General features: G+C 34.6%; 2 protein-coding genes, 1 long non-coding RNA gene, 3 other non-coding genes and 1 pseudogene across 9 annotated transcripts; 5 read left to right on the forward strand and 2 right to left on the reverse strand.

The window, feature by feature from the left end:
• The first annotated feature begins 21,944 nt into the window (after nt 1–21,944).
• On the forward strand, nt 21,945–22,159 carry LOC139865231 (small nucleolar RNA U3). Its single transcript, XR_011764752.1, has one exon. It is a non-coding gene; the product is annotated as a small nucleolar RNA U3 (small nucleolar RNA).
• A 205-nt stretch (nt 22,160–22,364) lies between these two features.
• LOC139863646 (SNF1-related protein kinase catalytic subunit alpha KIN10-like) lies at nt 22,365–26,110 on the forward strand (annotated as a pseudogene).
• LOC139861281 (SNF1-related protein kinase catalytic subunit alpha KIN10-like) lies at nt 22,916–89,262 on the forward strand. Of its 4 annotated transcripts, none has more exons than XM_071849646.1 (10): nt 22,916–23,045; nt 85,804–85,986; nt 86,060–86,427; nt 86,535–86,666; nt 86,794–86,979; nt 87,057–87,146; nt 87,582–87,665; nt 87,753–87,884; nt 88,596–88,829; nt 88,922–89,262. In XM_071849646.1, exons 2-10 carry the CDS (start codon nt 85,812–85,814, stop codon nt 89,033–89,035), a joined length of 1,515 nt encoding a protein of 504 aa, XP_071705747.1. In that variant the 5' UTR covers nt 22,916–23,045; nt 85,804–85,811; the 3' UTR covers nt 89,036–89,262. The 4 variants fall into 4 exon arrangements, with proteins under 4 accessions (XP_071705747.1, XP_071705746.1, XP_071705745.1 ...); XM_071849645.1 differs by lacking the exon at nt 22,916–23,045 and adding an exon at nt 84,747–85,023 and having other exon boundaries at nt 85,788–85,986; XM_071849644.1 differs by lacking the exon at nt 22,916–23,045 and adding an exon at nt 84,748–85,023.
• Nucleotides 45,917–46,023, reverse strand: LOC139865185 (small nucleolar RNA R71). The gene has a single exon (XR_011764705.1). It is a non-coding gene; the product is annotated as a small nucleolar RNA R71 (small nucleolar RNA).
• On the reverse strand, nt 76,970–81,899 carry LOC139863647 (uncharacterized). The gene is made up of 3 exons (XM_071852257.1): nt 81,867–81,899; nt 81,628–81,757; nt 76,970–77,622 (listed from the first exon to the last, which is right to left on the reverse strand). Exons 1-3 carry the CDS (start codon nt 81,897–81,899, stop codon nt 76,970–76,972), a joined length of 816 nt encoding a protein of 271 aa, XP_071708358.1.
• On the forward strand, nt 85,414–85,626 carry LOC139865232 (small nucleolar RNA U3). Its single transcript, XR_011764753.1, has one exon. It is a non-coding gene; the product is annotated as a small nucleolar RNA U3 (small nucleolar RNA).
• A 1,965-nt stretch (nt 89,263–91,227) lies between the features above and the next one.
• On the forward strand, nt 91,228–94,469 carry LOC139864824 (uncharacterized). Its single transcript, XR_011764496.1, has 6 exons — nt 91,228–91,411; nt 91,689–91,740; nt 92,166–92,238; nt 92,850–92,963; nt 93,525–93,702; nt 94,122–94,469. It is a non-coding gene; the product is annotated as an uncharacterized lncRNA (long non-coding RNA).
• Nucleotides 94,470–119,669: the final 25,200 nt, after the last annotated feature.

Below are 119,669 nucleotides of genomic sequence, written 5' to 3' on the forward strand. Positions count from 1 at the left end.
CTTCTTGTTCCAAATTTTGAATAGAAGCTTGTTGATTTCTAAATGTTTGGGCATTTTGTTCATTGGTTTGTTTCTGAGATGTGAAAAACTGCGTTTGAGATTCAACTAGCTTCGACATCATGTCTTCTAAATTTGGCTTTTTATCATCGGTTTGTGGTGGTTTATTTTGAAAAATAGGTCTTTCCTGATTGTAAGTATTATTGGATACTTGTTGATTGCTAGGACCTTGTTGGTTGTTGTATGGAACATTTCGATTATAATTCTGGTTTTGATTGTAGATTGGTCTTGGCGGTTGATAATTATTCTGATAATTATTTCCAGGCCTTTGGTTCATGTATGAAACATTCTCTCTTTGTTCCATTGTTGGTTCAATACTGAGACAATCTTTTGTCAAATGTGGTCCACCACACTGCTCACAACTAATTCGTATTGAGTGAATATCTTTAGTCATCTTTTCCATTCGTCTCTCAACAGTATCTATCTTTGCAGAAATGGAATCAAAGTCATGGCTAGAATCGGCTCTAGATGCTTTAGATGATCTAACGATATCTTTTTCTTGGTGCCACTCATGTGAGTGGGAAGCAGTGTTATCAATGATTTTATAAGCATCAGTTGCAGTTTTCTTCATAATGGAACCACCAGCTGTTATATCTATGTCTTTTCTTGTAGTGATGTCGCATCCTTCATAGAATATTTGTACGATTTGACAAGTGTCTAAACCATGTTGCGGACATCCTCTCAATAACTTTCCAAATCTTGTCCACGCCTCATATAGAGTTTCATTTGGCTTTTGTGTGAACGTAACAATTTCTCCTTGAAGTCCGACGGCTTTAGATGCCGGAAAGAATTGTTTAAGAAATTTTTCAACTAAAACGTCCCATGTATCAATCGCCCGTTCAGGTAACGATTCTAACCAATCTTTGGCTTCTCCCTTTAAAGTCCAGGGAAATAACATGAGATATATCTGTTCATCCTCCACTTCTCTTATTTTGAATAAAGTACAGATCCTATTAAAGGTACGAAGATGTTCATTTGGATCTTCCTTCGGCGCACCACTAAATTGGCATTGATTAGTTACCATGTTTAGGATTTGTCCTTTGATTTCATAATCTGGCGCATTAATGTCTGGTTGAGTAATTGCGTGACCTTGGCCAGTGCGTTTAGCTCGCATTCGGTCTTCCATACTTAGAGGTTCCAAATTTTTCATGATTGAATTTGTTGAATCTGAATCACTAGAGGATTCTAATTTAATGGGTTGTTCCTCTACAGTCTCTGTTTGAATGATTGGTGGTTCCAGAGGAAAGATTAATGGTTCAGGATCTGTGAATTGTCCCTGAATATCCTTCGGATTCTCAATTGTGAGGTCGGGTTCAAAAAATAGATTATCGGAAATTTGAATTGGAGTACTTGGTTGACTTGATGACGATTCTAAAGAAAAATCAACGGCGACAATATTGGCTAGATGTCTTGATCTAGTTACAGGTGGTGAACGTACGAAAGGTGGTGAACGTTTTGCTCGGTGCATTCACTGAATATCCTATTAGTTATAAAAGATAAAAATTATATAAGTTATCAAATTAATAGACTTTTCTGATTTTTACCCACGTTTTGAATAGCCAATAGATGCAGCAGGTAGCCAGGACCCTTTAAATCGGAAGCCCACAACTCGCCACTAACAAATCCAACTATTACTACGAACCAGAAAATTTTGGATGTCTATTAATTTAACCACTTAAAATAATTTTTCGTTGAAATTTAAAGAAATTTTAGAGAAGAAATAGAAAATTCTATGTCCTAAAAATTTGAGCGGCGAGAACTAAGAAAGAAAAAGATCGCGTCGAAAAACGTCGAAAAATAAATGGTCGAAAAATAATAAAAAGAACGTAGCGCGTCGAAACTTAAAAGTCTAAAAACTAAGGATTAAAAGTTACGTCTAAAGGTATTAAAGCTTAAAAGGAATTCTATATCCAAAACGGTATAAACTTAAAAAGTACTAAAATAAATAAAAAAAACGGCGTCGCAAAATTCTAAAGCACCTAAATCTTAGTCTAAAGAAAAAGCACTTGAGAAATTTTACGGCAAAGCCTAAAAATCTAGAAATAAAAATAACTATGGCAAAAACTATGACTTAAAACTAAATATGAACGAAAAATAAAAATATTACGCTAAAACAAATAAAAAGTTACAAAATATAAAAATAAACTTAAAGTTGCAAAAAGTACAATTTTTATAAAAATATTAATTTTATATTATTTATTTTATAAAAGTATTAAGTTTATAATTTATTAAAACTAATTAAAACTAAATAATACAAATTAATTAAATCTAAAACTAAAACTAAATAATTAAATACACTAACCCTAATTAGGGTTTTTAATTAATAATAATTATAATTACTCCGTAATTAATGCCGTTGGAAGTCAAACCTGGCGTGTCAGAACCAGTCATGCGATTGCATGAGATTGGAGTTAAAAATCCATGCGGTCGCATGGAGTAGGGTTTCGGGCCAGGTTGGGCTGCTATAGTACCGGGCCTCGTACAATTTTATATATTTTTTTTTGTTTTTAGATTATATAAAAAATATATATAACTTAAATAAAAATTTAATTATAAAAACTAAAATAAAAATACTTTTTAACTTTATATATATTTAACAACTCTTAAAAACAAATATATAGATTTTGTTTTTCTTTTTATATTTTTGTATTTTTAGTATTTAAAACGTATATTTTTATACAAAGAACTTAATAAATTTTTTTTTTATATAGCGTTGCGCTTTCGGCGATGTTATTTCCCCGGCATCGGTGCCAAAAATACTTGATGTGCGTAGAGGTGTATACAAAATAGTTATATTTTTACAAGGAAATACTATTAAATATGATACAATTTTACACAAGTTATTTATTTATTTATAGAGTGGATATACCTAAACCTTGCTACAACACTTATAGGCAGTGCACCTAATCGTACAGTAGTGTAGTTTTTAGTAAGTCCGGTTCGTCCACAGGGAACTCGCCAAGTTTAACGCTATATTTTTAAAAACTATATTTGTATAAATATAAATATAAATATAAGTAGTATTATTATTATAAAAGGGGGTTTTTACTGTTTAATAACCGGTTTGTCGATTTTAAAACTTAAGTCGCAGTTAAAACCTAATGTAAAATATTAAAAATAAATATAACTTAAATTTAAGCGTAAAGTAAATAACGATAATGAAATTGTGATAAATAAAAGTGCGATAAATAAAATTGCGATAATTAAAAAGTACGATAATTAAAATGCAATTAAATAAAATGACAGTAAATAAAAGTGCGATAATTAAAAGTGCAATTAAATATGAAATAAAGGAATTATGCTTATTTAAACTTTCGTAATCATGATGTTCGACGTGTTGTTTTTAGTTTAGTACCATGGGTTAATTGTCCTTTGTCCTGGATTATTCAATATGTCCATACAGATTTATCCATAATAGTCCATCAGTCATAATCATAAAATGCGGAAGTCTTCGTCAAATTATTCTTATTCCTGAAGTCAAATATTCCAACTAATTGGGGATTCGAATTGTAACAAGGTCTTAATACTTTGTTTAATGAATACACCAGATTATCGACTGCGTGTAGTCCAAGGTTTTACTACTTTGTTAACAATTACACCAATTACCCTTGAATGAAATCCACCCCTGTTTCAACAAGTCTATTAACTATTAATCCACTTTCGTGTCCGGTAAAATGAACAATGATTGGTATTTATAGATATCCCGCCCACCGTACCCGATTTAGCGTATGTGGTTATTTATAGATACGTCAAATTATAACCTTTATATTAAATTAACGAGGTATCGTTAAGTTAATATAAAACCCATTAATAGCCCATAGTATAATTTCCACAAGTGTCGTTATTTTATCCAAACCCCAATTATGGTCCAAAGCCCAATTACCCAATTTTAATATTTAGCCCAACATCACGATTACTTCGGCTTAAATAAGCATAATAATAACTTATCTACGAGACATTAATTTAAAAAGGTTGAACATAACTTACAATGATTAAAAATAGCGTAGCGTTACACGGACAGAATTTCGACTTACACCCTTACAACATTCGCTAACATACCCTTATTATTAAAATTAAAATTAAAATTAAAATTAAAATTATAATATATATATATATATATATATATATATATATATATATATATATATATATATATATATAATACGAGTGAGAGATAAGAAGAGAAAAAGATGATTTTGTTCGATCACCAAACTGCGAATTTATAGGGGTGTGGCCAGAAAAAGTGGCCCATGCGATCGCATGGAAAATGCACTTCCAGGCCATGCGATCGCATGGCCTGCTTTTCCAGCTCACATGATTTTGTTTACTTCTTGCCGACGGTTTAATAAAAAAATATTATATATAAATAATTTTAAGAATTATTTAAATATTATATTATATTTATGTGCATAGTTGACTTGTAATTTTTGCTCTGTTGCATCGCGCGTTGAGAGTTGACTTTGGTCCCGGTTCCGGATTTTCGAACGCCTTTTCGTACAATTTAATATCTTGTATTTTGCGTTTTGCGGCTCGTACTCTTGTAATTTTGAGACGTTTCTCATCAATAAATTGAACCACTTTGATTGTACTTTGTACTTTTGAGCTTTTTGGTCGTTTGCGTCTTCAATTCGTCGAATCTGTCTTTTGTCTTCACCTTTTATTATTTAAACAAATATCACTTGTAAATAGAACAATTGCAACTAAAAGCTTGTCTTTCTTGAGGGATAATGCTATGAAATATATGTTCGTATTTAACATTATCAAATATTCCCACATTTGAGCATTGCTTGTCCTCAAGCAATATAGTCTTGAAATAAAAATACTAGAATCACTTCTTTATTCTTCACACTTTGTACATCAGTGATTTTTATACGGCGGTATGAACAATGGTATTAACGATGTGGTTTACAGTCCCACATGACTATGAAAATTTAGATCCTTTAGGAAATTGGATCTTTATGAAAACATTTGATCTTTTGAAAATTCAATCTAGCTTTTACCCTAGATAAGTTTTCCAGAATAACCCTTCACCGGTGTTTGCAAAATGTTTTTGTGGGTTTGGTGGGTTTTAGATTTGAAAATTTTAGCTCAAAATTTATGGTTTTGTGTCACCCACTTGCTAACCTTGTATTGGGAAAGCAACACGTCCAGTTTACTTGCTCCGTATATTACCTTTCGGTAAACTACCGTCCGGTTGTAAAGGAAAGCGTTGAACAAGCAACTGTTAAGGCAATGTCCCATGACATGCTTTTAATTATGGTCTATATCGTGTCGGATGCAATTACTATCATTTGTAGGAGCAATAGTAATGCTCACCCTATAGTTTTTCGGTCTGGCATAAGGTCCTGTCTTCGACCATGCTATGCAACCACCGTTCTTACGGTTGACACCCGATTTAGTTCAGGTGACCTAATGAATTCCAGGTGAATTCCTAGGATTTTACGTTCAATGGTAATGAACGCATTGAAAATGGGTTTTCAGAAAACAAATCGGTTTATAATTTGATCAAAATATTTTCTCGTTCAAGCTCGAGTTTAGATATCATCGAATTCCATGAGTTTGTAATTCTCAATCTTTAAGGTCAATCTCAAGAATTGAGTAATATCAGGCTTAAAAGCTGATTTTTGATCTTTAAGGAGATTATCCTTTCTGGGGATCTGATTCATTAGTCTTATCAAGCTAATTTGCACGGCGCCCTCCCCATTTTACGAGACAGATCCTCTCATGGTTAGGATAAGTCTGACCACTTAACAAACCTGTTTGATGCTGAGGTCCGTGGATTTCCAGCTGATTTTCGAGAAAACTTTTCAAGGTTTTTCGTAGACTCTACAACTGGTCTGGACGACAAATTCCTGACCTAAATCAAGAAGCACGTGTCTTTTTCGGAAGACTTTACTTTCTTTTAATGATGGAATTGATTCATCGTGTAGATCCATCTTTCTTTCAAATATATTATAAGAAATTGGGTAAAACTGATAAAATTGTCCAAAACAAAAGTATCTTCAGTTATTTGTACAAAAATATGTGATATATGTTTTAAATAACTTGGTAAATTTTTCTCACACTTGGCTTTTATTTTCCTTTCTTTGCCTTTTTATTGTCCTCTATTCCATTTTAAATGAATTCTAACATTTTGGGTTGTTTCTCAATTTATGTCCTTTCCGAGGTAACAATAATTTCGGTGTTAACACCTAGTTTTACCGTTCATAAATATGTATAAACATGATTTTGAATTCATTTATTTAAAAATTTTGAAAATTTTTACTAGAATTGGGTAGTCAGTATATAAGACTAGGGCTATTCTTTATTATCAGAGAGCACTAGATTCTAATACAACTACTGCGTTACTAGTATTTTTAATGGTAACCAAGTGTATAAGTTAAAAATTTTAAAAATCCAAAAGAATTTAACCCCTTCCCACACTTAAGATCTTGCAATGCCCTCATTTGCAATAAATCAGTAACAATTTAAATTATTGAGGGTGATTAGCGTAGAAAAATGATTAAATTTTACCAAAGTTTCCAAACATATTGGCGTTTGTTTGCTGAATGATAAATGGTGCACATCATTTGTTCATTCCGTCTTGTTGTTACATCACATTTGTTTTTCGTTTTGTCGTCAAAATTAGTAGCTTTTGCTGAACTTAATGCCAGTCTTTGAAAATGCGCTGTTTTACCCTGTTGTGTATATGAAATAAAATACATACAACACAAATATAAACATGCATGGTAATTTGAAATGGGACTTAAAATCTCACTTTCAAATTAAATATGAAATATTTGTACAACATAATAAAAATATTAAACATTACAAAAAAAATATCATAATATTATATGTTTAAACATAAATAAATAGAAATAATAAAAAAATAAAAATCATAAAAATCACCAACGGAAACTATATCAATCTGGATAGGGGTTCCAGTTCATGTCATCGGTCGGGTTCCATGGTTGGTGATAGGTGTACTGGTAGGCCTGGTTAGGGTCGTAGAGAGTATATGGTGGTCTCATCTCGAGCTGGTGTGGAGGATAGTAAGCAGGTCGGGTCGGTACGTAGTGATCCTGAGGTGATAGCCGACTCATGATCTGACGCTGATGATAGTCCCATCTATCATGCTGTCGTTGCCTAGAATGCTCGTACTCATTCCGGGCCTGCCACTGCTCGTATCGATTATGTCTATCCTGGTTTGTCATTTCTACCTCATCTATACACTGGTAGACGTCAGTCATAGCCTCCCTAATGACATCCCTGATGTCATCTGCTTCCTCCATTTCCTCATCTGAACCTCTCTCTACCTGTGGATGACGACCAACATAGGGTACTGCCTGATTGCGTCTGCTTTACAATACCTTAGCTCCCTGATAGACCTTTAATCCTAAGGTATCATCCTGTTCCCTACATACCATAAGTGGACCCCCTTGATCCCTATCTACACCCAAATACTCTCCAATGAGAGTAACAAAAATACCTCCTCCTATTATTCCCCCTTCCTGTATTAATTCCACTATCTTAGATAAATAAAAACCAACACAGTAAGGGATATTAACAAAGCCTCTTGGGTCTCGAATACACTTAAGGTAGAATAAATCATGTAAGGTCATTTTCTCCTTGTTGTGACCTCTCTGTGAAATCGAGTTAGCCAGAAATCTATGAATTATACGAAGCTCGGCTCTGTGAATATGTAAGTAGGTATGTGTTCCTGCCCGCCCAAAAACATTATAATCTGACATACGCCTCAGACGGCGTTAGCATCAAAATTCCTATCTACCATTTCACCATGATAAATCAAATTCATACAATTAGGTAGTAGTAATTCAGCGGGCGTATATATCTGTAAAGCCCTGGCCATGTCCAGCATGGACATCCTGTACATCCTACGGCCAAATATAAATCTAAGAAAACTTCTATCATCTAATCTAACTACATCCGCATTAAGTGAAATAGTACTCATCAGCTCAACGCACCATTCCTTATATACAGGCCTACGAATGGTGAATAAACGTTCCCAATCGGGAAAAGAAGAGCTGCCATACCTTTGGATCAGATGCTGTCTAACTGAGTTAGCAAGTTGGACCCTTTCCAAAGGCTCTCAATCGATTACCCTTGGCACTTCTACATTTTTAGTTACCAGTTTGAATTTGTTACTTTGATATGATGGGTAATCTCTCCAACTCCGATCAAACCTCAGATTAGGATGCAACTGTTCTTCATGAATCGTTGGGTGTTGTACTATCGGATGCATCGGAAATACTACGTAGGCATCAAATTAGGAATATTATAGCTCAAGAACACTAAAAATCAAATTTAAAGAGGTTTAGGGGTGTAATTGTTACCCTTCTTGATAAACTTCTGATCAAATTCATGATTAGAGCGGATTATAGCGAGAAATTTGGTTGATTTTGGTGAAAAATTGATGAAATTAGTGGTGTTTGTGTGTGTATGTTCGTATGTGTTTAGGTTTGGAGTGGTGAAGATAGAACAGCTCGTGGCCTTTTTATTCCTGACCTGATTTCGGTCCCCATGCGATCGCATGGTTTTTGTGAAGGAACCCCATGCGATCGCATGGGGTCTGTTTCTTTTTTTTTTTAAATAAAAACCATTACTAATAAAACATATAATTAATTAAATTTTAAAAATTTTGTTTCTTTTTAGGAGGAGGGCGTTTCGGATCATTGTCCTAGTCCGTCCCTCGACAAAATTTTAAAAATTTGTCACGTTTTAAGCGCGGTTTTAAAAGTAAAGTTTTTTTTTTTTGGGGTTTTTAAATGTTTTTGGCTTACTTTAATTCAATAAGATTAAAAATAATGATAATAAAAGTTCTCGTCCTTCCCTTGGGTAGAGCAATTTCAGTTCAACGACCTAGTTTTCAACTCACGACGAATTTTAAAAATCATATTTTTAACTTAATGAAATAAAGTAAATTTTTTTTTTAAATTCACACCAAACTTAAATTTAAAATGCATAAAATTAAAAACTCATATTATTAAAATTAAAAATTCACACCAATTTTATATTATATTTTTGTTTTTATACATACAAACTTATATTAAAAATATTAATTTTTCAAATATGTACAAACTTAAATATATTGATTTTAAAAAGTTTACAATAATAATATAATATTAATTTTAAAAACAAAGTAAAAATAAAATTAAAAATCTTTTTGGTCTTTTATCCCACTTTAATCAATCAAATATTATCAAAAATATACGCCCCTCTTTTCGGTAAAGTAATTTTGGTTCAACGACCTAGTTTTACTCCTGATGAATTTCTGAACTATTTTGGGTTGATTGATTAAAGATATTTATACCTTAAGAATAAACGGTAAATTTCGCAGTGATGTAATAAATTTTTTTGTATGATATCAATAATTTCGGTTACGCATACCTAATTTTATTGAATACCAATTTAATACTTTATAGCGAATGATTCAGCGTTTATTATCAAAAGGTTAAAATCAATAAAAATAAAAATAAAAATAAAAACTGTACATACTTACCTATGAGAAAGAATTCTCAGAGACCTGCTTTAGCCGACTTATAGGAGAGTCGTGTGATTTGGTTCTCCATAGCTACGTAAGCATAACCTCGAATCTTCAATATCTTTTCTTCTAAACATATGAATGGTCCTTCTCTGCATAGAGTAACAAATTCGGTGTTTGAATATGTTTGATTATTTGAACATTTACCTTCGTGTGACCATTTTTCGCATTTGTAACATCTTTCAAGGTGTCGTGCTCTTCTTTTTGTTGTGAATTTTGATTTTCCTTTACCAAAATGTATCTTATGATTATCTTTTCTGAGTTCTTTTCTTACTCCGCCCATTTTGGCTCTTATGAATGATACCAGTTCACTCGAAAGTGTGTCATTATTACGTTTAGTAATCATAGCATGTAGCATTAGACCATGGTTCAGATCAAAGGAATTCTTCATCTCGTAAAACCTAAAAAAAAATAAAAATACAGAATGGGGGGAGAAGACTAGTTCTTTAGGGTCTGCTAGGGAAAGACCATTCGAATTCCATTCTCGAAAACTACACGAAAACAGAATATCTAACTCTAACAGAAATACATATTACCCTAAAAAGATTCGAACTTCCCACACTTAGTTAGCTGTGGTATCGAATTTGTGATTAACTTCATTATCAATTGGTTCATCAACAACTTGTATATCTCTGACTTTTGCTTCAATCCATTTGTTGATTTCCTCCGTAACTTTTATGAATTCAACTAACATCGCCTTTTCTTTTTGCGATAAATTGGATACTAATCGGTTACATAACTTAAAGTTTCCCGTAATCCTAGCATCGTGAATACGTTTATAAAGTTTCTTCGTTGAACTGTTAAAAACGGGTTCATCTAATTTCGTATCATCAACGGGGTTCTTTGTGATCAGATCATCATTAAGTGTTTCTTCATCTTCCCCACACTTATGCGTTTTTATTGGTTTAACAGTTTTGGTTGGTGGAGATCTAGACTTTCGGTTCACAAAGGTGACCGATTTATCACCATCCCTAAGTGTCATTCTACCTTCTCTTACATCAATGAATGCTTCGGTGGTTGCTAAAAATGGGCGACCTAAAATTAGAGGAATATCAAGGTTTTCCTCCATATTAATAACTATGAAGTTTGCAACAAAGGTCAAACTTCTCACTTTAACAAGTAAATTATTTGCTATTCCAACCGGGTGTTTAATGGTTAGGTCAAATGATTGAACACCTATTTTGGTTGGTTTTAATTTTCCCATACCTAATCTTTTGTATAAGGAAAGAGGCATAATATTTTCACTTGCTCCTAAATCTGCGAGTCCATTATATATAGCACCATCATTAAGCAAGCAAGAAATGATAAATTCGCCCGGGTCTCCTACTTTAGTAAGTCGAGTTGGTTTGTTAACCTTTTTCGGGTGTTCTTTTCTTGGTTCTTTCACTTCTATTTGAACTTCTTTTTCTTCATTTCTTGGAATGGGAGGTTTGTATAGAAATTCTTCTTTATCACTCCAATTTGAATCCTCCCCATTTTTCAATTTTGATTTTTCATATGTTGTTGATAACATATTTATGTTTTCATTCTGAGGGTTTTCTTGGGTGGTGAAATTATGATTGACTTCATTGTCAACTTCCATCGGACCATGTATGTAATGTTTAACTCTGTGACAATTAACTTTAAATTCAATCCCATTTGTTTTTTTTGTTTTTAGATTATATAAAATATATATATAACTTAAATAAAAATTTAATTTTAAAAACTAAAATAAAAATACTTTTTAACTTTATATATATATTTAACAACTCTTAAAAACAAATATATAGATTTTGTTTTTGTTTTTATATTTTTGTATTTTTAATATTTAAAACGTATATTTTTATACAAAGAACTTAATAAATTTTTATTTTTTTTTATAGCGTTGCGCTTTCGGCGATGTTATTTCCCAGGCATCGGCGCCAAAAATACTTGATGTGCGTAGAGGTGTATACAAAATAGTTATATTTTTACAAGGAAATACTATTAAATACGATACAATTTTACGCAAGTTATTTATTTATTTATAAAGTGGATATACCTAAACTTTGCTACAACACTTATAGGCAGTGCACCTAATCGTACAGTAGTGTAGTTTTTAGTAAGTCCGGTTCGTCCACAGGGAACTCGCCAAGTTTAACGCTATATTTCTAAAAACTATATTTGTATAAATATAAATATAAATATAAGTAGTATTATTATTATAAAAGGGGGTTTTTACCATTTAATGACCAGTTTGTCGATTTTAAAACTTAAGTCGCAGTTAAAACCTAATGTAAAATATTAAAAATAAATATAACTTAATTTTAAGCGTAAAGTAAATAACGATAATGAAATTGTGATAAATAAAAGTGCGATAAATAAAATTGCGATAATTAAAAAGTACGATAATTAAAAGTGCAATTAAATAAAATGACAGTAAATAAAAGTGCGATAATTAAAAGTGCAATTAAATATGAAATAAAGGAATTATGCTTATTTAAACTTCCGTAATCATGATGTTCGACGTGTTGTTTTTAGTTTAGTACCATGGGTTAATTGTCCTTTGTCCTGGATTATTCAATATGTCCATACGGATTTATCCATAATAGTCCATCAGTCATAATCATAAAATGCGGAAGTCTTCGCCAAATTATTCTTATTCCCGAAGTCAAATATTGCGACTAATTGGGGATTCGAATTGTAACAAGGTCTTAATACTTTGTTTAATGAATACACCAGGTTATCGACTGCGTGTAGTCCAAGGTTTTACTACTTTGTTAACAATTACACCAATTACCCTTGAATGTAATCCACCCCTGTTTCAACAAGTCAATTAACTATTAATCCAGTTCCGTGTCCGGTAAAATGAACAATGATTGGTATTTATAGATATCCCACCCACCGTACCCGATTAAGCGTATGTGGTTATTTATAGATACGTCAAATTATAACCTTTATATTAAATTAACGAGGTATCGTTAAGTTAATATAAACCCCATTAATAGCCCATAGTCTAATTTCCACAAGTGTCGTTATTTTATCCAAACCCCAATTATGGTCCAAAGCCCAATTACCCAATTTTAATATTTAGCCCAACATCACGATTACTTCGGCTTAAATAAGCATAATAATAACTTAGCTACGAGACATTAATTTAAAAAGGTTGAACATAACTTACAATGATTAAAAATAGCGTAGCGTTACACGGACAGAATTTCGACTTACACCCTTACAACATTCGCTAACATACCCTTATTATTAAAATTAAAATTAAAATTAAAATTAAAATTATAATATATATATATAATACGAGTGAGAGATAAGAAGAGAAAAAGATGATTTTGTTCGATCACCAAACTGCGAATTTATAGGGGTGTGGCCAGAAAAAGTGGCCCATGCGATCACATGGAAAATGCACTTCCAGGCCATGCGATCGCATGGCCTGCTTTTCCAGCTCACATGATTTTGTTTACTTCTTGCCGACGGTTTAATAAATAAATATAATATATAAATAATTTTAAGAATTATTTAAATATTATATTATATTTATGTGCATAGTTTACTTGTAATTTTAGCTCCGTTGCGTCGCACATTGAGAGTTGAATTTGGTCTCGGTTCCGAATTTTCGAACGCCTTTTCGTACAATTTAATATCTTGTATTTTGCATTTTGCGGCTCATACTCTTGTAATTTTGAGACGTTTCTCATCAATAATTTGAACCACTTTGATTGTACTTTGTACTTTTGAGTTTTTTGGTCGTTTGCATCTTCAATTCGTCGAATCTATCTTTTGTCTTCACCTTTTATTATTTAAACAAATATCACTTGTAAATAGAACAATTGCAACTAAAAGCTTGTCTTTCTTGAGAGATAATGCTATGAAATATATGTTCGTATTTAACATTATCAAGTTCCATCTTCAAGTTCTAAGTGTTCTTCATAAATTCTACAAGTTCTAGTTTCATAAAATCAAGAATACTTCCAAGTTTGCTAGCTTACTTCCAATCTTGTAAAGTGATCATCCAACCTCAAGAAATCTTTCTTATTTATAGTAAGATATCTTTCTAATACAAGGTAATACTCATATTCAAACTTTGATTCAATTTCTATAACTATAACGATCTTATTTCGAGTGGAAATCTTACTTGAACTTGTTTTCGTGTCATGATTCTGCTTCAAGAACTTTCAAGCCATCCAAGGATCCTTTGAAGCTAGATCTATTTTTCTCATTTCCAGTAGGTTTATCCACAAAACCTGAGGTAGTAATGATGTTCATAACATCATTCGATTCATATATATAAAACTACCTTATTCGAAGGTTTAAACTTGAAATCACTAGAACATAGTTTAGTTAATTCTAAACTTGTTCGCAAACAAAAGTTAATCCTTCTAACTTGACTTTTAAAATCAATTAAACACATGTTCTATATCTATATGATATGCTAACTTAATGATTTAAAACCGGAAAACACGAAAAACACCGTAAAATCGGATATACGCCGTCGTAGTAACACCGCGAGCTGTTTTGGGTTAGTTAATTAAAAACTATGATAAACTTTGATTTAAAAGTTGTTCTTCTGGGAAAATAATTTTTCTTATGAACATGAAACTATATCCAAAAATCATGGTTAAACTCAAAGTGGAAGTATGTTTTCCAAAATGATCATCTAGACGTCGTTCTTTCGACTGAAATGACTACCTTTACAAAAATGACTTGTAACTTATATTTCCGACTATAAAACTATACTTTTTATGTTTAGATTCATAAAATAGAGTTCAATATGAAACCATAGCAATTTGATTCACTCAAATCGGATTTAAAACGAAGAAGTTATGGGTAAAACAAGGTTGGATATTTTTTGATTGTTGTAGCTACGGGAAATATTGTAAAAATTCTATACAAATCATATCCTAGCTAACTTATATTGTATTATATATGTATTCTAATATATTATGTAATCTTGGGATACCATAGACACGTATGCAAATGTTTTGACATATCATATCGACCCATTATATATATTATTTGGAACAACCATAGACACACTATATGCAGTAATGTTGGAGTTAGCTATACAGGGTTGAGGTTGATTCCAAAAATAAATATATATACTTTGAGTTGTGATCTAGCCTGAGACATGTATACACTGGGTCGTGGATTGATTCAAGATAATATATATCGATTTATTTCTGTACATCTAACTGTGGACAACTAGTTGTAGGTTACTAACAAGGACAGCTGACTTAATAAATTTAAAACAGTAAAACGTATTAAAAATATTGTAAATATATTTTGAACATACTTTGATATATATGTACATATTTGTTATAGGTTCGTGAATTGACCAGTGGCCAAGTCTTACTTCCCGATGAAGTAAAAATATGTGAAAGTGAGTTATAGTCCCATTTTTAAAATCTAATATTTTGGGATGAGAATACATGCAGTTTTATAAATGTTTTACGAAATAGACACAAGTAATTGAAACTACATTATATGGGTGAATGATCGAAGCCGAATATGCCCCTTTTGCTTGGTAACCTAAGAATTAGTAAACCGATCTACTAATTGACGCGAATCCTAAAGATAGATCTATCGGGCCTAACGAACCCCATCCAAAGTACCGGATGCTTTAGTACTTCGATGTTGTTTTTATCATGTCCGAAGGATTTCCCGAAATGATAGGGGATATTCTTATATGCATCTTGTTAATGTCGGTTACCAGGTGTTCACCATATGAATGAATTTTATCTCTATATATGGGATGTATATTGAAATATGAAATCTTGTGGTCTATTATTATGATTTGATAATATATAGGTTAAACCTATAACTCACCAACATTTTTGTTGACGTTTTAAGCATGTTTATTCTCAGGTGATTATTAAGAGCTTCCGCTGTTGCATACTAAAATAAGGATAAGATTTGGAATTCATGCTTGTATGATATTATGTAAAAACTGCATTCAAGAAACTTATTTTTGATGTAATATATTCTTATTGTAAACTATTATGTAATGGTCGTGTGTAAACGGTATATTTTAGATTATCATTATTTGATAATCTACGTAATGCTTTTTAAACCTTTATCGATAAAATAAAGGTTATGGTTGTTTTAAAAATGAATGCAGTCTTTGAAAAACGTCTCATATAGAGGTCAAAATCTCGCGACGAAATCAATTAATATGGAAAGTTTATAATCAATATGAACGGGACATTTCATCAGACGAGTGGGAAAAGGGTTCAGAAAAACATCTGAACTAGGAAAGATAAATTTTTCAAGTCGGTACAATGAATAGCAGACATGTAGCAAGAAACGGCATCAACAATAACCTAGGTAGTCTATTGCAGTACACAAAACTGTAGTGGATAGTAGTGTCATGCAGTAGTATCAGGTAACCGGTAACATACAGTAGTAATAAGCAGTAACATGCAGTAATATATAACAGTAGCATGCAGCAGTTTCGCAGAAACAAGTAAACGAGCAAGTTGTAGCTTAGTCCTATTAGTGAATCCTACTTGACTCGGTCAAGACACACTAATGCAACCTAATTCCCTACAACCAATGCTCTGATACCAAATGTGATGCCCCGTACAAAATCAACGTGTACGGATCATCAACAACAGAATCTTTACACGGTTACAACACTATATGCTGTTTTAAAACAAGTTTTGCATTCATGAAAAGGTAACTTTTTTACCAACGTCAAATGTTTTACAAAGGATGACGTCTTTACCAAGGTCAAATGTTTTACAAAAGATAATGTGCTTCTACGAATAGAGAGCATTAACATAAGTAGGTGACACAAAGGTCATTGCAAAGCCATTGTGCAAATGTAACATAAGTTGTGAATGCAAAGTGAAAGTTCCATGATTGAGACATCTCTAAACAATGCATCGGTCTAACACAGCCAGTCTGTAACAGCAAGTCTATAGCACCAAGACTATAACAGCAAGTCTAACAGCGGAAGCAACAACGGCTAAGCACCTGAGAAATACATGCTTAAAAAGTCAACACGAATGTTGGTGAGCTATAGTTTTAATGTGCGCAGCAAAGTAATGTAGACCACGAGATTTCGTATTCAAAACAGTATCTCAAATCCGAATGATAAAGTATATGCTTATCCGTGGGCACCCATTAACTAACTTAACAAAGTAATATAAATATCACCCCCTAAAAGTACACTTGGCGAGTGCGTATGTTCTAGAAGTATTAAACACCCGTTAAATGCTAGCGCGACTAGCCCGAGTGGGGATGTCAAACCCTATAGATCCATATCTAAGATTCGCGTCTACTGGCTCATAAACCAATAGTTAACGTTACCGAGCTAAGGGGAATCTTTGTGCCGTTATGTCACCCACAAATATATAAAGTTTAAGTACTCGTGTCTAGTATGTAAAACATAAAAAGTGCATGTATTCTCAGTCCCAACAACAGTTAAAGTAAAAAGGGAGCTATAACTCACAGTGAATGTGCGGTAAAATTGATACGAAAATGTAAGCAAGTAGTAAGTCGGTCCAAACAAGTAATTTGGTCGATCCAAAAGGTCATCAACCTAAGTCAATGGTTGTTAAGTCAGTAAATCGTCCCAAAAGGTTTAAAAGTACGTAAGTTAAGTCTTAAGTATCATCATTATCATCATCGTTATCATCATACGTAAAAGATAAAGTAAGGTTTTCAACGAGAATAGAGATCGAAAAAAAGGGCTGATTTCGGACAGCAGCTACGACCTCTGTACAAACTGAAATGACGTGTGGCCAGTGGCCAAGGTTCCGTTTGTGAGTCCTCTTACCGCTGTCCAATTTTTAGATCCTAACTCGATGTCTTTTGACCGTGGCGAAGGTTCAAGCGCGAGTAGGTCAGAATTTTCAGCACGTCGTTACAAAGGCGTAGTGATTTTCGGAAGGCTAAAAATCCTAAACCGTATATTGGATTTAGGCGAGTCTTAAAAGAAAATATCTACTCGAACTGAACTATCTGGAAATCAACTTTCCATAAGCCCCAGGAGTCTGATCAGACCCTGAAAAACAGTAAACAAGTGCTCCGGTGGGTTTCTTGGTGTTTGATGCTCATCACGGTTCTCATCCTTGATGCGTATAAGCCTCAAGTGTAAAAATCTTTGATGTTTTAGCATCATTATGACCAATTTTTAACCATCAACACACAACTAAAAGTAAAAGCTAACTTTTTATAAGTTTTGAACATCAAAGTTGTCTCTTTATTGTATAAACACAATAAAGCTTCAACCTTTGTTCATTTGACACAAGTTTATGCATCTTCATCATATGAGATGATGAAGACTTGATTTTTATCACCATAAAAATCATAAAAAGGTTTCAAGTAAGTGAGATCTACAATAATAACTTATATCTCAAGTGTTAAGAAACCATAAGCTAGAAAGCTTAGATTTTCACAAGATTAATGAGACCATAAGCTAGAAAGCTAAGATCTAGTAAAAGTAATGAGATCATAAACTTAAAAAGCTTAGATCTAGACAAAATAATGAAACCCTAATCTAGAAAGCTTGGATCTTTAATGTTCTTAAAGATCCTTAAAGCAAAAAGCTAGATCTACAAGTTACATGAAGATCATAAACACAAGTTTTGATCTTTTAATAAAATAAAGTGATCTTAAGCTTCAAAACTTAGATCCAACAAAGTAATGAAGATTCAAAGCTAAAAAGCTTGAATCTTTCATGTTCTTGAAGGATTCAAATTAAAGTTTGAATCTACAAGATATAACAAGATCAAAAAGCTAAAAAGCTTGATCCTTTGATGATGATGATGATGATGATGATGATGTTGAAATTAAAGAAGAAGAAATAAAATTCAACAACTTACAATTTTAGTGTGAGAAAGACTAGAGAGAAAATTAGAGAGCAAGTGTGTGTGTAAAATGAGAATGAGATCAAGTGTGAAATGGAAGAATGAGGCTTGGTATTTATAGTGGTGGAGGGTGCTTAAGGCCGTAGGTTTAGAGGGGGGACAAGGGGACAACTTTTTGGTTTTTGCATGGTGGTGGTCTAAAGGTGGTGCTTGTTGTTGGGATCCCATGCAACATATGTAGTAATGGTTAACAAAAATGCTAGTATGTTGGCTCATCTTAATGGGTTTTTGTCCTACATCTTAATTGATCATAAATCCATTAAAGTTGGGCTAATTTAATGGTCCATTAACTAGAGTAGGGTGTGTCTAAGTCCATGAAGGTAAAAAGTCCAATAAGACTAACTAGTGTGCATTAGTAAATTACTAAGCTTAATTAAGCAACCAATGAGCCAAGTAATTGTCATTAGAAAATAACAATTAGTATTACGTAGTCATAATATTTCAATTATGACAAAAGTTTAACGTGTACAAAGTACATAGCTCGTTCAAAAACGACAAGTTACACTAACGGTCGTAAAAGCATTCGGGGATCAAGTTAAGTGATTAAACACTTAATATAATGCTGTAAGGTATTAACGAAAGTAATTAACATAAATAAAGATCCCAGAATATAGCTCAGTACGCACAAAATACGCAGTTTCGTGAAAATAATAAGTATAAGTACAAGTCAAAAAAGTCGGGTCGTTACATTTATATTAAGAGACAAATGGAAAAGAGGCTCTTATGTTTTTCTTGTGTTAAGACAATAGAATTAATAATAAGCGTACGATACTGTTAGTTGGGAGTTTTTGGATCATATGCATATGACTTTGGGTTTTGATAGCACGTGGCGGGGATAGATAGGTATGTGTCTTTATTCTACACGCACTTCGGTTCTTGTGAATGGTAGCCCAACAACTGAATTTAAATTACATGGTGGCCTTTGGCAAGGGGATCCATTGAGTCCTTTTCTATTTCTCCTGATCATGGAGGGATTACACTTATGTTTGAAAGAGAAAGTAGATACGGGTGGGATCACAGGTGTGGTATTTGGATCTCCTTAAATTAAAATCTTGCATTTTTTTATGCGGATGATGCGATTTTAGTGTTAGATTGGAATAAAGAGAGTTATTAAACTTCTTACATGTACTGAACGAATTCCATAAGTATATGGGTTTAAAAATTAACGTGGCTAAATCACATTTGTTGGATGTTTGAGTACCAGATTCGGAAGTTGATAATTATGTGTGGGATCTAGGGTGTTCCAAAGGTACGTTTCCATTTGAATATCTTGGTTTACCCGTGGGCGCTAATATGAAAAAATTAGCTTCTTGGAATACTGTCAAAAATTGATTTAATAAAAAATTATCGGCTTGAAAAGCGAATCTACTTCCTATTGGGGGTCGTCTTACACTTGTGAAGGCGGTATAGGGGTGTTTGGGCAATTACTATTTGTCTTTGTTCAAATGTCCTGAATTAATCATCAACGAGTTGGAATGACTAAGGGATCAATTTTTTCTGGGTATTACAAAGGATAATAAGAAGATGCATTGGATTAGTTGGGATTTCACGTTAGCTTCTCATGAGAAATCAGGTCTCGATATTGGGATTTTACGATCTTTAAACTTTAGCCTTATTTTTAAATGGGTGTGGAGATTCAAGTCCTCACCAAACACATTATGGGTTAGAGGGGCTAAAGCTATACGTGGTGATTCGGGTGGGTTAGATTCATGCTCGAATGGAGGCGGTATTTGGGCTCCCATTGTTAGCGAATTCAACAAGGCTAAAATGTCAATCATTCCTTCTGATGTTCTACGCAAGAAGATTAGTAATGGTTCTAATATCCGTTTTTGGAAGGAAAATTGGTTAGGTGATGGCGCGTTAAAAGACAGGTTCAAGAGGTTGTTTCGACTTGAGGTAGATGCATATTGTTCGGAGATTCATTAATGGTACATGGACTTGGGCATGGAACCGTAGTGACATTGGTGCTCGAAACGAGGCCTACGTTCATGATCTATACGCAAAGGTTAGTGATGTTGTGCTAAGAGACAAGGCTGATTCATGGGTTTGGTCCCTTTCTGATGAGTGTGACTATTCGGTCAGTAGGACTAACATTGACGAGCAAAACTACCTACATCACACATATACACGATGTGGTTTAAGCAGGTTCCTCATAAAATCAACGTTTTTATTTGGAGATTGACGCTTGATAGGTTACCAACTCGTTTAAACCTATCCCGTAGTGGATTAGATATTAATTCAATCAGATATGTTTCATGTGGACTCGCAATAGAATCAAGTCATCACTTAATATTCCAGTGCGACTTGGCATCAGAATTATGGAGAAGAATGAGAGTTTTGATCGACATGTCACTACCGCGATTTACGGAATGAACGGATTGGATAGCTTGGTTTGAAGTTTGATGGGAATCCGAAGACAAGAAATCCAGATTGTATGTCATATTTGCTACTACAATTTGTCATTTATGGAGATATAGGAACAGTCGGCTCTTTCATACTCGTTCGTTGAATTGTTGTATTTTATTTTACTCTATTTGTCTTTTTTATTTTAGTTGGTATAAGAGTAGAGTTAAAGAGAATAAACTGGAACGAGTGGCGTTTTATACCGTTTTAATTGTTGCGTGGGTCTACTCTAATTAATTGCTAGGATAGCTCGTTGTTGATTAATATATTTTGGCAGTTCTAAAAAATAAAAAAAATAATAAGAATCATGAATAAATATTAAATAAATAAATAATAAAACCTTTTTATTCACGACTTGTAGTTTCGTGGCAATTCACATTTTTCTTAACACATAAACCTTTCTTTCCATTGTTTCCATCATCAACCCATCTTTCCTCAAACCCTCAGCACACACTCAGTACCTTTAATTTAATTTAATTATTATACTTATAAAAATTAATATCCCTTTTTTTAAACTTATATGCAGCTATATATACATATACATGCTGGTTGATTTGACAAATTAAACCTCAATTCATTCGATTAATTATGTGCAATTGATCTTACATAGTACCTTTTGTCACAATTTCGCTACCACCAGTCCTAATCAGGAAAAACGATAACTTTACATGATTTGACTTCATTCGGTTAGTCTAATCTCTAAATTTTCATTAATTCTTCCTTTTTGCACTAATTATGCACATGCATGTACGATTTTCTAAATACTAATATGATCACATAGCTCTGTTTCTAATTCTAGTATTTTATGTTTTGTTTAATTTTAAATTTCAATTTCAATTTCAATTTCAATTTCAATTCTGCGGTTAATATCTGAAAATTATTTCTTTTTCAATAATTGTTTCAACTGTGATGTCAAAAGAATTTTTCTGTTCACCAAAATAATTGAATTTTTATGGGTTTTAGGAGAAATCTTGCTTTAATAATTTTTTATGTTGTTACAAAAGAATCAAATAACTAAGCCCCTGACTCTGTTTGTTCCCACATCGCCTAGAAACTGAAATGAAACTAGCTATTTAATAAGCCTGGACAAGAGGACCATCACGACCTTACTTGAACAGGATCTGTTCTATAGGCTCGTATCTCTGTATTATTGACTCCTAAGAAGACAGAAACCTATGTTTGGTTGATGAAACAAGACCATTTAGCCGGAGCGTGATTAACAGTGTCTTATGGTCTAGACCATGGCTCAGTAGAGGATCGTTGCCAGTCCATGTTATATAGTTCCTGGCATGGCTAAATGGTTGTTTGACAAACACACGAATTTTTATTTTTTATTATTAGTGAGTTGCATAACTGGTATGAATATTGCAGCTACTCGATGTATGTTGATAACATGATTTTCATCTTTGATAACATGATTTTCATCTTGATTTAGTACACTTGCAAACCTCAATCTGAAGTCAAGTTTGGAATGAGTATTTATTTATTTTGTTAAGTTAACCATTGTCTCAGGATAAGCTATGGACGGGTCAGGTCGTGCGGAAATGTTTTTACGCAACTATAAACTCGGGAAAACACTCGTATTGGTGCATCTGGGAAAGTGAAAATTGCAGAGCATACATTAACAGGACACAAAGTAGCTATAAAGATCCTTAATCGCAGCAAGATCAAAAACATGGAGTCTGAAGAAAAAAGGTATGAACAATTCTCAATTTGCTTAAAGTATGTATACATAGGTATTAGACCACGGCTCAGTAGAGGATCGTTGCCAGTCCATGTTATATGGTTCCTGGCATGGCTAAATGGTTGTCTGACAAACACACGAATTTTTATTTTTTTATTATTAGTGAGTTGCATAACTGGTATGAATATTGTAGCTACTCGATGTATGTTGATAACATGATTTTCATCTTTGATAACATGATTTTCATCTTGATTTAGTACACTTGCAAACCTCAATTTGAAGTCAAGTTTGGAATGAGTATTTATTTATTTTGTTAAGTTAACCATTGTCTCAGGATAAGCTATGGACGGGTCAGGTCGTGCGGAAATGTTTTTACGCAACTATAAACTCGGGAAAACACTCGTATTGGTGCATCTGGGAAAGTGAAAATTGCAGAGCATACATTAACAGGACACAAAGTAGCTATAAAGATCCTTAATCGCAGCAAGATCAAAAACATGGAGTCTGAAGAAAAAAGGTATGAACAATTCTCAATTTGCTTAAAGTATGTATACATAGGTATTAGTTTAATATATATTAAGTTTTTGCAGTTATAAGAGAGATTAAGATATTGAAATTGTTAATGCATCCGCATATTATCCGCCTTTATGAAGTTATAGAAACACCATCAGATATTTATGTTATTATGGAGTACGTTAAATCCGGTGAGTTGTTCGATTACATCGTGGAAAAGGGACGCTTACACGAGGATGAGGCTCGCAATTTATTTCAGCAGATAATTTCTGGTGTGGAGTACTGCCACCGGAATATGGTGGTACACAGAGACCTTAAACCCGAAAATGTGCTGTTAGATGCCAAATGCAACGTTAAAATTGTCGATTTTGGTTTAAGTAATATCATCCGTGATGGTCATTTTCTCAAAACTAGTTGTGGGAGTCCAAATTATGTAGCCCCTGAGGTATCAAATGACAATAATGAGTTTCACACAAAAAATTTAACTAGGGTTTTAATTAAAAGAAAATAAAATCTTTTATATGTTTTTTTTTTATAAATAAATAGGTTATATCTGGGAATCTGTATGCTGGACCTGAGGTAGATGTATGGAGCTGCGGTGTAATCGTGTATGCTTGTCTATGTGGCACCCTTCCTTTTGATGATGAAAACATTCCTAACCTTTTTAATAAAATCAAGGTGCACCTTTTAATTAAATATAAACTGTAATTATTTATTGTAATTTTAATTTCATTAGAGTGGTTCCTTATTTGGACACCAACTAATGCTTATTTGTGAATTGTGAATCATGTTGGTTTGTTTCTAAGGGTGAAATATACACACTTCCTAGCCATTTATCACCCGGGGCTTGAGATTTTATCCGTAGGTTGCTCGTTTCTGACCCGCTGAAGCGGATAACAATTCCCGAGATTCGTATGCACCCGTGGTTTCAAGCCCATTTGCCTTGTTACATAGCTGTCCCTCCACCAGATTCAATGAGACAACTAAATAAGGTGATTAAGATCTGCTCTTTATTTTGTGAAAATCACAACAAACGACTCAGCGTATTTATTTACTTTTTCGTTTTATTTACTTTTTGGGTTGCAGATCGATGAGGATATTCTTACAAAAGTTATTAAGATGGGATTTGATAGGGACGGTCTTGTTGAGTCACTTCGCAACCGAGTGCAAAATGAGGTAATTTGAATTCTTTATCAAAATTATTATTTGAGTAAATTATACCAATAATCTTTGTGTTTTACATGAAATTACACCAACCGTCCTTATCTTTTGAAAATTACAGCGGCCGTCCATGCGATTTTAATGAATTCACATCAGTCGTCCTTATCTTTTGAAAATTACACCGATCGACCATGAGTTGTTTAATAATGTGCGTTGATGGTGCCCGGCTTATTCAAAATGTGCATTAATAGGAGGGACCATCAACGTATAGTTTTATATAAGTCTGGGCGGTGTAATTTTCAGAAGATAAGGACAACTGGTGTAATTTCATGAAAACGGAGGGATTGTCACATTATTTCTATTAAAAGGACGATCGGTGTAATTTCATGTAAACCACAAGGACTATTAATGCAAATTTTTCATGATGTTATTTTCTTGTTATTGGATAATAAATTCCGTTCGTCAAACAGTTATTTTGGAGCCGAATTCCAGAAACATGTGGTTAGATTGTCTTTTTCGGTGTTATCTTTTTCTGTTTTGGTTGTTATCAATGTTCGGTACTCCTTACATTAGGTCTTACGAACGTAGGTGGGTTACAACTGTATAAATGAAAATGAGACTGCCGCTTCAGCTGCAGCACAATGTCCAGCTGGATACGTTAATTATCAAGGAGCAAATATGAGAACCCAGGTGTAGAGGAAATGGGCTCTTGGACTGCAGGTAATCTTACCTTCTTTATTATCATATCCAATTCAATCGTTAGTATATATAATATGTTATGTATTACATGAAATTTATAAAAAATAAAAAAAATACTTTACAAAAGTTTAAGCTCGTTGTGTAGGAAAATCGTTTGCTGCAATACATAATCTCACTATACTCCTATAAATTAAGCACTGTTTAAGTAGTTTATAATTAAAGTATGCAAATCATCAATTGGTACAAACCTTTTATTATATTAGATGAAAAGTTCAAAAAAACGGATAAAATTAAGTTTAAGGAAAGAAGTCTTTTAGAAAAATTAAGCCGAAAAACAAAAAAAACAAAAAATGCCAAATTTATTTAAAGAAAACCCGGAATAATTACGAAAATGCCCCTGGTTATGAACGGTGTCAAATGGCACAATTTAACACATAGAATGACAATATATTGAGTGGGTTATAGTATATTATATTAGATCAATATAACAAATAATAGAAGCTTGCTGTGGTGTTCTTGCTTTGAAAAGTCAAAGTTACTGAAAGCTTTTCTTATGGTCCATATCGACAGTCTCGGGCCCATCCTCGTGAGATACTAACAGAAGTTCTGAAAGTTCTGCATGAACTAAAAGTATGCTGGAAGAAGATAGGACACTACAACATGAAATGCAGATGGGATCCTAGTCAGCATGAACGTACTACTATAAACAATGGTATGCGTAGTCTTTATTTTGGAGATGAGTCGACTATAATAGATGCCGATAACACCTGTAGCCCGCCTAATGTGGTCAAATTTGAAGTCCAGGTACATGATTTTTCACCTATCCGTGAATAATTTATGCGCGTGTTACGTTTCTACTGAATGTGTTATAATGTGTGTGTGTTCTTATCTTATAGCTTTACAAAACTCGCGAGGAAAAGTATCTGCTTGACCTACAAAGGGTAAATGGACCTCAATTTTTGTTCATGGAACTTTGTGTTACATTTCTTGCGCAGCTTCGCGTTTTCTAGCTAGAAGACTAGATTCAGCATAGCCTGAAGAAAAGCTTGGCTGTATATTTAAAGTCTCCTTTAGTGCTTTAGTTATCGTATAGTTGGTAACTTTGTTTGTTGTTTTCTTTTATAACTAATAACTTGCTATCGTTGTCTGCAAGTCAATGCGACACTTAAACTGAAGATAGTTTATCACAAATACCGACGTTTTTGTTTACCATTTAAATCATGCTTATTTTCATAATCTTACGATCGCGACTGACGTTTCTTGAAATGCTTTGGATACTTTTTTTTTGCCAAAAAATAGAAATATAAAAATAAATTGGATAATTTAAAACAAATTACATGTCCTACCATCTGAAACGAACGTACATACAAGATAGGTTTACAGGATCAAATTGCAACATACATTGCAACATTGAATCAAACTTCGGTACACTCCTAAAACAAGCACAAAACTATAGAACTCATTGCCGAAAACATTCAAATCAAAACCACTTATTCCATGGGAATCACCCCATGTTGACCAAACAAGAAACTAGCAGTCATAACCTCCAAACCAGAGCCTCCGTACACCATAACCTCTAACTCAACACCACATACCAATAGACAGAACCTCCAAACCGAGAAGGAAACCAAAATGGCGTAAGAATGTGAACCACCGCTGACCATGACCTGAAAAACTATGAAACTAACTGAGAAGAAAAGAATGTGAATAGGAGAAAACAGACAAAAATATTTATTAGTAGTAGTTATGTATATATTTTTTTAATTACAGTATATATGGTGAATCAATAAAAGCCATGTATCTTAAGGGACAGTCCCTAATGTAGATGGTTCGATGGGCAGGAGTTTCAGTTCAGGCGGGTCGAGGTCCTACGAGGTACCCACAACTCGGAGTACCCTCCCCAAAGGAACAAGATGTGTGAATGACTAAACAAATACCAGCTAACGGGCCGATTGATATTATAATACTAGATGCAGAATGGATCTTTTGATCTTTCACCACATATTCCAGTTTAGGTTCAGGTTTGGAAAAGGATTGTCTTTGTTTTGAAAAATATAGGAATGACATTCGTGCCCATAAGGAAACATCGCTTTCGTTTAAGGACTCAATGGATGTGGTTCTCAATCCAAAACCACTTTTGAAGAAGGTGTCTAAATCCAAGGAGGCGACGGCGACTGATAGTGCGGGCAAAAAGAAGGTTTCCTCGTCATTCGAGGATAACATGAAATTATCCTTTTGCAGGCAAGGTTGTCTGCTTTGTCAAATGAAGTAACTTATGAAACTGATTATGAGAGTAAAAAAGCTAGTGCGGCAGCCGAGAATCTCGGTTTGTTAATCGAACGGTATGTCGATGATGATGGTCCTCTAAGATGCTAGGTTGTTAGTCTTTTGTTTAGTGCCGCTTGTCTCGTTTTAGTCTTGCTTTGTAGGTTTGGTTGACTTTGTTTAGTTTTGTTAGTTAGTTATGTTTGGGTGTTGGTTGAGACTTGAGAGTGTTATTTTGATTTTCGTTTTGTTGGTTATGTTTTTGCCCCTTGTTTCATGTATTTTTTCTTGTTTAGTTTGTTTTCGTCTTTGGATGAAAGTTTCTTCCTTAAATATCAAGTTCGTTTTTGGGAAAAAAACAAAACCGTTACGCAAAAAATAATTTTGTATCTGTTATTATATTATTATTATTATTATTATTATTATTATTATTATTATTATTATTATTATTATTATTATTATTATTATTATTATTATTATTATTATTATTATTTATTACTTATATTTATTATTTATTTATTTATTATCTATATATACACCCGATTATCTATTTTACCCTTAATAATTATATATATGACTAGTTGATTAAACTCGCGCGTTGCGGCGGGGATAATACTTTTCTTGTGCGTTTACCAAATTTATTATTCAACGAAACAATAAAATATTAAATAGTTGAAATACAACTCGTAGCCAAAAATGATAGTGAATAATTTTTTTGACTAATGACATTTGTTATAAACTAAGAAGCTAAGCTGGATAGTAAGATTAGAGAAGACACATTTAGACCACTTCATGATTCCTAGTAGCGCACTCGGATCATACCTATCATTACCTTGAGATGGTGAGTGATCAATGATGAAAAACTACAAATGCTGCAACACATCTTTGTAGGATTTTCTTTGTTGATCTTCCAAGTTTCTTATCGTTGTTTACAATCAGAATCCCTATTGATCTTCCGAATACCTATTAGCACCATGTAATCATTAGTTTCTAATCAGAAAAAGGCAAATGAAATTTACAAAAGATCATAATAAACATATAGTCAAAATGTCAAATACGAATTTTATGTATAGACATACAACCAAGGTACTGTACAAAATATGTGAATGGGTATTTTCAGTACAACCATCCCATGATAGCACATTTTTCATAAAGATGTAGGCATACCTTTTTCAATTTCTCGAACAAATCACCCCTTCGGGTTAACCGTTCCTTAAAAGCTTACCTGATACATCGGTCATCTAAGACTTTGTTCATACCTGATTCCCCATCTCAACACTATAATATCTACCAAAATTTGAGTTTTGTCAACGGTATCACATACTAAAACAGAGTGGTTTGTCCCTACTGATAATGGAGCCTAATATATAAATATCCTAGAACATTTTACAACACAATTACCGATCGATGATATGAAAAACCTCAAACGATCAAAAGAAAAATTCATCACCAAATGGATCTTCGTCTCAATTCGTCTTCATGAAGTAGATACAACCTAATCTTTGAATTCCTTCGTGCGGCTCGATTTTTAATTGCATCAAACTGTTCATCAACATAAAGAAACTTGAATCTTCCCTCCTCTTCATCAAAATATAAAACCGAAGTGTATGCATATGGTATTGTCTCTTGAAGTAGATCGCGCAAGCATTCTAAGAAGAAAATTGTAGATTCACATACCTTGTATGATTTTTTTTTTTGCCATTCACATACCACCTCCAATTAGAAGTGAAAGTTCCATCATAAACTATATCCATAGAGATGTAATCGTCAAAATAACTATTATAAACAAACAGAGAAAACGAATATGTAATAAGCGCATAACATATGAAAAGATCCTAAAGTAATCGCTAATTGAATAGAGATATGGGAAAATTTTCACAAACTATCGAAAACATATACCTTGATTCATTATTATACACTTTTGGGGTAGATATTATTCCACTTTGAGTGTTTGCACTATCAGGTATTCTGCCTACATATCAACAAAGAAACCCATACACTATAAAAAATGAGTACAGGATAAATTTAAAATGAAATAAGTATGGTAAAGTTTAATATTTAACCTGGATAATAGCTTTTCCTCTTTTCCTTGGCTTTTCTGAGAAAATCATAGAAGAAGAAACAAAGTTTTATATAGCCGTTAATAACGTATCAAAACCTCTAATTTCAAAGTGTACCAAAGGTAATCTTCATAATAATAGTCCACCACAACTTACTTAAATTGATACACACTATAATTGTTATCTATATATAGAGTAAAAGAACACCAACAAAAGGTGTTCAAGTGAAGTGGCCAATGAGTTTTATATTTGCATTTGCACATATTTACACATGTTCATATGAAACAACAAATTTCAATATGAGGTCAACAGGAAACTTTTGAATACAATCAGTAAAGTAAATTTTTTTTTTTTTTTTTTTTTTTTTTTTTTGCAAAATGTATACATTTCCATGCCTTGTTCAGGGGTATGATGAAAAAAAAAATGAATGAAAAAACGGGTCGGTTACTTATAGTATAAAACTATTTGGCCACTTCACTTGCACAGCTCAATCTGTCTATTGCATTTACATTTTGTGGTTTTTTCTTTCTTCCATTCTATTGTACGTTATAGGTAAGAAGTAACAGTGATGGTATTTAAATGAATTTTTGAGTTGTCGAAAGTTATCTAAGACTCAAATAAAAAAAAAATAAAAAAATTAAAAATTAAAAAAAAATAAAAAAAAAATTAAAAAGTAAGCTGCACTTACAATGAGCCTTGTGGCATACAAACGACAAACTTGAGACACTAACAAATTTAAGTTGAAATGCCTATACATTCACTCCCAAAAAGAAAAATGAAGCTGTGCTTCAACTGGGATTTTTTTTGTGCTATTGTCAAAAAGTAAAGTATAATATATGTGCTATTCATAGATCAATTAATTTTTTACCCAATATACATATATTATTATTATTATTTTTTTCCCCCTTTTGTTCACTCCATACTTGGCATTGGATGTTTATCATGTTTTATAATCCAAAAAGGGTAACATGTTAACGGAAAAAAAAAACAAATATATAGTTATAAATAAATTAAAAATAAAAATTTAGCTATTAGCCTAACTACAAGCTCCAACTTTCAATTCTAACTTCAGCTAGTTTATTCAAGGATAACCCTATAAAATCAATAAACTAAAGTTGATAGTGGGAGGATTTTATTCCACTAAATTCATGATTCATTGATTTGATTAAATTTTGGAACCTCGTCAACGTGTAGAAAGATTAGGCCACCCATGAAACTTGGGTCAGTAAAGTTGGGCCTGTTTTGGACTGGATCAACCTAAATCAAGATTAGTATTAACAGGTTCAATTTCAAAGTTACAAAAGCAAGTAACTTTAAGGGTTCAAGCTCAAGCAATGTTTCGCATCGCAACTTCTTTGCCTAAAGAGGTAGATAATACATCTTAATTTGAATCAATAAAGGCCAAAAAGCATTCAGCAAAAGTAACTAATTATATGCTGATAATGATAAAAACGAACATATATTTCATAGCATTATCCTTCAAGAAAGACAAGTTTTTAGTTGCAATTGTTCTATTTACAAGTGATATTCGTTTAAATAATAAAAGGTGAAGACAAAAGACAGATTCGACGATTTAAAGACGCAAACGACCAAAACGCTAAAAAGTACAAAGTACAATCCAAGTGGTTCAAATTATTGGTGAGAAATGTCTAAAAATTACAAGAGTACAAGCCGCAAAACGCAAAGTACAAGATATTAAATCGTACGAAAGGACGTTCGAAAATCCGGTACCGGGACATGAACCAACTATCAACGCGCGACTCAACGGAACTGAAAGTACAAGTCAACTATGCACATGAATATAATATAATATATATATAATTATATAAAATTATATATATTATATTATATAATTAAAAACCGTCGGCAAATAAGAAAACAAAAGAACCTGAGCTTTAAAAGGGATCCATGCGATCGCATGGCCTGGAAGCACAAAAACCATATGATCGCATGGCAGTAAAGTAATGGCCAGGTCTATAAATTGGAACGAAATCCGGACGAGAGGAGTACACCTTCATCAACTGATATTCACTCTCTCTCAATATATTTATATTTATATTTTATAATTATAATTTTAATATTAAGTTAATAATAATAAGGTTATAGTGTCGGATGTTTTACGGTTTTGTAAATCGAAACTCTGTCCGTGTAATACTACGCGATTAATACTCATTGTAAGTTATGTTCAACCTTTTTAAATTAATGTCTCGTAGCTAAGTTATTATTATGTTTATTTAAGCCGAAGTAATCGTGGTGTTGGACTAAATATTAAGACTGGGTTATTGGGCTTAGGACCATAATTGGGGTTTGGACAAACGACCGACACTTGTGGAAATTAGACTATGAGCTATTAATGGGCTTTATATTTGTTTAACTGAATGATAGTTCGTTAATTTAATATAGAGATTTACAATTTGACGTATCTATAAATAACCACATACACTCGATCGGATACGATGGGAGGGATATTTATAAATACTAATAATTGTTCATTTAACCGGACACGGGAATGGATTAATAATCAATTGACTCATTAAAACAGGGGTGGATTACATACAAGGACACTTGGTGTAATTGTTAACAACGTATTAAAACCTTGGGTTACACGCAGTCGATAACCTGGTGTAATCATTAACAAAGTATTAAGACCTTGTTACAGTTTAAGTCCCCAATTAGTTGGAATATTTGACTTCGGGTATAAGGGTAATTTGACGAGGACACTCGCACTTTATATTTATGACCGATGGACTATTATGGACAAAAACCAGATGGACGTATCAAATAATCCAGGACAAAGGACAATTAACCCTTGGTAATAAATTAAAATCAACATGCCAAACATCATGATTACGGAAGTTTAAATAAGCATAATTCCTTTATTTTATATCTCATCGCTCTTTTATTTACTGTCATTTAAATTATCGCACTTTAAATTATCGCACTTTTAAATTATCGCACTTTTATTTATCGTCATTTACTTTACGCTTGAAATTAAGTTGTATTTATATTTAATATTTTACGTAAGGTTTTAATTGTGACTTAAGACGTAAAATCGACAAACCGGTCACTAAACGGTAAAATCCCCCTTTTATAATAATAATAATACTACTATATATATATATATATATATATATATATATATATATATATATATATATATATATATATATATATATATATATATATATATATATATACAAATATAGTGTTTAAAATATATATAGCGTTAAACTTAGCCAGCTCCCTGTGGAACGAACCGGACTTACTAAAAACTACACTACTCTACGATTAAGTACACTGCCTATAAGTGTTGTAGTGTAGAGACCCGTCCTAATCCATCCGGACGAAGTCGATATCGATTATAAACGATTCACAACAGTTGATTACATCGCGAGGTAGAAAAGATAATCTTTCATTACATCTAAGGTTGACGATATGCATACCATTTCTTAATATATCTTACTATAATTGACTTAATAATAATCTTGATGAACTCAACGACTCGAATGCAATGTCTTTTGAAATATGTCATGAATGACTCCAATTAATATCTCTAAGATGGGCAAAAGCACAACGGAAGATTTCTTTCATACCTGAGAATAAACATGCTTTAAAATGTCAACCAAAAGGTTGGTGAGTTTATTAGTTTATCAAAAATAAACATTTCGTAACTTTAATAGACCACAAGATTTCATATTTCCAATTCTCATAAATAAACGTCCCATGCATAGAGACAAAAATATCATTCATATGGATTGAACACCTGGTAACCGACATTAACAATATGCATATAAGAATATCCCCTATCATTCCGGGACACCCTTCGGATATGATATAAATTTTGAAATACTAAAGTATCCGGTACTTTGGATGGGGTTTGTTAGACCCAATAGATCTATCTTTAGGATTCGCGTCAATTAGGGTGTCTGTTCCCTAATTCTTAGATTACCAGACTTAATAAAAATGGGCATATTCGATTTCGATAATTCAACCATAGAATGTAGTTTCACGTACTTGTGTCTATTTTGTAAATCATTTATAAAAGCAGTGCATGTATTCTCAGTCCCAAAAATATATATTGCAAAAGCATTTAAAAAGGGAGTAATGAAACTCACAGTACTGTATTTTGTAGTAAAAATACATATGACGACATTTGAACAAGTATAGGGTTGGCCTCAGATTCACGAACCTATATCATTTGTATATTCATTAATATATATATAATAGTAATCGAATAAATATTTTTATTATATTTTAATTTATATATTATGTATAGTTGATTTGTATAGTAATATTAATATGTCCATATTTATATATACGTAATTATTTAGTGTTACATTTAAAGTCGATAGTTTGTCATTTGTAAATATTTATATAAATAATCTTAATAAATTTGATATATATATAGTTATATGAAGTTTTATTATAATTATAGTATGTAAAGAGTATATTTATGTATAAAATATGTATCTATTTGAAAAGATAGTTTTTTTGATAAAAATAATGATTTATTAATTATAATAATAACTTTATTAATAATAATTCTAATAACTGTAGTTTTTAAATGAAACGAAAAGTTTGATAATAATAATAACGAAAATAATACCATTGATAAAAAAATACATAATACTTATTTTTCATAATAATAATAACAACAATCCTTTTTATTATTAATGTTAGTATTTATAATGATACTACATAATCATATTAATAGTAAGGATAATAATGTTAGTAATAACAATATTAAATAATAAAAACCCTAATTGTAATTGTAACTATAATACTTATTTTAATAATTACAATTATAATAACTCTTAATGTGATTAATAATAATAATACTTCTAACATTTTAGGAGTAACAACAATTATCATAATAATAATAATAACCACAACTAATAATAATGATAATAACAATATTAATAATAATAATAATAATAATAATAATAATAATAATAATAATAATAATAATAATAATAATAATAATAATAATAATAATAATAATAATAATAATGGTGATAACTACCTTAATAGCTTCCTTAAAAAAAAGGCCATGAACTGGACTCGAACATGTGACCTCCCGCTAAACCCACACCTCTCATAACCATTCTTCTATTTCTGTTTATCAATTATAATACGAACCCCTTATCTATTTATATAACTCGTCTTCACCAGGGAGTATTAAATGGGTCTCGGCCCAAGAATAGAAGCACGGCCCAACTATAAGCAGAAGCCCAATCAGGAAAGGAGAAGCCCAAACGTAAGTTGTTTATGGATTACAAAAAAAATTAAGGCTGCAGCAGCCTAGATTCGAACCGCAGACCCCTCGTTAATCAACACCACTCCTAACCCACTGATCTAACTCGCTTTTTCTGATTTATAACACCACCGAAATTATTAAACTCGTATAATTATAACTTCCTTCTCCTACAATCTGTCAACCAGAGGATGTAATCCTCATGCTTACAGTGAAATAAAAAAAATAATTTAGGACTTGTGACTATAAAGAAACGTTCAATTATTTGATTTAAATTAACAAAAAAAAATAAAAAATAAAACAGACCGTAGTCTGTGTTGTACCGAGAGGAAAAAAAATATAACTTCAATTTTGATTTTTGAATTCCATATGTTTTTAGCCCAAACTTATAACATGAATTATACTCTAAATCCTGATTAGAAAGTTTCTGGATAATTAATTTAATCAGAACCTCCAAAACAACAACGAATTTCTCAATGAACGAAAAGTTTGACTTTTTAGAAATTAATCTTTGACTCGTAAATTCTAAATTTATAGAAGGAATTGGAATATGGAAACTTACACATAGATCGAACAGTTGATTCCTAACCCGATGACATTTATAGAATCTGAAATTTCATTTGAATTTATGATTTTGGAATTTTGAGTCAATAGCAGGGCCGAATGGTTCTTCCTTTTGTTTTCTGTTTTTTTTTTTGAACTGTTAGAGAACATATGATCATATAATGTTATTAATCAAATAATAGGAGCAGTAATCGAATTGTTCATTAGTGATAAAGGTCGACAGAAGTTGGATTCGTATACAGAAGAAGGAGAATCAAATCTCTACTTGATAGGGATAGATAACAACTAGATTTTTAATTGATTTATATATATTCAGTAATTTTATTACTAATTTAAGACTATAAATACATTATTAATAATAATATTACAATGTTAAAAAAAAATAACACTGTTAATAATAATATTAATATTTAGAATAATGATAATAACTTTTTAATAATAGAGATGTTAACAATGATGTTAATTATAATAATACTAATAACAATAATAATATTAGTAATACAATACTATAACAATTTATATATATATATATCAAATTTATATCTATCGCTTATATATATATTTAAAATAATATTAATACTGCTAGTATTGATATCGAAAATAATGACGATATTATTATACAACTATATTTACCTTTATATCATATATGTATTATTACTTATATTATATAATAACTTTTATTGAGTAATTATTATTTATACATTTTATATATATATCACAATATACTAATATTTATACATAGAAATTATATATATATTTACATATAGCTTCATTTTAAATAATAACTTTTTATCTTGTGTAATATTTTACATAATTAACTCAATTGACTGAATTGTATTTTAATTTTTCAATTTATTATATAAACTTAAATATATATATATATATATATATATATATATATATATATATATATATATATATATATATATATATATATATATATATATATATTACATATTTATTTACAAGTTAATCGTTCGTGAATCGTCAGAGATGGTCAAAGTCAAATGCATTCATAGAAATAGTTCAAACATTATGAGACTCAGTTCAATAGACTTTGCTTATCGTGTCGAAATCATATAAGATTAAGTTTAATTTTGGTCAAAAATTCCCGGGTCATCACAGTACCTACCCGTTAAAGAAATTTCGTCCCGAAATTTGAGTGAGGTGGTCATGGCTAATAATAAAAATGTTTTCATGACGAATATGAGGTGATAATAGAGTTTTATCATCATTGAGTAATATAGATAAAACAAATTGATTACAAGAAAAGTATAAGTGAAGCTATCGCAAGAGGGTGAAATGAGTAAATGTAAAAATCGTTTTAACCGATGACGTAGTTATGATTGATTTCCGGAATTCAAGGAATTTAAAGAAAATCTTCGAAATCTAAGAGATTTGATTCTTCGGCGAATAAGGATATTAAGTTCTCTAAAATTAAATACGGTGATCTGCCTCGATTACTCTGTCTGATATTTCCATTATAAATTAAACTCCTCCGTTCCATTATTCTCACCATTCCTATATTTTCTTTCTTAGTTCATACATCCAAAAGATTGTGAAAATGCTTAGTCTAGTTCTAATCCTTGATACTTTCCTAACCTTCATATCTGTCATTCTTCTTTTCAATCTTCCACCTGAAAAATTTGTTTACTTTTACTTTTACCCTGGGGTGATACTATTCTTAATTATGCCGTGTCTTTATTTTGCTATTCCTATTAATATCCATGGTTTGTAACCTCCGTGTTGTTATTGGGCTATATATTTTCTCTTATATTTTGGAGCCCTTTGCCTTTTTATTATCCTCCCGACCTCTAGTAAAGCGAGTAACGGTTCAGAATTCGTAAGCATGGAGTTTCGAATGAACTTAATGTTATAAACAAGAAAGAACGTTACCGCAAGATTTGATTTGTCAAATTATTAGAATCATTGAGAATAGAAATATCAAGAATATACTTTCTTGATATGTTCAGAAGTTAAGCAGAATGAAGGTGTCATGTAACATGGCACATGATGACGTTATGATCTGTGAATCATCATGTCCCATTAGAAACTCAGCATGACTTACTGTAATATAATCACGTTGATCAAGTGTCATTATATTATACTAACTCATGCATCAGTTCCCAACATTACTTCAATAACATTCATATTTTAAGCTCGAAAGTTTACAGAATACAGAAACTAACAGTTTCTATATGATGTAATACTGATAGTACGAAGAGATTAATGATTTCAGATAAGAATAGTTATAAAAATATCTTCAGAAATATGGAGGATATTTATAATGAAAAATACGATGATATCTTGGAATTTCTAATATCGAAGGATGGTGAAGAAAATTTGTCCGCAAGAGTTTGGAGTCAGAAGCAAGGAATTCGCTAAAGATTTCATCAGAAACAGAATCATCAGGATTCTTAATGTACAAGTTTAGTCCTTGTGATTTGTTCAGAGACTCCTTCGTAGTTTGCTCAATCAGTTTTTCAGTTTCAAACTTTTTCTGAGCTTTGCCAACATACAATTTTTTTATCATCAACTTTTGGCTGTTGAGGTCGTTTACAGTTTTTGTTGCTTCATTCAACTTTTCAAAATTCAGAGTATTAATTCGCAGACTGGGTGCTTTTCAGAATTTCGAAATTGAAGATCATAATTTTAGGAGATAGATGTTATATGTATACATATAACTGTTGATGTAGAAACGTCGCGTGATTCTTACTACTAACTGCTGATTCCCGGTAATTGGTATCGCAATTCTCGTTACAAGATGTCGATGAGTATATGATTGGGTTTTAATGAATATAATGATCCTTCGGAAAGTCAAAGATCACTGAAGTTATCGGTAAGTTTACTGCTAATGTGGTGGATTATAAACGGTTCCCCGGTAATGATGATGACATGCAAACTTATATATCGAGGTTATAATAAGACTAATTCGAATGGAAGTCGAAATTGATTTGCTGAAGCTATGACAAAATTGGATAATTGGAAAAAGGGGTTGAAATGTTATTTTCGGTAATAACAATGCCAAAGGAGCTAGAACAGACACGTGTTAAACGTTTTCACAGGTTCCGAGTGTTTTCAGGTGCATAACTATATGCATCGATCTTTTCTTCCGTAGATGAAGTGCGGTTGGTTTATCCTCTCGATTGAGGTGTTTTCAAGAATCATGAAATGTTTGAACGCAGATTATAATCGTCAAGATACAAATGAGGTTTAAGATGAAATCAAGTTGCAAACTTGAAGAATTGTTTAGTTTCATATGTTATAAACAATATTTTAATTCATTTTAATTGTCCAATGTTGGCAGTCCATAGTTGATAGTCCACAGTTAGCAATTCAATAATTCATATATAATATTCAAATTAATTAATAAGTATCGTGACCCGTGTACATGTCTCAGACTCGATCACAACTCAAATTATATATATTATTGTAGAATCAACATCAACCCTGTATAGAGAACTCGTTCATTACTGCATATAGAGTGTCTATGGTTATTCCACATAATATATATAAATGCATCGATATGATATGTCAAAACCTTGTATACGTGTCCCGATATTTAAAGTGCGTAAATAATAAATAACAGAAATTAAATAACTATAAATAACATTGCGAGAATGTAAATTGCGATAATTAAATTGCGATAAATAAATTGTAATCAGTTAGCTAGGAACAATTAGCTAGGAACAGTTAGCGTGAATTCTTAACAAAATTTCTCATAGTTAATTTGTTTGTTTCTAACAAATTTTATTTTGTCAAATGTTTTCTTCATTATGCCACTTGTTGGATTCTGATAGGTCAAAATCCAATTATGAAATTGAATGAAAATAATTATTCTGTGGTGAACGGATACGTATATCGGTGGTTGTAAGTAGGATAGTAAATGATCGTTGAATTAAAGTCGAAGAATGTACAATGTAACTTATTAATGTGAAATCTAAATATTCCTCGGGTATTACCTACCCGTTAAAATATTTTCACCATTAACAATCTGTACAAAAGAATTTTTAATTACAATCTTTATGAAAACATATATACATATATATTTTCTTCAGATGTAATTATGGATTTAATGATTTAATATAACATTAACTCATTTGATTTACCGTTAGAACTAGAATACATAATCTCTAAAATATTAGAGATTACATAATCATCATGAAGAACGAAGATAATTGATGTAGAACGATACGTAGAGCGATGATTATACTCGAGGTACAGAATGAGATGTTGAGGCATAGATTGTTGATGGTACTGGTGATGTTACTGATGGTATTGTTGGTGCCGGTGATGTTGTTGAAGCTGGTAAATTTTGCACCATATTCACCAAATTGATTACTCGAGTGCGAAGTTCGTTGACTTATTCTATTATTCCGGGATGATTGGGGGTTGGAACGAGCGGATGAATAAGATTCAGAAATTGAGATAGTATATAATCATGGCGGGATATCCAGGAAATGAGGGTGAATATGGTGTTTCGAATTGGTTCGCCGGTGAGTGCTTCAGGTTCTTTGCCAAGAGGTAAATTCAGTTGGTGAAAAGGATTGACTTATTCTCATCTTCATTGATTAAATCGACTACGAACTCATCAGATGAATTGGGGATGAATGATTGGCTGATTCATTCTGGTGACACTTCTTCCGGAGCTTAGGTGAACGTTCATGTCGAAATAGTTGTCGGAATAACTATCGAAATAGCTATCGGAATCTGAGGGACTCGATCTGATTGAGGGATTCATCTCGTACGATCAGATGAAGGATTTTCGATAAGAAATAGATTATAGGATATAGATTATTACCCTGCAATACATAATTTACATATGCATATATAATACTAAAATCCCATAAGTTACGAAAGAATCTACGGAATCTGTCAGACAAAGGTAACGATAACAGATACGCTAAGATGTGAATTAGCAGATACGCTAAGATATGAATTTGGTCTATACACTATTCATGCAATCATTGCAGTATGATGTGTCTAGACTAAAAGTGATAAACATGTAATTTTTCGACAAAAATGATAAACAAAACTTTTGACATGCAGACACGGTCGAAGTCCAGACTCACTAATGCATCCTAACAACTACTAGTTAGACATACTAATGCAAGACCTGGTTCGCTAAGACCACCGCTCTGATACCAACTGTAGAGACCCGTCCTAATCCATCCAGACGAAGTCCATATCGATTATAAACGATTCACAACAGTTGATTACATCGCGAGGTACTTGACCTCTATATGATACATTTTACAAACATTGCATTCGTTTTTGAAAAGATAATCTTTCATTACATCTAAGGTTGACGACATGCATACCATTTCATAATATATGTTACTATAATTGACTTAATAATAATCTTGATGAACTCAACGACTCGAATGCAACGTCTTTTGAAATATGTCATGAATGACTCCAATTAATATCTCTAAGATGAGCAAAAGCACAGCAGAAGATTTCTTTCATACCTGAGAATAAACATGTTTTAAAGTGTCAACCAAAAGGTTGGTGAGTTCATTAGTTTATCATAAACAAACATTTCATAACTTTAATAGACCACAAGATTTCATATTTCCAATTCTCATAAATAAACGTCCCATGCATAGAGACAAAAATATCATTCATATGGATTGAACACCTGGTAACCGACATTAACAATATGCATATAAGAATATCCCCTATCATTCCGGGACACCCTTCGGATATGATTTAAATTTTGAAATACTAAAGCATCCGATACTTTGGATGGGGTTTGTTAGGCCCAATAGATCTATCTTTAGGATTCGCATCAATTAGGGTGTCTGTTCCCTAATTCTTAGATTACCAGACTTAATAAAAAGGGGCATATTCAATTTCGATAATTCAACCATAGAATGTAGTTTCACGTACTTGTGTCTATTTTGTAAATCATTTATAAAAGCAGTGCATGTATTCTCAGTCCCAAAAATATATATTGCAAAAGCATTTAAAAAGGGAGTAATGAAACTCACAGTACTGTATTTTGTAGTAAAAATACATATGACGACATTTGAACAAGTATAGGGTTGGCCTCAGATTCACGAACCTATATCATTTGTATATTCATTAATATATATATATATAAGTAATCGAATAAATATTTTTATTATATTTTAATTTATATATTATGTATAGTTGATTTGTATAGTAATATTAATATGTCCATATTTATATATAGGTAATTATTTAGTGTTACATTTAAAGTCGATAGTTTGTCATTTGTAAATATTTATATAAATAATCTTAATAAATTTGATATATATAGTTATATGAAGTTTTATTATAATTATAGTATGTAAAGAGTATATTTATGTATAAAATATGTATCTATTTGAAAAGATAGTTTTTTTGATAAAAATAATAATTTATTAATTATAATAATAACTTTATTAATAATAATGCTAATAACTGTAGTTTTTAAATGAAACGAAAAGTTTGATAATAATAATAACGAAAATAATACTGTTGATAAAAAACATACATAATACTTATTTTTCATAATAATAATAACAACAATCCTTTTTATTATTAATGTTAGTATTTATAATGATACTACATAATGATATTAATAGTAAGGATAATAATGTTAGTAATAACAATATTAAATAATAAAAACCCTAATTGTAATTGTAACTATAATACTTATTTTAATAATTACAATTATAATAACTCTTAATGTGATTAATAATAATAATACTTCTAACATTTTAGAAGTAACAACAATTATCATAAAAATAATAACCACAACTAATAATAATGATAATAACAATATTAATAATAATAATAATAATAATAATAATAATAATAATAATAATAATAATAATAATAATAATAATAATAATAATAATAATAATAATAAAAATGGTGATAACTACCTTAATAGCTTCCTTAAAAAAAAGGCCATGAACTGGACTCGAACATGTGACCTCCCGCTAAACCCACACCTCTCATAACCATTCTTCTTTTTCTGTTTATCAATTATAATACAAACCCCTTATCTATTTATATAACTCGTTTTCACCAGGGAGTATTAAATGGGTCTCGGCCCAATAATAGAAGCATGGCCCAACTATAAGCAGAAGCCCAATCAGGAAAGGAGAAGCCCAAATGTAAGTTGTTTATGGATTACAAAAAAAATTAAGGCTGCAGCAGCCTAGATTCATATCGCAGACCCCTCATTAATCAACACCACTCCTAACCCACTGATCTAACTCGCTTTTTCTGATTTATAACACCACTGAAATTATTAAACTCGTATAATTATGCCTTCCTTCTCCTACAATCTGTCGACCAGAGGATGTAATCCTCATACTTACAGTGAAATAAAAAAAATAACTTAGGACTTGTGACTATAAAGAAACGTTCAATTATTTGATTTAAATTAACAAACAAAAAATAAATAAATAAAACAGACCATAGTCTGTGTTGTACCGAGAGGGAAAAAAAATATAACTTCAATTTTGATTTTTGAATTCCATATGTTTTTAGCCCAAACTTATAACATGAATTATACTCTAAATCCTGATTAGAAAGTTTCTGGATCATTAATTTAATTATAACCTCCAAAACAACAATGAATTTCTCAATGAACGAAAAGTTTGACTTTTTAGAAATTAATCTTTGACTCGTAAATTCTAAATTTATAGAAGGAATTGGAATATGGAAACTTACACATAGATCGAACAGTTGATTCCTAACCCGATGACATTTATAGAATCTGAAATTTCATTTGAATTTATGATTTTGGAATTTTGAGTCAATAGCAGGGTCGAATGGTTCTTCCTTTTGTTTTCTGTTTTTTTTTCGAACTGTTAGAGAACATATGATCATATAATGTTGATAATCAAATAATAGGAGCAGTAATCGAATTGTTCATTAGTGATAAAGGTCGACAGAAGTTGGATTCGTATACAGGATAGGGATAGATAACAACTAGATTTTTAATTGATTTATATATATTCAGTAATTTTATTACTAATTTAAGACTATAAATACATTATTAATAATAATATTACAATGTTAAAAAAAATAACACTGTTAATAATAATATTAATATTTAGAATAATGATAATAACTTTTTAATAATAGAGATGTTAACAATGATGTTAATTATAATAATACTAATAACAATAATAATATTAGTAATACATTACTATAACAATTTATATATATATATCAAATTTATATCTATCGCTTATATATATTTAAAATAATATTAATAATGCTAGTATTGATATCGAAAATAATGATGATATTATTATACAACTATATTTACCTTTATATCATATATGTATTATTACTTATATTATATAATAACTTTTATTGAGTAATTATTATTTATACATTTTATATATATATCACAATATACTAATATTTATACATAGAAATTATATATATATTTACATACAGCTTCATTTTAAATAATAACTTTTTATCTTGTGTAATATTTTACATAATTAACTCAATTGACTGAATTGTATTTTAATATTTCAATTTATTATATAAACTTATATATATATATATATATATATATATATATATATATATATATATATATATTACATATTTATTTACAAGTTAATCGTTCGTGAATCGTCGGAGATGGTCAAAGTCAAATGCATTCATAGAAATAGTTCAAACATTATGAGACTCAGTTCAATAGACTTTGCTTATCGTGTCGAAATCATATAAGATTAAGTTTAAATTTGGTCAAAAATTCCCGGGTCATCACATGTAGCAAGGTTTAGTTATATCAATTCAATTAATAAATAAATAACTTGTGTAAAATTGTATCGTATTTAATAGTATTTTGTAGTAAAATATAATCTATTTTGTACTACATCTCGCACGCATCAAGTATTTTTGGCGCCGCTGCCGGGAAAGCCATAGAACGCTATAATAAAAAAATTTAGTTTTTAAGCTATTTTTGTAAAAATATATTTACATAAGTTTTAAATATTAAAAACAAAAATATAAAAACAAGAAAAAGAAAAATATATATATCTATATTTTTAAAGTTTAGTTAAATTAAAAAAAGTTTATATTCTTATTTATTGTTAAAATTTATAAAAAATAATAAGTAAATTTTTTTTAATTTATAAGTTTTATTTAAATTATTTTATTTCTATAAATTAAAAATCAGAAAAAAATAAATTAAAAGTATGCGGGCCGAGTACTGTAGCAGCCCAATCAATCCGGCCTGGTAACCAACTCCATGCGAACGCATGGAATTCGATCACAAACCTCATGCGATCGCATGAAGTGATGTGCCAGACCTGGTACCTCTGACGTACGAATTAGGGTTAGGGTTTAATAATAATTATTATTAATTAATTAGTAATTAGGGTTTAGTTTTTTAATATTTAGTTTAGTTTTAGTTTTTCATTTTGTATTTTTAAGTTTTATATAGTTTTATTAATATATAAATTAATATTTTTATAAAATAATAATATAAAAATAATATTTTTATAAAAATAAGTAATTTTATCATTTTTTATATCTTTTTATAAATTGTCTATTTTAATCTTTTAATTCGTAATTTGTAATTTATCGTTCGTAACTAATTTTAAGCTTAGTATTTTGCCATAGTATTTCTAGATATTTAAGGTTTTGCCGTAAAATCCCTTAAGTGCTTTTTCTTTAGAATAAGATTTAGATGCTTTAGAATTTTACGATATCGCTTATCACTTTAATATTTAATAGATTAAAAGTGCCTTTTTAAGTAATTGCCGTTTTCCGTTTAGAATTTCTTTAAGCTTTAATACCTTTAGACGCAATTTTTAGTCTTTAGTTTCTAGACTTTTAAGTTTCGACGCTTTACTTTCTTATTATTATTTTTTGACCTTTTATTTTTCGACGTTTTTCGACGCACTCTTTTTCTTTCTCATTTCTACGCTCTAGTTTTTAGGACATAGAATTTTCTTTATTTTCTTTAAATTTCGACGAAAACTATTTTAAGTGGTTAAATTGATAGACATCTAAAATTTTCTGGTTCGTAGTAATAGTCGGATTTGTTAGTGGCGAGTTGTGAAGGGTCCTGGCTACCTGCTACATCTATTGGCTATTCGAAACGTGGGCAAAATCAGAAAACTCTATTAATTTGATAACTTTAACAATTTTTATCTTTATAACTAATAGGATATTCAGTGAATGCACCGAGCAAAACGTTCATCACCTTTCATACGTTCACCACCTGTAACTCGATCAAGACATCTAGCCAATATCGTCGCCGTTGATTTTTCTTTAGAATCATCGTCAAGTTGACCAAGTACTCCAATTCAAATTTCCGATAATCCATTTTTTGAACCCGACCTCACAATTGAGAACCCGGAGGATATTCAAGGACAATTCAGAGATCCTGAACCACTAATCATTCCTCCTAAACCACAAATCATTCAACCAGAGATTGTCGAGGAAGAAACCATTAAATCAGAATCCTCTAGTGATTCAGATTCAACAAATTCAATCATGGAAAGTCAGGAACCTCTAAGTATGGAAGATCGAATGAGAGCTACACGCACGGGTCAAGGTCATGCCATTACTCAACCAGACATTAATGCACCAGATTATGAAATCAAAGGATAAATCCTACACATGGTAACTAATCAATGCCAATTTAGTGGTACGTCAAAAGAAGATCCAAACGAACATCTTCGAACCTTTAATAGGATTTGTACTCTATTTAAAATCAGAGAAGTTGAGGATGAACATATCTATTTCATGTTATTTTCCTGGACTTTAAAGGGAGAAGCCAAAGATTGGTTAGAATCGTTACCTGAAGGGGCAATTGACACATGGGATGTTTTAGTTAAGAAATTTCTTAAAAGAATCTTTTCGGCATCTAAAGCCGTGAGACTTCAAGGAGAAATTGTTACGTTCACGCAAAAGCCAAATGAAACTCTATATGAGGCGTGGACAAGATTCAGAAAGTTGTTGAGAGGATGTCCTCAACATGGTTTAGACACTTATCAAATAGTGCAAATATTCTACCAAGGATGCGATGTTGCTACAAGAAAAGACATCGACACAGCAGCTGGTGGATCCATTATGAAGAAAACTGCAACTGAAGCTCAAAAAATTATTGATAACACATCATCCCACTCACATGAGTGGCATCAAGAAAAAGATATCTTCCGTTCATCTAAAGCGGCTAGAGCCGATTCTAGCCATGACTTTGATTCCATTTCCGCAAAGCTAGATGCTTTCGAGAGACGAATAGAAAAGATGACTAAAGATATTCACGCAATACAAATTATTTGTGAGCAGTGTGGAGGACCACATTTGACAAAAGATTGTCTTAGTATTGAACAAACAATGGAACAAAGAGAGAATGTTTCATACATGAACCAAAGTCCTGGAAATAATTATCAGAATAATTATCAACCGCCAAGACTAAACTATAATCAAAATCAGAATTATAACCGAAATGTTCTATACAACAACCAACAAGGTCCTAGCAATCAACAAGTATCTAACAATACTTACAACCAGCAAAGATCTATTTTTCCAAATAAACCACCACAAACCGATGATAAAAAGCCAAATTTAGAAGATATGATGTCAAAGCTAGTTGAATCTCAAACGCAATTTTTCACATCTCAGAAAAAAACTAATGAACAAAATGCTCAAGCATTTAGAAATCAACAAGCTTCTATTTAAAATCTGAAACAAGAAGTGAGCAACCTAGCAAGGTTGATAGGTGAAAGAAAACCGGGGAGTCTACCTAGCGATACAAATGCTAACCCCCAAAATGAAACAGCTAAAGCCATTACCACAAGAAGTGGTATTACACTTAAACCACCTAAAATACCTGTAAATTCTGATGACTCTATTCCTACTACACAGGCACCACAGCCTGAGCAAGAGAAGGAAACAGAACCGGTAGTTAAAAAGATTAATGAAGATAACACATTTAAGGCAAAGCCTTATGTTAAACCATACCAAACACCGCTTCCTTACCCGAGTAAAATGAGAAAAGAAAGACTTGAAGCCGAGCAATCCAAATTTTTGGATATGTTTAAACAAATAAATGTCAATCTTCCTTTCATTGATGTGATATCAGGAATGCCAAGATATGCTAAATTCTTGAAAGATCTAATCACAAATAGAAGAAAAATGGAAGAACTCTCGGTTGTTACTGATATTGCTCAATAACATCATATATATCTATCGCAATATCGTGTAAAATGCTCTAGAATCGAGGATAATGAAGGCGTTTCTACAAGTAATAATCCAAGATGCGCAAATTTGTATCGGAAGAGTGATTTACAAAGAGTTTTGATGATTTATGATATTGGTTGATCCCGATACGAATTAAGGTCTATTTAGTGCTCTAAAATGGTAAAACAAAGCTTCCAAGGTGTTAGGCTTCGTCCAAATAAAAGAGGATTGAAAAGAAAGCGAAACAGTGGATTTCAGCATATCTGGACGCCGTCCGGGGTTATAGGACGCCGTCCAGCCTCTTGAAACAGGACGCCATCCTGGATTTGAAGACGCCGTCTAGCTCTTAAGGACGGGACGCCGTCCAGCCTTTTTGGACGCCGTCCCGTAGTAGGTTTCAGCCGACTTTTGTGCTTTTTACCTACTTTCTCCACTTTAAAACTACTGTTTTGAGGGACTGTTTCATAACTTACGAACCAGAGAGTACAGAGACGATTTTTAGGAGCAAAATTGGAGAACTCCAAGCTCTTGGAAGAGGCTCAACATCAAGACATCAAAGATCAAAACCTTCATCATCCAAGAACTCCTTGTTCTTGTAGGTTATTCCTTGTTCTAAAACAATGATTTCAGTTGTTAATCTGATTGTTATGTTGTCTGTTACCATGATTGTTGGCTAGTTTCTATAATGTTTGTCTAGATTAATAACCAAGGTATTGGATGTAATCTTATTGATTGAATGTATTATGTGTGATAGATTAAAGCTTGAATTAAGAACCATGCTTATTGCTGTTAAAATCATTTGTATCTAGTTAATTGATATGTTGTTGATAAAGAGAACTCTTGTTGATGTATCATATTGATTTACAATCAACTTGTCTTAGATTGATTGTTTACTAAACCGGACCAAGGGGGTAAACTAGATTAAAATGGTTAAACAAAATAGGAATGAATTGTGTAGAGCGAACGCAAAGACAATTATTATTCAAGTCTTTGATCTAGCTAATCAACTAGTCACAAACGAAAAGGTCTAAGTAATAGGGAACCCTCACTTAGTAATTCTAGTTTGAGTACTCGCTAAAGAGAACTCTTGGCGGGTTGATTTAGGTGATTAGCATGCTTATAATAGTTATTTGATTACAAATACAAGAACCATAGTGAAAAGGGAACCCTTGATCTTGTGATTGTGTTTGCGTGTTTATTCAAGAGAACTCTTAGTGAACCTATTAGATAACTTACACACATAATTATTCAATCAGGCCTTAATATCAAAACTTACATCCAATACCGAGGGTAAAATATCTAGATGAACATTTCATCTCTTTGATTTAAATTAAAACTATCTTACTTGCTTTCTTTGCATTTATTTTCATCTTATAAATTTAAAAGACCAAAAATATTGTTTTTACATTTAACCTTCTCTGATTTGGCTAAATCGTTAAATGGCCACCAAAACATAAAACTTGTACCTTTAAGTTTCATTTACTTAGTTAATCATAATATAGTTTATAATTCTAGTTTGGCTAATACAACTGTCCTTGGAACGATACACGGAACTAAACCAGTTACTATACTACTACACGATCGGGTACACTGCCCGTTAGTGTGTAGAAATCTTTAATCGGTATTTTTCCATATTATTTTATACGACAATTTATACGACACTTCTTGCACATCAAGTTTTTGGCGTCGCTGCCGGGGACAGTTTTGTGTCAAAATAGAATTATTAACTAATTTGTGATTAAGTAGTTTCTTAATTATTTTTAAATTATTAATAGTCTTTGATTTTAATTTTGTAGAATCGGTATGTTTAATAGTTTTTGTTAGTTATGTGATTGACAGATTATAGGTTGCATATGCCACATACCCGAAATTCAGATTCTCCATTGCTTACACCACTTACAGAACCTGATAGAAAGCTTGGTAGAATTCCAAAAGAAGTACTTGACATTTTTGAATCTTAATCAAAGCAAGAAACCTTTGATTCAAAATCAAGTAAAACCAAGCCTCGATATTCAGACTTTGGTAAACCCGTTCAACCTCCAAATTTTGAAATGGAAGGAGAAAGACCGTTGGTACCGCGCCAATCAATGGCAGCAAGGATGAAAGCAACCCGGACCGGACAAGGTAGTGCTATTACTCCGCCTACTGGTGAGGTAGCTTTTGAAATTAAAGGACCTATTCTTCAAATGATTAATAACAGGTGCCAATTTGGTGGTGGTCCAAATGAAGATGCAAATGAACATATTCGTCTCTTTCAAGAGATATGTCTTCTTTTCAAACTTAAACCAAAAACTGACCAGGCCATATTTTTAAGCCTTTTCCCATGGACACTTCATGGGGAAGCACGAAGTTGGTTAGATTCATTAGCCGAGGCTACGATAGAAACGTGGGATGGTATGTTGGAAAAATTTTCTTAAGAAATATTTTCCAGCTTCTAAGTCCGCGAGACTCCAACACGAAATTACCCAATTCTGTCAAAAGCCAATGGAAACCTTGTACGAAGCATGGAATCGATTTTTCAAAATGCTAAGAGGTTGTCCAAACCATGGTTTGGATACCTTTCAAAAGGTCCAAATCTTTTACAAGGGTTGTGATGTTGCAACCCGAATTTCCATTGATCAAGCGGCCGGTGGTTCGCTTATGGACAAAACCGAGCAAGAGGCTTATGAGATAATCGAGAAACTAGCTGATTATTCTCATGAGTGGCATCAAGAACGCCCAATTACTCGTAATGCTCAAGTCTAAAGCGCCGGTGCTTATGATGACTTAGGCTCCCTAAGTGTGAAAATAGACGGTGTTGTCCGAAACATGGACAAAATCACCAAGGAAATCCATAGTATGAAAGTAGGTTGTGAATACTGTGGTGGTCTCCACTTAGGAAAAGATTGTGATGCCGGTTTAACCATGGCTCAAAAAGAAGAAGTGGCTTTCATAAGCCAAAGAAATAATAATCAATTTCAAGGAAGAGCCCAATTTAACCGGAACTTTAACAACCCCTACAACCCTCAAGGTCAAAATTCTAATTACCAACAAGGGTCAAGTAGTGGGTTCCAACAACAAACTCCGGGTTTTTATCAAAAACCCCAACAGGAAGAGAAAAAGTCAAATTTGGAGAGTATGTTGGAAAAGTTAATTGCATCACAAACATAAACCAAACCAACGAGAAAAACGAACATCAGTTTAGAAACCAACAAGCCTCAATTCAAAATTTTGAAAAACAAATGAGTGGGTTAGCTAATTTGCTGAGTGAGAGAAAACCAGGTAGTTTACCGGGCGATACCAATAAGAACCCTCAAAATGAGCACGCCAATGTTATCACCACACAGAGTGGTTTAGCATACGATGCTCCAAAAACGCCCAAAAATTCTGATTTCAGTGTTCTGTTGAACCAAAATGATGAACCGGTTAAGGAGCCGGAAAAAGTGGTTGAAAAGGAAGAACGGGAAAAACCCGTAGTGAAACCATATCAACCACCGCTCCCATACCCGAGAAAACAACAACAAGAAAGGCTCGAAGCCGAAAGGTTAAAATTTCTAGATATGTTTAAACAAATAAACATAAATATGCCTTTTATTGATGTGATCTCAGGTATGCCCAAGTATGCTAAGTTCTTAAAAGACTTACTTACTAACCGCAAGAAGATGGAAAGCGTTTCATCGGTCACTTTAAATGCTAGATGTTCAGCGCTGGTGTCCAATACACTTCCCGAAAAGCTTCAACATCTGGGTAGTTTCACTATTCCATGTCTAATGGGTGACCTTGACTGTATGAGGGCATTAGCCGATTTGGGGGCTAGTATTAATTTAATGCCCTATTCGATTTACCTTAAATTAGCCCCTGGGGAACTCAAGACCACACGAATGGCTATTCAACTAGCTGATCACTCTATAAAATTTCCTCGAGGAATAATAGAGAATTTATTGGTTAAGACCGGGAATCTGATTTTTTCGGCTGACTTTGTGGTTTTAGACATGGAAGTTGATGAAAGAATACCAATTATTTTGGGTAGGCCATTTTTGAATACTGCTAGATGTGTCATTGATGTTTATGACCAACAGTTAACCCTTAGAATTGGTGAAGCTAGTGCGACTTTTGCAATTGACAAGTCATTGAAATATCCTGAATCTTCAGATGATACTTGTTATTTTATGCAAAGCATAGATTCGCATTATGAGTTCTTGCAAGAATCTCCCGAATCGGACGAAACAGGTGTATACGATTTGGCAAGTGGAGATGACGAATTTACTGAAGAAGAAATGGATGTGATGGCCACCTTTTTGATGGCAAATGAGTATGAACCAACTGAGGAAGAAATAGAAAAACTGAGCAAGGATAGCGAGTACCGGAGTAGATCCTTAATTGAGGAACCTCCAATTTTGGAGCTTAAACCGCTCCCTGATCATCTTGAGTACGCTTTCCTTCAGGAAGATTCGAAGCTTCCGGTAATTATTTCCTCACTTCTTTCTAAACATGAAAAAGAACGTCTTGTTTCCTTGTTACAGGCCCACAAACCGGCCATTGCATGGAAAATCCATGATATAAAAGGAATTAGTCCTTCTTATTGCACGCACAAGATCTTAATGGAAGAAAATTCCAAACCCGTGGTGCAACGTCAAAGAAGGCTAAATCCTCATATGCAAGATGTTGTCAAGAACGAAATCATTAAATTGCTAGATGCAGGTCTAATCTACCCAATCTCAGACAGTCCGTGGATAAGCCCGATTCATTGTGTTCCTAAAAAGGGTGGTATAACTGTTACCACAAATGATAAGGACGAGCTTATCACGACACGAACTGTTACGGGATGGCGAGTTTGTATAGATTATCGAAAGTTAAACGAAGCTACGAGAAAAGACCATTTTCTGCTACCATTTATTGATCAAATGTTAGAAAGACTAGCAGGAAATAGCTTTTATTGTTTCCTAGATGGTTTTTCGGGGTACTTTCAAATTCCCATCTCCCCCGAAGATCAAGAAAAGACTACCTTCACGTGTCCCTATGGCACCTTCTCATATCGCCGAATGCCCTTTGGTCTATGTAATGCTCCCGCGACATTCCAAAGGTGTATGATGGCCATTTTCCACAATATGATTGAGGATTGCATGGAAGTGTTCATGGACAATTTTTCAGTCTTCGGTGACACTTTCGATTCATGCCTTCTAAATTTGGAGAAAATGCTAATCAGGTGTGAGAAGTCAAACTTAGTGCTAAATTGGGAGAAATGCCACTTTATGGTTAAAGAAGGCATTGTCTTAGGGCACAAAATCTCAAGTATTGGTATTCAGGTGGATCCAGCAAAGGTTGACGTCATTGCCAACCTTCCACCTCCTTCAAACGTAAAGGGTGTGAGAAGTTTTCTTGGGCATGCCGGGTTTTACCGGCGATTTGTTAAGGATTTTTCAAAAATTGCAACGCCATTAAATAAACTTCTTGAAAAAGATGCATCGGATCCAAATTGATCATTACCATTCGAGCTAATGTGCGATGCATCGGATTTTGCGGTTGGTTCAGTTTTGGACCAACGGGTTGAGAAACGTTTTCAACCCATTTATTATGCGAGCAAGACTTTACAAGGAGCCCAATTAAACTACACAACAATCGAAAAAGAGCTCCTTGCGATCGTCTTTTCCTTTGACAAATTCTGATCTTATCTTGTCCAATCGAAGACAATTGTCTTCACAGATCATTCGGCATTGAAATACCTTTTCTCTAAGCCGGAAGCAAAACCTCGATTGCTAAGATGGGTCTTGCTTTTGCAAGAATTTGATATCGAGATTAAGGACAAGAAAGGTGCTGAAAATCTCGCGGCGGACCATCTTTCTAGATTTGAAAATCCCAATCTTGAAGTACTCCATGAATCGAGTATTAAAGATGATTTTCCCGGTGAATACCTAATGAGAGTAGAGAAGGTGGAAGATCCGTGGTATGTTGACTTCGCCAATTATATTGTTGGGGGGTACCTAGAAACAGGTTGGTCACATCAGAAAAGAAAGAAATTCTTTAGTGACCTAAAATACTATTTTTGGGAAGACCCTTATCTATTTAGGCGATGTGCGGATGGAATTATTCATCGGTGTGTTTTGGGGAAAGAATGCACCGAAATTCTGCTTGACTGTCACCTTGGTCCAACAGGTGGGCACTTTGGTCCCCAAATCACGGGGAGGAAAGTTTACGAGGCCGGTTTCTATTGGCCTACAATATTCAAAGATGCCTACACTGTTTGTAAGGCTTGTGACGCGTGCCAACGGGCCGGTCAAATCACTAAACGGGATGAAATGCCTCAACAAAGCATCCAAGTATGTGAGGTATTCGATGTTTGGGGAATTGACTTTATGGGGCCCTTTCCAAAATCTCATTCTTACCTATACATACTTGTTGCCATAGATTATGTTTCCAAATGGGCGGAGGCAAAACCTCTACCAACAAATGATGGCCAAGTTGTGGTAAACTTTTTGATGGAACTTTTCTCTAGGTTTGGCACGCCAAAAGCTCTTATAAGTGACCGGGGCACCCACTTTTGCAATAAGCAATTGGAAAAGGTGTTGAAGAGATATGGAGTAATCCATAAAATTTCAACATCCTATCATCCCCAGACAAGTGGGCAAGTAGAAAACACCAACCGGTCATTAAAACGCATACTTGAAAAGACCGTTGGTGCAAATCCAAAAGAGTGGTCAATCAAGTTAAACGATGCATTATGGGCCTTTCGCACGGCCTACAAAACACCAATTGGAACAACTCCTTTCCGTATGGTATACGGAAAAGCATGCCATCTCCCGTTGGAGATTGAACACAAAGCGCATTGGGCGCTAAGGGCATGCAATTTGGATTACCAAGAAGCGGGTCGGTTACGTTTGACCCAACTAAACGAATTAGACGAGTTGAGGCTCGAAGCCTATGACAACTCTCTAATTTACAAAGAAAAAACCAAACAATGGCACGACAAAAGATTGAAACATCCAAAAGAATTCATGGAAGGAGATCGTGTCCTTGTTTACAATTCCCGTTTCAAGTTATCACCAGGAAAGCTTAAGTCCCGATGGACGGGACCATTTGTGGTTAGAAAGGTGTACCCTTATGGTACAATTGAAATGGTGAACTGGAAGGGTGATACTTTTAAAGTGAATGGCCACCGGGTCAAATACTATGTTGATGGTCCCCTAGAAATTGAGGATGAGGTTTGCCTCAACTTCAAGAACAAAGCATAAATCAAAATGGGGACGAGTTTGGTGAACGACTCGTTAAAAAATGGTTCACAATTGTAAATAGGTTTGAAATGTGTGCACGATAAATTTTAGTTTGGTACAAAATGATTTACGTTTGGCCTTTAAACACGCGCGACTCAGAAAAACAGGTCAGTGAGTTTTAGTGCAATGGGACGCCGTCCCATTTTCCTGGACGCCGTCCCCATTTAAAGACCTGGACACCGTCCTCTTTTGCTAGACGCCGTCCCAAAATGAAACCTTGGACGCCGTCCTCCTTTCTGGACGCCGTCTAGAGTGACTGACTCAGAAAAAAAAAATACGTTTTAAATACCTATCCAACCCATTTCTTAACCACAAAAACACATTTTTATCCATTTCTCTCTGCCAAACACGAAACACTCTCCAAAAACCCTAATTTCTACCTCAATTTCGCGATTTCTTCTTCAAATCCAAGCTTCAAATCATGTTTTCTAGGGTATGGATACTCCATTTTTACACTTTTCTTTATCAATTACTTAAATTGTATGTTTATATCTATAAATTGGTGAAGGATAAGTGTGGGGTGTTTGATTTGCATGATTATTGTTAAGATTAACATGCCTTAGTAGTTTAATTGCCCATAATGTGTTTATTTTGCAAAGATTACATGCTTTTAAGGGTTTGTTCATGATTTTAGAGTTTGTTGAATTTGAATCCGAATTTAGGGTGATTAGTTCATGATGTTGAGTTTGTGTATGATGTTAATGAATCTTGTGAAGTATTTAATTGTGTTGGTGATATTGATGTCAAATTGGCCGGGTCATTTTTGAATGTTCTTGAATTTTTAGCATATTGTTGAATTGTAATGAACTTATGAAGTATGTATGCTTGATTTTCATTTGTATGGGCCTGTTGAAGTAAATTGATGGAATGAAATGCCATAATGTATGATGTTATAATAGGTCATTTGAACTAAAATTGCGAAAAATGTGTTATGATTTGTGATGAATATCATTAGAATGCAAATTTAAATGTTATGACCTATAACACAACATGCTTGAATCCTTGAGTCATAAGTTGATGCTACATTGTGAAGTTGTGATTTTCATTTTTGAAAAGTTATTAACGGGTTTATGTTGACTATAGTTGACTTTGGTTTAAAATTGTGAACATACGCTTTTGCTTAAATGAGTCATAATACTTATGAACTTGAAATGGAATGATTAAGTTCTCTTGCTACTCGGTTATGTTTTAGCTAACATTAACACAACGGTTTCTATGTTCTTTTGGTTTGGTGTTAATGTTTTGCAGGGACATTCAAGCCGAGGAGGACCGGCAAAGAGAGGAAGGACAGCAGGTTTGGCTCCACCACGACAACCACCACCACAACAGCAACATCATTCATCATCATCGTCAGGAGAAGAAGAAGAGGAGGATCGAAATGATCCTCGAGTTTGGTTGACACAGGTTCAAAACGACGAAGACTACACAGAAACATTTGAGACGATAAACCGTAGGCCTATTAATGCCACTTGGTATTTTATCTGGGGCCCATTGGAAGAGGCGGGTATGCGCCGCCATGTTTCTAACTTACTCGCCATCCCCTACGGTAGAGTAGTCACCCACGCTTGGGAGCAAGTTTTCAGCATCAACGAACCAATTTATCCGGTGCTGCTTAAAGAATTCTACTCAACTGTGCGGTTTAACAATGTCAGCGATTATTTGTCAAATGACTTTCTTCAATTTCGTTTAGGGGGTGAGTACAGGGGTATAAGTATTTTTGAGCTATGCCGAGTTTTGGGTATTTTTGAGGAACTCACCGATACCCAGTTAGGTGAATACTTGCGGGCCTCCGATTATGTTGGCCGGCATGAATTTAGTGATGTTTCTTATTGGCGAAGGATTTGTAGGCCGAATGCGGCTGCACAGTTTAGATCAAGCAGGCACAGGTACAACGAAATCGCAGCCCGGGATGATAAACTGCTTCATAGACTTATCGCATGCACTTTTAATGCGAGGGTTGAGGGTCACGAGAAAGTGAAAACGTTGGATTTATGGATTATGGACCAAATAAAGCGGGGTTGCTATACCGACATTCCTGGGTTGATCGGTAATTATTTCCTGGCCATTGCTACCGAGACACGGCAACAGAAGCCACTTCTGGGAGGCCACTACATCACCCGAATTGCTCGACATTTTAACATAGATTTCAACAGATTACAGGAGTGTACGAACGTCATGAAACCATTAAAAAAGGTTTCTTATATTAATGCTGAAATTCTTATGAAAGATAGAAATGGGCATTTGGTACCTTTTGAGGCAGGTGGCGCAAGTGGCAGTGGCGTGCAGCAAGAACAGCAGCAGGAAGAAGAGGCGGAAATGGAGGCACAGACTAACGTTGGTGATCAGGTTCCGTGGCATCCATCCCAATCAAGTTGGGACAGTTTGGTTGGTAGTGTTAATAACATGAGGTTGAGCCCGAACGAACAAAGGACGCACAACAACCAAATGTGGGATAGTCAGTAACGAATGGAGCAACGCCAGATTGCTCAAGTACACAATACGGGATGGAACAGTTATGGTATTGATTGGAATAACCATAACTCAGAGTTGTTTTATTCCAACCCCGAGCAGTACTATGGAACGACACGTCTGACACCCCAATACTACACGGATCCTGAACATCCACCTCCCCCTCATCCGATTTATAACTCTACCGCTGCGTTGCAGGATGCTCGGAACAGATTTGAGCAGGAATATCCACAGGGACGCCCGTACAGAGATGGTTCGGGTAATTATTTTTGGCCGTATGATAACTAGGCCTGCGTGCCTTTGATCATTTTGTACTTTGTTTTGAGACAATTTAATTTGTGTGGTGTGATTTTAGACAATATTTGGTTTGTAATAACTGGCTAATTGTGTGGATTTATGAACGGTTGTGGTTGTAAAAACACCATTCTTTTTATTATAAATTGTGTGGTTTGTTAATTTGTGCAGCGTGATTGAACTTCAAAGACTGGCATTAAGTTCAGCGACATTTGATATTATGATGTATGTATGATGATAATCGCGGAATGGACGATGCTCTTATGCTGGCAGTAAGTTCAGCGGCATCCGTCTACATGTTCCACGATTTGCAGGTTAAAAATTGAAAATTTCTACAATCACCCTATCGCTTTACCCTCTAAATTTAATCCTTTTTCTGATTTCATGCAATGAGGGCCTTGCATGATCTCAAGTGTGGGGTGGGGAATAGAAATTTATCGGGAACTCGTTTCACTAAAATTAAGGCGTTTATTATAAAAATTTTAAAATTTTCAAGTAGCCTTAAAAACGATTAAAAGTCCAAAAACCATGTTATACGCATTATGATCTTAAAATCTAGAAAATAAATGTTGGTTTACATTTTAAATTATTAATAGTCTTTGAAGTTGCACTATCATTCAATTATTTGAATGAAAATCCTACTAGTTTAGTAAGCTAACTTGTAGGTCACTTGTACCAAAACGAGTGTAAACCGTGAGAGAGCGGTGATTGTATAGCGTGGTCGGAAACCGGATCTCGCGCCAGATCGAAAACCCTAAGGACGGTCCTCATTGTTTCTCCTAACAAGGACAATGTTGTATAGCGTGACCAATAGGATGTATCTTTTCCATCCTCAAGGAAGTAAAGTCTTCTGAATGACACACTTACTGATTCAATTCAGAAGATGTAGTCCAGACCAGTTGTAGGGTGACAAAAACTCTTGAAAAGTCATTACTGACATCGACTGGAAATCTACCAGGCCTCAACGTCAAACAGGGAAACTGGTAGTCAAAGTTTATCTCAATGAGGGAGATTAACTAGTAAAACGGGGGGGCACCATGTATACACAAAATGTTAGTGATTTATCAGATCCCCGGAAGGATAACCTCCAGAAAGGTAAAATATCAGCTTTTAAGACCGATAAACCTCAATCTTCATGATTGATTTAACGGATTAGATGATTACCTTATAATTGTCAATGATGTCCGGACGTAATGTGTATCCTCCTAAAGCACATTATTTTCTACTGACATCTCGTAATGTTAGGTACTGTGGGAGGGATTGGCTTGACCAATAGCGGGAAACCCTCACTCATTTTTAAAAATTCAGAAAATCCGATCAAAATCGGAAAACGTGCATAGTATTAAAAACTAGCATGATATTTTCAAAACCATAAAACGTTTTCATAAGATCCTGATTTCCCTAGGGTCAAATTTTTCGGATACTTGGCTCTAATCTCCCAAAAATGTGTGTGTGTGTTTCCATTGTGTATATAGCGTGCGTGTGATTTCAATAAAAGTATGCTATACTTAAAGCGTGTGTTTCCATTGTGTATATAGCGTGAGTTGTGTTTCATATCAACGTGTGTGTTTCGTGTGCTTCGAGTGATTCATGTAATGTTTGTAATCTATATTGTGTGATTATGTTTGATATTGTTCTACTTTGTAAAGAAAGAATTGCTTGAGGATAAGCAAGGTTTAAGTGTGGGGTGTTTTGATATTGCTCAATAACATCATATATATCTATCGCAATATCGTGTAAAATGCTCTAGAATCGAGGATAATGAAGGCGTTTCTACAAGTGATAATCCAAGATGCGCAAATTTGTATCGGAAGAGTGATTTACAAAGAGTTTTGATGATTTATGACATTGGTTGATCCCGATACGACTTAAGGTCTATTTAGTGCTCTAAAATGGTAAAACAAAGCTTCCAAGGTGTTAGGCTTCGTCCAAATAAAAGAGGATTGAAAAGAAAGCGAAACAGTGGATTTCAGCATATCTGGACGCCGTCCGGGGTTATAGGACGCCGTCCAGCCTCTTGAAACAGGACGCCGTCCTGGATTTGAAGATACCGTCTAGCTCTTAAGGACGGGATGCCATCCAGCCTTTTTGGACGCCGTCCCGTAGTAGGTTTCAGCCGACTTTTGTGCTTTTTACCTACTTTCTCCACTTTAAAACTACTGTTTTGAGGGACTGTTTCATAACTTACGAACCAGAGAGTACAGAGACGATTTTTAGGAGCAAAATTGGAGAACTCCAAGCTCTTGGAAGAGGCTCAACATCAAGACATCAAAGATCAAAACCTTCTGATGTTTCGCGAGGTGTATATAAAATAGTTTATATTTTACTAGAAAATACTATTAAATACGATACAATTTTACACAAGATATTTATTTATTTATAGAATGGATATACTTAAACCTTGCTACAACACTTATAGGCAGTGTACCTAATCGTACAGTAGTGTAGTTTTTAGTAAGTCCGGTTCGTTCCACAGGGAAATCTTTAAACAAAGCTCAACGCTATATTAGTTTAATTTTATAAAAATACAAATATATATATAAGTAATATTATTATTATAAAGGGGGGTTTTTACCGTTTAATGACCGGTTTGTCGATTTTAAAACTTTAGTCGCAGTTAAAACCTAATGTAAAATATAAAATAAATACAAGACTTTAAATTAAAGCGTAAAGTAAATAACGATAATGAAATTGCGAATAATAAAAATGCGATAAAATAAAATTGCGATAATTAAAAGTACGATAATTAAAAGTGCGATTAAATAACAATAAAAGTGCGATAATTAGAAGTGCAATTAAATATAAAATAAAAGAAATAAAATATGAAATAAAAGAATTATGCTTATTTAAACTTCCGTAATCATGATGTTTGACGTGTTGATTTTAGTTTTATGCCCATGGGTTAATTGTCCTTTGTCCTGGATTATTCAATATGTCCGTCTGGTTTTTGTCCATAACAGTCCATCAGTCATAAATATAAATTGCAAGTGTCCTTGTCAAATTATTATTATACCCGAAGATAAATATTCCAACTAATTGGGGATTCGAATTGTAACAAGGTTTTAATACTTTGTTTAATGAATACACCAGGTTATCGACTGCGTGTAAACCAAGGTTTTACTACTTTGTTAACAATTACACCAATTACCCTTGAATGTAATTTCACCCCTGTTTTGATTATTCTAGTGGCTATTAATCCATTCCCGTGTCCGGTTAAATGAACGATTATTCGTACATATAAATACCCCGCCCATCGTGTCCGATTGAGTGTATATGGTAGTTTATAGGGACGCCCAATTGTAAATCTTTATATTAACATTAACAAACTTTCATTTAGTTAAACAAATATAAAGCCCATTAATAGCCCATAGTCTAGTTTCCACAAGTGTCGTTCTTTTGTCCAAACCCCAATTATGGTACAAAGCCCAATTACCCAATTTTAGTAATTAGCCCAACATCATGATTACTTCGTTTTAAATAAGCATAATAATAACTTAGCTACGAGACATTAATATAAAAAGGTTGAACATAACTTACAATGATTAAAAATAGCGTAGCGTTACACGGACAGAATTTCGACTTACACCCTTACAACATTCGCTAACATACCCTTATTATTAGAATTATAATTAAAATTAAAATATAAATTATAAATATAAATATATATTACTTATGAAGAGGAAGAAAAAAAAGATATGATGATTTTGATCAGAATTCGGGTTGCTTTATAGCCAGGGTTGAAAATTGGGGCTCCGCGACTCGCGGCAAAATGCCCTTAAAACTCCGCGAGTCGCGGAGATATATTTACAGCTCACACCCTTGGAGTTTCCTGCTGCCGACGGTTTTTAATATATATATATAATATATATATAATTAATATAATTAATTATATATTATATTATATTTATATATATAGTTAACTTGTAATTTTTAGTCCGTTGCGTCGAGCGTTAAGAGTTGACTCTGGTCCCGGTTCCGGATTTTCGAACGTCCTCGCGTACAATTTAATATCTTGTACTTTGTGTTTTGAATCTTGTACTCTTGTGATTTCGAGACGTTTCTTATCAATAATTGGAACCTTTTTGATTGTCTTTTGTTCTTTTGAGCTTTTTGGTCGTTTGCGTCTTCAAATCGTCGAATCTGTCTTCTGTCTTCACCTTTTATTATTTAAACGAATATCACTTGTAAATAGAACCATTGCAACTAAAAGCTTGTCTTTCTTGAGGAATAATGCTATGAAATATATGTTCGTTTTTAGCATTATCACCTTCATCATCCAAGAACTCCTTGTTCTTGTAGGTTATTCCTTGTTCTAAAACAATGATTTCAGTTGTTAATCTGATTGTTATGTTGTCTGTTACCATGATTGTTGGCTAGTTTCTATAATGTTTGTCTAGATTAATAACCAAGGTATTGGATGTAATCTTATTGATTGAATGTATTATGTGTGATAGATTAAAGCTTGAATTAAGAACCATGCTTATTGCTGTTAAAATCATTTGTATCTAGTTAATTGATATGTTGTTGATAAAGAGAACTCTTGTTGATGTATCATATTGATTTACAATCAACTTGTCTTAGATTGATTGTTTACTAAACCGGACCAAGGGGGTAAACTAGATTAAAATGGTTAAACAAAATAGGAATGAATTGTGTAGAGCGAACGCAAAGACAATTATTATTCAAGTCTTTGATCTAGCTAATCAACTAGTCACAAACGAAAAGGTCTAAGTAATAGGGAACCCTCACTTAGTAATTCTAGTTTGAGTACTCGCTAAAGAGAACTCTTGGCGGGTCGATTTAGGTGATTAGCATGCTTATAATAGTTATTTGATTACAAATACAAGAACCATAGTGAAAAGGGAACCCTTGATCTTGTGATTGTGTTTGCGTGTTTATTCAAGAGAACTCTTAGTGAACCTATTAGATAACTTACACACATAATTATTCAATCAGGCCTTAATATCAAAACTTACATCCAATACCGAGGGTAAAATATCTAGATGAACATTTCATCTCTTTGATTTAAATCAAAACTATCTTACTTGCTTTCTTTGCATTTATTTTCATCTTATAAATTTAAAAGACCAAAAATATTGTTTTTACATTTAACCTTCTCTGATTTGGCTAAATCGTTAAATGGCCACCAAAACATAAAACTTGTACCTTTAAGTTTCATTTACTTAGTTAATCATAATATAGTTTATAATTCTAGTTTGGCTAATACAACTGTCCTTGGAACGATACACGGAACTAAACCAGTTACTATACTACTACACGATCGGGTACACTGCCCGTTAGTGTGTAGAAATCTTTAATCGGTATTTTTCCATATTATTTTATACGACAATTTATACGACACTTCTTGCACATCAGTTACAATGAATGCTAATTGTTCTGCAGTGCTGTTGAATAAACTACCAGAAAAATTATCAGATCCAGGAAGTTTCACAATTCCATGTTTTCTGGGTAGTCTTAGTTCAATAGAAGCATTGGCAGATTTAGGTGCTAGTATAAATTTAATGCCGTATTCACTATACGCTAAACTAGACCTCAGAGAATTGAAACCAACACGAATAAGCATACAACTAGTAGACCGATAAGTAAAATATCCTAGAGGGATAATGGAGAACATGTTAGTTAAAGTTGGTACTTTAATATTTCCTGTAGACTTTGTTATTCTGGACATGGAAGAAGATTCTCGAGTTCCTCTCATATTAGGAAGACCATTCTTAAACACGGCTAAAGCAATAATAGACGTGTTCGGTAAGAAACTGACCCTAAGTATAGAGGACGAGAGTGTTACCTTTTCTGTTGATAGAGCCATGCAACAACCGCAATCTGCAGATGATACATGTTATTATATTCAAACTATAGATTCACATGCAGAATTGTTAAAAGAATTTACCGAATTACAAGGAACAGGAGAATATTCTTTAGGAGAAGGAACAGAACCAATTGATGAAGCTGAAATATTAGCTACACTTATGGCTAATGAATACGAACCAACAACAGAAGAACTTCAAGTACTAAAAGAGGAAGACAGATATCGATACAAATCATCGATAGAAGAACCACCGGTATTAGAGTTAAAGCCACTTCCAAACCATTTAGAATATGCTTATTTACATGGTGAATCCGAATTACCTGTAATAATCTCGTCTTCTCTTACGAAAAATGAAAAATCTCAACTCATTTCTGTGCTAAAAGCTCATAAACCAGCTATTGCATGGAAGATTCATGACATCAAAGGCATAAGTCCTTCGTATTGCACACATAAAATCCTTATGGAAGAAGATCATAAAACATATGTGCAACGCCAATGAAGACTAAATCCAAACATGCAAGATGTTGTTAAGAAAGAAATTATTAAACTGCTAGATGCAGGTTTAATTTATCAAATCTCTGATAGTCCATGGGTAAGCCCTGTTCAATGCGTACCTAAGAAGGGTGGCATGACTGTCATCACAAATGAAAAAGATGAGCTTATTCCTACTAGGACAGTAACAGGATGGCGTGTCTGTATTGATTATAGAAAATTAAATGACTCCACCAGAAAAGATCACTTTCCCTTACCTTTCATTGATCAAATATTGAAAAGGTTAGCCGGAAATAGTTACTATTGTTTTCTTGACGGTTTCTCCGGATACTTTAAAATTCCAATCGCACCCGAGGACCAAGAGAAAACCACATTCACGTGCCCTTATGGTACTTTTGCTGACAAACGCATGCCATTTGGACTTTGCAACGCCCCTACAACCTTTCAAAGGTGCATGATGGCGATTTTTCACGACATGATAGAAGAATGCATGGAAGTTTTCATGGATGACTTTTCAGTCTTCGGTGATACTTTTGAAACATGTCTAATTAATCTTGAACGAATGCTTATTAGATGCAAGCAATCAAATCTAGTACTTAATTGGGAGAAATGCCATTTCATGGTTAAAGAAGGCATCGTTCTTGGTCATAAAATTTCAAAGGAAGGAATTGAAGTGGATAGAGCTAAAGTAGATGTAATTGCTAAACTTCCACATCCCACCAATGTTAGAGGAGTTAGGAGTTTTCTAGGGCATGCCGGTTTTTACCGACGTTTCATAAAAGATTTTTCTAAAATTGCCACTCCTATGAATAAACTCCTAGAAAAGGATGCTCCATTCATCTTTTCAGATGAATGCATCAAATCTTTTAATATTTTTAAAGAAAAACTCACTAATGCACCGATCATGATAACTCCAAATTGGAATCTACCATTTGAACTCATGTACGATGCAAGTGATTTTGCAATGGGAGCCGTTTTAGGTCAAAGAATTGAAAAGCGATTTCAACCTATCTATTACGCTAGTAAGACGTTACAAGGAGCACAAACGAATTACACAACTACTAAAAAAGAACTCCTTGCTATTGCCTTTGCTTTTGACAAATTTCGTTCATATCTCGTTCTAGCTAAAACGGTGGTCTATACCGACCATTCTGCTCTTAGATACCTATTTTCAAAACAAGATGCCAAACCACGATTAATCCGTTGGATATTGCTCTTACAAGAGTTCGATATTGAAATACGAGATAAAAAGGGAGCAGAAAATCTCGCAGCTAATCATCTTTCTCTCCTTGAAAATCCTGAATTAGAAGTTCTAAATGAATCGGCCATACAAGATAACTTTCCTGATGAATATCTATTGAAAATCGATTATAATGAAATTCCATGGTTTGCAGACTTTGAAAACTACTTAGTATGTGGATTCCTTGAAAAAGGGTTGTATTACTAAAAACGAAAGAAATTCTTTAGTGATATAAAAAACTATTTTTGGGAAGATCCACATTTGTTTAAAAGTTGTCCCGATGGAATAATACGCCGATCCGTATTCGGAGATGAAGCTAGTTAAATCTTAAACCATTGTCACATAAGACTAACAGGAGGGCATTATGGGCTTCAACTCACAGCAAGAAAAGTCTACGATGTTGGATTCTATTGGCCTACAATTTTCAAAGACGCACACCTTCTTTGTAAATCCTGTGATGCATGTCAAAGGGTCGGAAAAATAAGTCAACGTGATGAAATGCCACAAAATGTCATTCAAGTATGTGAAGTATTTGAAGTTTGGGGTATTAACTTTATGGGTCCATTTCCAAAATCTCATAATAATCTCTACATTCTCGTTGCCATTGATTATGTATCTAAATGGGCGGAAGCACAAGCTCTCCTAACTAACGACGCACGAGTTGTAGTCAACTTCTTAAAACGTCTTTTTGCAAGGTTCGGAACACCGAAAGCTTTAATAAGTGATCGGGGTACTCATTTTTGTAATAATCAACTTGAGAAAGTTCTCAAAAGATATGGAGTAACTCATAAAATCTCAACTGCTTATCATCCACAAACAAGTGGACAAGTTGAAAATACCAACCGAGCATTAAAACGTATTCTAGAGAAAACCGTAGGATCAAATCTGAAGGAATGGTCCATGAAATTGGAGGATGCACTCTGGGCTTTTAGAACAGCCTACAAAACTCCAATTGGCACCACACCTTTTAAACTCGTTTACGGAAAAGCATGTCATCTTCCAGTAGAAATTGAGTACAAAGCATTTTGGGCTTTGAAGACATGTAATCTTGATTTGCATGAAGCCGGAAGTCTACGGTTAAGTCAACTAAACGAATTAGAAGAATTAAGACATGATGCATATGAAAATTCGTTAATCTATAAGGAAAGAACGAAGAAATAGCATGATAAAAGAATCAGAAATTCAAAAGAATTCAAGGAAGGAGACCGAGTTCTTCTTTTTAATTTACGATTCAAGCTATTTCCTGAAAAATTGAAATCAATATGGTCTGGACCATTCATAGTCAAAAGAGTTTTTCCATACGGAACAATAGAGTTAATAAATTCAAATGAGATTGAATTTAAAGTTAATGGTCACAGAGTTAAACATTACATAGATAGTCCGGTGGAAGTTGACAATGAAGTTAATCACAATTTCGATACCACAGCTAACTAAGTGTGGGGAGATTCGAATGTTTTAAGGATAATATAATGTTGTCTAGAGTTAGATTTTCTGTTTTCGTGTAGTTCTCGAAAATGGAATCCGAATGATCTTTCCCTAGCAGACCCTAAAGAACTAGTCTTCTCCTTCCATTATGAATTTTTATTTCTTTTAGGTTTTACGAGATGAAGAATTCCTTTGATTTAAACCATGGTCTACTACTACACGCTATGATTATTAAACGTAATAATAACACTTTCCCGAGTGAACTGGTATCATTCATAAGAGGAAAAATGGACGAAGTAAGGAAAGAACTCAGGAAGAATCATAATAAGACACATTTTGGTAAAGGAAAATCAAAAACCGCAACAAAAAGAAAAGCACGACACCTTGAAAGATGTCATAAATGCGGAAAATGGTCACATGAAGGGAAATGTTCGAACAATCAAACACATTCCAATACTGAGTTCGTTACTTTATGCAGAGAAGGACCGTTCATATGTTTAGAAGAAAAGTTATTGAAAATTTGAGGTTACGCTTATGTAGCAATGGAAAACCAAATCGAACGACTCTCCTATGAGTCGACTAAAGCAGGTCTCTGAGAATTCTATCTCACAGGTAAGTATGTACAGTTTTTATTTTTATTTTGATTTATTGCTTTGAACCTTTTGATAATAAACGCTGAATCGTTTGAATCGTTCGCTATAAAGTATTAAATAGATATTCAATAAAATTAGGTATAATAAACCGAAATTATAGATATCATACAAAAATTTAATTCATCACTGCGAAATTTACCGTTTATTCATAAGGTATAAATATCTTTAATCAATCAATCCAAAATATTTCAAAAATCCGTCATGAGTAAAACTAGGTAAAATAGCCGAAATTACTTTACCCAAAAGAGAGACGTATATTTTTGTAAATATTTGATTGATTAAAGTGGGATAAAAGACCAAAAAGATTTTTATTTTTATTTTTATCTTGTTTAAAAAAAATTAATATATAACTATATTATTTTAAATATAAAATTGTAAAATTAATGTATATAAATATTATTAATATTTATATGAAATTTTATTAATATGCATTTTAAAATTCAAGTTTGGTGTGAATTTAAAAACAAAAATTTATTTTATTTCATTAAGTTAAAAATTTGATATCTAAAAATTCACCGTGAGTTGAAGGCTAGATCGTTGAATCGAAATTGCTTTACCCAAGGGCGAGACAACAAATTTTGTTATCATTATTTTAATCTTATTGATTTAAAGTATGCCAAAAATATTTAAAAAACTCAAAAAACTTTGCTTTTAAAACAACGCTTTAAAAATGGAAAATTTTAAAATTTTGGCGAGGGACGAACTAGGTGAACGTACCGAAACGACCTCATTCTAAATATCAAGGAACACAAAATTTTAAAACTAATTAATTAATTGTTTTATAAGTTAAAGGTTTTATATATATAAAAAAAGAAAATACACCCCATGCGATCGCATGGTGGCCAGAAACTGGAGATGATCAAAAAGCAGTCGAGCTGGTTCTCTGTCTCACACTTACACACACACATCCACGAACAAACACACACAAACTCTCAAAAATTCACCAATTTTTCATCAAAATCAACCAAATTTCGTGCTACAATCCGCTATAAACATGCCTTTCTTCAGATGGGGAAGCAAAAAGGTAAAAATTTCACCCCTAAACTCATAAATTTTCTAATTTTTGTGATAATTATAATTAATTATCCTAATTTGATTTTGATAATTTCTAGCTTAATTAGAGTTAAATTGTAAGTATATTATGCTTGTATAACCTAGATTGATGCTATTTAACATGATTTGAAGCCTTAAACTTCAAAAATTTTAGAAATCTAGGGTTTGTGTTCTTGAGCAATTTGGGACTTTTTGATATAAACAGGTTATGGCCGATTTTTGTTATGAATTATTGCTAAATTAAGTAGTGTAACATGTTTAGGTTGCTAAATGATCCAAACCTTGATCCTAAACATGATTTTTGAGCATCAAAGTGGATTTTTTAAGTCTAAAATTCATGAACTTGATTATTTTGATATGAATGCCATTTGAAACTTATTTAATTGTTAGTAATGGTTATTTTAACATGTTATTTGAGATGAATGCTTATGAACTTTGTATACCTTTTCATATATGCTTATTTGAAAAATTATAGAATTGATAAAAATATGAAAATGAGTATAAGTTTAATATGGATTAAACATGTTATTGTAATTGTTTTAATTTGTTATTTTGCTAACACTAATGCATATTTGGATGCACAAATTTTGTGTTTAATGTGTTTTGCAGAGAAATACAGATACGGACGGTGCATCATCGTCTAGACAACCTGAACAAGAACCTGATCAAGAACCACAACCGAAACCATAACCTGAACAACAACAACATTATGATCAACACATGCTATATCATGAGCCGGAACCACTGTTTTACACTCATTATCGTCAATTTCAGCCTCACCCGAGGATTATGCACCCACTTATCGATGACCAACAGTTACATCCCAACCTAAGATTCAATCGTTGTTGGACAGAATACCCAAAATTTCAAAAGAACATGCACATTCTTTACCACAAAAATATTGAAATGCCTCGAGTAATCGATTGGGAGCCTTTGGAAGCAGTTGGCCTAGCCGAACCGGTTAGAGGTTTACTAGTTCAGAGGTATGGTAGCTCTACATTTAACGATTGGATCCGTTTATTTACCACGCGTAAAACTATATATAGAGAATGGTGTGTTGAATTGCTTAGCACTATAGAGTTAAATAACCGGGTTACTATGTTAGGAGATAAAAGTTTTATTAGATTTCTTTTATGAGGTACAATGTACAGAATGTCCATGTTGGACATGGCTAGAGATTTACTGATCTACACCCCCGCTGAGATTATTACACCTGATTGTAATAGTTTAATTGCTGAAGGTGAAAGAGTAGATAGGAATTTTGACGCTAACGCCATATGGAGGTGTATGTCACAATTTAGGGAGTTTACACGGGGTGGAAGAGACTCCTACTTAGATATTGATAGAGCAGAGCTCCGGATAATACATAGATTCTTAGCGAACTCGATTACACAACGGGGTAGAAGCAAAGAGAAAATAACCCTAAACGATTTATTTTACCTTAAGTGTATTCGAGACCCGAGGAGCTTTGTTAACATTCCTTATTGCGTAGGCCACTATTTGTCTAAAGTTGTTGAGGGTATGCAAGCAGGAAGTATTATAGGGGGATGTATTTTTGTTACTCTCATTGGAGAGTACTTAGGTGTAGATAAAGAGCATGGGGGTCCGATGGTAGAGATTGAGGAACAAGCCGAGAGCATAGGCTTGCAGGTTTATCAAGGTGCAAAGGTACTAAAACGGAGGCATAATATGCCAATACCATATCAGGGCACCCATCCACATGTAGAGAGGGGTTCGGATGAGGAGATGGAGGAAGCAGATGACATTAGGGATGTCATTAGGGATAGTTATACTGATGTCTTCCAGTATGTAGATGAGGTGGAAATGAATAACCAGGTAAGGCATCATCAGTATGAGCAGTGGAGAGCCGCAGATGAGTATGAGCAATCCAGGAGACGCCAACACGATAGCTGAAAAGTTCATCAGCACCAAATCATGAGCCAGCTATCATATCAGGTACCACATAACTACATCCCGACTCGGCCTGCTTTTTATCCACCACATCAGCCCGACATGCGACCACCCTTTGACCTGTACAACCCCAACCAAGCCTATCAGGAAACCTATCACCAACCATGGAACCCGAGCGATGATATGAACTGGAATCCATATCCAAATTGATAGTGTTCCATTGGTGATTTCTTATCTTTTATTATTTTTATCTATTTATGTTTAACATTTAACATTTTGATACTTTTATGTAATGTTTAACATTTGTATTATTTTGTACTAATATTTCATTTTTGTAATTTGAAAGTGGGATATTAAGTCCCATTTCAAAATATCATGCATGTTTTTATTTGTATTGTATGTATTTTATCTCATGTACACAACAGGGTAAAACATCGAACTTTCAAAGACTGGCATTAAGTTCAGCAAAAGCAACTAATTTTGACGACAAGACGAAAAATATATGTGAAATAACAACTGCAGGAATGAACAAATGAAGTGCACCATTTATCATTCAAACAAAGAATAATATGTTTGGAAACTTTGGTAAAATTTAATCATTTTTCTACGCTAATCACCCTCAATAATTTAAATTGTTACTGATTTCTTGCAAATGAGGGCATTGCAAGATCTTAAGTGTGGGAAGGGATTAAATTCTTTCGGTTAAAAAAAATTGACTTATACACTTGGTTTAATAGCCACCGTTAAACTTTACTAGTAATGCAGTAGTTGTATTAGAATCTAGTGCTCTCTGATAATAAAGAACAGCCTTAGTCTCATAAACTGACTACCCACTTCTAGTAAAATTTTTAAAAATTTTACAACTAAATGAACTCAAAATCATGTTTATACATATTTATGAACGATAAAACTAGGTGTTAACACCGAAATTATTGTTACCTCGGAAAGGACATAAATTGAGAAACAACCCAAAACGCTTGGATTCATTTAAAATGGAATAGAAGAGAATAAAAAGGCAAAGAAAGAAAAATAAAAGCCAAGTGTGGAAAAAATTTACCAAGTTATTTAAAACATATATCACATATTTTTGTACAAATAATTGAAGATACTTTTGTTTTGAACGAAATTAATCAGTTTTACCCAGTTTATTGCAATATAAATGGAATTTAAAAGGAAGTAAAGTCTTTCGAGAAAAAGACACGCGCTTTTTGATTTAGGTCAGGAAGTTGTCGTCCAGACCAGTTGTAGAGTCTACGAAAAACCTTGAAAAGTTTTCTCTAAAATCAGCTGGAAATCCACGGACCTCAGCATCAAACAGGGTCGCCAAGTGGTCAGACTTATCCTAACCATGAGAGGATCTGTCTCGTACAATGGGGGCACCGTGCAAATTAGCTTATAAGACTAATGAATCAGATCCCCAGAAAGGATAATCTCTTTAAAGATCAAAAATCAGCTTTTAAGCCTGATATTACTCAATCCTTGAGATTGAACTTAAAGATTGAGAATTAAAAACTCATGGAATTCAATGATATCTAAACTCGAGCTTGAACGAGAAAATATTTTGATCAAAATTACAAACCGATTTATTTTCTGAAAACCTATTTTCAATGCGTTCATTACCATTGATCATAAAATCCTAAGAATTCACCGGAATTCATTAGGTCACCTGAACCAAATCGGGTGTCAACCGTAAGAACGGTGGTTGCATAGCATGGTCGAAGACAGGACCTTGTGCCAGACCGAAAAACTATGGGGTGATCTTTACTATTTCTCCTACAAAGGATAGTAATTGCATCCGACACGTTGTGGATCATAATTAAAAGCATGTCATTAGACATTGCCTTAACAGTTGCTTGTTCAACGCTTTCCTTTACAACCGGACGGTAGTTTACCGAAAGGTAATATACGGAGCAAGTATACTGGACATGTTGCTTTCCTAATACAAGGTTAGCAAGTGGGTGACATAAAACCATAAGTTTTGAGCTAAAATTTTCAAATCTGAAACCCTCAAAACCCACAAAAATATTTTGCAAACACCGGTGAAGGGTTATTTCGGAAAACTTATTTAGGGTAAAAGCTAGAATATATTTTCAAAAGATTAAATGTTTTCATAAAGATCCAATTTCCTAAAGGATCTAAATTTTTATAGTCATGTGGGACTGTAAACCACAACGTTACTATCATTGTTCATACCACCGTATCAAAATCACTGATGTACAAAGTGTGAAGAATAAAGAAGTGATTCTAGTAAAGTTATATTCAAGTTCTATATTGCTTGAGGACAAGCAACGCTCAAGTGTGAGAATATTAGATAATGCTAAAAACGAAATATATTTCATAGCATTATCCTTCAAGAAAGACAAGTTGTTAGTTGCAATTGTTCTACTTACAAGTGATATTCGTTTAAATAATAAAAGGTGAAGATAAAAGACAGATTCGACAATTTAAAGACGCAAACGACCAAAACACTAAAAAGTACAAAGTACAATCTAAGTGGTTCAAATTATTGGTGAGAAACGTCTAAAAATTACAAGAGTACAAGCCGCAAAACGCAAAGTACAAGATATTAAATCGTACGAAAGGACGTTCGAAAATCCAGAACCGGGACATGAACCAACTATCAACGCGCGACTCAACGGAACTGAAAGTACAAGTCAACTATGCACATGAATATAATATAATATATATATAATTATATAAAATTATATATATTATATTATATTATTAAAAACCGTCGGCAAATAAGAAAACAAAAGAACCTGAGCTGTAAAGGGATCCATGCGATCGCATGGCCTGGAGGCACAAAAACCATGCGATCGCATGGCAGTAAAGTCATGGCCAGGTCTATAAATTGGAACAAAAATTCGGACGAGAGGAGTACACCTTCATCAACTGATATTCACTCTCTCTCAATATATTTATATTTATATTTTATAATTATAATTTTAATATTAAGTTAATAATAATAAGGTTATAGTGTCGAATGTTTTAAGGTTTTGCAAATCGAAACACTGTCCGTGTAATACCACGCGATTAATACTCATTGTAAGTTATGTTCAACCTTTTTAAATTAATGTCTCGTAGCTAAGTTATTATTATGTTTATTTAAGCCGAAGTAATCGTGATGTTGGACTAAATATTAAGACTGGGTTATTGGGCTTTGGACCATAATTGTGGTTTGGACAAAAGACCGACACTTGTGAAAATTAGACTATGGGCTATTAATGGGCTTTATATTTGTTTAACTGAATGATAGTTAGTTAATTTAATATAGAGATTTACAATTTGACGTATCTATAAATAACCACATACACTCGATCAGATATGATGGGCATAATATTTATAAATACTAATAATTGTTCATTTAACCGGACACGGGAATTGATTAATAATCAATGGACTCATTAAAACAGGGCTGGATTACATACAAGGACATTTGGTGTAATTGTTAACAACGTATTAAAACCTTGGGTTACACGCAGTCGATAACCTGGTGTAATCATTAACAAAGTATTAATACTTGTTACAGTTTAAGTCCCCAATTAGTTGGAATATTTGACTTCGGGTATAAGGGTAATTTGACGAGGACACTCGCACTTTATATTTATGACCGATGGACTATTATGGACAAAAACCAGATGGACGTATCAAATAATCCAGGACAAAGGACAATTAACCCTTAGTAATAAATTAAAATCAACACGTCAAACATCATGATTACGGAAGTTTAAATAAGCATAATTCCTTTATTTTATATCTCATCGCTCTTTTATTTACTGTCATTTTATTTATCGTACTTTAAATTATCGCACTTTTAAATTATCGCACTTTTATTTATCGTCATTTACTTTACGCTTTAAATTAAGTTTTATTTATATTTAATATTTTACATTAGGTTTTAATTGTGACTTAAGACGTAAAATCGACAAATCGGTCACTAAACGGTAAAACTTCCCTTTTATAATAATAATAATAATAATAATACTACTTATATATATATATATATATATATATATATATATATATATATACAAATATTGTACAACAACAACAACAATACCCAATCCCACACTTGTAGGGTATGGGGAAGGTGGGACGTAGACAATCCTTCCTCTACCCTAGGACAAAGAGAAGTCATTTCACCACCCCAAGTGAAACACTCACAAGAGTAGAGAAAGTCCTCCTCCTCTATGTTCGACAGATAAAGAGATTGCTTGCAACGGACCTCCGGTCAAAAAAAAAAAAAAATTTCGTGAAAAGTAAATGCCATCGCCATGAAAATGGAGGAACAAATTTCCATGGGTTTTAAAATGTTGGCTGGGATTCTATTTAGGCTCTAAGCGACAGTCAAGTCGCCAATAAGTAGACGCTTGCTGATGACTCCCGAAACAGAGCCGTAAAAAAAAACGTACCTTAGAGTGTTCTGCGGAGCACAAGACGTATAAAGTAAAGCTGCACTAAATAAGTAATAAACATATATGTCCACATACAGATAAAATCACATCATAGCAAGTCAGTCTCTAAAAATAAACCTACAAACATGCATAAAACCGTATCTACCAAAACCTACATAAGCAAACAAACGTACATTCATAGATAACCACCTACACGCATACATACGGGAAAACCTACATACACAAACATATATAGAAAACATACAAACATACGAATATACATACAATCAAACATATAACTATACATACATATAAACATACAAACATACATATATACATAAATACAATCATAGGCAAGCAGAAATGCAAAGCGTATATACAAACAAACATACATAAACCTACGTACAAACTTAAATACATACATACAAACACGAACATCCAAACATACCCATAAAAACCAACATGTCCAAACCTACACCATCAAGCATGGGTCTAGGAAAAAAAAACAAAAAAAAGAAAAAGAAAAAAAAAAACAACATAGTGAAAGAAGACACCCACACAGACCCACAAAACCACATACACACAAACACACAAACAAAAGCAATCAACCTACTCGTCTATTCTAATTCTAGTCCTCCACGAAACCCTATCAGAGGTCATGTCCTAGGTCAATAAGAGCTCCTTCAAGTCTAGCTTTATTCTATCTTCCCACCTACGCGTAGGTATACCCCTTCTTCGTACGCCATCAACCGTAAGTGTCTCAACCCTCCTAACAGGGGCAGTAGGAGGTCGTCTTCTCACATGCCCAAACCATCGAAGCCGTTCTTCTCTAAGCTTGTCGATGATGCTTCTAACTTTCAGGTTCTCCCTAAAAACACTATTAGGAATCATATCTAACATGGTTTTACCACATGTCCACCTAAGCATCCTCATCTCTGCCACCTCCATCCTCCTCTCTTGTGCTTTCGTCATAGGCCAACACTCCGATCCGTATAACATGGCAGGTCTAATTGCCACCTTGAAGAATTTCCCTTTCAGCTTAAGGGGGATCTTCTTGTCGCATAAGACTCCAGTCGCTGCTCTCCACTTCACCCACCCTACCTTAATTCGATGCGACACGTCTTCATCTATCCTCCCCGATTTGTGGAGCATCGAGCCCATGTATCTAAACGAAGTTTGTAGATGCAAGATCTGGTCTCCGATACAGATGTTCACTCCATCACTTTGTTCATCAACATTCCTATCAAAATCGCAACTAAGATACTCCGTCTTTTGTCTACTAATGTATAGACCATTACTTTCTAAGGCCACCCTCCATTGCTCTAGTCTTCTATTAAGCCCCTATTTAGAATCCGAAACGAGCACAATATCATCGGAAAAAATCAGGCACCAAGGGATGCACTCTTGTATCCCTCGAGATAGTTCATCAAGGATCAAAGCGAAAAGAAAAGGGCTAAGGGCCGATCCCTGGTGCAGGCCTACTTCTATTGGAAACACTTCAGTATTTCCCACCGGTGTTCGAACACAAGACTTCGCCCCTTCGTACATATCCCTAATAACATTAATATACCTGCTCGAGATACTTCTACCCTTAAGGGTCTTCCAAATCAAGTTTCGTGGCACGCAATCGTAGGCCTTTTCTAAGTCTAAGAAGACCATCTCTAGGTTCTTTTGCTTTTCTCTATACTTCTCCATAAGGTTCCTAATAATATGGATTGCCTCTATCGAAGAGCGCTTTGGCATGAAACCAAATTGGTTCTCCGAAACATTGGTTTCTCGTCGAAGTCTAGTCTAAATCACTTTCTCCCAAAGCTTCATAGTATGACTAAGTAATTTTATGCCTCTATAGTTACCGCAACATTGAGCATCCCCCTTGTTCTTATAGATGGGAATAGTCTCACTCAGTCTCTATTCCATAGGCATTTTAGAGCTTCGAAACGTCTTGTTAAAAAGGCAAGTCAGCCACCTAACACCAGTGTCGCCTAGGCACCGCCACGCCTCAATAGGGATCTGATCCGGTCCCACTGATTTATTTCTCCCCATCTTTCGTAGTGCCAATCTTACTTCCTCTTGGCTAATCCTCTCGCAATCTATGTTGTTATGGGATTGTTCAACATCAGCGTCTTGTAAGTCCTCGTGGCGCTCTGGTCTTCTCCCTACGAAGAGAGATGAGAAATACTCTTCCCATCTTTTCCTAATTTCGTCTTCCTTAACTAAATTTTGACAAGCTTCATTTTTTGATAAACTTGATGTTATCAAGATCCATACGTCTTCGCTCCCTAGCTTTGGCTATCTTGTAAATATCATTAGCTCCCTCTTTGGAGTCAAGTTTCTTATACAGATCTTCATATGTCTTTTCTTTTGCTAGGGCTACAGCCTTCTTAGCTTTTCTTTTAGCTTCTTTATATCTCTCTTCAGCCCTAATTCTATCCGTCGGATTCCCCTCCCCACCAGTGATGAGCTCCCTAAACCTTAGTTTCTTAAGCGCAACTTTTCTTTGAGCCTCGTCACTGAACCACCATGATTCTCTAACAGCCCTATGGCCTTTAGATGTACCTACATCCACACCTAGGGCTTCCTTGGCTACCTCTCTAATGGAGGACGCCAGACAGTTCCACATTTGATCCGCGTCATCATTGGATACCATTTCTAATTCTGCATCTACTCTACCTACAACCGATGTTTTAAAGGTCTCTGCTTTCTCTCCGTTCAACTTCTTCCACAAGATCTTAGGTTGGACTTATCGCACACTCTTGGTGGCCCGTCTCTGGAGAACCAAATCCATGGCCAACAGTCTGTGCTGGGAGGAGCATGTCAAGGCAGTCAGGACCTTACAGTCTCCACAAGTCCTAAGATCCCCTTTGCGAATTAACAGATAGTCAATCTGGGTACTATGACCCCCGCTATGAAAAGTTGCTAACTGAGCATCCCTCTTCTTGAAAAACGAATTCACAACTGCCAAGTCGTGGGCAACAGCAAATTCGAGAATAGAGAGTCCTTCCTCATTTCTAACTCCGTACCCAAAACCCCCGTGAACTCCCGCATATCCCTCAACATCGGATCCTATGTGGCCATTGAGATCTCCACCAATAAGTAATCTATGGTCTGGGTGGCACATCCTCACAACCTCGTCTAACGATTCCCAAAAGTGTCTCTTTTCAGCATCTCCACGGCCCGCATGGGGTGCGTAAGCGCAAATTACTGTGTAAGTCACCTCCTGAATTACCAACCTAACTGACATAATCCTGTCGCTCCGTCTACCCACATCCACAACATACTCGTTGTAAGGTGGGCCAATAATGATTCCAACCCCATTCCTAGCTACTCTCGATCCCGAGAACCACAACTTGTAGTCATTGATCCTAGCCGCCCCTCGACCTTTCCATCTAGTCTCTTGGACGCACAAAATGTCCACTTTGCATTCACGTAAAGTCTCGACCAGTTCATACCGCTTTCCGTCAAAGTTCCCACATTCCAACTACCCACTCTAATCCTACCCGGCCTCGCTAACCTATTGCCGCTTCTAGGCCCAATAAACCTACCCGCCCCTAAACTAGAAGGACATAACCTCAAGAAATCATAAGAACGCCTAGTGTCTATCTTACCAAACTACAAGCAGCAAGTAGTAACTAAGATAAAGAAAAAATAACTATAAGCGAGTAGTAAAAATATAAATAAATAAAAGGGAGTAACTAAAAACGAAAATACACCACTCACAGTAGGTAACTTATTATATATTATATATATTATATATAGAATTATAACTAACCTAACCAAAATTTTAGCTTGTAACAGATTAGAAGGAAAAATACTACAAGTATATTATAAAATTAAAATTAGCAATCGTATTAGCAATCCTATAATACGGAGCATATAAGTAGTATAAGAATTTAGATACCAGGTACCAAAACAGCAAGGTGAAACAATAATATAAAAAAGCGTAGAGGGGAATAGAAACAAGAACCAGTCGGGAAACAAATTTTCCGGTATCTGTTGGCCGACGAAGGTACAATTCCGGCAAAGAGCCCCTAGCGGCGCATGGATGCTCCGTTTCCGGCAAAAATGGTATCGTTAGGATCTCAAAAACAAAATAGATTAATTGCAAGCTCCCTGTGGAATATATATAACGTTAAACTTAGCCAGCTCCCTGTGGAACGAACCGGACTTACTAAAAACTACACTACTCTACGATTAGGTACTCTGCCTATAAGTGTTGTAGCAAGGTTTAGGTATATCCATTCAATAAATAAATAAATAACTTGTGTAAAATTGTATCGTATTTAATAGTATTTCGTAGTAAAATATAATCTATTTCGTACTACACCTCGACCACATCATATGCAGTGATGTAAACCGAGACCATTATTATTAGGTAGTCCCTGTGCATCAATAATCCCCAATCGATGCTACTAAATTGAAGTGGATGTTGGGGGAAAATTAACATAGTGAAAAGCATCAAAGGAATACGTTCCTGTTGCTGGAAGTGGTCTGCTGCAGTAGCGGGGATGTGTTGCCGGATTTTTTTTTTCTTCCTTTTAGTTGTGGGTGTGTGTAATGTAGATGTGGTATGGGATGTTAGAGAAGGCCTAAGAAATGCTGGAAGAGATTAGAATCAAGGGCGAAGTCAGGAAATTAAGTCACTGGTGACACTAATAACAATGAATTTCTCGTTTACATGTAACGTATTACTAACATAGTAAAACTACACAAAAATAATAATGGTTCTTAGACAAAAAATAATAGTCTTTCGTAAATTATAAACAATATGCAGATATTATTTTTAGTTTATTAAGGTTAAACATGCTACTACATGCTATTCTTCAATCTTCACTCAGTGTTTCAATCTCAATTAAAATTAAACGGAGCATATACTTTGTACTTGCCTTTCTTATATGGGTCACAGACACACAGTGCACCCAGTGGGTGTTAACCACCGAGTAAAAAGGATAAGAGGATAGTGTGATCATAATTAATACCATTTATTTTATGGATAAAATTTATCATCATAGGGATTAATATAACAACTACGTCATAGTATCCAGTACAATACAAAAGCCCTAGTTCAGTTTTGAGTGGGGTCACGTGCACTCACTGGTTAACACGTGCTCCACCCCTGATTAGAATGAAGGAGGAGGGGTGAGTAAAAAAAAGAGAGAGGTGAAATGACTAAAATATCCTTAAACACTATTGATGAATAATAAAATAGTATTTTGTCAATTAGTTATATTGATAAATAATATATAATATATTTAAATTTATTTATTCTTTTAATATTATATTATATTAGTAATTATTATTAAAATTATTATTAATTATTAAATTATTAATGATTAACAATGATTAATGATTTGTTGTTGCGTGGCTATTCATAAAGCGTTCCTTCCATTCGATTTCCTTGTTCCATCACTCCCTTCCTTCCAATTTCAAACCCTTGTCACACACACACAGTACAACCTCTACCATTTTTCATTTTAATTGTTTTTTATAATTTATACAGAACATTTCAATATCCTATATTGTTCATGCATATTTTTTCCAAGGGAAAACCTACACACGAACAGCAATGCGAAAGGGTTTTTTTAGGCGTCAACGTCGTTGATCTCCGGTCCGGTTATCGTGAATAACCCGTACCCGAGATGATGATCTCGGGAGGGTGGCCAACGAATTGCCCGCCGGTCGATAGTCGGACCCTATCGACGGCAAAGGGAGAAAAAATCCTACAAGACCCGTAGGTAAAAACCCTAGTGTTGCGATCGTGAAGACGATCGTGGAGAAGATCCGGCGAGAACTGCCGTATGCGTTGCGGACTTGCGGTGGTGGAGGAGTTGCGGTGTGATCGAATGACCGTATGAGATGTATGCGATTGGGAGATTGTGAACTTGATGTAGGTTTTGCCCCATATTTATAGATGGGAATTAGGGTTACTTGACTTGGGGCCCAAGTTAATTGCGTAGACCCTAATTGGGCCAAAACCCTACGTCATCAAGTCCCCCAAGTTCGGTATGATATTTTTGTCAAGTATCGTATCGAACTTCTCATTATGCTGCGGAAAATAAGTTCACAGGAGCCTGCGCAAACAACTGTGCGTAAACCCGCGAACATATGCGCAAAAAACCGCATGCAGAATGCGTGGGGAAACCGCATGAACTAGCATGCGTAAAACCGCATGAAAATTGCGTCTAAAGTCGCGGACAACTGTGCGCAAAGCGTGCGTAACCTGGACAAAAGCGTGTGGACAATTGCGCAAGCGAGCGAACATCTGCGCTAAATATTCATGTACTTAAACCGCATATAACGAATTAAAAGCTCAATAAGAAAAGACAAACCTTCTCAAACCGAACGATAGACGGTAGAAACACGAGACATAATGCATCGTGCCCCACGGTGGGCGCCAATTGTTCATGCATATTTTTTCCAAGGGAAAACCTACACACGAACAGCAATGCGAAAGTGTTTTTTTAGGCGTCAACGTCGTTGATCTCCGGTCCGGTTACCGTGAATAACCCGTACCCGAGATGATGATCTCGGGAGGGTGGCCAACGAATTGCCCGCCGGTCGATAGTCGGACCCTATCGACGGCAAAGGGAGAAAAAACCCTACAAGACCCGTAAGTAAAAACCCTAGTGTTGCGATCGTGAAGACTATCGTGGAGAAGATCCGGCGAGAACTGCCGTATGCGTTGCGGACTTGCGGTGGTGGAGGAGTTGCGGTGTGATCGAATGACCGTATGAGATGTATGCGATTGGGAGATTGTGAACTTGATGTAGGTTTTGCCCCATATTTATAGATGGGAATTAGGATTACTTGACTTGGGGCCCAAGTTAATTGCGTAGACCCTAATTGGGCCAAAACCCTACGTCATCATATATCTATCTATATTTATATATCTGCTGCTATATACACGCTGATTTGTCAAATTAAAGTTCATATCATTCGATTAATGCTGTGCAGTTGATTTTACATCGATCCTTTCGCCACCATTTCGCAACCACCATTCATAATCAGGAAGGACGATAATTTTACATGATTTGACTTCATTACTCTTACTCTTGGTTAGTCTATTCCCGTATTCCTTAATTTTGTTACTTTTATGCTATCACCATTTATCATATTTGTATATTTATATATTATATAAATGTAATGTAATTAAGCTAATTCTGTTAGTTTATTTATATTATTTCCTTTCTTAGTATGGTGCTAATGTGAGTTCTTAGTAATTATTATTGATAGTTGTGAAGATATGTGTATCAATCAATATGCTAGTTAGGTAATCTCGACTGAATTACGTGATCCTCGTGTGTTCTCGTCGTGGTTTGTTTTTTTATTCATGTTTCCAACTAGGGTTATTCTATGATAATTGTAACTTTCTCTTTTTGCCAAACTTTCAAGCTAAGTTACCTGGTTTCCCCAAATTCGTCATGTTGAAATATTTGTGACGTTGTAGTTGCTTCTTAATGCTAAAATAATTTGAAAAATGAGAATTCATTGAGAATACCTTCCCGTTAGTGGCAATGTATATCCTTTTTATCTTAAAGATATTAACGTAATAAAAGTATAAATAGTTGCTTAATATGATATTGTTTTTTTCTAGAAGAAATATAATCATACATTGTATATATATTCAATTGGAGATTTACTGGACACTGTTCACCAGCCTCCAATTTGGACATTTTGACTTTTTTCCCCAACGCTATGTTTGTAGTTAAATAAATGTTCGATCCACATTACCTTATAACGCTAAGAGCGCTCCCAACGGTTAGCCCAGGGCCACCTCCCTGCCTCGCCCACCCTGGGCACCGTTGGCACCACTTCCGCCCACCTTCAGCCCAGGTCGCGTCCAGCCTATCTCGCCCTGCTTGTTTACTATGTTGAGCATTTTTGTGGACGGAATTGGGAGAGGAAAACAAAAAAAACAAAAAAAAAAATTTAAAAATACACATAACGGCTAGTTGAACGGCTAGTTTTTTTTTTTTTTTTCCTTCTTTTTTACACTATATATACACACACCAAACAACTCATTTTATATACACAAACATACACTATCATTTCATATTTTCTACCCCATTCATCATTTTTATACTCAAAAATAAACAAAATGAGTTCCGACTCCAAGCCCGACGTAAATATGGTATTATCGATCAGAAATACGACTACGAATCGAGCACTCGAAGCCATTGACGCGCTAGATGAATTAAGTGATAACGAAGAAGTAGAACAAATACCACGGGCACCTAGAAGATATTTACATAGAGATCGTCAGGGTCGTGCATTGGCTTTATGGAATGATTATTTCTCCGACAATCCCACATTTCCAAGAAAGGGTTGAAGCGCATATGCGAGTGGACGCGAAAATAAGAGATGCGGGCATTCATCAACTACTAAAACATATGCTTGTAGAACACATACATAATCTTCCACCAAATTATCGCATACGACATGATCCAACAAGAAATCCAAACAACCAAGAAGACGCCGGACCTTCACACATTCCCGATGACGAGGATGAAGAAGATCACGAAGAAGATCAAGAAGACGACGATGAAGAATAGGTGTTTTAATTGATGTTTTAATGTAATTTTATTTTTAATTGTATTTTTATTTTAATTGTATTTCTTATTTTAATGTACTTTTTTATTTGAATTATTGTAATGTTTTTAAATTTTTAATAAAAGTTTAGTTTTATTTAAATAATTGTAATTTTTTGATAATATAAAATAATTCAAAAAGAAAATAAAAAATGGAAGGAGGAGTGTCTTTGTTGGGTGTGTTTAGTCCTGGGTTTAGTCCTGAGAAGGAAGTGAGATGGAGGTGCTGATGTGGCGCTGAATGGTTGGTTAGTCCTCGAAGACATTGTGTCATGGTTGGGAGCACTCTAAAAGAAGCACAGGAATTGGTCATTTAACACTACAAAAACGACACCCCCACCCCTTAAAATACAATTTCACCCCCTCAACTTACCTCACTTCTCAATTTCTTCACGGGTCAAATCCGTTAATTTATTAAAGTATTTTAAAAGCATAAGCTAACACCACCAAAAAATTTGTCGGTCCATATCTTCCATCTCGACGCGGTTTAAATTCTTCCACCATCACCGTACAACTAGAAATAATTTTACGAACACAACGTAACTTGGTATACGCGAAACGGACGCTTTTTAAGGAACGACAAATATTTCGGGCTACCTTCCATGCATAATACACCAGCACCACGTTGTTTTTCATTCTGTAAATACATAACGTCACGTTAAATATGAATACACAACCCGAAAAGCCCCGCCACATCGCGCGGGCCGATCTTTTTTCTAGTTATTAATAAAAGCGCGTTTGGCTGAGTGGTTGGCGTCCCCTTTTCATATCTAGGCGGTTAAGGTTTGAACCTTGGGAGCTTCTTTTTAAAAAAAAAAAAAACAAATGTTATTTATAAGTCTTGGTCAAACAAGCTAATTGAGCCCAGCGAAGCGGGCTGGCCCAATTACTTGTTCCTTGAAATTTATTTATCCTCACATACTAAAAGGGGTGGTCGTTTATGTAGTTTCAGTTATATCCAATTGTCATTTTGAGTTTGCGTTCACATTACAAACGGTCCCTCAACTTCCATTATATTTACACAACATCCCCTCAAGTTTACACTTTTTCAGGGGTCAGAAGTGTAAATATATAATTTTATTGAAATAAAATAAACTAATTCCACCCGAATTTATAACGGACCCTATCTTCTCGCCCGGTGCGAGTTAAATTTTTTCGAGACCACCGTTCAACGCGAAAAAATCTCACGAACCCAACGAGACTAACTATTCGCGAAACGAACACTTCTCAAAAAACGCTAAACACCTCGGGTAATCTCCAATACATTTCTTCCTGTTCGCCACGAGTTAAAATTTTCCAACAGCACCGTAACACTCGAAAAAATTTATTGAACAAAACAAGACTAACTACGTTCGAAACGGATACTTTTGAAAAAACGTTTAACACAACGACATTTAAAACGGCGCTTAACACATGGACCGTGTTCCCCTCTGTAAATACACAACGCTACATTAAATATGAATACACAGACCGAAAGTCTCCGCTGCAAGGCGCGGGCCGGTCCTGACTAGTTAGAGACAAATGTAACATAGGCTATATTATGTGTTTTTTTTGTGTTGATAATAAGAATCATGAATAATTAACCATCCAGGCCTAGCCTAGGTGGCCACCAGCACTTTCAGTGAAGGGGAGGTCTCGGGTTCAATCCTAAGGGGTGCCCGCATTTAATGACCAAACTGGAGAATGCCTTACCTGGTAGCGGTGGAGGGCTGGCTTGCCGTTTACCCGGGGTTTACCTGCGGTGGGGGGGCCAATGTGCTCTGGCCCATAGTGGGGTTCCTCGTAAAAAAAAAAAAAAAAAAAAAAAAAAAGAATCATGAATAATTATTAAATAAATAAAAATAAATAAATACTAAAACCTTTTATTCACGACTTGTAGTTTCGTGGCAACTAACTTTTTTTTTTTTTCTTAACACAAAAACCTTTCTTTCCATTGTTTTCATCATCAACCCATCTTTCCTCAAACCCTCAGCACACACTCAGTACCATTAATTTAATTTAATTTAATTTAACTATACTTATAAAAATTAATATCCCTTTTTTTAAACTTATATGCAGCTCTATATACATGCTGATTGATTTGGCAAATTAAACCTCATATCATTCGATTAATTATTAATTATATGCAATTGATTTTACATCGTGCCCTTCGCCACAATTTCGCTACCACCAGTCCTAATCAGGAAAGACGATAACTTTACTTCATTCGGTTAGTCTAATCTCTAAATCTCCATTAATTCTTCCTTTTTGCACGAATTATGCACGTGCATGTATGATTTTCTAAATACTAATATGATCACATAACTCTGTTTCTAATTCTAGTATTTTATGTTTTGTTTAATTTTAAATTTCAATTTCAATTCTGCGGTTAATGTCTGAAAATTATTTCTTTTTCAATAATTGTTTCAACTGTGATGTCAAAAGAATTTTTCTGTTCACCAAAATAATTTTATGGGTTCTAGGAGAAATCTTGCTTTAATAATTTTTTATGTTGTTACAAAAGAATCAAATAACTAAGCCCATGACTCTGTTTGTTCCCACATCGCATAGAAACTGAAATGAAACTAGCAATTTAATAAGGCTGGACAAGGGAACCATCACGACCTTACTTGAATAGGATCTGTTCTATACGCTCGTATCTCTGTATTCTTGATTCCTAAGAAGACAGAAACCCATGTTTGGTTGATGAAACAAGACCATTTAGCCAGAGCGTGATTAACAGTGTCTTATGGTCTAGACCATGGCTCAGTAGAGGATCGTTGCCAGTCCATGTTATGGTTCCTGGCATGGCTAAATGGTTGTCTGACAAACACACAACTTTTTTTTTTTTAATTACTAGTGAGTTGCATAACTGGTATGAATATTGCAGCTACTCGATGTATGTTGATAACATGATTTTCATCTTGATTTAGTACACTTGCAAACCTCAATTTGAAGTCAAGTTTGGAATGAGTATTTATTTATTTTGTTCAGTTAACCATTGTCTCAGGATAAGCTATGGACGGGTCGGGTCGTGCGGAAATGTTTTTACGCAACTATAAACTCGGGAAAACACTCGGTATTGGTGCATCTGGGAAAGTGAAAATTGCAGAGCATACATTAACAGGACACAAAGTAGCTATAAAGATCCTCAATCGCAGCAAGATAAAAAACATGGAGTCTGAAGAAAAAGGTATGAACAATTGACAGTTTACTGAAAGTCAGTATACATAGGTATTAGTCTAATATATATTGGGCTTATGCAGTTGTAAGAGAGATTAAGATATTGAAATTGTTAATGCATCCGCATATTATCCGCCTTTATGAAGTTATAGAAACACCATCAGATATTTATGTTGTTACGGAGTACGTTAAAAATGGTGAGTTGTTCGATTACATTGTGGAGAAGGGACGGTTGCACGAGGACGAGGCTCGCAGTATATTTCAGCAGATAATTTCTGGTGTGGAGTACTGCCACCGGAATATGGTGGTACACAGAGACCTTAAACCCGAAAATGTGCTGTTAGATGCCAAACACAACGTTAAAATTGTCGATTTTGGTTTAAGTAATATCATCCGTGATGGTCATTTTCTCAAAACTAGTTGTGGGAGTCCAAATTATGTAGCTCCTGAGGTATCAAATGACAATAATGTGTTTCATACAAAAATTTTAACTATTTAAAGGATTTTAATTAAAAGAAAATAAAATCTTTTATATGCTTTTATTAAATAAATAAATAGGTTATATCTGGGAATCTGTATGCTGGACCTGAGGTAGATGTATGGAGCTGTGGTGTAATCGTGTATGCTTGTCTATGCGGCACCCTTCCTTTTGACGATGAAAACATTCCTAACCTTTTTAATAAAATCAAGGTGCACCTGTTAATTAAATATAAACTGTAATTGATTATTGTAATTTTAATTTCATTAGAGTGGTTCCTTATCTGGACAACAACTAATGCTTATTTGTGAATTTGAATCATGTTGGTTTGTTTCTAAGGGTGAAATATACACACTTCCTAGCCATTTATCACCCGGGGCTCGAGATTTTATCCGTAGGTTGCTCGTTGCTGACCCGATGAAGCGCATAACGATTCCTGAGATTCGTATGCACCCGTGGTTTCAAGCTCATTTGCCTCGTTACATAGCTGTCCCTCCACCTGATTCAATGCAACAACTGAATAAGGTGAATAAGATCTGCTCTTTATTTTGTGAAAATCACAACAAACGACTCAGCGTATTTATTTACTTTTTGGGTTGCAGACCGATGAGGATATTCTTACAAAGGTTATTAAAATGGGATTTGATAGGGACGGTCTTGTTGAGTCACTTCGCAACCGAGTGCAAAATGAGGTAATTTGAATCCTTTATCAAGATTATTATGTAAGTCAATTATACCAATAATCTTTGTGTTTTACATGAAATTACACCAACCATCCTTATCTTTTGAAAATCACAGCGGCCGTTCATGCGATTTTAATGAATTTACATCAATCGTCCATATCTTTTGAAAATTACACCGATCGACCATGAGTTATATAATAATGTACGTTGATGGTGTCTGGCTTATTCAAAATGTTCATTAATAGGAGGGACCATCAACGTACAGTTTTATACAAGTCGTGGCGGTGTAATTTTTAGAAGATAAGGACAATTGGTGTAATTTTATGAAAACAGAGGGATTGTCACTCTAATTTTCAAAATAAGGACGAAATTTCATGTAAACCACAAGAACTATTTATGGACTTTTTCTCATGATGTTATTTTTTGTTATAAACAATTTGTCAGGGTACTGTTGCGTATTACTTGCTACTGGATAATAAATTCCGTAAATCAAACAGTTATTTTGGAGCCGAATTCCAGAAACATGTGGTTAGATTGTCTTTTTCGGTGTTATCTTTTTCTGTTTTGGTTGTTATCAATGTTCAGTACTCCTTACATTAGGTCTTACGAACGTAGGAGGGTTACAACTGTATAAATGAAAATGAGACTGCTGCTTCAGCTGTAGCACAACGTCCAGCTGGATACGTTAATTATCAAGGAGCAAATATGAGAAGCCAGGTGGAGAGGAAATGGGCTCTTGGACTGCAGGTAATCTTACCTTCTTCCGTATCATATACGATCGCTTCTTTTTTGGAAACCATTCTAGTTAACAACCAGAAAAAGACACAGTTGAGTGCCATACCGCCGTGTAACAGTAACAAGATGAAGTTCTTTAATTTCGAAAACTGTGAGATTATAATGTTCTTATGCCTCTACTTTAGAGTCTACCCTTCTCCTATTAGAAGGGATGTAACATATAAGAGAAGCTTGCAGTAGTTTTCTTGTTTTGAAAACCAAGGTTGCAAACGGCCGTTGCGGCGGTTTGGTAACTACCCCTCCCGTTTCACCCAAAAACGTCTAATCAGCCGGTCAACGTTAAAAAGTCAGGTCAAAAGTTGACTTTTTGTCTGGCCTTGTTATATTGTAAACGAAATCCCAAGCCCATTTAAAAATTTGTTGGGAAGACGCCTACTTAATTAGTACTCCAAAGTACATATACGTACAGTATATTATAAGAAAACAGTAATCATAAAAAACCTATATATTATTTAAAACTAACACCACGTCATCTTATTTTTAAAATATTTATGTCTTAAATATTTATGTAATCTATATTTGAAATTCAACGTCCATCTCGACCCCGGCTCAACCGACTCGACCTTTTAAGGTCCTAACCAACTCGTCTCCGTGTCACGTCTTTTTCACCCTCGTTGAAAACACAATGTTACTGAAACCTTTTCTTATGGTTCATTTTGACAGTCTCGAGCCCATCCTCGTGAGATAATAACAGAAGTTCTGAAAGCTCTGCATGAACTAAAAGTATGCTGGAAGAAGATAGGACACTACAACATGAAATGCAGATGGGATCCTAGTCAGCATGAACGTACTACTATAAACAATGGTATGCGTAGTCTTTATTTTGGAGATGAGTCGACTATAATAGATGCCGATAACACCTGTAGCCAGCCTAATGTGGTCAAATTTGAAGTCCAGGTACATGATTTTTCACCTATCCGTTAATAATTTATGCGCGTGTTACGTTTCTACTGAATGTGTTATAATGTGTGTGTGTTCTTATCTTATAGCTTTACAAAACTCGCGAGGAAAAGTATCTGCTTGACCTACAAAGGGTAAATGGACCTCAATTTTTGTTCATGGAACTTTGTGTTGCATTTCTTGCGCAGCTTCGCGTTTTCTAGCTAGAAGACTAGATTCAGCATAGCCTGAAGAAAAGCTTGGCTGTGTATTTAAAGTCTCCTTTAGGGCTTTAGTTATCGTAAAGTTGGTAACTTACTTTGTTGATTTCTTTTATAACTAATAACTTGCTATCGTTGTCTGCAAGTCAATGCGGCACTTAAACTGAAGATAGTTTATCACAAATACCGACGTTTTTGTTTACCATTTAAATCATGCTTATTTTCATAATCTTACGATCGCGTCTGACATTTCTTGAAATGCTTTGGATACTTTTTTTTTGCCAAAAAATAGAAATATAAAAATAAATCGGATAATTTAAAACAAATTACATGCCCTACCATCTGAAACGAACGTACATGCAAGATAGGTTTACAGGATCAAATTGCAACATACATTGCAACATTGAATCAAACTTCGGTACACTCCTAAAACAAGCACAAAACTATAGAACTCATTGCCGAAAACATTCAAATCAAAACCACTTATTCCACGGGAATCACCCCATGTTGACCAAACAAGAAACTCGCAATCATAACCTCCAAACCGGAGCCTCCGTACACCATAACCTCTAACTCAACACCACATACCAATAGACAGAACCTCCAAACCGAGAAGGAAACCAAAACGACGTAAGAATGTGAGCCACTGCTGACCATGACCTGAAAAACTATGAAATTAACTGAGAAGAAAAGAATGTGAATAGGAGAAAACAGACAAAAATATTTATTAGTAGTTATGTATATAATTTTTTAATTACAGTATATATAGACTATATATACTGTAATTAAAAAATTATATACATAACTACTAATAAATATTTTTGTCTGTTTTCTCCTATTCACATTCTCGGAGTACCCTCCCCAAAGGAAAAAGTTGCGTGAATGACTAAACAAATACCAACTACGGACCGACTGATATTATAATACTAGATGCAGAATGGATCTTTTGATCTTTCACCACATATTCCAGTTTAGGTTCAGGTTTGGAAAAGGATTGTCTTTGTTTTGAAAAATATAGGAATGACATTCGTGCCCATAAGGAAACATCGCTTTCGTTTAAGGACTCAATGGATGTGGTTCTCAATCCAAAACCACTTTTGAAGATGGTGTCTAAATCCAAGGAGGCGACGGCGACTGATGGTGCGGGCAAAAAAAACGTTTCCTCGTCATCCGAGGATAACATGAAATTATCCTTTTGCAAGCAAGGTTGTCTGCTTTGTCAAATGAAGTAACTTATGAAACTGATTATGAAGGTTGTCTGCTAGTGCGGCAGCAGAGAATCTCGGTTTGTTAATCGACCAGTATTCGGTTTGTTAATCGACCAGTATGTTGATGATGATGGTCCTCTAAGATGCTAGGTTGTTAGTCTTTTGTTTAGTGCTGCTTGTCTCGTTTTAGTCTTGCTTTGTAGGTTTGGTTGCCTTTGTTTAGTTTTGTTAGTTAGTTATGTTGGGGTGTTGGTTGAGACTTGAGAGTGTTATTGATTCTCGTTTTGTTGGTTATGTTTTTGCCCCTTGTTTCATGTATTTTTCTTTTAGTTTCTTTTCGTATTCGGATGAAAGTTTCTTCCTTAAATATCAAGTTCGTTTTTGGGAAGAAAAAAAAGCCGTTACGCAAAAAATAATTTTGTATCTATTATTATAATTATTATTTATTTATTTATTATTTATATTATTATTTATTTATTTATTATCTATGACACGCGATTATCTATTTTACCATTAATTAAATTTACAATAATAATATAAATTTCAACTCCGTAGATTAATCTAGCACCCGATTATCTATTTTACTCTTAATTAAATTTACAATAATAATATAAATTTCAACTCCGTAGATTAATTTAGGGGCATATCTATAAATTTATGAGATAAAAGTGTACATGACTTAAAAAGTGATGTCTCGGGATCACCTCCTATTATCTATAAATCTATATTTAAATTTATTTATTCCTCTAATATATATCTTCTATATTACTAATCCGGTAGTGTAAATCCACATGGCGCTTTCTGGTGCCTCCTCAGCCTTATCTTTTTTCTCATTATTTTGAATTATTTTCAGTAATTATAAGAAAATGACACGTGTACTTTTTAACTATCGCTGGCCGCTTTTCAAAATTAGCGTTTTTTTTTTCCAAATATTTACCCTGAATCGTAATCCAGTCCTCTATCAACGGCTCAATCGTGATTCTTGGATTATGCAAACAAATCTTCGATGCTGCTGAATTAAATCTGAATAGGCCAAATATTCGCATTTTCTCACATTAAAACGATGTTTGGTTGCAAAACTTAATTGAATCAAAGTTTCTTATTCCCTGCCTGAATCAATTTAACGAAGCATAACCGGCGAATTCAACTGTTGATTGATATCTCGAAAAAGGTACGCAATCGATCAATATTTATTTTTATTAAATTCTATAATAGCAATGTTTAAATTAGTCGTACACTTATAATTGCATTGCTGATCACAATCTTGAAATTAAGAAAGAATACTTTGATGATAGAAGTTGATTTGTATATATTTTGAATATATATATTTTTTTAAATTTAAATTTTTTAAGTGCAGATATTTCTCACTAATAGTTGATAACTGAAAGCTCTTTTAAATCCATAAGAATCTGCGTTTTTTAACGATGATTTGCATATACATTTTTCAGATGTAGATGGATCATGCATGCCAACTCAGCTACATCAGACATCTTGCAGCAGGTAATGTATATTTTGAAATGAGTTAATTTTATCTGTCCTAAAAATGGCCCTTTTATATTTATTCTTTTATAAACTAAATATAAAAATAAAGATACATAGAATAGTTACATGATTTTACAACAGTTTCGGAGTTTTTTTGCAAAGTGGTATGAATACTGAAGTTTTTCTATTATTTGTCTTACAAATATCAAATTCAAGATCAATTGAAAGAGTCTAATGAGGTAAAGTTGTATTGGTCTTTAAGTTTTTTACTCCGTATCTCCTAAGATTTAGAATTAACCTCAAGTTTTAGAATATGAATTAACCTCAAGTTTTAGAATTTGAATTAACCTCAAGTTTTTTACTCCGTATCTCCTAAGATTTATAATCCATATCCATATATGAATATGAATTAACCTCAAGTTTTTACCTTTCTAATTTTGCAGGTCAATGGCACAATCAAGGAGGATTTTTTACTATGTCATTTTTTAATGAAAGGAGTCCAATAAACATAGATGAGTAAGTTTACTATTGAGACTACATGTCAAGTACTTCAAAATTAAGCTAATGTATTGAAAGCAGTCCCTGCAATCGCTAATGCTAATGATATAAAAGACTTAATTTTTATGGACTAAAAAGATTTCTTTAGGAGACTTTTGAGCTGAAAGTTTTTTTTAATGTACTATACAATTTGAATGTCTTTGTTTGTTTACGTAACTTCCTTGAGTCTTCCTTGAGTGGAATCATTCAACGGATTATTTGATGTATGTACATCTCATTTCATTTTGGGTTGAAATTACCACCTTTACGTATACACTTAGTGGACTTCAACTCTTTGCAGGGTCTCTTATTGGAGATATTGTAGCCTACAAGTAAAAAAAAAACCTTTACATAATATTTGTTTATTGTTTATATTATGTTTTAGTTGTTTGTAGCTTATATTGGTTTCTTATCATTTATGTCATTATACTTTCATGTGTTTCTACAACTTTTGCTGATACTTTTAGACAACCCCATAATGACACGGGTATGCTTTGATGTGTACACTTTATATTTTGATTAATGAATGCTAGAAAATACAATCCATGTGGCTTTTTTTGGTAAGTAGACGGTTTCATATTTTCGTGTAGAAGTAACATCTGCCCAGAATGGTATTGCTGGTCAAGTTTTACAATTATCAAGTCCTACTAGATGTGATTGCAGCACTTCCTCTTTTGATCAGTCTATGACCCTTCAAAAGTATGGTACGTTTTGTTTGCACTATGTTTCCATGTAATTATTGTTGTCCATGTTAATGATTGGTTGTGTGATTATATTCACCCATATCAGCTACTAATCATTCGCTATCACTTTACTGTGCACTATATTGATTTGTATGTTTCTTTCTCCGAATGTTCAAGTTACAAATAGTTTTTTGGTTCATTAACCAAGATGATAATTCTCAAACTCCTCGAAATTCCTTTTTTAGTTAACCTCATTCGTCCCATTCAACTGCTAGGTTTTCGACCCGTTAACTGGCCGCCCATTCAAAATAGAAGTTTCGGTTTTTGTCGAATCTGAGGCCCTTATGATCTTTCTATTCAAGAACTCATTTTTTCATTCAATTTATCATCATTTGTTGCACTTATAACAATAGAATTATATGTCTTAGGTTTATAATTCTTGAAGAGTTTCATATGAATATGTTGAAATTAACAAAACCCTTCATGGTTCTGCTTTAAAGATACAATTTGATTCTATATTTTGACCATACTCTTATGGGTAAACATGACAGTTTACACTTACGCATTAATGTAATGGAGCAGGCTCAATAACAATGATCTGTCGATGCGAAGATTTGCGTTTGACATATGGGAAGGAAAGGATTGAGCATGGGGGAATAAAGCAAGAGATATTTCGAAGATAGAAAGTGAGCATATTTAAAACATGATCCTACTTGCATTTGCTCCAACGTGATGCATAATTCAGATTCCCCTACAAACGGTACATAATTCAAGTCTTTTTTTTGTAAATTTGTTTGAAGAGTACTTTAATAGTCTAAAATTTTAGGGAACTTTAAATTTCTAATAAGAACTCAATTTTACAGGGTACAAGGTAGTGCCTCATAACACTCTTACTTGGTCTTAGTTGCTTATATAATCTTACATTGGTGCATACACTTTTAAGTATTAGGTTTAGTATAAGATCTAACTAATAGTTATATGTTGTCATTTTATAATTTTTTAAAGCACATTTTCAGAACTCGAGTATCATATATCGTTTGATCAAAGAACCAATTCAAGTATCATATATCCGTGGTTAATATCCATATCCAAACTACTGCTAATATATTTTGTTAGATAACTATTGATAAAATGAAATATATAAGTTGTTTTATTGTTGAAATGATAAATGAATTGCAGCTAACATGTGGTATCTCTGGGTCTGTGAGAACAAAGGATGCTAAAAACGAGTTTTGGAAGTCAACAGGTGCTGCTTCTAGCATATACTCAAACTCTACGATTATTGGGTGGAAAATAAAAACATCAATTCAATGATGGCCGAGTTTGTATTGGACAAAATAATAATTGGATGATGCAAGACACTTCAATTCTATGTAGTTGTAACAATTGACGGAGGTTCTTTACCAATTATGTACGTCATGCTGGTAGAATGTTCGTGAATGTTCAACATCAGGTAATGGTATATCTATCAATGTATATTTAAATTTAAGTGACAATTTCAACCCATTTTTTGAAGTGAGCAGCTTTTGAGCCGTAAATGTCAAAATTTAAATACATTCTCAGCTATTTAGGAACCAATATACATCAATAGAAAATAAATGGATTTTTATTTTCATTTTAATGAAGTGAAGGTGAGTTTTTGCATTTCAGTATAGTGCTACTGTTTTTCAAACCAAATTAGAACAATTATTACCCATTTCCCACATAATACTAACTGAAAGGACCCGTCCTAATCCACCTGGACGAAGTCATCAACATTTGGTCCCATTCCGATGATCGGCTCCAAGTAATGTCCTTATATTGAGCAAATGCACAGCGGAAGACTTAATTCGTACCTGAGAATAAACATGCTTTAAAGTGTCAACCAAAAGGTTGGTGAGTTCATAGGTTTATCATAACAATCATTTCAATATATTAATAGACCACAAGATTTCCGTTTATAAATATATGTACACTCACAAGTGTACAAAAGTATTCTATAAGTTGTAGGAACCCGGTAACAAGCCTTAACGTTCATGTTTTACCCTCTGAAGTACACCAGATCAGGTGTGTTTAAAATAACCTCGAAGTACTAAAGCATCCCATAGTCAGGATGGGGTTTGTCAGGCCCAATAGATCTATCTTTAGGATTCGCGCCTACCGTACATAGACAAGTAGTTTAATGTTACCAAGCTAAGGGTATATTTCTGGTTTAAACCCACGTAGAATTAGTTTTAGTACTTGTGCCTATTTCGTAAAACATTTATAAAAACAGCGCATGTATTCTCAGTCCCAAAAATATATATAAAAGGGAGCAAATGAAACTCACCTAATGTATTTTGTAGTAAAAATACATATAACGGCATTGAACAAAAACATGGTTGGCCTCGGATTCACGAATCTATATCATTTATATATATATTAAAACATATACTTGTAATCGAACAAATATATGTATAATTATTAGTGATATCATTTTTATATTAATAGTTTATACGTTTCATTATTAAAATATAACTTTTATTATGTTATATGTATCAAATATTTTATATGTATATATTTCATTTGTTTGTTAAAACGTAATTATATTAATACTAAAATAATATTAGGAATGATTAAAATAATGGTAATGACAATACTAGTGTTAACAATAATGATAATATCAATAATACTTGTTAATGTTAATAAATGATAACTTTTATAAATATACCTATATTAGTAATAATATTAATAATAATAGTAATAATAATAATAATAATAATAATAATAATAATAATAATAATAATAATATTTATAATAATACTTATGTTACTAATAATAATAATAATAATAATAGTAATAATAATAATAATAATAATAATAATAATAATAATAATAATAATAATAATAATAATAATAATAATAATAATAATAATAATAATAATAAAACTATAAAAAGGGCTACCTTAATGTATCCAGGTTTTAAAAATAACAAAACATCGCTGGCCAGGCTCGAACTCGAGAACTCTCATATAACAAACAACCCCCTTAACCATTGAACCATCTGTTTCTTGCTGTTTTAATTCACACAATTATATATTTAATATGTAAAACGTTGTTTAATCAACTTCATCACATCATAATTATATCATCTCGTTATCATGTATCATACGTCTCTAATCATCGTGATCATTATCAAGTAATCACGTAATTGTCTTCATAGTTTGGAAACAAGAGTGCGTTTGTATTATCCTCGAACCAGAAATCAGAAATGATGGGCTTAATGATGGGCTTGCAAGTCGTGGCCCATGTTTCTTCTCAAGTCCAAATATCAAGAATGGCCCAATCATTAAACAAGGGTTTCGGTTCTTTTTTAAAAATATCTAGAAGTAATATAACCGAAATGCTTATGTGGGTCTTTGTTTTGTATTTTAATTTCCTCACCGTCCATTTAAAATAGTTAACTCCAGCTGGTTTCCTTTATTGTCAGCCATATTTGTAAAAGGAAATAAAGAGACCGTAAAATCATTCCATGTTTCATTATCTCCCATCGTTATTACAAAAAAAATATCAAGCAGGTGCTGTAGTCATTTGCATAGTTCAAGAAAGCAGAAGAAGGCGTAGCAGGAGTTGATGTTTAAGGTGAGGGTGAAGGATGGTTCGAGCATGGTAGTTTTGAAGTTGATTTTCGATGGAGAAACAGAAAGACAGCAGCTGCACAGCATCCGTTTTGTGAATGATTTCGATGGTCATGGTGTTTGCGACGGTTTACAACACAAGATAGAGAGAGAGGGATAAATAGAGAGAGAGATGAAGAAAGAAACTGAGATGGTGGTTTTTGTTTCGACTGGGTTACTTAATAAACCGAATAAAGCAGTAGCAACCCATGTTGGTTTCGATGGTAGTTGTGTTGGGTTTTTGATAAACACAATTGGGTTTTTGGATTCAATAGTTAACAACGAACAGTCGTGATGGTTTGATGGGTTTGTAGAGGGTGTTGTATGGTGGATTTTAAAGGTTGTTGTGGGTTTAGTGAGGTGAGCCGAAAGTGATGAAAGGTGGTGATTATGAGGTGATGATTGATGGTTGATTAGAAGTGAGTGGTAGTCGATCACTCTTGATGGTGGTGAGTTTTAATAGCGGTTGGTAATGGTGGTTATAGGTAACAGAAACGGTGAAGGCAAAGTGTTCGTGGAGTTGAGTGGTAAGCGAGAAAGAAACAGAGAGTGAAAGATATCTTTTCTATATGCATGTGGGTATCATTTATATGTATAATATGAGATAGTTAGAAGAACAGTTGTCTAGTGAATTCAGTCAAGCCTTCATTCCCATCACAATTTGTATTATTGTATCTATGATTACATAATTTAAGGGATTTGTAAAATATCACTTTAAGACTAAGTTGGCAAATGAATCACGAGCAAACAGATAGCAAGGAGAAAGAAACAAAAGAGAATTATTAAAAATAAATAAATACTGATTTTTAGATATTACCATTTATCTTAATATAAGTACTACCAATATATCTATAATATTTTAACTTGTATGTAAATTTAATATGTAGAAATTATATCTTATCATCCATGTAACATTTATTATTTATATTATATATCTTATAAAAAAAACATTCATTAGATATTAAATAATTATATACTATATATATATATATATATATATATATATATATATATATATATATATATATTAACAATTGTTCGTGAATCGTCAGGCATGGTCAAAAGGTAACTGATTATCCGAATATAGATTTCAAACTTTCTAGACTCAACATTACAGATTTTTGCTTATCGTGTCGGAAACATATAAAGATTAAGGTTTAAATTTGGTCAGAAATTTTAGGGTCATTACAGTACCTACCCGTTAAAGAAATTTCGTCCTCGAAATTTGATAGAGGTCGTTATAGATACAATAGGAATGTTTTCATGACGAATATGAGGTAATAATGGAGTTTTATCATTTTTGAGAGATATAGATAAAATGATTCGATCATGTGAAGCGTACGAGTGAAGCTATCACAAAAGAGTGAAATGAGTAAATAAATATATTCGTTTCAACCGATGACGTAGTTACTATTGATTTCCGGGATTTAAGGGATTTAAAGAAAATCTTACGTAATAAGATTTGGTTCTTTAGTGATTAAGGAAATCTGGATCTTCTTTGATTATGTGCAATAATCTGTTTCGATTGCTCTGTCGAATATTTCACTATAAATCTACCCCTTCGTTTCTGTAGCGACCCCGACAAATCGTCAAGTGACGGCGTCGGCTACGTGGGTCCCATTACCTGATTATAAGTCTTTTAGATAACTTTTGACCAAAATATGTCGCCTTCATTTCAAAATAAAGATTGTTTCAAAGTTTACAAGAATTGTTCAACCAATAGTTAAGTTACAACGTTATAATACGAATGAAATCTAGGCGACACGGTTTAAAGTAAAGTCAAAAGAAGCTCCATGAAATGCACGTATACTCGACATCCAATGCAAGTATCAAATAATGAGCGGAAGCATGTTTCACATATCGTGTAAGACCTGAGAAAAACATAGAAATCTGTCAACAAAAAAACGTTGGTGAAATCATAGGTTTAAGTAAGTAAGTGAGTAAAAGTAAGTAAGTCGAACCACAAGGTTTGCAAAGTTGAAATAATAGTAATACATTCTAAAAGTTAATATTCACGAGAACCCAATTATCAAAGCTTAACATTCCATCCATTGTATACCCCATCCATAGTGCTAGAACAAACACTGATTCTCGAAAATATATTTCATCCGTAGACGGTAGCGAACCGTCAGAGATGAGGGTTGTCAACCCATATGGCCATATAACATAAGTTCTCGCTTACACCCGTCAAGTGTAACTAATGATAATCGAATTGAGGATTTTTGTTCTAAACTCGTATGTAGAATGTTTGTTTTCCCGTTCTTGTGTTCACTTAGTTCAAAAGAATCGTTTATGTTTTCTCATCCCAAATATAAGTTCAAAAAGAGTAAAAGTGGGACTATGATCTCACCTTGAGTGCGAGAGTTATAAAAGTACTTCAACAAGTAAACGCGTGCAAACACAAGGCTAGTCTTGACCTAAACATATAGGTTATATCAATAACGGTAAACACAAACGGTCAAAGATGTTCAATTAGTCCTATGGCTCGTTACGACTCGATTATATTAACATGTGAATCAACTAGTCAAGTTTCATGCAAGATACAAGTAAATAATCATGTTAGAAAGGTTGCATAAGTATTTGGTTAAGTTTGACAAAAAGTCAAACTTGGTCGGGTCAAAGTCAACGGAAAAGTCAACGGGGTCGGGTTGGGTATCCGACAATTTTTCTAAGTTATATAATCATATATGAGCATGTTAGCCAAGTTTCATGTTAATCGGAGGTCCGTAGCATAGTAAATATTTTACGTCAAAAGATCAAAGCAAACAGCCCATTTTAGTGTATCAGGACGGTGTCCCAAAAATCAGGACGGTGTCCTGATATAAAGAGTGGGACGGCGTCCCAAATATCAAGACGGCGTCCCAATATGAAGAGTGGGACGGCGTCCCAAATATCAGGACGGCGTCCCAATTGCCTTCCAGGCCCTGTTTGCTGAATTTCTCAAGTGCACGACCCAAACTTCAAACAATCACAATTTATGATCCGCAAACAATTAGAACATGTATTTTATATCATCGGAAAGCTATTTCGACAAGGAATACAACTAACCACATATCATAAATCAAAATCATCATTTAAGACAACAAAAACCTCGTCGAAAGTTCGTTAAACGTTCCAAATCAAGGTTTCAAGTTCATCAATTGCAATTTAAGTTTCGGGAATTCAATTTATACATATGATATGCCGTTTTGAAGGTAATGAAACATGTAATACAACTAAATACTTACTAACAACATTTCATGGCATTCAAATCATCAAAAGTTCATTTAAAGTCTATCAAACTCTAACGAAAATTCACAAAAATCAATAGTCATGAGTTTGATGTTTCCTTAATCAACCTATACATCAAAACGAAGCTAAAGATACTAGTAACACTTTTAAAACATGCACTTTAACAATCTAACAACATTTGATCATCCAAAATCAAGGATTTAGCAAGAAATTTCCATATTGAACTAGTTACACCAAAAACAACGAATCGGGCATACAAATTACATACACGACATCACAATGAGCCATAGACACTAATTAACAACTTTATAAGTCAAGAACACGAATTTAAAGAAATCTAGTGTTTTAGAAATGTTACCCAAAATCGAAGTAGTTAGCATCAAATCGAAGAGGATGATGAGAGGATCAAGAATATGTAGTTTGTTTTGATGTTTACTTCCTTGGTGAGATTTGGATGATGATTTTATGTTTGAGAAATGAGAGAGTTTGAAAGTATCAAAAATGGAAAAGGGAGGATGAATGAAAGGGATGAAGGAGGTTGACTCTTTGACCTAGTCAAAAGTTTGATACTTTGGCAAGTTTGGTCCCTCAACTTTGAATCGGGTGCGGAAAATAACCGAACGAATTATTTTAAGTTACACGGGAGTACGGGAGATATTAAAATCCGATAACGAAAATATTTAAAATGTTACATAACAAAGGATACGAATTTAGATACGAAGGGTATTATTTAAAAAGAAAAAGACGGGCGTTAAAATAATTTAACGAAAAAATGCGGGATGTTACATTATCCACACCTCAAAAGAAATTTCGTCCCGAAATTTAGTTGAAAGTAGTAGTCGATATCTCCTACTCGAGACTTTACGTTGTCAATGCTATGAATAAGTGAAAGTACGTCCTTGAGTGTTCTCATGAATTTGGATAGTCAGGGTTTTACGTTGTATTAAGGTTTGGTTTTACGATCCCCAGTTTCAACTGGTTTTCCCCTATGAAGAGAAGTTTGTCATCAATAGTTGATGTATCTAGCAGGATTGCACATTCCTGTTCCGCAGGACACGTTTCTAAGTTTGTTACACGAAAAGTAGGGTAAACGGAAACTTAATTGCATCGGAAGTTCTAAACGGTAGGAAGCGGTTCCAATACGCCCCAAGGTTTCAAAAGGTTCAATATTGCAGATATAGCCTTTCTCGATTTCCTAAAATGGATTTCACCTTTCCAAGGTGCGGTTTCTCAATATTACGCGATTACACACTGGGATTTGTGAGGTTTTCATCTAAGTTTGGTATAACTCTTCTGGCGACCATGGGTTGTCTCTAGCCCTCCTCGGACTTGAACGATCTCAATTGTTGTTTCTTGATGGAGTTCAGATTCGGCGATTTGCTTGCCGCATGCTTTGGTTAAATGAACAGGGGTATGACATTAGTGGTCATATAGGGTTTCGAAAGTGCTGCGTTAATATACGAGTGATAGCTGTCGTCGTAAAAGGAACTACTAAAGGTGACAATACCAGTCTGTAACATGTCTTTCCAAGATTGAATCGTACGTTTGCTCGGTTCGTCGGTTGTGGGAGATACGCGGTACGTATGTCCAAGTGGGTTTCCAAGGTTTCTTGCAAAACTAGAAGCGATACGAGTATTTTGATCCGAGGTAATTGGCAATGGTACACCGTGTTAGAATAGGATCTCTTAAGATATGTTTGAACAAGTCAGTTAGGGTTCGAAAAAAAAAATGTTCGTTAGGACTATTCACCCTCGTGGCGAATACTAAGGTAATATGAGGAATTTCTCTATCCATGGAGAAATGTTACAAGGAGTTCCCTTAAACGGAAGTGCGAGCGATAAAGATAGGAGTGAAACGAGGACTTAGAATAGGATGAGCTTACATCTCGAGGTTGCCATAACGTGCCTCTAGTTGTCAAAAAAAAAAAAAAAAAAAAATGAAGTCTGAAAGAGACACGAGATAGTACACGTAATTGTATAGTTCGGGGTTGAATAATGGTTGGACGATTATCAGCAACGCAAGGGCGTTAAGTCAAAGAAGAGTGAAGTATCGTTGGATTGTGTGTTATCTTAAATTCCAGTAATATCAGACGGTAACGGTGAAATAACATAGGTATGTAGTGTGGTACGTGATGACGAGAAAGTTGACCGGATCCACAATTTAGTATTCGAATTCTTCGCGCAAAATAACGAATTTTAGTTACGTTGATTTTGAGTCGAGAGAGTATGCCTTTCGGCGTTCAAGTAGAAATATTTCCATGTTTGAGTTCCATCTAGTGCTATACGAATTTAGCTAGGAAGGTTGGTGTGAAGAATCACGTTCAAGGCTCAGACATGAAGAGGTTTAAAGTTGTGTAACACGAGAAAAGTCAGAAATGAATCTTTGGTAACAACCGGTGAGATCTAAGATTTTTACGAATACAAGTCTGAGTTGGGAGAGTTTCCTGATTACATGTGGCTTGATTTCGAGATTGATTGTAACGACCTGACCATAAACATCATGGTCTAGAAAATTGGACTTCGTTCAACAGAAATTCTCACTCAGAGACTTTGGTATAGAGTTGCTCTTTTCTCAAAAGTTCGAGCGGGAGATGGTGATGTTGTTCGTTTTCCTTCTTTACTTGGATAGGTCAAGATATCATCTATAATTACGATAACGAATTAGTCTATATGAATTTGCATACGCGGTTCGAGAGGTTTGTGGATACGGGCGTGCCTTGGATAAATCGAGTGGTACCAAGAGAGATTTACAACTAACGTTGTGAGTTCGGAAGATGGCTTAGGAGACATCGTCTCCCTTAACCCCCAATTGGTGATAACCGGAACGGAGGTCGATTTGGAATACACACGAGTTTCACGCAAAAAATCATGAGGTCATGGATACGAGGAAGTGGGTATCGGTTTCCAACCGAAAATTATTTAGTTCACAAAAATCCATACATAATTGTAGGAAAGAAAGAAAAAAAAAATTTCTCCTTAACGAATAGGTTTTGAGCTCCTTAGTTCTATAGGTGTCAAGTCATAATTCTTAACGTATATCCTCTGATAAAATTTATAGGCACACAATATATTCCGTTGGTCACTTAAATTGCCTAAGTAGTGTCTAGGGAAAAAGTGGAGTGCAAAGAGCACGAGTCAAAGACTTGGTTATAAAACGTCTAGCGGTAATGGAATCAAATAAGTATGAAGTATACGGTTTGTTGTGAAGAAACGTACCCGTTACTAGTCCATCGTCGTTCCGGGCATCCTAGGTGTCGATGTTGAAGGTTCAACGGCGTGCGTTGGGGTTGATTTTCTTATTTGGGCACACATTCCTAAAATGACCCAGTTGGCCACATTCGAAGCAAGCACCCGTTCTGTGTGCGTTGGGCATCTTTCGAGCGATGGGTCCTTGGCGCCGGTGGCGAAACCTGCCACATCCTTCAAAGTGATGCTTGTGGCATTCGTTACAAAAAGGTAGTTTTCCGGCATAGCCTTTCTTGTCGTTGGAGGTAAAAGGCTTCTTGGCGGGGTTGTTGTTATTGTTGTGGTTGCTTGATTGAGAGGCTTCCCATGTTCTTTTGTTGTTACTCGGGTAGTTCTCGACCATTGGTGCCGGTGCTTCCATTTCATTCACCGTTTCTAAGGCTTGGCGGGCCATTGTTAAAGCCTCTTGTAGGTTAGTGGGTTGAGATGTCATTACCTTGTGTTGAATGCTCTTAGGGAGGCCATCCATGTAAAGTTCGACTCTTAGGGATTCGGGAGTCATGAGATTTGGACACATCGAGACTAGTTCGGTAAACCGTTGATTATAAGCTTCGAGGTCATTTTCGACCGTTTTTAAATTCCTTAGACCCTGTTCGAGCCTTCGAGTCTCGTCGCGCGGGAAGTATTCGGTGATCATTCTTTCTCTTAATTCGGTCCAAGAGAGTGTGTGGGCTTCATCGCTTCCCACTAATTGTACATACGTGTTCCACCATGAGAGAGCAATACCGGTGAAAGTGAGGGTGGAAAACTTGACCTTATCTTGGTCTCGACAACCGCTTGTGTTAAAAACGGTCTCCATTTGTTCAAACCATCGGGTGAGAGTAACCGGTCCCCCGGTTCCATCGAAAGTGGGAGGATTGTACTTCATGAAGTTCTTGTAGGAGCAACCTTCGATTGAATTACCGGCTCCATGATTGTTGTTGTTAGAAAAGTGATCGGCCACGGCCGTACCCACGGCGGTGGTTATCATTCGTTGAAGAGCTTGTTCTAGAGTTTCGAGAGGAGTATTGTGTTGACCTTGGTGAGCCATTGTTCCTTCATGAGACAAGAATATCGTTGGTTAGTATTTTCAACAATACTAACCGTGGCATGGAATAAGGATAGAGAGAAAATTTTCCTTGACTCGCCTTAAATTCTCTATGTCATAATGTCGGAACGTCCATGTGAATCACCGTAATATAATCCCGGAAATTATATTACCCTGATTCTCATGTGCATTTAACATTACTTCATAAAGTCAAGGTGGCGCATCAACAAAATTTATCAACGTAAGATCAAGATCGAATACGAGTTAGATATGATAGAAGAGTTCGAGTATAAATGCACAATTAGTCAAATAATTCCTACTTCAGTCTATATGCCGGTTGTAGTCTAGATTCACCTATGTACCCTATGACTCGGGGTGGACACAAATGAACTCTAAATCCCTACAACCAAGGCTCTGATACCACTTGTAGCGACCTCGACAAATCGTCAAGTGACGGCGTCGGCTACGTGGGTCCCATTACCTGATTATAAGTCTTTTAGATAACTTTTGACCAAAATATGTCGCCTTCATTTCAAAATAAAGATTGTTTCAAAGTTTACAAGAATTGTTCAACCAATAGTTAAGTTACAACGTTATAATACGAATGAAATCTAGGCGACACGGTTTAAAGTAAAGTCAAAAGACGCTCCATGAAATGCACGTATACTCGACATCCAATGCAAGTATCAAATAATGAGCGGAAGCATGTTTCACATATCGTGTAAGACCTGAGAAAAACATAGAAATCTGTCAACAAAAAAACGTTGGTGAAATCATAGGTTTAAGTAAGTAAGTGAGTAAAAGTAAGTAAGTCGAACCACAAGGTTTGCAAAGTTGAAATAATAGTAATACATTCTAAAAGTTAATATTCACGAGCACCCAATTATCAAAGCTTAACATTCCATCCATTGTATACCCCATCCATAGTGCTAGAACAAACACTGATTCTCGAAAATATATTTCATCCGTAGACGGTAGCGAACCGTCAGAGATGAGGGTTGTCAACCCATATGGCCATATAACATAAGTTCTCGCTTACACCCGTCAAGTGTAACTAATGATAATCGAATTGAGGATTTTTGTTCTAAACTCGTATGTAGAATGTTTGTTTTCCCGTTCTTGTGTTCACTTAGTTCAAAAGAATCGTTTATGTTTTCTCATCCCAAATATAAGTTCAAAAAGAGTAAAAGTGGGACTATGATCTCACCTTGAGTGCGAGAGTTATAAAAGTACTTCAACAAGTAAACGCGTGCAAAGACAAGGCTAGTCTTGACCTAAACATATAGGTTATATTAATAACGGTAAACACAAACGGTCAAAGATGTTCAATTAGTCATATGGCTCGTTACGACTCGATTATATTAACATGTGAATCAACTAGTCAAGTTTCATGCAAGATACAAGTAAATAATCATGTTAGAAAGGTTGCATAAGTATTTGGTTAAGTTTGACAAAAAGTCAAACTTGGTCGGGTCAAAGTCAACGGAAAAGTCAACGGGGTCGGGTTGGGTATCCGACAATTTTTCTAAGTTATATAATCATATATGAGCATGTTAGCCAAGTTTCATGTTAATCGGAGGTCCGTAGCATAGTAAACATTTTACGTCAAAAGATCAAAGCAAACAGCCCATTTTAGTGTATCAGGACGGTGTCCCAAAAATCAGGACGGTGTCCTGATATGAAGAGTGGGACGGCGTCCCAAATATCAAGACGGCGTCCCAATATGAAGAGTGGGACGGCGTCCCAAATATCAGGACGGCGTCCCAATTGCCTTCCAGGCCCTGTTTGCTGAATTTCTCAAGTGCACGACCCAAACTTCAAACAATCACAATTTATGATCCGCAAACAATTAGAACATGTATTTTATATCATCGGAAAGCTATTTCGATAAGGAATACAACTAACCACATATCATAAATCAAAATCATCATTTAAGACAACAAAAACCTCGTCGAAAGTTTGTTAAACGTTCCAAATCAAAGTTTCAAGTTCATCAATTGCAATTTAAGTTTCGGGAATCCAATTTATACATATGATATGCCGTTTTGAAGGTAATGAAACATGTAATACAACTAAATACTTACTAACAACATTTCATGGCATTCAAATCATCAAAAGTTCATTTAAAGTCTATCAAACTCTAACAAAAATTCACAAAAATCAATAGTCATGAGTTTGATGTTTCCTTAATCAACCTATACATCAAAACGAAGCTAAAGATACTAGTAACACTTTTAAAACATGCACTTTAACAATCTAACAACATTTGATCATCCAAAATCAAGGATTTAGCAAGAAATTTCCATATTGAACTAGTTACACCAAAAACAACGAATCGGGCATACAAATTACATACACGACATCACAATGAGCCATAGACACTAATTAACAACTTTATAAGTCAAGAACACGAATTTAAAGAAATCTAGTGTTTTAGAAATGTTACCCAAAATCGAAGTAGTTAGCATCAAATCGAAGAGGATGATGAGAGGATCAAGAATATGTAGTTTGTTTTGATGTTTACTTCCTTGGTGAGATTTGGATGATGATTTTATGTTTGAGAAATGAGAGAGTTTGAAAGTATCAAAAATGGAAAAGGGAGGATGAATGAAAGGGATGAAGGAGGTTGACTCTTTGACCTAGTCAAAAGTTTGATACTTTGGCAAGTTTGGTCCCTCAACTTTGAATCGGGTGCGGAAAATAACCGAACGAATTATTTTAAGTTACACGGGAGTACGGGAGATATTAAAATCCGATAACGAAAATATTTAAAATGTTACATAACAAAGGATACGAATTTAGATACGAAGGGTATTATTTAAAAAGAAAAAGACGGGCGTTAAAATAATTTAACGGAAAAATGCGGGATGTTACAGTTTCCTTATTTTCCACAACTCACATCTTCTACTCTTTCTCCTTACTTCCTACTTTAAGACATTCGCCAATATGCTCCATCCCATTCTGATCCTTGATATACTCTTAATTTTCACATCTGTCATTCTTCTCTTTCATCTACCACCGGAAGAATCTATTTACTTCTATTATACCCTTGGGTTTATAGTGTTTCTAGTTCTCCCGTGTCTTTATATTGCTATTTGCATTGATATACACGGTTTGTAATTTCAGGGTTTATTATCGGGCTTTATGTAGCGACCCGACCAAATCATCATTGACGGCGCCGTCTACTTAGGTCCCGTTACGTGGTCATAAGTCTTTAAAACAACGTTTGACCAAAAGATATGTCGCATTCATTTCAAATGTAAAGGTTGTTCAAGTTTACAAGAATAGTTCCACCACAAGTTACGATACGAAGTTTTAAGTACAAATGAAACTTATGCGACACAATTTAAAAGTATTCAAAAGACGCTCCATCTATGCATGTATACTCGACATCCAATGCAAGTATCAAAATAATGAGCGGAAGCATGTATCATGTATCGTTCAAGGACCTGAGAAAAACATAGAAATCTGTCAACGAAAACGTTGGTGAAATCATAGGTTTAAGTAAGTAAGTACAAGTGAACCACAAGATTTGCATCAATGAAATAATAGTAATACATTCCAAAAGTTTGTTTCACGAGCACCCAATTATCAAAGCTTAACATTCCTTCCATTGTATACCCCATCACTTAGTGCTAGAACAAACACTGATTCTCGAAAATATATTTCATCCGTAGACGGTAGCGAACCGTCAAAGATGAGGGTTGTCAACCCATATGGCCATATAACATAAGTTCTCGCTTACACCCGGCAAGTGTAACTAATGATAATCGAATTGAGGATTTTTGTTCTAAACTCGTATGTAGAATGTTTGTTTTCCCGTTCTTGTGTTCACTTAGTTCAAAAGAATCGTTTATGTTTTCTCATCCCAATATAAGTTCAAAAAGAGTAAAAGTGGGACTATGATCTCACCTTGAGTGCACGTACGAAAAGTACTTCACAAAATAGCGTGTGTGAAGGATAGTGCTAGTCTTGACCTAAACAAATAGGTCGTATCAATAACGGTAAACACGATAGGTCAAAGATGTTCAATTAGTCCTATGGCTCGTTACGACTCGATTATTTAGCATGTGAAATCAAATTGTCAAGTTTCATGCAGGATACAAGTATATAAACAAGTTAGGAAGGTTGCATAATCATTTGGTTAAGTTTGACAAAAAGTCAAACCTCGGTCGGTCAAAGTCAACGAAAAAGTCAACACGTTCGGGTCGTGTCCCGAACTATTTTTCTGAGGTTTTTAATCATGTATGAGCATGTTAGAACAAGTTACATGTGAATCGGAGGTGCGTAGCATAGCAAACATTATTCAAAAATTGACCAAGTTGGACAGACCCAAATGGCGCGCCGCGCGGGTATATGGCGCGCCGCGCGGGTACCTGTGCAGAGAATTCTGGCAGTTTTTAAGTTTTATGCACGAACCTAACTTCAAACAATCACCATTTATGATCCGCAAACAATCAAGACAAGTATCTTATACCGTTGGGAAGGTAATTTGACGAGGAAAACAACTACACACATTTCATCAATCAATCTACCTATTACAACAACCAAAACCGCATCTAATGCTTAACATTAACCGCATACAAGTTCATAAATGCAATTCAATGATTCGGGCAACCAATTTACATGAATGATATGCCATTTCGAAGGTAATCAAGCATACAATCCAACTAAACACTTACCAATAATAATCCATGGCATTCAATGCATCAAAAGTCCATTTCAAGTTCATCAAACCCTAACCCAAATTCACCAAAATCACTAATCAAGTTCATGAAGTTTTCTAAGGCAACCTACACATCAAATTGAAGCTAGTGATGCTAGTAACACAATTAAAGCATCAACTTTTAACATCTAACAACATATGATCATCCAAAATTCAAGAACAACACACCAAAATTCAAGTTCATGCTAGTTACACTAAAACAACGAGATCGAGCATATAAATCATATATTCATGTTAGACTTGAGCCATAGACACTAATTAACACTTTTATAAGTTAAAAACATCAAGAACACAAAATCTAGTGATTTTAGAAAGTTACCCAAATGAGATGAAGTTGGTACCAAAACGAAGAGGATGAAGAGAGGATCACGAATATGTAATTTATTTTGTTGTAAGCCTCCTAGATCGAATTTAGATGATGATTGAATGAATTTGGTTTTGGGTGTGTGTGTTCTTGCTAGAGAGAAAGAGAGAGAGATGGAGATGAAATGAATGGGTGAAAGGGGTTTGACCCTTTGACCTAGTCAAGGGTTTGATCCCTTGTCAAGTTTAGTCCCTCAACTTTCGTTCGGGTGCGGGAATTACCTAAACGAGATAATTTAAAACGCGTATCAACGGGAGATGTTATAAACATATAACGGACTTTATATTAGTATAACGGAAAAGTAAATGGAAAAAGGCGGGATGTTACATTACCTACTCCTTAAAAGAAATTTCGTCCCGAAATTTAAGTAGGCGTAGTAGTCGTTGTTTCTTCCTCGAGATCTTGCGTTTCCGAATTCACGAATAGATGAGGATACTTCCTTTGCATTTGATCTTGTCTTTCCCAAGTAAACTCGGGTCCTCTTTTGGCATTCCAACGAACCTTGACAATCGGGATTCGGCTTTGTTTCAATGTCTTGACGGAGGTGTCCACAATTTCAACCGGTTCCTCCACAAAATGAAGTTTGTCATCAATAGCAAGTTCTTCGAGAGGGATGACGATATCGGGTTCGGCAAGACACTTTTTCAAGTTAGATACATGGAAGGTAGGATGAACGGAATTCAATTGAGGTGGAAGATCTAAACGATAAGCAACGGTTCCAATACGCTCCAAGATTTCGAAAGGACCAATATACCGCGGATTTAGCTTCCCGCGTTTCCCAAAACGGATTACACCCTTCCAAGGTGCGACTTTTAACATTACTCGGTCACCGACTTGAAATTCAAGATCGTTGCGTCGTTTGTCGGTATAGCTCTTTTGACGACTTCGGGCCGTCCTAAGCCTATCTCGGATTTGAACGATTTTCTCGGTGGTTTCGTGAATGAGTTCGGGTCCGGTGATTTGCACGTCGCCTACCTCGGCCCAACAAAGAGGTGAACGACATTTGCGGCCATATAGCGCTTCAAAAGGTGCGGCTTTAATACTCGCGTGATAACTATTGTTGTAAGAGAACTCGGCGAGAGGTAAGTGCTTGTCCCAAGCTTTTCCGAAATCAACCACGCAAGCTCATAACATGTCCTCTAAGGTTTGAATTGTACGATCGCTTTGTCCATCGGTTTGAGGATGATATGCGGTGCTCATGTCTAAACGCGTTCCCAACGCTTCTTGCAATGTACGCCAAAATCTAGAAACGAAACGGCCATCTCGGTCGGAGATAATCGATAAAGGTACACCGTGTCGGGCTACGATCTCCTTAATGTAAAGTTGTGCAAGTTTCTCCATTTTGTCCGTTTCTTTCATGGCAAGGAAGTGTGCGGATTTGGTGAGACGGTCAACAATAACCCAAATGGTATCATAACCGCCCGTCGTTTTTGGTAGTTTGGTGATAAAATCCATCGTTATTCTTTCCCACTTCCATTTCGGGATCTCGGGTTGTTGAAGTAGTCCGGACGGTCTTTGGTGTTCGGCTTTGACCTTGGAACATGTCAAACACTTGGAAACATAAGTAGCTACGTCCCTTTTGATGTTCGGCCACCAATATAGTTGTTTAAGGTCGTGGTACATCTTATTGGCACCGGGGTGAATCGAGTATCGTGACTTATGGGCTTCATCTAAAATAAGGCTTCGTAGATCCCCATAACTAGGCACCCAAATTCTTCCGGCGAAATATCGGAGTCCGGTTTCTTTAACTTCGAATCGAGAGGTGAGGACGTTCAAGTGTTCGAGAGAGATGTTTTCATCCTTGAGAGCCTCATCTTGGGCTACCCGAATTTGGCTATTAAGGTTTGTGTGGATGGTGATGTTTAAGGCTCGGACACGAAGAGGCACCGCTCTTTCTTTTCGACTTAAGGCATCGGCTACTACATTTGCCTTCCCAGGATGGTAACGAAGCTCGCAATCGTAATCGTTTAAGGTTTCAATCCACCTTCGTTGTCTCATGTTTAGTTGCTTTTGATCGAAAATGTGTTGAAGGCTTTTGTGATCGGTGAAGATAGTACTCTTGGTTCCATAAAGATAGTGTCTCCACATTTTAAGTGCAAAGACAACGGCTCCGAGTTCGAGATCATGTGTCGTATAGTTTCGTTCATGAATTTTGAGTTGTCGAGAAGCATAAGCAATGACTTTCGTTCGTTGCATCAATACACACCCAAAACCATGTTTTGAGGCATCGCAATATACAACAAAGTCATCATTGCCTTCGGGAAGTGACAAGATAGGAGCGGTGGTTAGCTTCGTTTTCAAGATTTGGAATGCGGATTCATGTTCGGTCGCCCAAATGAATTTCTTTCCCTTGTGAGTCAATGCGGTTAGAGGACGTGCAACCAAAGAGAAATTTTCGATGAATCTACGATAGTACCCGGCGAGACCCAAAAATTGACGAATGTGAGTAGGAGTAGTAGGAGTCTCCCATTTGCTAATGGCTTCGATTTTCGTGGGATCGACTTTAATACCTTGATCACTTACAACATGACCAAGAAATTGAACTTCCTTTAACCAAAATTCACACTTGGAGAATTTGGCATAGAGTTGTTCTTGTCTTAAAAGTTCAAGCACAAGTCGGAGGTGTTCCTCGTGTTCTTCTTCGCTTTTTGAATAGACTAAAATATCATCGATGAACACGATAACGAATTTGTCAAGATACGGTTTGCACACGCGGTTCATAAGATCCATGAACACCGCCGGTGCGTTAGTGAGACCAAATGGCATTACAAGAAATTCATAACTACCATAACGAGTTCGGAAAGCGGTTTTGGAGACATCTTCCCCCTTAACCCTTAATTGATGATAACCCGAGCGGAGATCGATTTTCGAATATACACAAGACCCTTGTAGTTGATCAAAGAGGTCATCGATGCGAGGAAGAGGATATCAGTTCTTAACCGTCAATTTATTTAGTTCACGATAATCAATGCACATTCGTAGGGATCCGTCTTTCTTTTTAACAAACAAAATCGGAGCGCCCCAAGGTGAATGGCTAGGTTGGATAAAACCACGATCAAGTAGTTCTTGGATTTGACTTTGCAATTCTTGCATTTCGGATGGGGCGAGTCTATATGGTGCACGTGCTACGGGTGCGGCTCCCGGAATAAGATCGATTTGGAATTCAACCGGTCGATGAGGTGGAAGACCCGGCAATTCGTCGGGAAATACATCGGAAAAGTCACTAACAATTGGCACATCATCGATATGCTTCTCATCGGACTCGACTTTCTTAACGTGGGCAAGGATCGCAAAACAACCCTTACGGAGTAGTTTTCTAACTTTAAGGCACGAAACGAGATTGAGTCTGGTGCAACTCTTATCGCCATAAACAATCAAAGGTTCACCATTCTCGATAGGAATTCGGATTGCGTTAAGATCACAAAGGATGTGAGATTTCGTTTTGACTAACCAATTCATACCGATTATTACATCAAAGCTTCCTAGTTCCATGGGTATCAAGTCAATTTCAAATTCCTTACCCAAAATGTTTAACGCACACCCCCGGTAATATGTGTCGGCACTTAATAGTTTCCCGTTAGCCACTTCAATGGTATAAGGGGTATCTAATGGAAGAGGTGGAGTGCTAAAAGAATGAGTCAAAGTCTTGGATACAAAGCATTTATCGGCACCTGAATCGAATAAGCAAGAGACATAAGAATTGTTGAGAAGAAACGTACCCGTGACTAGTTCAGTGTCATCCCGGGCTTCCTCGGTGTTGATGTTGAAAGCTCGGCCGCGCGTATTGGTGTTATCTTTCCTTTTCGGGCATGCATTTCTATAATGACCCGTTTGACCACATTCGTAACAAGTGCCCGTCTTTGGTGCATTGGGCCACTTTCGAGCAACGGGAGTGGCACTTTTACAATCGTTGGCCTTATGACCAACTCCTTGGCACCGGTGGCAAATTAACTTGCCACATTCACCAAAGTGATGTTTGTTGCATTTGTTGCAAAGAGGTAGATTCCCGGCATAACCCTTCTTGCCGTCGGAAGTGAAAGATTTCTTGGCAAAGTTGTTGTTGCTTGATTGGGAGGGTTCCCACTTTCTTTTGTTGCCGCCCGATTTATCCTCGGCCTTAGGTGCCGGAACTACGATTTCGTCAACCGTTTCAATTAGTTGGCGAGCCATGTTCATAGCGGCTTGATGAGTAGTGGGTTTGGATGACATCACCCCTTGTTTGATGCTTTTTGGAAGACCGAGCATGTAGAGCTCAATCCTTTGAGATTCGGGGTTAACAAGATTAGGACACATCAAGGATAGTTCGGCGAAGCGTTGATTATAAGCTTTAAGATCGTTTCCGACCGCTTTCAAAGCTCTTAGTTCTTCCTCAAGCTTTCGGGTTTCTTCGCGCGGAAAATATTCAACAATCATCTTTTCCTTTAGATCGGCCCAAGAGAGGGCATGAGCTTCATCGGTACCCACCGATTGTACATAAGTATTCCACCATGTAAGAGCGAAACCGGCGAAGGTGTGAGTGGAGTATTTGACCTTGTCTTGGTCCCGACAACCGCTTATGCTAAAGACGGCTTCCGTTTGCTCAAACCATCGGGTGAGCACGACCGGTCCCCCGGTTCCATCAAAAGTGTGAGGTTTGCACCCCATGAAAGCTTTATAAGAGCATCCCTCGTTTGAGTTTCCGGCTCCATTGTTGTTGTTGTTGTTGTTGTTGTTGTTGTTGTTGTGGTTGTTATTATTATTGTTGTTGGATGAGTGACCGGCCATGGCCGCATCTACGGCGGTAGCTATCATCCGTTCGAGAGCTTGTTCGGGAGTTTCATTGCGGCGTACACGACGAGGAGCCATTGTTCCTTCAAGACACAAGAATATCATTGATTAGTATTCTCAATAATACTAACCGTGATATAGAATAAAGATAAAGAGAAGTTTTTCCTCGACTCGCCTTAAATTCTTTATGTCATAATGTCGGAACGTTCATATGAGTCACCGTAATATAATCCCGGAAATTATATTACCCTGATTCATATGTGCATTCGACATCATTTCATATAGTCAAGGTGGCGTGTCAATCAAATTAAACAACGTGAGATTAAGATGAACTAAGAGTAGATATGAGTAGAAGCGTTCGAGTATAAATGCACAAGTAGTCAAGTAATTCCTACTTCAAGTCTATATGCCGGTTGTAGTCTAGACTCACCAATGTACCCTATGACTCGGGGTTGACACTAATGAACTCTAAATCCCTACAACCAACGCTCTGATACCATCTGTAGCGATAGATGGGGTAGAAACCCACCCAGTGCCTTTCCAGCTAACCGCTTGGTGACCACTGAGTGTACCTCAGACACTGATTTTACGGCCCGCATTTCTGCCAAACTGCCAACCCTCAAATTCCAAGGGATCGCAAGGGGTAAGAGCCAATGCTTCGTCACAGGTAACACTGTGAGAACCCCCTCTACGATTAACCCGCCAAAAAGCATAGTCCGTATGAGTGCCCGGCCTGACAGCCGGCGCGCGTGACTACCTTTACGGCTAAGGTTAAACTAGCTCTGATACCATCTGTAGCGACCCGACCAAATCATCATTGACGGCGCCGTCTACTTAGGTCCCGTTACGTGGTCATAAGTCTTTAAAACAACGTTTGACCAAAAGATATGTCGCATTCATTTCAAATGTAAAGGTTGTTCAAGTTTACAAGAATAGTTCCACCACAAGTTACGATACGAAGTTTTAAGTACAAATGAAACTTATGCGACACAATTTAAAAGTATTCAAAAGACGCTCCATCTATGCATGTATACTCGACATCCAATGCAAGTATCAAAATAATGAGCGGAAGCATGTATCATGTATCGTTCAAGGACCTGAGAAAAACATAGAAATCTGTCAACGAAAACGTTGGTGAAATCATAGGTTTAAGTAAGTAAGTACAAGTGAACCACAAGATTTGCATCAATGAAATAATAGTAATACATTCCAAAAGTTTGTTTCACGAGCACCCAATTATCAAAGCTTAACATTCCTTCCATTGTATACCCCATCACTTAGTGCTAGAACAAACACTGATTCTCGAAAATATATTTCATCCGTAGACGGTAGCGAACCGTCAAAGATGAGGGTTGTCAACCCATATGGCCATATAACATAAGTTCTCGCTTACACCCGGCAAGTGTAACTAATGATAATCGAATTGAGGATTTTTGTTCTAAACTCGTATGTAGAATGTTTGTTTTCCCGTTCTTGTGTTCACTTAGTTCAAAAGAATCGTTTATGTTTTCTCATCCCAATATAAGTTCAAAAAGAGTAAAAGTGGGACTATGATCTCACCTTGAGTGCACGTACGAAAAGTACTTCACAAAATAGCGTGTGTGAAGGATAGTGCTAGTCTTGACCTAAACAAATAGGTCGTATCAATAACGGTAAACACGATAGGTCAAAGATGTTCAATTAGTCCTATGGCTCGTTACGACTCGATTATTTAGCATGTGAAATCAAATTGTCAAGTTTCATGCAGGATACAAGTATATAAACAAGTTAGGAAGGTTGCATAATCATTTGGTTAAGTTTGACAAAAAGTCAAACCTCGGTCGGTCAAAGTCAACGAAAAAGTCAACACGTTCGGGTCGTGTCCCGAACTATTTTTCTGAGGTTTTTAATCATGTATGAGCATGTTAGAACAAGTTACATGTGAATCGGAGGTGCGTAGCATAGCAAACATTATTCAAAAATTGACCAAGTTGGACAGACCCAAATGGCGCGCCGCGCGGGTATATGGCGCGCCGCGCGGGTACCTGTGCAGAGAATTCTGGCAGTTTTTAAGTTTTATGCACGAACCTAACTTCAAACAATCACCATTTATGATCCGCAAACAATCAAGACAAGTATCTTATACCGTTGGGAAGGTAATTTGACGAGGAAAACAACTACACACATTTCATCAATCAATCTACCTATTACAACAACCAAAACCGCATCTAATGCTTAACATTAACCGCATACAAGTTCATAAATGCAATTCAATGATTCGGGCAACCAATTTACATGAATGATATGCCGTTTCGAAGGTAATCAAGCATACAATCCAACTAAACACTTACCAATAATAATCCATGGCATTCAATGCATCAAAAGTCCATTTCAAGTTCATCAAACCCTAACCCAAATTCACCAAAATCACTAATCAAGTTCATGAAGTTTTCTAAGGCAACCTACACATCAAATTGAAGCTAGTGATGCTAGTAACACAATTAAAGCATCAACTTTTAACATCTAACAACATATGATCATCCAAAATTCAAGAACAACACACCAAAATTCAAGTTCATGCTAGTTACACTAAAACAACGAGATCGAGCATATAAATCATATATTCATGTTAGACTTGAGCCATAGACACTAATTAACACTTTTATAAGTTAAAAACATCAAGAACACAAAATCTAGTGATTTTAGAAAGTTACCCAAATGAGATGAAGTTGGTACCAAAACGAAGAGGATGAAGAGAGGATCACGAATATGTAATTTATTTTGTTGTAAGCCTCCTAGATCGAATTTAGATGATGATTGAATGAATTTGGTTTTGGGTGTGTGTGTTCTTGCTAGAGAGAAAGAGAGAGAGATGGAGATGAAATGAATGGGTGAAAGGGGTTTGACCCTTTGACCTAGTCAAGGGTTTGATCCCTTGTCAAGTTTAGTCCCTCAACTTTGGTTCGGGTGCGGGAATTACCTAAACGAGATAATTTAAAACGCGTATCAACGGGAGATGTTATAAACATATAACGGACTTTATATTAGTATAACGGAAAAGTAAATGGAAAAAGGCGGGATGTTACACTTTATATTCTTCATTATTTTTCGAAGCTTTATGCTTTCGTTTTCTCTTCCCGATTTCGAGTCAAGCGAGTAATGGTCCGGAATTCGTAGGTATGAAATTTGAAATGAATATAGCTAATGCTCTAAGAAAGAAATGGTAATGGTACGTTTTTGATTTGTCAAGTTACCAGAAAATCCTGGAAATGACCGAATCACCAAGAAAAACTATTCCCTTGATATGTTTAGAGATTAGATAGAATGTAAGAGTCGTGTAAATGGCACATGATGACGGTACTGGGAATCATCATGCTTCATTAGAAACTCAACATGATTTACTGTAATATAATGACGTTGATCAAGTGTCATTATATTATACTAATTCATGCATCAGTTCCCAACACTGCTTCAAAACATTCATATTTTAAACTCGGAGGTTTCAGAATTTAGAAACCAACACAGTTTCTTTTATGTTGTAACGCAGATATTACGGAGAGATAAATGATCTCAGATAAAAATGCTTATGGAAATATCTTCAGAAATATCAAGGATATTTATAATGAAAGGCACGATGATATCTTAGATTTTCTATCATCGATGGATGACGAAGAAGATTTGTCTGTGAAGGTTTAGAATAAGGAGTAAGGTGTTTGCTAATGATTTCAGCAGATACTGAATCATTTGGATCCTTTGAAGGTAGGTTCAGTCTTTGTGATTTATCCACAGCCTCTTTCATACTTTGCTCAATCCGTTTTCCAATCCCAAACCTTCTCTTTTTCTGAGCTTTACCAACACACTGTACTTTGTCGTCAAACTTTTGACTGTTAAAGTCGTTTACAGTTTTTGCTGCTTCATCAGCATTTCAAGAACTAGTTCGCAGTTCAGGGTGTTTTTCAGAAACTTCACATTCGAAGTATGTAATTCTTAGGGATAGACGTTATAGGTATAACTGGAGAAGTTCTGCGAGATTTTCAAAATACTGATTGCGAATTCCGCCAAAGAGATGACGAGCTGCTGGTACATCTGCTGATGATGTCGTGGAATATAAAAGGTTCTCCGATAACGACAGCAAGAGGACAACGTATATATATATATATATATATATATCGAGGTTTTAATAAGACTAGTTTTACTGAGAAGTCGAAGTTAACTTGCTGAAGCTGTGACAAAATTGGTTACTTCGAAAAGGGATCGTAAGGTTGTTTTTGCTAATAAATGGTAAAGGATTCAACACGGGTACGCGTTAAACTATGAATTTGGGTTCGAGAGTTTTTCAGGTGCATAAATCTTTTCTTTCGTAGATGAAGTGCGGCTGGTTCATCCTCCCGATCGAGGTGTTTTCAAAAATCATGAAAGATTTGAACGTGGATTGTAATTGTCGAGGTACAGAATGAGATATTGAGGCGTGTGATGTTGAAACTTGGGTTTTTGGTGTCGGTGGTATTGTTATTGACGGTGATGCTGCTGGTGCTCGTAAGTTTTGCACCATATTTTCCAAAACTACAACTCGAGCGCGAAGTTCGTTGACTTCTTCTATTATTCCGGGATGGTTGTCGGTAGGAATGGGCGAATGAATAAGGTTCAGAATTTTAGATAGAAGATAATCCATTTCAAAGTGGCAAATTCTGTCACAGCTCCAGCAAGTCAAATTCGACTTTTCAGTCGGACTAACCTTATTATAACCTTGATATATACGTTGTCTTCTCGCCTTCGTTACCGGAAAACCTTTTATATTCTACCATATTACCATCAGCGTTTAATCATCTAAAAACACAATTCTCCTGAAACCACCTCGGTTTGATAACCAATGACCCAGATCCGTTAACTTTGAATACTAATGAAGCAGCAAAAACTGTAGATGGTCTTAATGGCCAAGAGTTTGATGATAAAGAATGGAGTGTTAGGAACTATCAATAGAAAATTTGGTATTGAAAAACGAATTGAGCTAACCATAAAGGAGGCCGTGAACAAATCACCAGGACTAAACATGTACTTACAGAATCCAGATGATTCTGTTTCTGATGAAATCTCTAGCGAATACCTTACTCCTTACTTATTCTAAATCCTTGCGGAAAAGTTCTGCAACATCCTTTAATTCTAGATATTGTAAGATATCATCGTATCTTTCAGTATAAATATCCTCAATATTTCTGACGATATTTTCATAACTATTCTCGTCCGAAATTATTTATCTTTTCGTGCTATCTATGTTACATTATAAAAGAAACTGCTTTAGTTTCTATCTTGCTATAAAACTTGAGTTTAAATTATGGATGATTTTTGGAGAAGTGCAGGGAATTGAAGCATGAGTTAGTATAATATAATGACGCCGGGCCAACGTGATTATATTACAGTAAGTCATGCTAAATTTCTAATGGAATGTGATGATGATTCACAGTACCGTCATCATGTGCCATGTTACACAACTCTTTCATTCTACATAATCTCTAAGCATATCACGGAAATATTTCCTTGATATTTCTGTTCTTTCGTAACTCCGACAATCTGCCAATAAATCGTGCGATTACATTTTCTTTCTGATTAGAAGATTTCTTTAAATTCCTTGAGTCCTGAAAATCAACCTTGACTATGTCAGAAGTTAAGACGAACCTCTAATCACTTCATTTCACTCTTTTGTGATAGCTTCACTCGTACGCTTCGCATAATCGAATCGTTTTATCTATATTAAT

The sequence above is a fragment of the Rutidosis leptorrhynchoides genome, chromosome 8 (assembly GCF_046630445.1).
Source record: "Rutidosis leptorrhynchoides isolate AG116_Rl617_1_P2 chromosome 8, CSIRO_AGI_Rlap_v1, whole genome shotgun sequence".
Classification (NCBI taxonomy): Eukaryota; Viridiplantae; Streptophyta; class Magnoliopsida; order Asterales; family Asteraceae; genus Rutidosis; species Rutidosis leptorrhynchoides.

Excerpts from the sequence above, each read along its gene's own strand:
- LOC139863647 (XM_071852257.1), bottom strand. The coding sequence starts at position 81,899 with ATGTCCAAATTGGAGGCTGGTGAACAGTGTCCA. Across the intron at positions 81,758-81,866 it reads AGGCTGGTGAACAGTGTCCA|ATAAAAAGGATATACATTGC; the intron begins GTAAATCTCCAA and ends AATATCTTTAAG. Across the intron at positions 77,623-81,627 it reads GACGAATTTGGGGAAACCAG|AGACTAGATGGAAAGGTCGA; the intron begins GTAACTTAGCTT and ends TGTGCGTCCAAG.
- LOC139861281 (XM_071849646.1), top strand. The coding sequence starts at position 85,812 with ATGGACGGGTCGGGTCGTGCGGAAATGTTTTTACGCAACTATAAACTC. Across the intron at positions 86,428-86,534 it reads CAAATTATGTAGCTCCTGAG|GTTATATCTGGGAATCTGTA; the intron begins GTATCAAATGAC and ends ATAAATAAATAG. Across the intron at positions 88,830-88,921 it reads TGGTCAAATTTGAAGTCCAG|CTTTACAAAACTCGCGAGGA; the intron begins GTACATGATTTT and ends CTTATCTTATAG.